The sequence below is a fragment of the Gavia stellata genome, chromosome 11 (assembly GCF_030936135.1).
Source record: "Gavia stellata isolate bGavSte3 chromosome 11, bGavSte3.hap2, whole genome shotgun sequence".
Lineage (NCBI taxonomy): Eukaryota > Metazoa > Chordata > Aves > Gaviiformes > Gaviidae > Gavia > Gavia stellata.
Window position 1 is genome coordinate 28,771,987 of NC_082604.1, and position 142,696 is coordinate 28,914,682.

General features: G+C 45.8%; 3 protein-coding genes across 5 annotated transcripts; 2 read left to right on the forward strand and 1 right to left on the reverse strand.

The window, feature by feature from the left end:
* Positions 1-1,743: 1,743 nt before the first annotated feature.
* Positions 1,744-83,746, forward strand: VEPH1 (ventricular zone expressed PH domain containing 1). 2 transcript variants are annotated; one of them, XM_059822891.1, is made up of 13 exons: positions 1,744-1,881; positions 3,945-4,160; positions 8,639-8,813; positions 22,853-23,019; positions 24,570-24,779; positions 33,129-33,349; positions 40,012-40,221; positions 41,139-41,533; positions 57,116-57,255; positions 61,249-61,383; positions 67,115-67,232; positions 78,631-78,767; positions 83,510-83,746. In XM_059822891.1, exons 1-13 carry the CDS (start codon positions 1,744-1,746, stop codon positions 83,744-83,746), a joined length of 2,499 nt encoding a protein of 832 aa, XP_059678874.1. The 2 variants fall into 2 exon arrangements, with proteins under 2 accessions (XP_059678874.1, XP_059678875.1); XM_059822892.1 differs by lacking the exon at positions 61,249-61,383.
* PTX3 (pentraxin 3) lies at positions 13,288-18,112 on the reverse strand. Its single transcript, XM_009812653.2, has 3 exons — positions 17,965-18,112; positions 17,025-17,558; positions 13,288-13,901 (listed from the first exon to the last, which is right to left on the reverse strand). The coding sequence occupies exons 1-3, from the start codon at positions 18,110-18,112 to the stop codon at positions 13,288-13,290; spliced, it is 1,296 nt and encodes a 431-aa protein (XP_009810955.2).
* Positions 83,747-114,229: 30,483 nt separating the features above from the next.
* Positions 114,230-127,543, forward strand: CCNL1 (cyclin L1). 2 transcript variants are annotated; one of them, XM_059822583.1, is made up of 11 exons: positions 114,230-114,505; positions 114,732-114,806; positions 115,041-115,150; positions 121,469-121,589; positions 121,996-122,060; positions 123,390-123,489; positions 123,627-123,731; positions 124,007-124,148; positions 125,759-125,870; positions 126,015-126,113; positions 126,747-127,543. In XM_059822583.1, exons 1-11 carry the CDS (start codon positions 114,230-114,232, stop codon positions 127,093-127,095), a joined length of 1,554 nt encoding a protein of 517 aa, XP_059678566.1. In that variant the 3' UTR covers positions 127,096-127,543. The 2 variants fall into 2 exon arrangements, with proteins under 2 accessions (XP_059678566.1, XP_059678567.1); XM_059822584.1 differs by having other exon boundaries at positions 114,287-114,505; positions 126,021-126,113; positions 126,759-127,543.
* Positions 127,544-142,696: the final 15,153 nt, after the last annotated feature.

Here is a 142,696-nt window from a genome sequence, read left to right on the forward strand (position 1 = left end):
TAACAACTGCCTGCTTCACAGGTTCTCTGAATGATGCTGTGTTTGCCTCCACACACTTCGTTATGGAGAAAATATTGATGATGTAGAAGATGTTGGTGTTGAAGGAGTGAGAATGATCACTTGTGTACTAAAAGATGGCCAACACAGATGCAGTTAAAGCTGAAGGGAGCTTGAGGTGACCGTCAAGCAGAGCTTCTTTGGGATGAGGTCGCTGAGCTGTGCAGCAGCTTCCCAGGGCACAGAGGCATTCCCATTTGTAACCTCTCCTTTCATGTGCATCTGAGCTTACTCAGGGCCATGGCACTATGTGTCTTTGTGTCCCCTTTGGCTGGCAGAAGCTCAGTGTGCTCCTGGCCAGCATGGCTGCTATGAGTGCTGGTGAATGTCCTCTGTGTGCTTCACCCCTTTCTCAGTAAGGACTCAAACAGCAGGTTCTTTCACAGCCCTGCTTCCTTCGCAGCTCTGCCCGCGGAGGGCCCCGCACTTAGAGGTGCTCTTTGGGGCTGAGAAATTGTGGCTTGCTGTGTTTCTTTGTCATTGTGAATAGTGTTGGTGGGAAAGGATGGAAGAAGCGCAGTACAATCGGGAGCTGAGGGAGGAGGGACTGCCCTTGTCCTGTTCCTACTGCTAGGGCCATCATGGAGACCCTTGGAAGACTCAAGGACAGGCATTTGCTGCCTGCATGGATTTGTACCTGCCTTGGCAAAGGCCAAGGAGGGTGTCCAAGCCCTGTGGGATGTTCTGGGCCTGAAGGACCCTGTGCTCTTGGTCCCTTTATTGTGTGCACTGAGGTTGGCCATGAAGACCCTGGCCTCAAAGGTGTATGAGCAGAGGGGACGCATCAGCACAAGGCAAGTCCTGGCAGTCTTGGAATAACAAATAGCACTTCTGAAACGTGGCAAAACCAAACTTCTCCTATAATTAAGGCAAACGTCTTCTCTGTGGATACTTTAAACACCAGAGCTTTGGGGCACAAGTGCAGGACTGTCCTCTTTCATGAATGTGTGTGTGGTGCTGAGCCTGGCCCCACTTGGCTCGGCTTCTTAAATTCCCCAGCCAAGGAGAAGTGCATAGTTTTGGCTCAGGCGATGTTTGTTTTACATGAGTTGAAAAGACTACAGGGATCAATTTGGCAACAAAATGACTGTTTTTCTAAACAAAAATCATTATCTTCTCAATCTTGCTAATAGTGTATTTCTGGTGTAAAGACACAACAACCCAGAAAACAAACAAAGCGGCTTCACCCGCTTCCTCTAGCTCTGCTCTGCTACTGACCACAGAAAGGCCATTTGTAATCCTTATCAGTTAGTCCAGTCACCATCCTGCTCAGGTGATATGCGTTGAAATGAAAAAAAAAAAAACAACTTGGTTTTATTTATTAAAAGTTATGTATTGTTTAGCTAATTTTAAGCTATTTAGTGTTTGAGGGCAAAAGGTCCTTCAACATGCAGTTCGTGGTACGTGCTTAAGGACATTTCTGGATCAGGGGATCCTGTATGCTGCTCACAGACACCATTTAAAAATCTTTGCTAAACTGGAATATGACAGTCAATGCATTTGCTAATTTTTCCTTTTTTTTTTTCTTTTAGATTGGGGCCAAGGAATTATTGAAATGTGCCCCAGACTTATTCTTCATGCTAAATTGATAGCTAGTCCATAGGATTGTTTCTATTCCGTCCTCATCTGAGTCGTTCACACGCATGGTGCACGCAGAGGTCTGGCTGAGCGGCAGCAAACGCAGCCATGCATCATCTGTTCAGGCTGGTTTTGGCACAAAAGGACCTTTCACGTGCAGGGGATCTTTTCTCCTTAGAGGATGCTGAAATCGAAGGAAGCCTCTCAGAAGCTCTTGAACAAATAAAAATAATTAGTTCATCTGCGGTAAGTGAAACGTTGTCCTTAATAATTTTTCTTGAGATTAAGTGTATTGTATAAATAAAATATTAAAGACAGGGACATACACAATTTAAGTTTCTAAAAAACTCAGGAATGCCAAGCAAAATGTAAGATTTAAAAATGTGGTAACCAAATCCAGTTCCCATTAGCTGGATTTCCTTTAAAGATATTTCAAGTTCATCTTTACTGTAATTTTTATTAAATAGTTATTTAAGGCATATTAAAGATTAACAGGAGGTTACAGGTACACTGTATGTATAGTGTGTATTCTGTCTGCAGCAGAAAGTGTTCTGAGTGATGGTAGGCTCACGGATTTTGGTAAACTCTTTAAAAGTGCTGTCCAAAAAAAAAAAGCTCCCTATCCTTCCTGCTTCCAGTCTGCTGAAGGGAAGGGAAGGGAAAATCTTTTTTTGAGCCTTAGGATATTCAGTTAGCAACATGTATGTGTTCTCACAACCGCACTTCTCTGGCACTTCACATAGCATGTGATTTTAGAAATCAGTTTTGGCAATGCGCAAACCTCTGGCTCTCAGAGCATTGATCATGGCATTGGCGGATACAACAAGAACTGACTGGTCCGTCAGGACAGCCACTGTACACTGGCTCTTCTCTTTGGTCGTTTCTTTGACAGCAATTCCATCTGCGCAGTCTTTCGGAACATTAACCAGGTTATTTTGGCCATTGCTTCTGCTGTTTGTGATGTACTTCGACTCACCTGACTGCAGATTATCAGGAATTTTACGTCAATTCCCCCTAATACACTTTTTGAGGGGAAATGCCCGAATTCTCTACAAAATGTTTTTACAAACACAGCAGCCTGCATCACGCAGCTAAAGCATCCTGCAGAGCCATCCCCTGCCTACCTCTGCCGAGTGGCGTGTCCCACCAGAGGGCTCTGGAGATCAGGGAGTGGCTCCGGCGCTGCCCTGGCAGGCTGGATTTGACAGAGGGGTGCATATATTTTTCCACCAAATGTGAGGAGTTTCACAGCAGTGCAGTCAGGACTGCTCTGCTCTCCGTGTCCCCGCACAGTCAGTGACCACGACTCTTGCCAGGGGTTTGCTCCTGTGCCACCCCAGCCAGCGGCTGTTAACTTGTTCACCTCTTTATTGATAGGTAATCTTATACAAAAGGAAAAACATAAAGTGCGTGGATTTTTCTGTCACGCCAAGCAGAGCTTGTAGAGGGCTAGCTGTGAATAAAGGCGGAGAATTGCTTTGAGACGGACGCAAATGTTGTGGCTTCTGCCTGGGATATGCTGTCATACCCCACTGCAGCGCAGAGCCCCCAGGGCTAACTCTGGAGCTGCACTTCTGCAAGCTAGTGCTGAACTTGGCTCCAGCCCTTTAAAAATGGCCATGCTTTACCTAGCAAAAACAATGGCTTTTGATTAATACTTCAGTCTGTCTTTTACTTTTTAGGGTGGAACGGCATAGGTTAGACTGAGGGATGGTGATTGTGTATTCTGAGTATTTAAGTTACGGCAAAGCACTGCCACTTCATATCTATGTGGCATCTGTGTCAGTAATTATGGGGGATTACAGGATTTTGTGATAAAGCCTATTTAATTAACTTTTATTCATGTTACACTGATACTAATTGAAAATAACTGTGCTTACATCAGGGACTCAACATGATGTGAAATATTTGGGACCCTGCATTTGGCTATATATATTGTGTATATAACAATTCCAGTTTCAGCTTTAGGACAGTTACGGGGAAAAGAGACCTGTGCGAATGGTTCTAAGGTGCGCGGCTGCAATCCCTGGTCAAGAAGGCCATGCTTCAAGACAGACTATTAAAAAACATTTGATCACATAATCCGTACCTTTACAATAATGAGAATTAAGACCTAAAACAGTGAATTGTCTATGGGATGACTAATTTCTGTGTTTAATCGCACTAAGTGTTCATTTTAAAGGTGGGAGTGAGAAAAGGGACGTTGGACAGTTACAAAAACTTCATGTCTTCAGGCTAACTTTGTGTGGTGTTTGAAAAGGATGGGTATTCATTGGCAAATTTGGCAAATGTCTTTTTATTTGAACCAGGACTACCAGACCAATGACAATGACCAGGCTGTGGTGGAAATCTGCATCACTCGCATCACCACTGCCATCAGGGAGACGGCGTCCATAGAAAAGCACGGGAAAGCCCTCGTGGCTCTCTGGGAGTCATGTCTAGAACACAACCTGAAACCCTCTGGAAGAGATGAGGACACACCACATGCAAAAATTGCATCTGATATCATGAGCTGTATCTTGCAGGTAAGACTGAGCTGAAAACAAGGGAGTGTAACGCATTAGTTGTCTATTCAGTTTTATCTTTTACAATGCAGTTGTACTTTGTTTCCTGAGGGTCCGTGGGAGTGATTACATTTGCTGAAAACCAGGAATATGACCCCAATTGTTAATGTATATTGTTACATGCATATGGCATCTGTTGCAGTGAATCAAAAGTTTTGGCAGCTTCCTTATCTTTAGAAGTGTCCTGACTGTTTAGTGCCAGATTTCATTACCTTAAAGCTCCATTAATTCTAAGTATTTGCATTTCATGTAAGTATTAAAGTGGGAGATGTAGGACTACCATTTTCTGTGGTTACAGAAAGATTCACTTGAAAGCATTTAATATCAGGGAAGAGGTTATTCTTTCAAATCGTTCTGGAAGGCAGCAAAATGCCAAAGAGAGTTTAATGACATGAAATTCAGGTCATTAGACATGCTGTCAGTAAGGAGGGTCTCCCTTAACATTTTGATTGTAAAAGCTGAGTCCAGATACAACACAGAAAACTGACATCTGAACTAAAATCTGATTGCTACTACTCCAAATAGAGGACTAGCAAGAAGTTATGCGCTGGCCAGGAGTGTTGGAATAATTTCTTAGAATATTTTACTAAATGTTAGAGGCGGCAACAAGAAGACTGAAAAAGTATCTAGGTCCCAAAAACGTTTGCTAGAAGAACAGCTGAAATTGGGTCCTATCTGAACTCAGCAGTCTATGAACTATCGCTCCCTGTGAATGCAGACTAAAAAGAAGACATCTTAGTATATAGCGGACTTTTGGGGATAGGAATGGGCTATTCCAAGGCTTTCTAAGAAAGTAAGCTGAGGGTGAAAAGCCATTTAAAAGGGGGAAGGGGGAATCTGATATTAAATCAGGGTGAGTTTGGGGGTTTTTTTGTTTTGTTTGTTTGTGGGTTTTTTGGTTTTTTTGGTGGTGTGTTTTTGTTTTTTTTTTTTAGCTGGGACTGCAAGCAATATCATTCCTTGTTGGGAAAGCAATATAATACGCTGGAGAGACCCATAGAGAAACCTATGTGCACGGTTATCTAACTGGAAGCAGAAATCAGGGTTGTTTACAGAGTTTCAGCTGTGGGTACAATTCTTGGGGACCAGCTCCATGTCAGATGGAGAAACAGTTGCTGTGAAGTGCCCTTCTATACAGAGTGCTCTGTGGTGATGTTTGCAGTACATCTGCTGTTGCATAGTTGCTTTCTTTACCTCTGCCTCTTAAATCAGATGTGGGTTTTTTTTGTTCTTTCGTTATAAAAATTCAAGCGATAGCAACACAAGTATGTCACTGTCCCATGAAGGGTACTGCTTAGCCCCTTGTAGGATATATCGTTCCATAGACTTACTGAGATTCCTCATCTAGTTTGGCTGAAAATGTTTAAAGTCCAAAAGAAACAGAGTTTCAGAAAAAATAACATCAATGATGAATTTACTTCAGTGAAATTTTACTTTACAATGGTCAGTTCTGTTTACCCCTGGTCTGTCACTCGGAAGACGCACAAAAAAGTGTATGATAGCAAAATATTAAAAGAAGGAAAAAAATCCTTTTCCGAAGCACAAGTTGATTTTTGGTTTGGGAAACACGGAGGTTTATTCTAGCCAGACATTTGGTCAAGACTGTGGATGAGGCTTAGCAAGATTTCTTCTGCACTGCGCAGGCATCCCTGAGCCCTGATCCAGAAGCTGCACCCCAGCACAGGGCACAGTAGCACATCTTGTGAAGGTCAGTGGTATATCAGGGGGTTGTGTCCTCTCTGCCTTTCTCTGTGAGTGACTGGCTTCGGTAGGGACTACGCTTTCTGACAGGCAACGTGTTCCTGGAGGCGTTGCCTAATCTCCCTTTCTGTCTTGTGTCCCTGGAGGTGAGACAGTAACCGGATTTGGATACCGGTAGCAGCACAGCTTAAGCTTCCCAGACGAGAAACTGTACATTGTAAAATCATATTTTGTCTTTGGGGTACTTTAGAAATCATATTTCATGAGAATACTAAAGTATGCAATGACTTGTCTAAGCTTTCAGTTTGTGCTTTTGGCAACTGTGTGCCTAAATCAAACTAGCTCATATCCAAATGTTTTAGGGATTGCTCTGTGTTGCAGATTACTTCAAGAAAGGAGTTCATTGAAATGAAATGAGAAAGTTATGAAAGTACACTTACTGCTCCCTGAAACAGAGCTATTATTAGCAAGTTCCTTTGCATGAAAAAAGAAAGAAGGCATAAAATGAGGTTTTATACAATACGTGAAGGATAGTTGAAGTAGTAATGAATATCTGACAGCTGGGTTGAATCTCACAGCATGTTTCTGTTGATATTAGCAGCAGGGAGGTCTCCTAGGTTTGCAAACTTCACTATATCGTATTATTGAAATCTGTTTTTCATTGTCACCTTCACATTTTCATAAGTGTGCATTCATGCCCTGATATTTATAATGGAACAAATGAAACCCTTCTCCTTCCATCTGAATTCAAACCTTTTCTTAACTAAGCATTTTATCTTTATTGTAGGAAAAAAATAAAATTGTTCTTTGGAATTTTCTTAGATCTTTTAAATCATAGTCAGAGTGCCAAACCTTATCTTCCCGTTCTTTCTGCGTGGAGTCCTGGAATATAACTTGGAGGCAGAATTTGGCTCCTACTCAGTAGTGCCTCTCAGCCAAATATAATGAGGCATTACGTTGATTTAAACATGCTGCTGCATAAAGCCCTATTCACTTGAAGGGCTTTTCTCATTAAAGATGCGGTTTTTGGTCATATGGCAGTTGCCACGATGAGCTAGCTTGACACCTAGGAGTTTCTGCAGCCCCTTCTTCCTTAGGGGCTGACAGAAAGGGACTGTGCCAGCGCGGCTGCAGCACTCCACTGCTTGGCAGGTCTCTGTTGCAAGGAAAAATCCTCATAACTGGTTAAGCTTGGCTCTTTTGCATTGGTTGAGTAGCACAACGCAGCCTTAATTTAGGGTCGGTCTTGCTCTCCGTGAGGCTAATGGCAAAGGCAGTTACCGCTGATGGAGGCAGAGCTGGCCTAGGAGGCAATGTAGCAGGCTATATGGAACAACAGATTTGGGTTTTCTCAGGTCTAAATTTATTTTTTTCAGCGCTGCTCCAGAATGAGCATGTGTTAAGCCTGGACTGCTTTTATTTGCGCTGTTTTGTTGCTTTCTGAAACATCTGGGTTCCAGTGGTTGCCTGTTATTTCAGATGCTAATTAAATATAATCATATTGCAGGATTATTTTCAAAAACAGCGATGTGCTCCAGTTTCAAAGAGATGTTCAAAACTGAGTGAAGATGAGAGAAAAGCATTGATTAAGGAGGCTCCAGAAAGGATGTAGGTCCTCAGTTACACATAAACATATCCTACTAGTTTCAAGGGTAGTTATTTATGGGAACTTAATGGACAATAGATGTCTATAGTCTGTGCACACAATTTCATGTATACAAATAGTTGCAGAAAACCTTTTCTGACCTTAATGTCAAAAAGTTCATAGTCAGATCACCGAAGCTTCGTGCCATTTTGAAGACAGAAGTTAGCTGTCTTGAAAAATTGAAGTTGACCCCGATGTTCTGAGGAATTGACTGGAGTTTAAGAAAGGAAATCTAAATTATTATTAGAGTAAAATTGATGGTCAGTACTAAAGCTATTACCCTGTGAGGAAGTCTCCCAGTACACTTACTCATGCATACTCTTCCTCATTTGACCAGTTTGCCTTTGATTTAGTCCCAGTGGCTTAGTGTGAGCTCCTGCTCTGGGAATAGAGGAGTCCTTTCTTCACGTGGTCTCTGCCAGCACAAAGATAGGCCAAAACTCGGAGCAGTAACACACTTCGGTTTAGATGAGGGAAGCTGTGACTTGTGCTGGGGAAGATTGGCCCATGCTTGAAATCAAGCTGCCCTGAGCCTTGACTCTGTGCCTGCACATTGGGCTGCCCTGCTTGGGACTGGACTTCAGAGTGGGGCAGGTCACTGTGACGCAGGAACAACAGGCAGCAATGTGTCTTTTACTGCAGGGAGCAATATTTACCAGTCAATAGCATGAGTGACTGCTCTGAGGTGTTTCCTACGCTTTGGGATGAAAATTACCTGCTCTGTGTGGATGATGGGTACAGCTTCTGTTGTCTTCTCTGAGAGCAGCAAACACAAAATGTCTTGTTAGAAACATTACAGCAGTTAACGTTTAACTAGTGCGCTTAATACCGTGTTTTCTCCTCTTGCAGAAGACAAAAATAGGTGAGTTATTAGCATCTCCTGGCGCAGTACTTGTAAATTTCCTTACTTGCTCTTTCTTTGAAGTCTGCCTTCAGTGGTGTTACCAAAACATAACCTTTCTTGAGATGTTTTTTTTCTTTTTTTTCCCCTGTTGTTTTAATTTTTGTTTTTCTACTCTGATCAGCACGAGACTTTATTTCAATCATTTTTTTCAGCTGCTTATTTTTCGGTGATTTTTCCATGTTATTACAGAATTACAATCGACCTCCAGTAATGGCCTTAGCCATCCCAGTGGCGGTGAAATTTCTTCGGAGGGGCAATAAGGAACTGTGCAGAAACATGTCAAGTTATCTATCCTTGGCTGCAATTGCTAAAGCGGATCTGCTGGCTGATCACACAGAGACCATTGTCAAAAGTGTCCTTCAAGGTAGGAACACACTGAGATTTTTGGATTTAGTCCTGCAGCATGACCACCATTAGACTAGTTAGGCTGTATTAAGCATATATACAAACACATTGTAAGTAAAAACATGTATGAGGCATGTATCTATAAAGCATACATATGGATGTATCTATAAACATGTGATAAAACATGTTAGACACAATCTAATAACAGACTGTATCAAGGAAGACCTTTCATGAACACGTGAATTTACTGAACCTTGTTGACTATGGAAGTTTCATTATAGATTGGATGACCCATGGGGCAGGAAATACATCTCTGCTTGTTAGTACGCTATACTAATGGACTTCAAATTATAAGCCATGATACGAGACACTAGTTACTGGGCTCTTAGCCTTCCTATTAGTGTCATTGGCAATACTCCAAAATAAAAATGGGGATGAAATGAATCCCATTTGGTGGCAAAATAGTCAGATGTAAGATATAAAAGCTTTGTAGTGGTTCTTTAATTTTGTCTACATTATTAGCTTTATATAGAATATTATTGCTAAACTCTGTACGCTTTACTTTTGTGGTTTAAAAAGCCAAGAATATTCATACCCCTACACAAGGAAGCCCAATTTAGTTGAAGTAGTAAAGTTCACAGTATTTGTTGCCATACAGTGCTACTGCAGTAGTAAAATCACTGTTTGCTTTTCTTCAAGTACGGGTAACAGCAATAAGTAGCAATAGCTGTCTAATTATTCCAAGAACATTGCTATGAAGATGTTAAGCCCTCAAATTAAATGTGTGCATTCTGTATTTATTAAATAATATAAATGGAGTGTAGTTATTTTCAGGCATTTTATGGAGGGATAGCTAAGCTGGAAAGTAATTTTGTCGTTAAGACATTATGGTATGGGTCTGCATATTTCTGTCTGCTTTGTTTTAAGGACAATGTGTGATAAATATGTATGAGCTATATGATAATACTAACTGAGTAGACTCCAAGAACAGAATATTGCTAACAACTTACGAAGCCACTTGGATAATTCTTTTAAGACTTGTGACATTAGTATTTATACGTTAACATTGTGCATTACCACTTGTAACTCAATGCTATTAACGGAAAGAAATAAAATGAAACAGGGTTTAGGGTATAGTCATAGGTTTAGGAAAAGTGTTTAACACCCACAACTGAAGGTTTCATCGTGACGGTTCCTGCTTGGTTTTGTGTATTTATGTTATTCTACCAGCAGATGTTGCTGTGGACATCAGAGTTGGAAATTCCAGACTGGAAGAGGGCACTCTGATTAATCAGAGTGCTCTGTTTTGCATACTGGCTTCATTGCACTGTACGTAATTTGTATTTCAGGCATGAAAAGGTTGGTTTGCAGCAGGCTACGAATTGCACTTAAAGACTGAGCGTTTGCTGAAGGGAGAAGGGAAGCAAGAGGATAAGCTGCTAAGGATGGATTTACAAAGCCGTGCAGAGACAAAGGGCCTTGTTCTGGTGCTGCACAGACAGGGCTCAGCCTAATGGCACCAGTGAGACTGATAGTAGACTTTGGCCCGTTGCCTGCAGGCGTCTGAGAGCTAACTGGATTTTTTTGATTACTTGGGGCAACTGTTTGGCTGCATAATCAGTTTCTTATCTTATTAGCTAAAAAAGAGCTCTTTAGAAAGACTTTAACTACTCTGTTCCAGTTAGTGTGAACTCAGCTTCTAAACACGCAAATGTCTGTACTGTGCCTACCAAGCTGACGGGCCCTGTGCTGACACCTTCCATCAGCATAAGGGATCAGGCAGATTTATTCCTGTTTCTAGGGGACAGCAGCAAAACTACCCTGCAGTCGTTGCTGTAATTTGAGTCCCATGGCTGCTCCACCTTCCAGAGGAGCTCAGGCAAGGGATATGGGTGTTGCATTCTGCAGAGGCTTGTTAGAGAGCAGAACTGGGCGCAGCAACATACTTCAGGCATGCATGTCTTGTGCTTGCTCCTTCGTTTCTACATTTGCAGTGCGAGAGCAGGGTCACAGTGGCTTTTCCATATTTGGAGCCCAAACTCCCCCAAAGTACTATTTACTTGGTGTTTTCCAAACAGGCAAAGTAACTGTTGACAAGGAAAAATATAGTTAAGCTAGGAAGGAAAGAGAGAAGCGTGCTGATGGAGGTGACTTGTGGTGCTGGGCAGAAGGGGACTAGACTGTGGGAAAGCTTTGCTAGTCCACGGAGGTGATAAAGGAAGAGCAAAGCAGTTGGAAGAGAGTTAGGAGAGTTTTCCAGCTGAGTCAGTGAGAATGAAAGGACTGGCTTTGCATTTGGTCACCTGCCAAACCAGAACAGATTTAGGAAAAGGCTACTTCCAAGACAAAGCATTTCAGGTATGAGGTACAGTACAGAAAAGGAGCCAGGAGGGACTTCTGGTAATCTTTTTGAGGATTTTCCTTTTTCTGCTGCGTTTCATGGACATTTGTTTTCATTTAATAGAGGGCACTGTACGGAAAGAGGATTTGAGAGCGGTTTTGCCCTTGCACAATGTTGAGACCTCAAGTGTTTTTCTTAACTCTGAAGATCTGTTTTCTAGCTGGCAGCAGATGAACGGAGGTAATCTTTCATTGTTCTGTAGTTAAGGTTATTTGCAGATATTATTTAGTGAGGGATTTTTGTCATGCTTACTACTAAGCATTTATAATTTAGATACACTTTTATTGCAGGTCAATAGGAGAAATTCGGAGCTGTTATTTTTACCTTAAATAAACAATGTTGCCAAAACTTTGGAGCAGATCATATAACTTTAGCTATGAAGCACAACCCCCTTGAATGGCATAGTAATGTGGAAATTACCTTGTCATAGCTTTTTCTTACTACTTTTGTATTGTGGAAGGGAGGATCTGGTAGCTGCGTCATGTTCAGGAATAAGTATAGCAGCAACATATCAAGAAACTTTTCAAAGTGCAGTCTTAGGACATCTGTAGAGAATGAGAAAGACAAACATGTGAATAGAGCCGAAAGGTGTGCTGCTTCCAGTGGAAACAAGAATTGCTTTGAGTAAGACATTGTCCGCAATAACTTGTTCAGAGGCTTCAAGAGGTAGTGAAGAATCGTTCTTGTCATGAATAGTTACATATCTAGTGAATAATGATTCATCATTGTCTACTTCAGCTCATTTTTCTACACATGAATCACCACCAGTGTCTTGGCTGTCTGCATCTGCTTCTTATGCACTGCATCCAGCCCTATGTTTTTAGTGGATTTTAGAGAAACTTGTGAAAGTGAGAGAAGAAAGCCGCTGCCGCCGACTATTCATCAATTCTGCCTTGTACAAACCTCCTGTTAGCACAAACAAGTTGGTTACTTTGGATACCTAAATGTACCTTACAACTGAGTATGTCCTTCTGAGATGACCAGCATTATGCGTGGGATACCGATTGATTTTTATTTGGGGATATCTCAAAACCAATCCTTCCTTCAGCCCCCAAGTGCCGTTCTAGCACAGCCTCAGGTCAACGCACGTGTGTCAGTATGCCAAAACATCTCTTCTGTACAAGCAACCGTGTCCATGTGGGAGAACTCCTAGAGTGGCAGATCCTTGCATGTGGCAGCATTCACAAGGGGGATAGTTACCATGATGTGCCTTTAAAGCAATCTCTGGCTAATGCTTGGATTTCGGTCCTCTGAGGATCTCTGTATGAGATGTTGATATTTATGTTGTTTTTCTATTAGCAGCTAAAACTGGTTCAAATCATGGAAAAATTCCCAACTGGTACATACTTTCAGAGTTTCAGTTCATGAGAAGCATGGAAAGTTTTAGTTTAGTAAAGTATCTTTATTTACAGAACAACTTTACAAAAATAATTTCAATAAAATTATTACAAAGTCAATTTACAATATAATACAGCTGCATTTTCTCAAAATGTAACATCAGATTATGATGGGGAATATTACTTTTATATGTTAGGTCAACCCATGGCATAAATAATGCTTTAAACAAGGAGCTAGTTTTCTTATAGTCTACAAATTACTAACAACGATTAATAAACAACACAGTTCTTGACTTACGTGGTTCCTCTGTACAATCACATTAGCACTATAAAAACCAATGACCAGAGGAGCCGGGAAGATGCGCAGCCTTATGTCTGTTATGCAGAGACTGGTCAGCCAGATACCCGATGTGTTTGCTTCAGCAGGGATGCCAGGAGCACCGTTCGGCTCCGGAATGTCCACAGTGGCACTTCTATACATCAGAAAACACTATGCTAGAGAGGCAGTGGCCATCTGACCTCAGGAACAGCTCTTCCAATGTCATGCCTTGATGTGGGTTTTTTCAGTGTTTTGCCAAAACAGGAGGCAGAGATCAAATCCCGTCTCCACAGTACCTCATTTTGTAAACTTGCAATGCTAATCTTCCTTGGGAATACAAGAGACGTGGGCTCCTATGGCTCTGTTTACTTGTACGTATTGGCGTTCAGCTCCTCATGAAAGACGTTCTCTGCTTCAGAAACTGCCTTGCCAGAATTTAAGAAACGTATTGGGCTCCTCCGTATGGCAGAACTTCTGTGACTCCCCACCCGATGATGTTGCCCCTGATACTGCATGCATCTTCTCCGCTCTGCGCTGCTATCTCTTTGGCACTGAGCACTCTGTCCCACATGTTAAAGCCAGTTAATTTCCCGGAGAAGGCTAAAGCTTCATCAAATCCACCTCCAATGCAGCAGCCGTTCTTTTCTTGACCGATCTGCAAAATCCCTCCGTCTGGAACAGTGTGAGCATTGGCAATGTCCAAGGCGGCGGCTGCAAGCTCTCCCTTCACCCACAGGGATGCAGATCCATTCTCCGAGCTCCAGGAGCCGCAGAGATGGATCCACTTCCCAGGAACAACTACATTCTTGACAGCTAACTTGTGCTGGTCACCACCAACAACAAGTACTGCAGACTCCTGGCTGAGATAAAGCTGGATTTCATATGGATTTAACTTGGTTCCATAGGAGAAGACAATGGTTTTGTCCAAAGCTTCAGTTACCTTGATCCAGATACAAGCAGTAAAGGAGTGAAGGGTCATTCCAGCAGTTGGGTGAACGCTCCCAAATATCTTTTTTGAACGCATGGGGAATAGAATTGCTGTTTCACACCCTGAAAAAGTTAGAAAGATTATTAGGTAAATAAAAACTAGTCTATTTGTGCATGCACAGTTAGCACCCTTGACATATGCTCACTCCTGGGCTTCTCAAAGGGAGCTGACGGCTGAGTTCATCCAGAGGGAGGTAGGATGCTTTGAAGAAGCTGTCAGATCTGATGGATGAATTTGCTGAATGCTACGGCAATGGGTCTAGGGGCTAATCAGGCTGCAGGAACAAGGCTTGGCTCTTCCCTTACTGCAAAAATAGTGTATTCTATAGTCCTGTGCCATGCAAAGTGACATTTAGGATTAATGCTGCCTGTCTGCCCTGGTGCTTGCCTTGGGAAGTTGGGCTTCCCCGAGGGTCTGTGCAGGCAGCTGCCTTCTGCTCTGACGTGCCTCCTAAGAGAGCTTCGCCTTTGCTGTGTCACCTAGAGAAATTAGCACTTTACATTAGGTAATTATGTTGGGTGGTCCTCTCTCTGTTTCGTTTAGGTCTTGTTTTAGCCTCCATGTTCTTTTTCAGTATGGAGCGATGAAAACAGCAACGTTAGGGTGAGGGGATGGGTTCAGTGATCTATCAAAGGGCAGGTTTAGATACTGTGTTGTTCCTGGGATAGCAGTGTGAGACTGCAGCTGGGGCTGGGGAAATGGAGCCGCTGGGTAGCTGTGTCACAAGCTGTTACGCAGTGTCCCACAGTTGTCCCATGGATAACTGGGCAGCGGAGGACAAGGGGACAGGGGCCACTGAAAAGCAGGCACAGGGAGCATTGGCAGAAGCATGCTGAGATGTGTTTATTTGTTTATCGTGATGACTCCCTTTCCTGACCCTGCCTTTAGGGCTGTTGGTCCGTAACTTTCATGTGCACTGGTTAAGCATGGGAAATGTATAAGGCGACTGATATTCTTAAAACAGTTCATCTCTCTTCTCTTAATAAATCAATATGTTGATAACAGAAATTAGATTAGTTAAAAGCACTAACAGAAACTTATGAAACTTAGAAAAGTAACTGATGATCACTAAACCCAAGCCATTTTTGGTATTCTACCGACTGTTCCCTACTTGTATATAACTTAATATTCTCAGGAACATAGGGGGAAAAAGCAGCCCCCTTCTACAATTAAGCTGGTTCGTTTCCTGTTTAAACAAGCTAGAGGACCTAAAATGTCCAAAATGTGCGTGGAAATTTCTGGTTCAGTGAATGAAGGACTCTTTGTGTCCTCCAGGATTGTGCTGCTGTGTTATTTCATAGGTTGCTTCCTTTCAGCTTTGAGCAGATTTTACATTTCTTCATTGGCCCTTTTGAGGAGGGGCAGGAGCAGTGAGCAACTGTTGGGGATACTCCTTAAAATGCTACTTAGGAACACTATTGTGAAAAAGCTTTTAATTAGCAAGCTTTCAGGCTTTATTATCAAGGCCTAAACAAAATTAAAACCAGCCTCACTGAAGAACAAAAAAGTGTGATTAGAAAATCCCTCAAGAGTATGGCTGGCAGTAATTCAAGATGTGAGAAATTAAAGTCAGTTGCTAAAAATTCCCTTGAAAAAAATTTTCCAGAGACACTCTGGAAGTACTTAAAATGTATCTTTTAAATTAAAAGAAATAAGAATGTTTAATATAAAACCGTGTAGGGACCAGTGGATATAATCTCTATTTCCACTAATGAGACTGACATCCTTAATACTGACTGAGGTTTGTTTTTTTTTTTTTACTTTCACCTAGTGCAGAGTAACTGACTGCGAGGCTGGCCGTGTTACGGGAGAGAGATAAAGAATGAGATCATGCTTTCTGGAAGGCAAGATTCATGTATTTGGGGGAAAAAAGGAATATGCTGTAAGATCTACTCCCAGTACACAAAGATTACTAAAGCGTTGCGATAAACAAAGGATTAAAAGCAATTTACTTATGAAGCTGAATCCGTGCCCTACATGAAAGGGTAGATTCATGTTAGATTGTAAACCGCTTTGATGTCAACTATTGTTATATTGTGTTTGTATTGTAATAGGCTTGTCTAAGTTGTTGCCTTCGCTTGAGCAGTTACAAGACGCGCTCCCTCTTGCTCACCTGTGTAAGAGCTCATGCTGGCGGTGCTGCTAAGGGTCGCTGGCGAGGCTGCTGTAACTGCATCCCTACCTTCCTACTCGCACGCACCCGCAGGATTCTGCGAGTGTGGATTTCTGTGGGGTTTTTAAGCTGCGGTAATTTACACTTGTGGAAAATACGGTCCTCAAAGACATGCCAGAAGACACACAGTGATAGCTATCTGGTAGACAGTTATATTCAATGTAGTTATATTGTGCATGTAGCAATTTTGCACCCACACTTTAAACAGATGGGGGTCTGCTCTGCCATACCCAAGTTGCTGTAGCTGCTTTTTGGGTGTCATGTTACAGTGTGCAGAAAAACTAATGTGAAATTTGAGATATGAGCTCATCTTTTTATGACCACCTTGCTTGCTGACCAATGCAAACAGTTTGGAAGGAGGGGGGGGGGGGGGGGGAGCAAACCAACAATACCACAGCGTTATTAATTTTTCCATGCTTGAGGAAATATTCTGTCCTGACAGTTGCATGCAGTGAATGTACCCTCCCTGCTGCAGGAAGCATGCTTAGCTGGTTGACATCAGCAGCGTGTCCTTGGATCTAGCTCTGCTCTTGGGCAGTTGGAGTTGGTGAGTAGACAAAATTTAGTTTAGGAAGAGGAAGGAGTGGGTACATGCACGAAGAGAACAGGAGAGCTCAGTGACTAGTGTGTATGCGTAGGAGTTATCAGCTGCGGAAAATAAAAGGTGAGAGAACATAATTTGTATGTTTAAAATACATTTGCTGCTCTCTGGCAACTGTCTTGATCTGGGAGAGCCCGCAGGAGGTGGGATCCTAGCTGGCTTTGCCCCGTGTAAGGACTTTGATTAAACCCTTCTTTGATCCCACATTTGAAAAGCTCCATGCCTCTTTTTTGAGAACAGTTAATGGTTTTCCTCCCGTATGCGCAGATGGCTCAAAGCTGCTGTGCTGTTTGTAAGATTGATTTGGGGTCATATGCAGAGGAAGGTGCTTAAGAGGGGTGTTTACAGGATGTCTGTTTGGACAGGTCCACCAAAGAGCTCTCTGGTAAAGCATAGCGCACGTGGACTTACCTGCCGGCAGTAAGTGCTGAGCTGCCCATTTCTGCGATGCCTTCAGTTCGGCTCTGGTTTGCTGTAGCTCTTTCCACAGAGAGTTCAAAATGAGATTGTCTCCTCTGGTGGGACTGAATTTATCCTGTTGAAAAGCCGTCTCCTGAGCCTCTGCCTCAGACCTCCTCAGCCAAGCGCTCTCCAGCCGGCCGAGCCTGCTGGACACGTTGTGGCTCAGCAGCAGAACGTGCTCGAGAATGTTTCCTTGCTCAGACACGTGAAGCCTCTTGGCTTCTTCAGCTTGGTCGCTGTTCCTCACGAGTGCCTGCTCTACCTGTGACACCATGTTGGAGGTGACTTTCTCGACCGCGGCAGCGAAGGTGCCCGCGAGGTTGGTGGTGAGCTGGCTCAGCTCTGCTTTCAGGGTCTGCAGGTCCACCTTCAGGATCTCATCCATTGCCTGCAGCATCATGTTCTCTTTCATCTGTGAGTTCTCAAGCATGATGAAGAGCTTGTCCCACTCAGTGTGTTCTCGCTGGCAGTCGCACGAAACAGCTGGAATGGAAGATACAGATGTTGCTATTCCTTTGTACTTACATTTTTAAACAGAAGCAGTATTTGACAAAATCTGGCTCTGTGTAAGGCTTACATGCTCCAGACTGTCAATGTGTTTCCCTCTATCTCAAAACAGAAAAGTGAAGTAATGTGTATTATAGCAATTCTAAAACTACGTGTCATTGGCAGTCTTTTGCAGGAAAACTGAAAAATAGAGTATTAAGCAAATTCCAAGGTACACCATCCAAGTGCTTTAGCATTTGCTGTCCATAATAATCTACTGGTACAAGCACATGCTTATTCCTCTGAAAAAAATAATATTATGTTTGTAATAATAACTGTTACGAGAGCTAGGCAACAAAGCACTTAACTGCACTTAACACAAATTTAGTGTAAATCTACTTACTTTCCTCAGTACCAAGAACTGGACCTTCGATTTCATTATGCAGATTCACATACATGAGATCGTAGTCATCGTCTTCATCCAGAACAGAAACAGAAGCCCTGAAAACACACAACAGTGTAAGCAGAGAAAGTATTTCTTGGGGCAGCATTCTCTAGCTGCTTCCTGAAGATAGCTGGGCTGTCTGGAGCTAAAGTCCAAGTCAGACTTCAGCAGAGACAAGACTGCGAGTGAGACGCAGCGAGCCCCTAATAAATGCTCCGAGAGCCTCAGCTTGAATGAATGAGCAATGCTAGTGCCAGGGCTGTAATAAGAGCACTCCTGACTGTTGGTTTTGGCCGAGAGGAGAAGGGGGCGTGCAGCTTGCTCAATTCCAGCCTTCCAGGTTTGCACTGGGGGGGATGTACTGACTCACGGAGGGGAAGAAACCGGGAAAGCTGCTCTTGCGAGCTGCCGCTTCCCCTCCGAGAGCAGATTGCTGTAGCGTGCAGCAATGCAAGGGTGAGCGCAGGGGATGAAATCACTTGGAGTTTGCTGCCGACAAGCTCTGGCTTCATTGGTTATGTTATTTTGTGTTATTTGTGGAAAGGAAAGTGTTCTCTGCAAACTCATTTTGTAGTTGGTATGTGCCAGGGCTCTAGAGGGGAGTGGCAGAAAAATAAACATACCTGAGTTGGTTTGGATACACATGTATGGTTTAACCTAAATATTGTAGCTTTTTTGATAGTCATGTATAAAAGCTTCTATTACATACTAACAGTTTACTGCTTTAAGCAATAAAGGAGAACTCATAAAGACAGCTTGTTAGAGTTTTGTTTTTCTAGCCCTAATTACCAATAACAACAACATAACTATGTGGATAATTCGTTACTGCTAGTATCTTGTTTTGGGAGCACGTAGATTAGCAGTTGCATGATTAGAGTTGTTTCTGTTAACTCTGAAAAAAACAAAACAAGGCACTCCTGGATTAGACATTAATCTAGTGCTAAGTATTACTGTTATTGGTGTTAATCTGTTTTAAATTGTGGAAAGCTTATCAGTTCAATAAGCCATTAATTATTTCAGAGATGCATTGCTTAGGTGAGATTAGGGGTAATTTGGTACAAGTTACATATTGGCTATGAAATATTCAGAGAACAGCAAAAAACCCCCCACATAATTGCATCTAACTTGCAATCTGTGTTCCCTTTCCATTTGAGTGTCTGGTTTAGCCCCTTATCGCTGTACACAGGAGTGTGTAAAGGGGGCCCCGTGCTTCTGTTCTTGCTCATTCCGCCTCCGACACCCAGGCCACGAGTGGGAGGTGTGGCTGCACGAGGCGGCAGTGATGGTGTGTGTGGCCTCAGCCCTTGCCCCCTCCAGCAGCGGGGACCCGGAGGCACTTTGCGGTTGTTGCTTTTTGCTGGGGAGGCAGGGAAGGCTGGAGCTGCCTGCTCCCCAGCCCGCTGCCTGCTCCCTGGCTCCTCCAGGCTTGCTCCGTGCTCCCAGGGCAGCCCGCTGCTCCGGGGGCCGCAGGAGGCTGCTGAGAGCCTGGTGCTGCTGCACCACACACCTCCCAGTAGCCAGCCTTGCTTGTGCAAACCTGGGCTACCTGTGCGTTGGGCTGCTGGCCACGGCACCGCGCTATTCCTACGTGCCAAACTGTCTTGCTGTTTCGCCCTGTGTAAATATGGGGTTCCTGCCGCTGTGGGGCCTCCAGCTGTTCTCCTGCAAATGCAAATAATGCATATAATTTGCAATAATGCAAATAACAAATAGTAACGTTGAAGCAATATATTAGAATCCTCAAAAGTTTGGTGAAGTAGAGGTGAATGTTTTCGTGGAGGAATGTACCTTAGTTGAGTCATGCGTGGAAATAAATCAGTCTTGGTGCATGGGCTTTTATCTTTGAATACTCAGTTTGGAGTGAATATCGAAACACTACTTTATAGCTTCTGTCCATGTTATTTTTTTTTGGTTTTTTAGCAAGCTCTCTATGCTGTTGGGTTGAGCAGAGAAGAGACTGAGCACAAGGCAACCTTTGAAATTCATGCGAGCAGGGAGCACGGCCAGAGTGTGCCCAGGGCATGGTCCTGGGGCGGCCGGGGCAGGCTGGCACCATCGCAGCACGCAGTTGTGGTTGCTGCTGCTGTACGTGCCTCTTCCCTGCCTGACTTGCAGCCAGCGGTGCAAAGCCATCGAGTGTCCCCAACGGTACGTTCGTTTCTGCCTGAATTGCATAATTCCCAGTGTGTGGTCTGCTTGGAAAGTCTGAGAAAATCTAATCTGGAAAGTATTGGGGGTAAGGGTGGTAGGGGAAGGAAGAGGGAAAGAAGGTAATTAAGGAGCTGAGTATAAGGTTTTTCCATTCTCAGACAACAAACGTACTTTTCAGGCTCTTAGTTTAGACTGAGACAGATGAAGCGAGATGGAAAAAAGTGAATTACTTGGGAACAGGCACAATATCGCCTCTGACGGCCTGAGCTCTGAGAATCAAAAGGTTGGTGAGCTGCATGTGCGTCAATCCCTTAGAAACTGAAAAGGTGCGACAAACAAATGGCAAGAGGTACTCGGAGCTAACTCAAAACGTGAAAATACAAGAAAATAGTGAATTGGGTTGTGCTTCATGACCTCTCAAGTTATACGAAGAACAGACAGAAACTGGTGTCTGCTTGGATTGTTTACAAGTTTGTACGGACAGGTTATTCAATTAAAAGCAATTCTGTGACCTCACTGACATTTAAATATCACTCCGAAGTGATGGCATTCCTTCTAATTTGCCTTTGCTTTTCATTTATCTTGGTTAGTGAATATAAACCCAGTATGTTTGCTGTGTGATAACTGGAGGATATTGCCCAAATTTGCATTTGTACTAAGTATTTTTGTTCAGAGAAGCTTCGTGGCTGCAATCCATCATGTTGCGTCATGTCAAATTGCATCACCCCTCTAATACATCCAATACTTTAAACGCTTGTTCTCTCAGGTTGAATAATTAGTCTTACTTTCCAGATACCTTCCTACCTGTGACATCCCAGTTTAGGCAATAGCGTGTCTCAGATCAGTGACTGTCTTTCCTTGTTTAAAGTTGCTCGTTTTGGTTCATCTCTGCTGAATTCCGTCCCTCTACCCTTTTACAGCTGAGATGAATTTTGCCAGGAGCATGGGAATTTCATCTTTTGCAATTTTTACCCTTGCTGAAATTCAACTGGAGCTTAAGGGCTCTGCTCCGCATGGGCAGAAAACTTCCAGTGGAAACTAAATGAGTGCTAGTGCGAAGAAGGGACTTATTCCTGTAAGCACTAAATTATCCAGAGAAGAAAATAATTTTTAGTGTATTCGGGTACAAAATTGTTCAATTTCAAACTCAGATGTGAGTCTACAAACGTCCAAGTAAATACATCCTCTCACCATTTTAGTTCTAACTTGGGGTGAATTGGTGCTTTGCAGGAATCCCACGGTATGTTAGTGACACTCATAAAAAAAGGGACACTTTTTTTTACAGACTCGCTTTGTAACATCAGGAAGAGATTTGCACAAAGAATGTGGCTAGAAAATGGCCAGAACTGAACAGCTTGCTAATCTGTTTAGGGTAATCCATCAGCCAATATCTTGCCTTTGCAAGTGGCCTTTGTGCTTTATATATAGAATGAAACAAGACAGAAATTTGCCATGTCCATGGGGCTAGAGGTGGGGTCTGAACCTTGCCTTTAGCACTGCAGTGGTTGCATGGAGGGCTCAGAGCTGCCTTCAAGGAGAAGCCAGCGATTCTTCAAGCAGAATAAATTCTTCAGGATAGGCTGCAGAAGCGTGGCTGGCTGAATAGCGTGGAGGCACTCCCCCGAAGCATAAGGACCCCTTAGGGATCGTTACAAGCCATTCAACTAAAGTTGTCCGAACCTGCAATGAATTATATGTTAGTTACTTGGCTCAGAGGTGATGTTGTAAGACCTAACAGTATCTTGGGGTGCGATTTCTGCAAGAGCACGATGTGGTCCAGTCTGACCCATATATCCTTTTTCTACCATGCACAAAGTGACCTGCTTATCTTCCAAAATTGCAAGGCTCAGATTTAAATGGGAGAAAAAGCAGCAGGCCAGAGTGCTAGTTCCTATTGGAAACCAAATCCAAAGAGACCTTAAGCACTTTCAAGGGTTTGCAAAGAGGAGACATACTACATTGCAATAGGCAGATGTTTTCCATATGTTGTTCAAGTGAAACTTAAATATATTGAGGCCGGCATGTACAGCAATGTGAAGTTATATATTTTGGTATGAGCCTGGGCTTCAAATTGAATTATGCACAGACATCTTAAGAAAATGTGTGAGAGAGGGTTTTGCATATCTTTGTCTGTCTGCAGTTGACTCTCTCTGGCTCCTTTCTATTCCTGGAAATGGCATCCTTAACTATTTATGTTCAAATTTACTGTCATGCATATTTAGTTCTCTTAGTACCCAACTATTCTTTCCATATGCTGCTTATTTAATTTGAAAGTCTGAATCTCAACAAAGGAGAAATATAGCTTTTATGTGCTTTCTAGCCTTTTTTCCTTCTTTTTTTTTTTTTTTTCTTAATTTAAATCACACTTAGTTTGGTCTAGGACTCAACAGAGTACCATCCAAATCTGAAAGCTCATTAGGCAGCCTTCTCATGATATGGTACTTGAGAACGAAAATTATAATTAATAGGATTTTCTGGGGTTTTTTTACACCTACGTTGTTATACCTGCAACGATTCATTCTATTTAGGTTGTTTATTTGTCGTCTTGGCCCCGTATATATTTTTCTACCATGTGTTTTATGCCTCCCTGATGATTCTTAAAAGTTGGTGTCTCCAGGTGTGTGTAGATTTTCTCTCCAGCTGTAGGGTGTGGACATACCGTAAGTCATTGGCCTCTCACTTGCTCTGTTCTCAGGGAACGCGATGCTGCTGCGTGTCCTGCCTGCTCTGTACGAGAAGCAACCGCAGCCGATAAACCTCCATCTGCGGGAGCTGGTGGCACTGATGGCTCAGCTGGATCCAGCCGAACAACACCATCTCCTCAGGCTCCTCCAAATCGTGGCTAGGAAAAAAGAACCGGGGGTAAAACGGTGTTTGGAAGGTCTTACTGCTAAATGCTGCACCTCCTTTTGGAGGAGTTTATTTGTTTCAGATGATTTGGCAAAGGTCTGTCTGCTAGCTGGTCTCCAAACAGTGAGGAGTCCCATAACAGGCATGACAGCGCTTTCCTAGCTAATTCCCCGTGAATTCTTTATTTCCATTCTAAATTCTCCATCTAATCATAAAGAGAACACAACAATGACTTTGCTGGACCAAAAGGCTTGTGTTAAACCAGAACTGTTTTGAACTTTTTTGGCTTTTCCTCTGTCAAGCTGAGTATGAATTCTCATAACTATGTTTCTGTTAGAATATATGAACTGTATTAAATTGCATATCAAGGAAAATCAAAATTACTTAGGAATTGATTAGGAGTGAGCTGGAGGTTAATTAACTAAGGCAAAATATATCATGTTTTGGAAATTGCACGTCATTGACAGCACCCAGCGCATTAGAACAAGGCACAAAACTATCTGCTTTGTGAATTTATGGAATTCATAACATCTTTGGAAAAGAAGAATCAACAGTAGTTAGTATCTTCCCCCAGGTAGCCAAGGAAACTTCATCATAATACGCAGCCCCACATGAAACAGAGCTCCGTTTGGAAGCAAGGGACTTGTCATCTGGAGGGGGCCGGGCTGCACTGCTGGCTACTGCGGGGCTCCATGCTGGAGCCGGCATGTCTGAAGTTGTTTTGTATTATCGTTATTACTATTATTATCATTTATTAATACTAACAATGTATTCAGCCACCAGCCTGCAGTATTTTGCTACAGCGATAGGTATTGATTTGCTAAAACTGATAATCCTCAAAAAAATAACAGCAGAACGGGTCCCTTCATGCCCCATTTCTGTGTTGAAATGTCTTTTACACAGATGCAACAGTTTCATGGAATCAGAGATGCATTAGCATACATGTGTGTTTATATAGAAAATAATCGTTCAGTAGATAGTTGTATCCACTGTATCCTGTTTGTAAGATGATTTTAAGGACTACACCCTCAGCCTTTTGAAAATTGTGTTGTTACAAGAAACGACAACTTTCCTACAGCATTTTTTGTGTGCAGTGAGGATCTTATTTTTTCCTCTGTTCCAGCTATTAACCTTGTCACGTTATTTAGTTTCCGGTGGAAACCAAGAATTTCTACTAGTACTTTAATTTACTCTATCATTGGGGAAGGCTAAGTCCTATGTTGTTTTAATCAAAAAAGTATAGGGCTGGCCCAGAGCAAGGGAAATATTTGGTGAGGGGTTGTTTTGTCTTTTTTAACAATTGGGCATTTCCTTACTTATATATGCATAACTGCAATATTTCAAGGCTACAGCTTACCCTTATTCCATATGTTGAGCTGAACTTGGATTGACCTCAGCCATAGCTATGTGCAAAGGTCAGCAAGGGTGGAAAACTATTTTACTAAATCAAAGTCTAGTGTTTTATTTTTATCACTCCCATGTACAGTACCTCTTTTTTTGTTATATGTATTCACAATTAAAAAATATATTCACAATTTGTTTCTGTCTGATTTTTTTAATAGGCGCTGAAAGACTGTATTCCATTTCTATTTGAACACCTGAGAGACCCTAACCATAGTGACATTATTCTAAACATACTTATAGAAATATCCCGCTATGAACCAACAGCCTTAGCGCCTTTTCTTCCGAAGCTGAAAGAAATTGGTGAGAGTTTTCCAAGTTTGATTGGGCAAACAGCAAAGATCTTTGGAGCTGTTGGACGTATCGATGAGGTAAGCTTGAAAACAAAAGAAGTTGGTTGGTTGGTTTTGGGGCTAGGTTGTTTGGGGGTTTTCTTTCTAGATCTTGTATAAAGTAATACATCTAAGTATTCCTTTCTTTACGAGTAACCAGGCTGCCCTACCAGAACATATTCCTGGTCATAAGACCACGATAGGTCTAGACTGTAACACCAGTATGGCTAGGAGAGCAAGTGCCGCAAACATCAGATGTGCTGTTTTAGTGGCTGAGACTTCCTTTCCATCTTCTAACTGAGGAAGAGTCACGTAGTAAAGGGTCTCTGAGGGGGTCTCAGAGATGGGGTTTAGGCTAGTGGGGAAGAAAGAAACTTTCCAGAAGAGATTAATGAGCATGAAAAAGATAAATACTTAAATTTTCATAACTGTAAAGATAGATAAACATATAAATTATCATTATTATTTATTGTGTATCTGGTCTGTGCACATGTATGTTCTGTTTATATGAATTGTCTTTTTACAGAATGGCTAAGACTCCTATTTGGTAGAAGCACATAATTGTCGTTATTCCAGGGGCTTAGCTAAGTTAGGTGGTGGTGTACCTATACATGAAATGAAAGGCAGAGAAAAGAAAAAAAATATTTTGCGCGCTCTTGGTATGATATCATATTTTACATGCATATAGCCTTCAGGAATGTTGTAATCGTGCAGTGAAATACGAACTTCCTCGTATAGCGTAATCCAGATATTTTGACTTTGTAGCCGTAGCTAATTGGATACTTCTGACAACTGTCTTTATAATGAAAATGCTCAGCGGTGATGCTGGGCTCAAGCCTCATCACAGGAACATCTTCACAGTGTTTGGGATCTGACCCAATGGGAACATTAGGCCTAGAAAGGATTTACACTGACAAACTCCTAAAAATTTATGGGAGTTTCACGGCAGCATAATGAATTTGCACTGAAGTTTTTGCTTTAGTCATAACTGTGCCGTCTGGATGCGGGAGTGATGCTCTCCTAGTCCAGGTGCCACAAACAGACTCAAACACATTGTGTGTACAGAGACCGTCAGACAGCTCTCGGGTCCCAGAGCACTCTGCCCTCCCCAAAATACCAGGTCCGATGAGCAGCCCGGAGATCCCTGCGTCTCCAGCAGCGAGGGATGCTGCCCATGACGACCCAATGTTAGCCCTGTCCCGCTGGGACTGGGAAAAGCCTTAGACCCATCTTACCCTGCTGCTATCCCCAGCTCCTAAAAATACCACCTGGAGGAGATTACCACCACGAGCTTTTAAGCTACCTGATTGCTCAAGACCTTGGGTGTCCTGAGGACACCAAGCTGGTTAGACTTATTTATGACACATCATGATTTTTAATGAGATTTTATTTTCATTCCCAGGTATGAGCTTATGTGTCTTTCACCACTGTTAATGCACATTTTCCTTCCACCTCAAATCACGGTTCTGTAAGGGCAAAAATAATGTTCTTCTGAATTCAAAGTTTCTGGTAAATAATTCATATTTTTATGGCTATGACAAAACTTGATTATATAGCAGAAAATGAATGGTATGTAATAAATCCTAACTATTTGCTGAAGTGTGGCACTGATGCCTGCCATGCAGTAACCTGGATAATTTATTTCAACAAAGAGCTGAATCCTGCAGTTTCTGTGTCCTTTCAGTGATCCTTGAGGCAAAACTTGCACTAAGTCAACTGGAGTTTGTCTGCATAAAGGCTACACGTTTCCCTCTAGGTTTTGCCTTTCTGAATCAGACCTTTTGGTTGTCCTTCCTTTGATTCCGCTGGAGGCCGGTTTTGGAGGGAGGAGGGGAGAAAAGTGGCATTGTTTTGCTGTCCGGGGGAAAATCCTCCTTATATTCATCTTCTGCCTTTAAGATGACAGTTGTTCTATTTACTTGTTTAGATGCTCTCATCAATGATAGCGATCATCGGAGAATCTCCAGGGAGACTTTTCTCTCCTGAGAAAATAGTTTCTTTTGGCCCCTAACCAAAGTTAGTCCCTTAAATCTCGGGAGCGGGTGTTGTTGGGGGGTTAGGCTCTGCACCCTGTACCGCAGCTTGCCGGCAGCTGTCGGGACATTCAGGCAACAGCTCTGCTCGATGACGAAGGACCGGTGGTGCAACTTCAAGCACATCACCTACCCCGGTGTAGGCATGTCAGGCAAACCCATCGTAGGGCATCAGGGTGCCTTATGCCCTGTTACAGAATCACAGAATCATTAAGGTTGGAAAAGACCTGTAAGATTAACAGGTCCAACCATCAACCCAACACCACTATACCCACCAGCATCAACATTATAAATCTTTACTCTTTCTTTCTAGGCATAGAGAAAACCTTTCTATGTACCTGCGTGCAGGTGTATGGATGCCATCCCCAATCACCATACATACAATCACATATTTCCTCCCATGACCAAACTGCAAAGACACCAATATGTTGCTTTGAGGAGACAGAAGAACCTCAAACACCATTTGGTGGACTGCTCTTCGATGTAAGCACACTAAAAAACAGAATTATACAGGAAAAGTAACACCCCCACCCCCCATGAGATTAGACAGGACCGTGGAACAGCGGAGTTTGGAAGCGATCGCTGAAGGTCAAACAAGACACGTGAGAAATGCAGGGAAGTTAAAGGGGAATTTTTCCTTTGCACGCCCATTTTAATGATTCAGAATCGTCTCGGTAATACTCTTAGATGAGACAGTTGCACTAATTTAAAGGGGTATTGTGGAGCTGGGGAACCTGGTGGGAGGCAGGGAGAAGACACGCAGGGCAGGACCAGAGGGTTGAGGGCAGCCCCTTCTCACTCCCGTTCGCTGGCACGGATGGATGTCATGCAAGTGTTATTCTACTTCTTGCAATAAGGCCAATCCTTTCTCCTTTGGCACTTAGTTTTGAGTGTGTGTTGGCTGGGTGATGGGTGTCTGGTCGCTGTGGGCGCAGCACAGGAAGACACTCTACCTGCTGTTTCTGTTGATCTTGAGCTTTATATTAATTTAAAATGCAATTTATCTTGTAAGAATCAAAACCAGATTTGATTTGGCTTTGTAAATCTTATTTCTGGGGGGGGAAAGCCAAAATCACGTTGAAGATTGTGAGCCAAATGAAGTTTGTTGTTCTCTCCTTGTTTACTTACATCACCCCCGCAAAATCTACCTCTGCAGCTGACCACATTTAATTCTGCATTTAGTACTTAAGAGTCAACATCTCCTAGAAGCTTTACCGCTTATAACTAGCTAATCCTCAAATGAGTCCAGCTGGGATCAGGACTCAAGGATTTAATTCGGATTCTGTATTTTAGTGTGTTGAACCAGCTCTTCCCATGTGAGTGTCTCCGAGGCCCCTTTTCTGCTGTGTTCTGCTGCTTAAAAGGAACTGAACTTATTTTGCCTTTTGTCATTATTGTTTTATACCAAGACCGAGATTAAGCAAGGAACCAACTGGACGTATTGTATTTAATATATTGTTGGAAATTACAGACTACAGTAAAGTTTACAGAGAAATTATTTGCAGAACATTTTCTTCTTATATTTTATAATCTGTTGGTTTGTGTGGGTGCACTTAGCTGCCAAGTGTTACGCAGGCAGCCTGGGCAAGCCTGCATTGAATAACCTCCAATCTCTCTCTTGTAAGTGTCAAGTAACTGGCATTTTGTCCCGTGTTGTATGTCTTATTTTTCTAAGAAGTGCAAGCCGCCGACTTAGCAGCAGACTGCATTCCAGACCGCTCTGCCGCCACGGGCGCTGCGTGTTTGCGGAGATGGCATGCTTTTCATTTGTTTGCAGTGGGCTTTTTTGGTGGCACCCGGGAGACCTTTCACTAGATACTCAAAAATGTTGATAAAAGCAACATGCAAAGGGTGGCAGAGGTGAACTTCCCAACGATGAATGACTGCTCTCCTCTCCTCTCCTTGCTTTGCTTTCTATAAAGATAGAAAGCATGAATAATTCTGTATTATGGAAGATCTGCCCTGATTGAAGTGTGTAAGTAGTTACTAGTGCTCCGGTGACTCAATTTGGTTTCTGCGATCACCTTTGAGCCATATCAGTCTGTGAGGCTCCTGACATCAGTGCCAGGCTTGCACAACGCTGTCACCTGGGCACAGGTTACATGCCCTGTGAAACCTCACCACTGGATCTTCTCCGCAGGTTGTCCCCACTCTGTCCTGTCTCCTCTGTGCTGGGCAGAGGAGCCGGGGTGGTAGAAAGAGGCTCTCAACACTGCGCCTCAAGCCAGGGAGAACATCTTGGTGAGAACAAAGGCAAGGTCTCCCGGTGAGGAGAGGTCCAAGCAGGATATAGAGGAGGTTTGGGGCAGCCCAAGGAGCAGGTAGGTGTGGGGCGCAGTGTCCTGCTGCCCCAGCCCTGCCCGTGAGCAGCCTGGCAGCTGCCTCTGCAGGGCCGATGCTCTCTGCTGCTTGACAGCTGGCTGGATATTAGGAAAAATGTCTTTCCTGAGAGAGTGGTGAAGCACTGGCAGAGGCTGCCCAGGGAGGTGGTGGAGTCACCATCCCTGGAGGTGTTCGAGGACTGTGTGGACGTGGCACTGCGGGACACGGTTTAGTGGGCATGGGGGGGTTGGGGTGGTGGTTGGACTTGATGATCCGACAGGTCTTTTCCAACCTTAATGATTCTGTGACGACCTGGTGCCTCCTGCCTTTCCTTGGTGGGGAGCAGTGCTTCTGTGTCACTGGTGCTCTCGAAGGCTTCGGATGTGCTTCTGGCAGGGCCACGCTGCCAGTTCAGTTATACCCTCTGGTGTAAATGGTGCAGCAAGAGCCTTAAAATGTGCTTGGGTGATGACTGGGCGTTGCATGCTGGAGCCAAGGCTAGTCACCATTTTGGGTGCAAATCTTATGCTAGAGATGCTGGGGGGGGGAGCTTAAAGTTTCCCATCCTCTCCTTGTCAAATACTTTTGTTTCATGGGACTTTTGCCTCTCTGTGATGTGGGATGTGGTCTGCTCCCCGCATCACCTGGGTGTTTTCACATAGCAAGTTCCCTCCTCCTTCACAGACGTTATAACTGCTGGTCTTTCTCTCACCTTCTACTTGTGAGCTTTGTCTCTTTACCCTAAGGATTTTTTATTTTATTTCAGGGACCTTGGCTGCTTTGTGGCCCACAGTTTTGTGGGGGTATGAGGAGCCACTTTGGTGGAACATTCATTGGTCCACAATTGCCTGGGGTTGCTGCAGAGCAGACATGGTGACCGAAGGGTCCTTGCCGCTCTCGTGTGTTTAGTAACACAGTGAATCTCTCATAACCCTCCTTTTCCCTTGTAAAGGTTTAATCTTCTTTATTCCAGTGGTTCCTTGTGCAGATTTTGCCCCCACCCTATCAGGAACCAAGAGATGGGTGGTGCCTCTGGATGCTCCTGTTCAGATCAGGCTTCTTGAAAGGAAAAAAAATGCCTTTTTGAATGCCCTGTGGATTTCTCTGATGTACGGGGCATCACTTGCTGCAATGCAGACAATCAGCCTGCGATAAAATAAGCAGAAACACATCTGGCATCATAAAAGCTGGACAGATCTTAAAGGCTCGGTATATCCCAATGAGTGCACCCACAAGAAAAAATTAAAATAATACTCTGATCTAAGCGTAACTGTTAAGTTACAAGCATTATGGCAGCCAGTTAATTTATTTAGATCAGGTCGAAGTAGAAATGTGCAAGCAGCAAAACGGTCCCCGCAGACACACGCACTGCTGAGGTCTCGTCTCGCAGCCCACCGTGGCAATGCCTTCCTGAAAACCTCTGCTGTCGCGCCTCCCCCTCTTCCTTTTCCTGTAATGGAGCCGTGGTACAGATATGCTGCTGGCTCTTTCTTATAGACGTGAATCAGCCCTGGCATCCCCTTCCTGGCAAAACAAAACAAGTGGGAAATGAAACGACGACGGTAGTGTTGGACTTTTATTCATTGATATTTTATTTCACTGGGAGATTTAGTTGGGGAAAAGAGGTGGCAAGGATTGAGGCATGGCCCTTTATGGTATAGACTGCAGATAGGAGCAGAAAATCCTTTCTGCTGGCTTCTAGAAGCAGCCCCTTGTGCTTTCACTGAACTGCACTCTCCACCTTGGCAGTTCAGACAGACCCCTGGAGAGATGAGAGGTTTGGCTGAGAAGAGATCCCTTTATTTTAAAGGTTGCCCCCTTGTTTGTACACGCCACCGCTGTGGATGTCAGTGACGGTCTTGTGGGTGAAGCCGAAATCAGAACTTGCCCCTCAACCATGAATCTGTGCAATGCAAAACACTGTCTTCGGGCATAGGTCAATCGAACATTTTAATACTTTTTCTTCCCAATAACTGTATGTTCTGAACCAACTGGAAATCGGAGTTGCTTCTGACAGCTTTGTGATCTCTTTCTGTAGTCTCCTGAGCCTGATTTTAAGAAAAAGCAAAATATTTTGCCACACCTCATTGCTTGTATTTTAGATCTTCACCTGCTGGCAGATGTAATGCCGTAAAGTGCAAGGGATGCTTATGATAAAACACACGAATACATAAAAAAAGCATTGTTAAAATAATGATGGGTTATGTATATCCAAATAGGCTTTCTGAAAATTTTTGGATAAAAATTGTGGCAGGGATAATAACTGCTTTCATGTTGAGCTATTTTGCTGTAATTTTGTTTTGTATAACAGTTACATATTATATTACTCAGTAGAGTTTATTGTTCTTTTACCTCACTCCAGGCGAGTAGCAGCATTTCAGCATGGCTGGAGACACTCCAGCTGGATCAAAGTGACAGGAAAATGGTCAAAACTTCTCTTCCAGTTACGTCTGCTGCACAGTTTGTTTAGGAAACAAAAATGTGTTTTAAATGTTAATTGAGCCTGTGTTTATCTCTTGGAGGGAGGATTGTCTTCCCAATAAACTAGTGAATATGTACCAAAAAGTCAACCTCTTTCAAGCCATTGAGAAAAAAGCTCATTCCGGCACACCAGCCCAGCCCATCCGAGGACGTAGCTGTAGTTTTTCCCCATATGGCTGAAGGGAAGCAATTTGTCTGATACGCTTTTCTCATTTATCTCTGTCATGGCACCGTGTAGCAGATCCTCTTTTGTTTGAAATAAGTTGACTTTTTCTTCAAAAACTGTCTTGCTTGTGGTGCTCGGGCCATGTTCTGCCACAGTCCCCCGTGTATTTTTATGGCCCAGCTGTACTTGGAATCAAACTTTCAGCAATTTTTACTTTCCTGTTAGGCGATCCCAGAAGAGAAGAGGTAATAATGATATTGCCCTGCAGGGTTTGGAGGATGTGTATGGCACACGACTTCCCCTCCTCTTCTGCTAAGCCTTGGGAAGAAGAGAATTTTTTATTTTCCTAAAGTGCCTTTGCTTGCATTTCAGCACAGAGTCTAAAACCAAAATATTTCCCAATTTCTGTAACAATCTGCTGAGCACCAAGTGGGTTTCGCTCCATGGAGCCATACCTGGTTACCCCAGTGGAGGATCTGATATGAGCTCCTGAGTTAATTACTTCTTTCTCTACTGCTTTTCCCACTTAGATATTTTAAGGACTGTGGAACCTGATATACTTAGGACAATTATAACAAAACGGAGGAACCCTTATGTGTTTCTTCACCTTTGGGGTTTGTGTTTTAGTATGTGAACTGGTACACGTACATACAGAAACAGTTGGAACTGGAATTGTGTGCCCTTGCCAAGCAGAGATCTTTGCTACAAAATATTTGCATGTTTAATATTATGATCTGAAACAGCCCCTTTAATCCTAATTTGTGGGGGATGCGATTTCGCTGATAAATTGGCGAGATCACTTCCCCCTGATAAATTGGCTAGCAAAACTTTGGCTACGGAGGGCATATCAGACTTCAGTGCGTTGGCAGTGATTGATAGAGCTGCCAGACAGCGCCTTATCGCATGTGATGAGATCTCAAAACAACGAAATCTCATTTTAAACTTCTCTTTGTTGCAGTGTTAGTTACGGGTCTAATCTGAGTGTTGCTCCTAAATGAATTGCTATGAAAGGAGAGAACCCTTGTGATTTACGAGGTACTTTAACCTCTCGCCATTAGCAAGAAGAGGTGCTGATAGTCCCCCTGCTCCTGCCCGCTGTGCCTCTCTCCTCTGCTGATGCTCTGCCGGAGGAGTCCTGCTCAGTCTGGGTAGCACCGGTGACGACAGGCTCTTGGGTGACACTGCTAAATATAGCAAATCAGCAACACCCAACAGGTCCAGAATGGAAGTCGTGATTGGGAAACATTTTATGGTTAGTTATCGTGGGGTAGCCGCTATTCCCCAGTGACAACGTTTTAATCAGCAGCATGCACACAAACCTCCCTTGCACAAGCAAACAATGAATTAATTTGTTTAAAATTGTTTTTATCTCCTCGTGTTGTCTAGGAGCGAGCCAGAATATGCCTGATGTATTTGGTGAACCAGCTGGCCAACATGGAGCACTCATTTCACCATATTCTTTTGCTGGAAATTAAGAGTCTCACTGACACCTTCTCGGGCATCTTGGGCACCCAGAGCAGAGATATCTACCGCATGAGCAACAGTTTCACTGCCATAGCCAAGCTTCTCGTCCGACAGCTAGAGAACGACAACACGTCCGGAGCCAGGTAAAGCTAGTTTTTGTATGATAAAGCCACAGCCATATTCATGGCTGTGTGAGGCAGTATAAATTTATATTATATATATTCAAGTTGCAATGAATCAACAATCAGCTGAAAGTAAGATGTACTGCAGTTCCTACAAGTTGTGACGTTGCTATTTTCAAATTGATCTTGATATCCCTCTTGTATCGTTCCAGTACTTACTCACTCAGCCATTGGATTGTGTAGTTTATAGAGTCAGGTCAGCGTACAAAATAATTTACAGACACCTGATGGGCAACGTCCCTACTTGTAGTATTAACTTGAGGTATGCGTTTCAAATGCAAGCATGAGGATGATTGACACTGGAGCAGAAATCTGCAATTAAGGGGTGGCAGTAAGAGGCGTAGGTGCACTGCAGACACCAGCTTCACGCTACCAGGCAGAATGACCTCCGAACATCGTACAACAGAAATTGCGTCATTTGGCACTGAAGAATAAAGAAGCTGTTCAAGTTTTAGCACTTAAAGAACAGGAAGAAAGCCATGTCTCAGATAAGTAGACTAAGGCAATCTAAAAAGCTTCAGTTAAAAATAAATCAGTGAAGCCAGGCTACACAATTATCATTGAGTTTATTCTAGAAGATAACCACTGAAGCGGATGAGAACAGTGACTGACGTAACTCCCTGATAAAGGTTTGCTAAAAAAGTCTGAAGAAAATTTCTCAAGCTTGTATAAAAAGATGTTCTGCTCACTCAGCTTCTTTTAAATGTGTTTCCTAAGGTTAAAGCATTGGGATCGTTGCTGCATTCATCACAGTAAGAATATAAGTGTTATTTAGTCACTTTTAATTAGGGAGAGACTTATAATTAGCATTGTGTATACTGAAATAGGTCAAGAGGGCACAGAGGAACAGTAATTCTGTGATAAAATTTAACACAGATGTCAGAAAACTCATAACCATGAAGGATAGCCTTGGAGACAGACTTGTGGAGTTGGAGCCAAAACATTGAGGTCATTCGAGAAACAATTAATTGGTATCCTGGAGAGAGTTAAAAATGAAAAAGGAGAGGCACTCTGATATAGTCCGTCATTTTACAAGAAGGCTGTAAGAAACGTCCGAACTTCACCTGGTAGCAGAAACCTCTGCTGCAATCGAGCCCTCGGCACTCGTTTCATGAAAAGTTTCCTTGAAGAAAGTGAAAAAGCCTAAGTGGGGACAGCAAAGCGAGCACGAAATGACACCTGCGTTTTCCAAATGAGCGAAGTTCAACTGTGAAGAAGAGTACGCCAGATGTCACGTAGTGAAGGGGACCAGAAAGGTGTCGTGTTCCGGGAACTGTAGTGAAGCAGTGCAGGAATTGAGGCTTCAGTAACAAAGCGTAATAATTATTCATGCAGCCCATCCTGTGCCTTCATTTATGGTAGAAAAATTACTTCATTTGCTAAAATGGTGGGAGATTCTTATTTCTTACCTCGTGCACCTAACATTTATCATTAGAGCTGGTAAAAAACAAGAAAAAGTTTTCATTAAAATGTTGTTGCTGTGGTTCTCCATTTCTCCCAAAAATTCCCCTTTGTTAAGGACTTGCTTTGCTGAGGAGTAGAAGCTTCTTCATCTGCGTGTGTGGGGGGTTACCGATGCAAAATACTGTTTGGGTGAAGAGTCTAGGGGAGGAGAAGGGAGGAGATGGTAATATTTTTCAGTGGATTGTTCAGAAAACATCCGTATTTTCCATCAGGAAAAAGCCTCTACTGACTATACTGAGCACAAAAGGAAAAGGCTTTGGTTGTTTGCTCCTTTAAGTTGCGTTTGCTCCTGAGTGCCAAGCTTGAATGCAGCCGTGTGTATGAGCGAATGAAAATGTAACTGCCGTCTGTGGAATATGAAAGTTGCCAGGAGGCCAGACTCTGGAGGGCAATACGTAGGGGCAGATGATGAAAATGCACCCCCCTTATCCCAGGGCTGCAGTGGAGCTGCTCAGAGTTTATTCTGGTTTAGGGAAGGGCAGAGTTTGGCCTTATGTCTGCGGTAGACGGAACTTAAAATAGACGCTCCTCCACGCTGTTTGTTTTGCTGTTAGCAGTTTCTAACATTTCTGCGGATAAATTGCTGCTTTTATGAGACAGGAGGGTCCCTGTGATACAGCCGCACTCGCCACGAAGTGGGTGTGAGTGTAGCCAGAAGCGATGGAAAGGAAAACCTGTTCCTGATGCTCCTCTGGGTGAGGAACGGTGTCCCGGGACGCGTCTGCTACAGCGGGCTCTGCCCCGCACGCGGCTGTCTTGGGCCAGTGGCAGGGCCTGGAACCCTTTCAAACAAACCTTTCTGAAATGATTCCTTATTCTTCATCTGCCGCTTGATTTATTTTTTACTTTTTATTTTATTTTATTTTTTCCTGCTTCATCTGCCTAATCCTCTGTGACCCCGGTTCCCTGTACGCTTGTAGCTGCCATTGTCTTATTATCTCAACGTGGTTATGAGAGATCAGAGTGAAACACTGATTTTTCACAATTACAATTTTTACGTATTCTTTGGGTTTACATTTCAGGCCTGAATCAAACGTAGTATCAGCTAGATCGGACAAGAACAAGTACGAAGCAGCGGTTAAGGCTAAAAGGAGTGTTCTCCATTGATTTAAGTGGAGTTTCTTCTGACTTGTACTAGCCTAAGTGCGACCGGTCCAGATGTTGACATGGAAATACCCTCCTAGCTCCAGAGCTGCTGCAGTTACTGAACTGCAGTGTTTTTTAAAGAGCAGCAATCCAGAGTATTTATGCTGTGAAAGGAAAACAGGATTTTAAAACGTGTGGCTGGATTATAACCATTCCTTCCAGAATCATGTGTTTACATAAGAAGAAACCGATTTCTTCAGAGTGATGGCTGGCTTGGAGTTGCTTGACACAGGGAATTTTACAGGTAGTTAGTGGAGAGCGTAATTAAAACCATGCGATGCTCTGTTGCCCCTTACTGTCACAAAGAAAAGTTATTCAGTCTCAGAGGTGCTTTTTAAGAACACATACTGACTTTTAATGGACTGATCCAACCTAGAAGTACAACATGGTCAATCAAAAGAAGGCAAGAAAGGAAAGAAAGAAAGAAAATTTAATGACGCTTCCAAGCCCTCGTTCTGGGTAAGAACTGAGCATAACAGGCGATACCAGTGCTACTCATTTTAGTGTAGTGGCTTGATGAAGTTATCTTTCCTCCTTAAAGGAGAGGATAGGTTTAGCACATGGCATCATTGAGCATTCATTTACCATTCATTTGCTTTTCATTTTCTACCGTATTTGCCCTTCTATAAATCAACATTTGTAGTGGTGAAGAGAGCTGTAATGGCATCTAAGACTTCCCTATGTTGGTAAGGGACTATGGTGTGATTTAATTCAGTGCAGGTACCAAGAAGCCTGTCTGCACAAAGCATGGACTCCCCTTGCCGCTCCGCGTCCTGCCTGGTCCCCGGGAGCCACAGCCCTGAGTACGGAGCAGTGTGAGCAGCACTGCGTGTGAAATGCCGGAGGATGCAGCCTCCAGCTCCCTGTTCAGCCTTGGACGTTACCTAGTTGATGTTTCCGTAATTGATTCCTAGCAATATACAGAAGCTCTTGATGGGCTTCCCAACCGGGAGCCGGAGGTTTTGAGATCACTGTTGCTATTCACCACTCGCCTTCTTCAAATCTGCGCATCCATTGTATTTGAGGAGGTGATTACGTCTGTACATTGACGAACCACAAGGACCCGCTCTTGTTCCGTTTGTGTTGCCTCCATCCCCACAGAGCTGAAGCCCTGGAAGCAATCCCACCTCGAGCGTATTTTTAGCAATTCCTGTTTGTGTATGCTCTCTTTCCCATTTTAAGCACCTGACTGGTGATGTTGATAATGGTGCTGGTGGTCTGGGGAAACGGTCTTCAAATTAATGTCTCGCTCTTGACTTGCTGACCTGTGTATTGAGATCTCTTTCTACAGAGAATTTAAAAACAGTGAAACGATGAGTAGCATAGCACTACATCTTTGCAAGCCAGGTCCTTAAGATTTCTCGATAGGTTTGTGCATCCTTTTGCTCTCAAAAACAGCCTGAGCTTTGGTGTAAGCTGATCCTGCTCCAGCAACCTCAGCAATGTACCGAATGTCTCTTGCCAAGATTTCAAACAATAGTTTGTTTTATTGTTGCTGGAAGGGGAGGCCAGCAGGAAGGCCTGCCAGGCATCCCGTTGGGCGTGGGATGGAGGCTTCACTGGACGTTTCGCTTGGGGTACACGCTTTTGGCTTCACAGGAATTGATGTGAGCGCAGAGCAGGTATGCGTGAGAGCAAGTGGTCCGGTGGGGGCATGGCCAGGGCTGAGCGCCCTGCCTCCCTCCCGCAGCGCTTGCAGTCGCCCTGAAATCCCGGGCACCCACAGGGTCAAAACTGAGGCGGTGGTTTGAGGAGCACCAGGCAGCGATGAGCCCTGTATGCGCTAACTTACTGCTGCTGTATGTACGGCCAACGGGATTCGTTAACGTGTTTCTTCAGCAGAAGCGTTTTCTTGTATTTCCTTCACAAAGCCATCAGAGCTCGACGGGAGAACTCTGGACAAAAAAGTGCTGTTATAAAAGGCCGTTTTTATTTCCAAACACCATTGGGGCTTGCTGGTTTAGGTCTGTCATTCATAAGCCCCATCAGTCCATCAATCCCCTCTCTGTAGCCAGAGGGCTTTATAGGTATACATGTATGTAACAGAGGTTTTTCTTGGTGCTTAGTTCCCACAATGGGAGCAGTGTGGAGAGTTATGTTGGAGTGACAGCTTTCTAATAAATTAAATCTTGTCCCACATCTCCAGAAAGATTTGTTAGCAAAGGTCATACCAAGGTTCTTTATTAGAGAAGAAGATTTTTTTTCGAAGTGTTCTGCATTGTTAATATGAGATCTTGCCTAAATTAAAAACAAAACAAGACAAAACTTGCCAACTCCCCTGAGAAATATCCTGAACTGCCTTTATCAAAACAAATGAAAAAGTGCATTTTGTGATGCAGTATTCGTGGTTGTTTTTTTTTAAACATGCTTTGTTTCCACAATTGGTAATTTGCTGCATTTGGGAGTTTTTAATAGGCTTCCCGACTGTGAGCATGACTTGTTGAGACTCTGCTGCTTTGAAAGTGCTATGTTAAAACTCTCATTTGTGGCTTTCCGTATCCATATTTTACAGATTTATCTATTCAGATGTTTGCTCATCCGCAAAAAAAAAAAAAAACACCCAACAAAGAAATGGTCAGAAGCAAAACGAGCTTGTTTTAGAGCTGTGGGTAGAGTTTAAAAAGTAAACACTGTCGAATACCCCTTAATTCTCGAAGAGATTTCCGAGTGTCTTTGTGCTGACTTCATGATTTTTTGGTCCAGTTACTCCATAGTTGCAGGAGTAAGATGGGAACATACAAATCCCCGGCAGAAGGCACCTCCCTGAAGAAGAAGGGAAGAAGCAACAGGGCTTTTGCCACAGTATGCTGTTGGTCCCCTGGGAAATTCAGTCCTGCTGCTGCTGCATGAAGGCCAAGCAGCATCCTCACGGGAGAGCGCGGATACCCGAGGTTTAGATTTCTGGCGAATGGCCCGATATTCGGAGGAGCTGAGTCTCGCCGGGGGCTGTGAGCTGTGTAGGAACCCGGCGAACTCTCATTAGAAGCCCTGTTTTGGGGAATCCAGCACTCAGACTGAAAACCTTAATCTAGGACACCTGGTTTTGGGCATGGAAACGGCTGCACTCGGGGTAGGGTGTGACATCGGTGTGCCTCCCCTTGCCCGGGGTTGGGGTGGTGGGTCTTTCATCCCGGGACCCTCCCACCGAGGGTTCCCACTGCACCCGAGGGCTTTGGCTGGTAGCGATTGCTGTCCCTGGGCAGCGCTGCTGGGCCTCCAACGATGACAACGGTTTTCACTGGTCAGAGGATATTTTAATCGCTAGAAAGCAGATTTTACCAGCAGTGTATTTGACAGCAGATTTCTTTTTGTGCTTTAGGATTAACAGCTTCCCTTAAATTTGTATTAAAGCTGTCGTCAAATTTTGCGTTAAAAGTTTACATATTCTAAGACTAACATAACAATCAAATTTAAAATAAAACAGCTTGTCCTGCTGTCCTACAAGTCCATTTTAACTCTTCATTTTCTCTTTCTCTTTTGCTGACCTTCAGTCGCGTTGCTGAGAACTTTTCCTGGGCCTGTTTCTGTCCGCGTGCTGAGTTTTAAGATATTTTTCTTACTCAGAGTACAATAATTCGCTAGGAACTGCATGTACTTTCATCAAACCTTTAAAACCACAGACTTCTATAAACTCTGCAATTAGCTCGACTTTTGGTTTATGAAAATAAAGTAGTAAGTCGCTGTTTAGCAAGCTTGAGAGAATGGTTTAAGTTCAGTTGAAAAACTTTTTGCTATGGGACTATCAGGAAAAGACTTGGGTTTTGCTTATGCAGATATAGCTCGTGCAGTTTCTAATCCAGTGTTGTCAGAGATGTTAAATTTTTCTGATCCATCTGACAGAGACATTGATCTAGAAGATGTTTCTCAAAATGATTAATCAACCTCTAAAAGAATCTCTGCTGAAACGTAATTATTTTCCAGGTACATAATACGGGTCACAGGCAGAAATGCAGCATCAGCATCGCTATGAACACAGTGTGCCAGAGTTAAATCTCTGCTTTCTACTTCCTTAGGGTGGAAAATGATACTGAAACAGAACCTCCTGTACCACTGGATGATTTAAAATCTGTTATGAATGGAAATGAAGATGATGAAAAGCTCCAAGTTAAAATACAGGCTTTTGAAGAGAAAATAAACGTCAACAACAGTACTCCTGGCTCAGCACGGAGATACAGTTTAGGCCAGGTTTCTAAAGAAGAAAGGAAGGATATGAGATTTAACAGGTATGGCTCTGTAAAATATGTGAGTGGTTTTCATGAATATCAATTTTGTAATAAAACTTAATCCAAACATGGAGAATTTGGTCCGCTTGCATGATACCTATGGGTATCCTAAGTCTAATTTTAACCAAGTCTCATATCCATGAATTCAAAGGCTGGATCAAATCTTTCTAAATTATTTATTTAATCTCTTCTGTGCCCTAAAACAGCACAAGGGAGAGGAGAATATCTGCATACAGATATTACTAGAAAGGAAGATACAGAGACCTTTCTTGGGTATTATTGCTAACAATACGTATCAAACGTTTGAATCAAATTTTGCCCGTGCGCCGTGTGAGATGAGCGTGGCTCTCCTGGGACACTGGGTGAGATAAGGGTTCAGACATCAGCGGGCGCCCGCGGTGTCCTTAGGTTGCCTGTGCCGCAGCTTCACGGCAGAGGTTTTCTCTTCCTGCTCCAGTATTTGCCCTTTCGGTCACTTCACTTCCACCCTTCTTACTCTTAGGGAGGCTTAACTTCATCCTCAGCATATAGGTACGGGGCAATGAAGAACTGGAAGCTGAATCTTGGTTCAGTTAAATGGCTGCTGGATGGCATTTTTATGATGTGATCAATAAAGCCTATACTCCAGTCTCGGGGTTATAAGTTTCTTGCGGATAGGTTGACTAGCTCTCTCCATGGCATGCAGATGTTGTGATAAATGGACGTTATTTAGTTTCATTTGCTTATTAAAGCTGTGGCTTGAGTTTTGTTTTTGAAATGCATATTTATCAAAAGATACTTGCCTCTGGCTAAGCGAGCCCTGTGTTCAGCTCTCTGAACCAGCTGCACAGAGGTAACTTGGAAGAGCACGTGTTCAGATGATTTTTGTGTCTTACCTCTGTTCCAAAACATTTTTCCTTTCCTTAATCTCCTTCCAGGTCCAAAAGCCTTGCTTTGCATGCAGTCCGCATGAAGGGGGTGAGCTCAGAGAGCGGACAGGACGAGGAGAACGGGGAGATAACTGCTGGTATCTCCTTCACCGAGATCTACATTAGCCAAGAAAATGACAAATTGCCTTTTAATGTTGACACTGAAGCAATGCAACTGGGAAATTCTTTGGTTTCACGTCAAAGTATCGATTACACAGAATCAGCAAATTTTCCAGAACCTGCTAAAGAAAATGCCCTCGAAGGAAGCGCAGAGGTGGCGATGAGCCCCGTGGAATACCAGGACAGGCTCTACTTGCACTTGAAGGAAAACCTGGGTAAAGTGAAAGCATATGTCATGGAGATGGGGAGGAAAATTCCTATCCCCGATCAGTGTGTTATTGAAGGTAAGAGACCTGAGCCTTTCCGATTGTGAGAACTTCAACACTGCACTGAAAGTCATCACGGGGTTCAGGCAGATGGGCAGCAAAGATCCTCTAGCGCAGAGCTCATAGGTGGGGAGGAACATTACAAAACAGTGTGGGTAAGCACATGCTCATACTAAAGCCTCCTTCTTGTTCTGCTGGGTTGGTCTAGAGCAAATCTGGGTATCTGCCCTCATTAACGCGACATTATTAAATCAGTTGACTGACAAGATACACCAGAAATGAAGCAGGTCAGGACCCTCGGGTCAGCACATTCCAGCCCAGACACAAAGCTCCTTGAAGGCGCAACAGAATGAGATCCCCAGTGCTTCGCGCTGGGTTGGATCTCCCCACTTCCCTGGGGTTGTTTAGTGTTTTCTGCTTTCATCAAGGGCAGGTATTTGTTTTCAAGTGCGAGAAAGCTGGGTTTGTGAGGCTGCGGGGGAGGTGGGCAATACACTGCAAGATGGGTCTTTGGTGCTCCTCTCTGAAGTAAATACTTTAGGTTGAGTTTGAGCCTCTTGCTTATACTGAGCAGCAGTTGCTCCCTTTAACATGAATTTGTGTGCATCTAACCACTGGTTGTGAGCTATTTACAGCCCAACCCTTCAATGGGCCACAATGATTCCAAAGAGTAGCTGACTCAATAAATTAAATTAATTTGCAGTCACTTAAAACGTCATCTTCTAATGCTATGTAACGTCAGGTCCATCAAATATCAACTTTTGTGGATAAAATGTTTGTTTACTTTTTCAGTGGTCAAGAAGTTGAAAAGCAGCTTCCACTCATAGGAGGGATGTAACTATACATTTTTTAAAAGCTTGTGTTTCTGAAGAATTTCCTAAATATCTTAAATTCCAGGTTTACTATTTGAAATAGTTATTTGGTAGAATTAGTGATAAAACTTTTGTTTCATAAAATTACCGTGGAAACATGAGAGTGAACAATCTGGCTTTTGAAGTGCTGAAAGCTATGACCTTGCCTTAATCAAATACAATACGTTGAATATTTTTAAATGTATTGCTCAGTTTCCTTTCTGAAGTACCTATTATGATATGTTCTAAACATGTGACTATTTCTAAATTCAAACTATTGTAATTTCCTGAAAATCCTCAACTAGCATTCTTGGGAAAATTCTTTGAGTAGGGACACATGTGCGGAACAGGAGATTTATGTGACTCATTCTAAATATGTTGAAGAAATGCTGTCTGGCTCATTACGCGGGGGACAGCTTTGTTAGTATTTCAGAGATTACATAAACCATTCCATCAAAAACCTTGCAGTTATTGGACTTCTGTGATTTCTGCATACTTATAAAGGCCCTTTGAAATGTATCTGGTTTACTTTTCAAATAAGATGTTTAGAAAATAGTCAGAAAATGTTAGAAAATATTAATATACGTAGTTGGCTAATTTTATGTTGGTTATGCAGGAGTGTGTTGAACTGGGAATTTAATATATAAAACAGGGAAAATATGAAAAGATAGGCACTTCAGAGCAATCTCCCATGAAACAGAGTACTTGAAGGACAGGTAGCTGCTGGAGAGGGGACAGCAAAGGGCTACAGAGATGATTAGGGGACTGGAACGTCTTCCTTGTGAGGAAAGGCTGAGGGACTTGGGGCTTTTGAGTCTGGAGAAGAGAAGACTGAGGGGGATCTTATCAATGCTTATCAATGCTTCGGGGGGGGTGCCAGGAGGATGGGGCCAGTCTTTTTTCAGTGGTGCCCAGTGACAGGACGAGAGGTAACGGGCACAAACTTGGTCATAGGAAGTTCCATCTCAACATGAGGAGGAACTTCTTTCCTTTGAGGGTGGCAGAGCACTGGAACCAGCTGCCCCGAGGGGTTGTGGAGTCTCCTTCTCTGGAGATAATCAAAACTCGCTGGGACACATTCCTGTGCAACTGCTGTAGGTGACCCTGCTGTGGTTGGACCAGATGATCTCCAGAGGTCCCTTCCAACCCCTGTCAGTCTGTGAGTCTGTGAAATAGTGGCAAAATGTGTTGCAAGAAAAAAGCACTGCAGTGTGCTAATAACGGAGAGTGCAAATTTCCCCACATACCTCTTTGTTAGAGTCAAGCCTTTCCTGGGCTTTCAAGCGGCAGCTCACACACCGGTCCAGAGCGTAAATGTAATTTGTAAGAATTTCTAAGTAATGATGGGCCAAATTCTGTTCACTTAAACAGAATTCAAACCCCTGCTTGCATTTCTAATGCCGATGATGTCTCATCTTTGGGCGGAGTGTCTGTGAACATGGTGAATTCCTTATTGCTTAAAACTGAGACTGGGTGGCATCCCCGAAAGGATGCTGCGATGACATACCGGCGAGGGCAGAAGAAGCCTGCGTGCCTTTGGATACATCCAGGATTAGCGTGCGCGGCCCCTGCCAGATCCGGGGGCACTAATACCGAGAGCAGTAGGAAGGAAAGCAGGAGGCTGCTGAGGTTTTCCCAATATGGAGTCACTGCCTTGCACAAAGAGAGAGGACATTCAGTTCAGCACTCGGCAGGCAACAAAAAAGCAAATGGGCAAGAGAAGAATTATTAAGAAAAGTAGACACCTCATGATGACATCATTATGTCATTGTCTGCATTAATTGGAGCCTGAATCTTGAAGGACAAAGTGGACCCGTAGCAGGAGCACGAGGATAATCAGAGACCTCCATATGAAGAAAAATGGACTGGGACTCCACAGTGCGGAAAAGAGACAGCTGATAGAGACTTGCAATATCACGAATGACTGAGAAGATTAATGGGGAGTGGTGGCTCACTGTCTGTCCTGATACAGGTACTGGGGAACGTGTAATGAAGTTGTCAGGAAGCAAATTCAAAATACACAAAATAGGCACCTCTTAACACATCATTAGATACAGGCAATGAAATGGCGGAACTGATTGCTACAGTACATTAAGTATGCTGAAAGGGTACCTGGTTTCAAAAGTGATTAGGTAAATTCATGGGTTAGAGCCATTCAAGGATTATCAAAGCCTTGACTCTGGAAATGCTGGAGCTGCAGATGGAGGTACCAGGAGAGCAGGAGGGAAACTACTGCTGTGTGCTTCTTCTGTTATCGCACCCCTCGCTTAAAGCTCTTTTACTCGCCCTTTGTGAGCTAATACCAGGGTACGGTACTGGTGGGACTTTCTGACTCCAATCAGAATTGCCATTCCAACAGCCCTCACAAGGACAAAAATTGACAAAATTTGGTTTCTTAACCAAAGTAGGAGAAAACTGAAGGGGGGAGGACTTGATAACAATTTTCAGCTATGTGCAAGACAGTTAAGGGAACTGCTGGACAAGGCAAGAAATAAAGAGCTTAAATACCAATAAAAGACATTCAGCTTAAGCAGTAGAAAAAGCTCTCTAGCTTGCGCTGGCAGAGGAGGTTGTGGAGGTTAAAAGCACGTTAAAGAAACCTGAAAGCTGGCCTAGGCAAGGCAAGGCTGTGAGGTTTGACAGATCTGAAGAAGGGTTGGTGCTCCCTAAAACGTTCCTGTTTTTTCCACATACATCAGTTGGATTAATATAAGATTTTATTTCTTCTGAAGCTTGCCTTACACCATCAGCCAGCTGTACTGCTACTACAACTCCAATGCCATAGGCACTCTTGACTCTGAGTGTGGGCGAGGGGGCAGACCGATGACCACTCCAGGTCCCCTGCGTGTCTTTGATTGCATCCTCTGCTCTGTAACATTGTCCATGATTTGCAAATTTTCCTTTTTGCTATTGATTCAGACATTTGCTGTGTAGGTATTAGCCCTCACAAAATATTTTTGCCTTGCAGGGTGTGTTTTTTCAGTCTCCTTGTTGATTTATAAGCTCATTTGATTTGTACTATATGTCAAAATTTACGTAATATTAACTTGAGTGTTTGATTTTACAGCTGTGAAGGGATACAGGTTAAGAATTGTAAGGGTGGATCCACAGTCAGTCTGTTACAGTTAATTTGAAGCTGCCTCCTATAAACGTTGAAAAATTGACATGTCCTCAGCTCTGTTATCTCATTTAGTGTTTGCTATTTTTGGTTGCATGTGCTTCAGGCAGACGAGAGTTGTGAATTGGGTGATGATCCTACAGCAGAAGCAGAGTTAAGACTGGGCTTTTGGCCAGAATGTCTTAGATTAAGAAAATGATCAAGTTGAGGGTGTTTTGAAGAACAGACAAGCTACAACAGCTTACCAGATGCATGTGTGGATGTCCGTAAGTGAATCTTTTGGAACTAACACTTCAGTCAGAGAGGGGATTTAAACTGGGGCAGAAAGAAGGCATCCAAAACCACAAAAATCCATTTATTTTAGCTTGTTTCAGTTTGAGGCTGATGGTTTGGTTCAGTTCCTGCTTAGTTTGAACCACTTTACCCAGATTCACATCTCTGCATTACCTTAAGCAATGCGAGGCATTCTTTTATGTCATGTTCATAACTTTAATCCTCTTAGTCCTGTGGATCTTTCCTAAAAAAAAAAAAAAAAAAAAAAAAATAAAATGCCACCATATTTGTCAGGTGCTTTAGCTTTCATGGAGCTAAGCAAAGCAGTTTTCATCAGCCCATATTTTTCCAGATGGTTTCTGATCTTCTATCTTATCGGTACCTCCAGGATCTTGCAGATGGCAGTGGCCCAGACTTGTGCATCTATAATTTCCTGAATGCTCCCGAGTTTCATTATTGCTTTTCAGCATACGCTGGACAGGATTTCCGCTGCCTCGGTGTGGCTGGGGTCCCAGCGATTAAGAACAAGAGCCTGTGTTTGAGATCCCCGCGTTGCCTTTGCAGTTTCTCCACTGGCTGCAGTAGGTGCTCTCTGGAAGGTCCTTCAGCCTTTCTGCTTTTCTAGGTCTCATGTACCCATCTGGGGAGACAGGGCTGGCAATGGTTTGAGTAGGTTGCTTGGAAAGGCTTAGGTGAAATATGACATTCCTGTTTTGCCTGGTTTAGCCCCAATTACCCCTGCCTGCGGCACAGGGCTTTTCAGCGGCTGGTAGACTCCATCTGCTTTAGCCTCGCTGGGTCCCACCTTGAAGCCTGCGTGTCAGACAATTTCTTTCCTGAGAGAGCGGTGAAGCACTGGCAGAGGCTGCCCAGGGAGGTGGTGGAGTCACCCTCACTGGAGGTGTTCCAGGACCGTGTGGACGTGGCACTGCGGGACATGGTTTAGTGGGCATGGGGGGGTTGGGGTGGTGGTTGGACTTGATGATCTGACAGGTCTTTTCCAACCTTAGGGATTCTGTGATTCTGTGATTTTTGACTTGCTCTTCTTGTTTCCCAGACGCGTAGGGATCGTGGATCAAATGCGTGGCCATGTGTATCCTGCCTTTGGGAGTGGCTGGTGTCAGATGGTTCGCAGACACGAGCCTGCACGGCTGCTGGATTTGGTTATAACTTTAGGGCAGGTCCTTGTTTTCCACTCTAGTTCTACTTGCTCTTCAGATAGTTGGGATAAAAATGCCACCATTAATGCCTACAGCTCAGAGCACCGAGTGTCAAGTGAGCTGTTGGAAAGAAAGCATTTGATAATATATGTGTGTAAAGGATACTGAAGGATTTGCACATCTCCAGGCTGCCTAGCCTCCTTTTTAAAAGGATAGAGCCCAGAGAGGTCTAGTGCATCATTCAATCTTTGGTCACTGAAGCCATGTTCAAAATGCAACGCTATCCAATGAAAGATATGATGATCATTTTATAGTAGTAAGTTAAGCCTGGCTCCTCGGTGCCCTGCAGGAGGAAATACAAACAGTAAACATTTTATGGGATTAATGACAGAACGCTGAAAATGGAGGAGGCGGCAGGGGAAACAGGTTGCAGTATGCTGGCCCTAAATCTGCTTGTTATTATGTTTTATGCTGTACTGAGAGATAATGGGTACCATATGACGGTGTAGATGGAAAAGCTCATTGCTCCCCTGCAGTGCTCGCCCCTGCACCGGGCTGATAAATTCCAGCATTCCATAAGCCAAACATTGATTTGGAACAGATGGACCTCTGCTCCTTCAGTGAGACCACAAAGTTGCACAGGCTCAGGCCAGCATTTCCAGAGATCAACTCTGCTGCTGCCAGGCCAAAAAAAATATTAGTGGGTATTTTATTCTACAGGACCGATACTTCAAATGCATCCCAAATGTGAAGGCAGGCAGTGAGAATGGAAGTGCTAACTCACAGGATGGCCATCGCGCTCGCGGTGATCTGCATCGTCAGACTGCGGCGAAACTCCCAGCGCAACGGGGAGCGTAATAGGAACATGAACACGCTCATAACTTGCTGCCCTCACATACGTGATAATAGCAAATCATGTGCACTTTACACCTAATCTGGAAGCATCGGTTTCAAGAGGCTGGTTTCCAGATGCGCTTTACCTGGTAGCTGGGAGATTCCCGTCGGGGTGGTGTTAGCACTCTCCTGGGGGGAAAGCCAAACCAGAGGACTTCGACTTCTGAGCTTCTGGGTTGGACCAGGACGGACCTAATGGTTCCTCCGGGAGCTGCCTGTGCCCGCTGTGCAGGCAGGGCGAGCCAGCAGCCCTCGGCCAGGCTGGGGGTGCTGGGCAGAGGCGGCCGAGGGATGCAGCTGGGACACAGAGGAGCCAGGCAGCGGCAGGAGGGGGACCTTCACCCAGGACCCCGCTTTCCTGCGCACGCCGTATGGGCTCTTTGCACTTCAGTCATCGATACCGGCAGCGGAAAAGTAAACACACCTTTGCTTCTGAAGACGGGACAATGTGGCAGAGATGTTTTACTGTTGTACCCTCCCAAACGACATAGGCTTTTCGTTACCCCGATGGTAAAGGGTTTTATAAAGTTAAGCTAATCTGTGTGTTCTCAAATGTGGCTTTTGCCACTCAGATTTGGACTCGGTGCATTGTGGTGGCTGTCCAGACCCCATCATAGTCATGCCTTCTCCATTAATTTTTGGGTAACTTACTGGAGGTGAACTCTATTGGACTGAGTTATGGCACACATGCAAAGCTAGTAGTGTTAAAAAATACATAAATCAATATTTCTTGAAGCTGATTGCTTTAAAAATTACCCTTTTCCTCCTATAAACATATTTATTGTTTGCATACTTATTTGTAATCCAAACTCAAGAGAGCAGGAAAAGGAAACTGAGGAAGCTGAAAAAGGCTTAAATCTGAAATTTTAAAAGTTCTATACATTTCTTATTCTCTGGTTTTATGTTTATGGGTGGGTTTGATTCTATTTGGGAAGTTTATGAGCATACTTCTACTCCGATTAACAGATTTTATTTAATAATAAAGAATTACCAATGTAAATCAAATAATTCATTAATTGTTCCCAGAACCAGTGACTCTGTACCTACTTGCCTATGTCCCTCCTGGTTTAGCCCGGCATGTTAAGCTGGAATAAACAACAATTAACAACTCTGCTGACATTCTTCTGTTTATATTTTGTTCTTTTTCCCCAGGCACAACCACTTAGTAGTGAATTTTAAAATTGCAACATATATTCTCTTGTTTCCTGTAGGAAAAACAAGTTGTTGCTTATTGTCTTGCTAGAAGTTTGAGACTTGCCAATGGGTGTGCTGAGAAATGTGTCTTGAATGGAGGAGCGTTTCCTTGGGATCTTGATCAGGCTCTGCCATCTGGGGTATTTGGTGACTGTGTGGGGTTGTTTTCTGCCTTGCATTGCCTTTCACACGTTCTTCATGTTTTAAAATCTTTCCCTTGTGTTACTCAGACTCTCTTTCCAAGCTAAGCCAAAGCCAGGCTGAGGAAGGAGGAGAACTCATCCTCCTTTATGGAGAAGTTGTGCCCAAGTGTCACCAGCTGCTGCTGCCAGCGATGCAGGAGAGCAGGACGCGGGCGCAGCCGGGCATGATGCTGAGGAGCTGCTTGAGTGGAGGGATGCACAGAGCTCTAAAATGTCTTGACTTCGGTTTGCTCTAGGTGCTCGTCAATAGGGACAATCCATAGTACCTGGATAAAACGAGCAATTGTTCTTTCTGTTCAGTGTGTTACCCCAGCTCCTCAGCGGCAGTAGGTATTTCTTTGCCGCTGATGAGATGGAGCAGAGCTATGAACTTTCCTCCTTTGCTGAGTTAGCTGAGTTGGTGCTTAGCCTAAACAAAACTCTCATCAGCACATGCAGACTTCTCACCTAATAAACCTGCTTTGCACCAGAGCTCGCTGGCCTCTCCCTGAGCACGGGGTAGCACCCAGGCTGGCCACCTTTCCGCCTGGATGTGGGGGCACAGGCTGAGAAATTGGTTTCTCTGCCGTTACCAAAGGGAATGCTGAGAAGATGTACAAAACGTGCCGTAATTCTCTCTGAGAAAGTCAGCGTGGCTCAGCTGACAGTAGCTCACGGTGCATGAGAACCTCATTTTTCATGCAAGTAATACAGCAGCAGCAGGGCTCGGGGGGTGACGGGCGTTCAGACCAGGGCAGTGTGTGCATTTACCCGTGGCTGCCTGTACTGAGTTAACACCACAATGAAGACATACCTGGTGTCGTATCGTCTTGTCCCTGAACTGTCCCTTTCCTCCTCGTCCAGTATCTTTTGACATGTTGACGTGGACAAGGGATTTTCCTGGTCCAAGCAAAACGATCGTATCCACCGTCCAGCTCCAAGAGCTAGCGCTCTTAAATAATCATAAGACAAGTCTGTCTCTGGGTTTTTTCTTTTCTTTTTCTTTTTCCCCAGCCAAAGCATCTATGAGCCCGTGCACTATAGAAGTGCTAGTAGAGTCACAAATCTAGTGGTTGAAATGGCGTTTCCATAAATCCTGATTTAGGTCAGACGGGACAGGTTACTCAGTGAAATTGAAGTTGGCATAAACACCCTGCTTCAAATTTGCTTTCCACATTTAGAAGCAACAGTAGTTTTTAAAGTACAAAACTGGTTCTAGAGTCAGTAAATGTGTAGCTCAAATGTGAGCAACGTAATAGGTTTAATGTCCTCTGGGAAATTAGTTAATTTTTTCCTTCCTCTCTCTCTTACATACTTTTGACCAATTATTTTAAAGAGTTGCAGATCCATCTTTGCCGTAATTTGGACTTCATTGCTTTAAATCACATCAAAAGGACCTTAGAGTCAACATTGGATTACCGACACTCGCCAAGATGTGCCGTGTGCTGGGGGAGCTGTTGCAGGGCAAGTATGGGTTTTGTTGACAGGAGTCTCCTGTGTGTTGTATCTTACTGATATCCTGAAAGTTTCTTCGGGGCTAAATACATCTTTCCTTACCAGGTGAAGTCCAGGTGAATGGTTACTTGTTTCCACACGTGGAATTACACAGAGATTCAGGGAACTAAGCTGTCTTCACCTCTGTAGGCTAAGACTGGTTTCTTTTCACCTTCAAAGCTTTTTTGCTAACTCAAGCCTGCAAAGTGATTTATTTTTGTTCTCGCTAGCAAAAATTTTTTTTGCTCCCCTTTCCTAGCTAAACCTACAGACCTGATCCCTGCTCACTCATCAGATTCCCCTTTTGAGCCGCTGTGCATTGCCGAGTGCAAATGCAGTGTGTTGTTTTGCCTAGAAATGACTGCCTTCAAGTCTCACAGGTGTGAATAGGTCTTGCTAGGTTGTATTATCTCTGCTTTAACTCCTCTGAAATCAGGTGGGATTACACAAGGTTGATATTTGGTTCATAGTGTCTTATATAACTTGCAATGATGGGAAAAGTATGCAACATAGCTTACCTAAAGGTCAGCCAATTTATATACGTGTGTTTTAGGAAAGCCCAAAATGTATCTTCTTAAGCTGCGTGTCATACTGAGTACGTAAGTACATGCAATTCGTAAATACTACCATGATTTTAAAAGCACCTTTTTCAATGGGCTGCTGGTTTTTCTGCAGTGTGCGTGCCAATCTCACATGCTGTGGGTCAGTCTCCGACGATGCTATTAATTTAAATGATCAGGGTTTTTTTTCCATTTTAAACATTTTATGAAATGGCACAACATAGATATTTTTCCAACACGTCATTTTCTTGAAAACGGTCCCAGCTTCATTCTGGGCCCAGATGATGACAAGAAACTAATTTTGCCTTGCCTACCTATTTACAGGTCTCCCATGACCATAAGAATGAATTTCTATGGTACTGGCATGGTGGTTTGCACTTGAGCGAAATACAGTGTAGCAGTGCTAGTTATGGATCAGAGTCATCTTAGTCTTCATCAGAATAGGTTTATTATTTAAATACCACTTTCCACTGACGTTGGGATAGCTGAGAGTAGCCGTTATATGTTGAAATTGGTAGTTCATTGCAAACCATTGAAAAACACACGTCGTAAACTTCAGCCTGTTAACAGGAGTTGCGACATTCAGCATATCAAATGTAGCAGAAACAGCTATGAGTAATCACTCATCTCATACCAAAGGTTTAAAGATTGTCTGAGTAGGAGGCTTTTTCTGCCTGGTATTGACAAATGAGTGCTGCTTTTTTCCGGGAACTAACTTTTTGCTCAGCCAGCAAGGACTCCAGCGCTTCAGCTGACGTTTATTTTGGCATGTATTAATCAGCCTCAGTACTTTTCTCGCTGTCATCCACAACTTCTTGCTAAGCAATCTGTTAGGTTTTTGTGTCTCTCCGTATCTCCTTTGCAATTTTTCGTTATGCAGCATTTAGGAACCTCCTTCACAGTCCTATCAAACACAATCCCACCTAGCGCTGGGCACCCTTTCTTAATTGCTAACCAGGGGCTTGTATCCTGGAGCTCTGCCACCTTCTGCTCGCAGCCGCAACGACTTCTGTGGGAGATTGCCCAGGTGGGGTTTAATCAGCTTTATGTGGACTTACTGTGGGTGACGAGAAATCTAGCTCTGGACTCTACTGCCTTGCACGGTTGTTTAATGCACCCCAACGTTTGCCTGCAGCCTTTACATGCCTCCCAGGTTTCTTGTCAATTCATACATTTGTAACTGAAAAAATAACCGCTGTACTCACTGGAGAGGGTAGGCATTGACCACCAGCTCCATTTTGCAGTGGCAGTACATGGTTTATGGTCACTTTTAGCTAAGAGTGATTTCCCGTAACGAAGCACTAAACTTTTCACACACATGGACCAAGGCCAAACCTCTACTTCTGGTTGAGTGTATTGAAGTTAAGGTTTTGTTAGCATCTGTGATGTTTAAACCAGGGGTCCTTAGTCTGGACCGTGCTGTTGGAAGAGCATTCTGTCACCAGCTTCCTTGGAGATGTCGTTTACTTTTGCGTTTTAATATGTCCCAGGACTTAGGGTCGCCCTAATTAACCCCTTCAGTTTCTCAAACTCCTTCTTTATATTGAACATGAACACTGGCAGGTTATTGGTTTGGGCCGTTGGATTAAACTCAAATTTTCCCCATAGCTACTAATCTAAGAGCAGTGGATTTTATGCCCCATCTTTTTCCTGCTAAGATGAGTGTGTTGCTTATGGGCATGATGTATCTGTGATCTGCAGCTAAGTTAGATAACAATTCTGAAAAAAACCCTTCAGTTTAGCAGCGTTTGCATCTTTGTTGGTTTAAATTTAAGCCCTGGCTTTCTACTGCTGAAAGCTTACGGCCATACCCACATTCTAATATTGTCCCACTGTAGATCTTAGAGTATGTTTGTGCTCGGGCGATTGACACGACCTAAACAGCACTTCCACATCCCACAGGATTTAGTCAATGTGCACAAATCAATATCATCATCTTCAGAGAGCAGCCTACAAATGCCCAATGCTTGGCATCAAGCCACCACTTCATGCGGATTCTTCCCCTTCTTCAAGGCAACGTCCTCCTCTAATATATTCATTTTCTCAGGCCGACACAAGAGGAAAGAGTCCCGTATTTCCTACCACCAAGTATGCCTCTTTTTTTTTTGGTATGTTCAGTGAAGCCAAGAGCAGCAGCCCCACTTCAGCTCCTCTTTCCATTTCTGTCTCAGAGCAAAGGAAGCATCTTCAAAGTTGTCCTCTGCTAAATGCGCTCTCCAGAGACAAATAGAGACAGGTTTTCTTGTTGGCTCAGCCACGGGTTAGGAGAGCTGGGGCTGGTCTAGGTCCTTCCTCCTGTCTCTTTGGAGGGGAGTGATCCGGATGATGTTTGTAGTCCTGTTCAGCTCAACATCATTTTGACATGGTTCATGAACTCCCTCTCTGGGGGGAAAGCTCACCGCCCAGTCTGACCCTCCGACCTCCCCGTGCCTGTGGCTTTTCTTCTGCTTCCACTATTGCTCCTTCTGGCCCCATATTGGCTTATGCACCTGCCTATGATTAAAGATTAATGAATGATTAATGATTGGTTTCCAGATAATCTAAGCCTCATCTGCTGTAATGTTGCTGATTATAGCATGTAAGTGTTCCTCTGAGGAAGGAGTGCTGTCGTCATCCCTTGCTCTACAGTCGCTACAATCTGGTTTGGTTCTTGTGCTCGCTTCCAAATACTGTGCATTGCCTTGGCTTGTGTGTGTTTCCCCACAGTACGTGTAATGACTCTACTTGTTTTTGTGGAGTCTAACTTTAATCTTTCCGTGCCTTTACATCTCAGATCTCTTCTCTCGTGCTACAGTGGGGTCTCAATGAGCTCTGCAGCCCCAGCTTGACACTGGTGACTTCCTTTTCTTGGCAAATTCAAACAGCTTTGTCAAAGGATAATAAAGTGGTTTCCACTTGCCAGCTTCTGAAGTTTTTTCTCCCAGCCTAACAACCATCTGGCCTCTCTGTAGCATCTTCGGCGGGTTCCAACATCCCAGTTTTGAATTTTCTGCATTTTTAGTGACAATCTGATCCATTGATTCTTTTGCTCAAGGGACCCATCCTTTTGTACCTCTGGTAAACTCATTCCTCATATGTGGTGTTTTTACGTGGAATACAGAATTTATTACATTTCTCTCCTATGCTTTCACATCTTGATTAGATGAAAAATGTTAAAAACAACAAGTATTTCAAGATGGTCTGTAGTTGGACGGAAAGGCTGCCTTCTGATATCCGTCTTCCTTGTTGCTGGCTCTCATTGTCAGTAGATCTAGAAGGCTGTGCTATTTAAACTGTCTCCTGTTAGCCACATTTTCTAAAAAGTTACAACTCATTTTTCCAGTTAGGATGTTTTCTTACAGCATTTTATTCCTACGCTTTCACTGCACGGTGACTCACCAGGATAGCACGAGACTCTGAGTAATGCTCCCTGCACAGCTGGCCCGTCTCAGCCTTCTCAACTGCGTGATTCATTTTGTGGACGCTGCACGGTGAGACCTGGCTGGCCAACGCCGCAGGAGCCAACGCTGCTCCCCGTTCTCCTTGAAAACACTTTGGCTTTGACCCTGCAGGTGCTGGCAGGACGGGGCCAGAGGAGAGGTGAGCACCGGTGCCTTGGTGCACGGGTCAGTCTAGCGGGCTCATCAGCCACTGCAGGGCGGCTTGTCTGTCTGTCTGTCTGTCATTTCTGCCTTTAGCTAGGAAACAAGTGCAGCAGCAGCAGCTGGTGGGACCGGTTGTTCCCCTCCCCTTCCAAGTTCAACTCTCCAGCTGAGTGAAGAGGGTGCAGCTCTCCCCTGTGTTTGCACCAGGGTCATCATCTAAGGATCGCCGTCTTTTGTTTTCCATGCCTTTTTGCCTTGGAGAGCCGCCTGTTCCTGTTCAAAGGGGCTATAAAATGATACCACTGTTTTAAGTTAATAAAGAAGTCTGATTAGGTTATACCTAACATGCTGTTATCATTATGAGTAGTCATCCAAAGATGGAAAATGAGGGCTCAAGGTCAATAATTTGCAAAAGCAGAATTGTGCATCTCAAGGGCTTCATTTCCAGTTAAAACCAGCACGGGAAGTTCAGAGTCAGGTAACGTTACGTAGCATATAGCTTTGTACTGAGCAGATGATCCCAAAGGACACCTTCAGCTTGCGTGTAACCACTGTGGGATTTTTATCAACAGATGACATGATCACAGATGGCATAAATGGTCAGTATGTGACAGAGCAGTGAGAATTGGAGACGCTTTGTCTGTCTGTCGTGCCCTGGAGCTGGGACTGGGATTCAAACTGCACTTTTGGAGAAAACCTGTGTGTTGAGTGGGTGACCCTGAATGACAGCTGTGAACGGACATATCCCACCTTTCCTGGTGTGTGACTGTGGCTGCATTTGCAGTCTCTTGTCCGGTTGGACCTGCAGCTGCGTGCCTTTTCCTTCCCCGTGTGTTTCTTTGCTGCGAAGTCTGTGGCTGTGCAGGCAGTTGTGGCCCACGGGCTCTGCCAGCGGCTGCCCTTGCTCTGGTTCGCTGATTTGAGCAAGTCGCTGTGTCACGTTGTCCCTTACAGTATGGCAGCAGCAACGATTCCTGTCCCTTGTGGGTTGTGCCTCTCAGAGAACGGCTGCAAAAGCTGCAGCTCCCTGGCTTAGTCTGTAAAAATCGGGTATGACCAGCAGACTTGTAGTATATATGCTTGATAAGAAGCGGGGTTGGTAGGACCTGGAGCCCCTAGAAGCCAGAGCATCTGGGTGTTGGTCTCTTCTCCCAAGTGACAAGCGACAGGACAAGAGGAAATGGCCTCAAGTTGCACCAGGGGAGGTTCAGGCTGGATATTAGGAAAAATGTCTTTCCTGAGAGAGCGGTGAAGCACTGGCAGAGGCTGCCCAGGGAGGTGGTGGAGTCACCATCCCTGGAGGTGTTCAAGGAACCTGTGGACATGGCATTGTGGGACATGGTTTAACGGGCATGGGGGTGTTAGTTGATGGTTGGACTTGATGATCTGACAGGTCTTTTCCAACCTTAGTGATTCTGTGATTCTGTGATCTCTGCACGGGCAGGTTCAGGTGGGCCCGAGCTCTAGGGCTGCAGCTCCTGGGCGGATGGGGAGAGGGGCTGTGCCTGAGAGCCCTTGCGGCGTGGGGCGGGAGCTGGCACATCGGCTCCCCACGGAGGTGCAGGGCTCAGTGAATACTAACGCTCTTCTTCGAAACTGCTATTTCTGGTGATGAATTTATAAGATGGCCTGTACAGCAAACACACCACACACGCAGTGGTGTCGTAAGTCGATTTGTGCATCGTTGGGCTCCTGGAGGATCCATTGCAAAGAAGTACCACGGCTTTTACCAGCGGCTGAATGAGCCCGTTCCTGGCTGGGAGCTGCGTGCCGCACTCCTCTGTCCCTACAGACACCAGCTTTCAGCTGCGCAAAGTCTTGGCGAGGATCCCACAGATGTCAGGCCCCCATATGGCCGTTTCCTAATATGGGATGTTTTTTCCAACAAACTCTTTAAATAAGAGTAAGAGATGCACAGTTTTGATGGATCTGTCTGGTTCGATAAGCTCAACGACGGTACCCAACGCATGAGAAAGCACGAAGAGGATAAACAGCCTGACTGTGCGCTGTCTTGCGCTTTTTGCTTTTGGGAGTAAATGATTACTACGTAAGATTTAAAGCACTGGAGACTAAATTTCTCTAGTACTGTCAGATGGCTTGTGTTTAATTTAAGGGCACAGACACAGCAATGCCCTTCTGAATGCCGCAGCAGTTGACCCAGACTGAGATACCCCCGTAGTGGAAACATATGGCCACCCGCTGCTCGATTGCACGTATGCTGGTAACGGAGAGTTAGATGTCTTCTGTCTTTTATATAGTTGATTTTAATATTCTGTATATTTATTTCTAGATACGGTTAGAAGTTGTGTAGCAAAGCTGTTCTTCAGCTGTCCCCTGAAGGGCCATTACTGCCTGTACAGTAAATCCAGTTTTACCCTCATCAGCCGGCAGCCTCCGCTGTGGATCCATATCATGTTCCTCTTTCAGCAGGTGTGTGCAATACGAATTAGTGGCACCTCTCTATTGTTAACTTTGTACTTGGGAAAAAAAATGTTTTAATGGTTAATCTCTTTAAATATGCTTCTAATCCACAGTGCTTTGTGACCCTTGTGATTTCTCAAAAAGTCATTATAGTAAGTTGAAGTAATTTTGCAGTTTGTAAGTTTTTATATTTCTATTAAATACAACAAACTCAAACTGTCTGGAGAGACTACAAAGTCTGGGGATAAAAAAGTGGAGCCAAACCTTATTGTCGTTATTCAGGCAAAACTTCCAGTAAGTCCCAGGTGCCTTGCAAACGAACTGGAGCATTGCAGTGGATTTGCAGGGGAGCAGAATCAACCCCGAGGCTGCAGGTGGAGGTTAGAGGTGCGGCACCCACTGGGGTTTTTTACTGCAGGAGTTTTGACTGAGCAGGATTTGCAAATCTGATCAGTGCTGTTCTCCTACCAACCCTACAGCTATTTTCTCACGATTAATACCGGTTCCAAATAGAGCCCAGTATTTGGACGTATGTGGAATTTCCTAATAGGTTACAAATAGTGTGAAATTGCAAGAGAAAACCCTACATTCACACTTCAAGATGAAACAGATGGCTCTTGTGTTAAAACAGTAAGGTTCAGTTGCTTAACCTATGTAGAGCCATTCACCGCAGTTCATCCCACCCTAATGCAACCTCAGAAATACAAAGGATTTATCTGGAGTTTAAAACATGCATGGCAAGTTGTGCGGTGCATTTAACAGCTCAGATCACTCTTCCCCATGTCTGCTCCTCGGAATAAATGCAACACATGTTTTTCAGAAGTGCAGGTCCGTAGGAGTGTTTGGGTGCTTCGGTACCAGAAGCGGTTCCTCTGGATCCCGAGGTGCCTGTGTGAGCTGTGTGTGGGGACGGGGCTTTGCTGTAGATGAGGAAGGAGGATGATCAGGAGCCAAGCTGAGAGGAGGTCAGGGAAGGAGAGGACAGTGACAGAGCAGGGCAAAGGAGGCAAAGAAGAGCAGAGGCAGAAAGAGGGGTGAGAAGACAATATGAAAGGTTGAAAATAAAGGAGGTGAATTACTCTGTAAATGAAAACCTGAAGAAAGGGGTTGAATTTTGACAGGACCTAGAGAGAATAAATAAATTACGTTATGAATGTATGACTTTATTCCTGAGAAGAGGAAAACAGATGTTGAAAAATACGGACAAAAGTACTGAAACGCACAAAAACGAGAAAGGAGGAGCAGAAGCAGAGGAGACGGGTGGCAGAGCTGGCACGCCCCGCTCCCCGCTGCGCAGCCTCCGCCGCCCCTGCCACCGCATTTTAACGCAGTGACCTCCGCTCTGCCTGCGGTTCACGGTTTGAATCAGTTGCACAGACAATTTATTCACTGATCCACCTTTAATCCCTGGTGCCTCGCCTTTTCCCGATACATTTTTCATTGAAAAGCCTCTCCCTTTAACCCCTTCCCAGATTACTCTGAATTTGGCCCTGCCAGTCCCATCTTTTACCAGGACCACCAAGCTTCGCATGGCTCCCAGCTCACAGGCGCAATATGACTGTCCTTCCCCATTCCTCTGCACTGGGTGCCCATCGCCCCCCTTCCCCATCCCCGTGTGCCCCTGTTGGGTCCTGCTTCCGTCGGACGCTGCCCCCAAACACTGGTTCCCCTGTTCCCCATGGCTTTCCCCGCCCCGGGCTGGGTAATTGTATTTCTACCACTGCAGCTACTCTTTCCGAAGCTTTGCTTTTATTCCCTACAGTCTTGCTAGCTTGCTCCGACTGTGCCGGTGCCACCCCTCTCCCCGGGCTCCCGTGCTAAGGAGCCCCCAGCAGAATCCCCCCGCGCTGCCGGGGCCAGGCTCGAACCAACGTAGTTTAGTTTGTGTCTTTGCAAATATGCTGTAAACACAGCACTTAATGTGCTTCTTTATGGAAAAAAACGATTCCTCTTGTGTTGCACCAAGCATTCGAGCCTGCTGTGCATCAGGGTGGTGTTTAATGTCAGATAATTTATGTTTTTCTTTTGTTCGAAATCCTAAAGCTTTGAAGTACTGGATATATAACTATTATTACATTAAATACAGGGCACTAAATTCAGCCCTGGGATAACGTTATTTAAGCCTGTGAAATTGTACAAGAGATAAATTTGACACAAAATGTATTTATAGTGTGTTAATAATGAGTTAAACGAAAGGCTGGTGATAAAAATGTATTTTTCAGCAGATCTGTCATAGATCCACAGACAGACGACTAATATACAGTTTCTGAAGATTTCAATACCAGTTACCACGTTTTTATTCCTTTTTTGCCAGCCGCTCCATATACTCTTTTACATTGCATTCTGCGAAAGGAAAAGCGAGAAGAGAGACCTTTTTCTCTCAGGTCTCCAGAACAGATCCTTAACTTCATGACCCTGCTTTCTATCTAATTTAAAAAGTATTAGTGAATAGTTATATTGTGTTTCGAAACCCTTGGATGGAAGTTGTGAAACGGCAAGTTATTAGTGCAGGGCAGTAGGAAGAGAAGTATGTCAGCGGAGATCTGAGAAATTGTCTTACAGTTAAGCGATGATTAACAAAAGGAACAAAATTAGAATAAGGGGTGATGTTAGAGAGGTTATTTGATAGGCAGGATGCTTAGTTTCACAGATTCATTCATTAAAATCATCCTCTACAGCTATATGATTTATGGTTTAATTTCCCTCACCAGGCGGGATGGCATCGCGCCGCTGTGGTAGCACCAGCGAGCAAAGGGCTGCCTGACGCGTCCCGTCCTCGCACCTTCCCTAGAGACCCTCCTAAATTTGCCCAACACGAACTAACTGGGCTGGATTTTCTCCTGCCAAGTGGGTGCCTGAAGCTGACCGCTTCTCCCTTTTAATCTGGACAAAACGATCCCACTGTTTCTGACAGCTTAGCTGGAAAAAACGCACTGCCTTGGCCACGATAAAAGTCCTGGTTGAGTCTTACTGAAGTGTGTCTGTGTCAGCTGGATCCAGACAGTGGGATTAGGATTGCGGGGTTTCTGTTTAGAGAGAGAAGAAGGATCGTCCATCCAGGAAACCTACGTTAAAAGGACATTGTTCATATTGCAAAATCAAATACTTGAAATCTAGAAAATCAGATTTGCTTGTGCACTCTTGACTTGGCTCCTGCATGCAAATGCATTTTTTAATTACAAGATCATGTAGCTGATATAGTAGAGGCAGAAATGCTAAGCTCTCTCAGCCGCAGTAGTGTTCATGTAACATCGACTTTGTGTGCAGTTTATACAATGAAGAACTTAATGCTGTTGAAATACTAGAATAATTCAAGGCAGGATAAGGTTGTATCCTTGCCGTCCTTTGAAATAGGGAGCTTTGGAGGTGAGAGCACCCAACCAACCATCTTGTTTTGTGAATGTTCAGGGCATGAAAATTCCTGTCCTCTGCCAGCAAAATCTGTGTTGAACGTGGTCTGAGGAGTTTTTTCTCTTGATTTCATCCTGCTGTCTGTTCCGTGCAGTCGCAAACATTGCACTGTTACTCTTCCCCGCACGAGGACCAAGAGCTGCGGTCAGGTCCAAATAAACATACACAAACCTGCTGCAGCGCTCAGCATCTCTTCGCATTAACTGGTAAATGACCTGTCTTTTCCAAAAAGATGCACGTGGCTGAGCTCTACACCCAGTGCCCAGAGGTCAGCGCTATTAACGTTTTGATAAATTAACATTTCAACGCAAAAACGACGTTCAAGTTGCTATGCGCAGTGGTAGTTGATAGATAATCTTTGGTCAGCCACAGACCTTAAAGACATGTAATATACGATAAAAAAAGCCCCAAAGAAAATGAAATATTTGAGGATTTATCTAATTGTGTGCATACTGATCCATCGTAACTCCTTACAAAGAGATGAACTAATCCCTAGTTATTTGCCTGGCTGTCCCACTGTAAGAACAAGATGCTCTTTATTAACGGCCAAGCAAAAAATGCCTGAAATCCTGTTTTCAACATTTTCTTCAGAGCTTGTTTGCAGAACCTTTGTCCATACAGAGTAATTCTGTGCAAGTCCTTAAGGCCCTGTGGGAGAAGACGCAGCTCAAGGGGACGCACAGTTTTGAAACTGCCATGATCCAGTCTACATTTCCACACCAAAAGGTAAGCTGCTTTTTTCTCAAAAAAAAAAAAAGTAGAAGAACTTTGCCCTGACTTTTAGAACAGCTGTACAAAGACCTTTACAACAGCTACAGCAAGTCTTCGCTGTGCTCAAATTGTGAAAAACAAAACCCCTTTCCCTGCCCCTTCCCCTTCTTTGCCTTATCTCCGGCATCTTCCGAGCATTTGCGCTTACTGCCGTGCCAAGTCCTCTCCTCCTGGATGGCCATACGGCGATCCGTAGTGCGTGCCTCTGACCCCCCTTTTATGCGGAGCGCTCAGCTTGTGGGGAGGTTGAAAAACCTTCACCAGCCATTACATTTTCAACCTCCGCAGAGGGTCCACAGCGTTGCTTTGTGCTGTGCTTTGAAAGGTCTCCAGGCTTGTTCTCCACCCCCTCCTACATGCTTCATGTGGATTGTTCCCGATGTGATGAAAACTAGTGATGCTACATATGGATTTTTTCCTGCTCGCAGCTTCAAACTCCGGATTCAGATTAGCTGCCACTATGGACTGTTTGGCAGCCACTTGGAAATTCACCTAGTTAAACACGGACTTGGATTTTATGGAAATGATCATTTGCACATGCACTATTAGTTACCCCATCAGTTTAAAAGATTACTCTTTCAAAGCTGTTTACTGTCTCCGGGATTTCAGTGAATGCTATTTCAAAGCTATTAATCAGGCTTCTTGGAAAAGGACACTGTAGGATTGTAAAGCAAATATCTATTTATTCCTGAACATCTCCATCCAGCTCAATTGGATGAAATGAATTGTCAAACGTGATTTTAAAATGCGCTCTCTCAGAATATTGTACGCATGAAGATGTCTGACTGAATAAGATTAATTTACTAAGGTTATGGCTGATTTAAAAACAGGAGTTTTGTTAGAAACACCTTCTGAACCCCCAAGATAATGCTGCATTGAAGTGGGAACCCCTGCTGCGGCTTGTAAGAGGAGTAGGGGATCCCCACATCTGAGAGCCAGCTTATGGGCCAGTTTTACTTAGACACAGTGGAGCTTGCACTAAGTATTTTAGCTGCTATTGAAATCCTAGCCTGACTCATCCGAGGGCATTAGAACTGCTTTTCTGTTCAATACTGGCTTAACTTGGGTCCGTGCCAAGATCTGCTAGTCGGAAGTCGGAGCCGGTGGAGTGTAAAAGACTTTGGGGTGAATAAAGAGCTTAGGGAAGAGCATGCCTTCATGGGTAGGATTAGATGTAGTGCATCATGCACACAAACTCTACAGAACATGTCCAACACCCTAGAAACGTGATTAGTCTCCAGCGCATTGGTTGCATAATCCCACGGCTGCTCAGATACTAGCGTTTGGCCTATTTTGGGAACTTTTGTCATGACAGTAAGAGTATCTTTGAGTTCCCAAAATAGCAGAGCTGGAAAATGAGATACTGATCTTCACTGATTTAATGAATTCAGCAGCGAATTGAAGTCTGGAAACTCCAGGAGCTGCAGATTGCCTAACAGCCTTTGGAGGCTGAAGACAGTCAGGCAGATGTAATGCATCTGAAGTGGTAAAAGACTTTAATAGTCAGTCTTGGTTTCTCCGCAGTATGCTGCTGGATTTACTTTCTCAGTTTTGGGTTTGCTTATTAATACAGAACCTGAGTTTGTTTCCAGTGCAATTTCCATGCAGTTTACTGAGAAACGTCCCACTGAGTTTTCTGTGAGCGAGAGCTAGGCCTGCCGTAAGGAGGGTTTCCTTTAGCTTTTACATTCCCGAAAATCCTAGCGGGAGCATTCCCGGCATGACCTAGTCCTTACTTTGCGTGACGGACTAAGCTTCTGTAGTAATCTGAAATTTCCATTTCAGAACTTATTCCCGTTGCTAATAGAACTTCAAATATTGTGAATGATTTGGCAAAATTATTGTAGTTGTTAATGTTATTCCTCTGCCAGTACTGCAGGAAGCAAAATTTTGGGGTTGTGGTTGTTTCAATAAGCGTAGCATTTTTAATTTAAAATAATTTGAAATCTGTTGATATCAATGCAGTGTCAGCATCCTGTATTATATTTTAGATTAAGTTTTATGAGTCGTGTGACAGCAATGTCTGGATGCTTTATCAGAACTGAGGAACTTCTGTGCTGTGAGCACATGGGGAAGGTCCGACCCCCAACAGCCCAGAGGAACCACAGCGGAGTCAGTGCTGCAACACTGCTCCGCAACTGCTCCGCTTCTGCCCCGTGACCCTGTGGCTAATCCACAGTAAATGAATTTAGACTTTTTTTCCCAATAGGTATTCTAAAGCATTTTGCAAACCTGGAGAAAAATCTATTACATCAATGATTTATTCCAGAGCAAATTCTGAGAAATAGTTTCAGATTTACATCACTGTAAGCGATTTCTGAATTTGGCCCAGGATGCGTGTGCAAGGAATTGCGGCGAATACCTGGCTTACAGAAAGCATGTCGTGTTTCACTGGGCAGCCTGTTCATGCCACAAAAAATATTTATGCAACAGGGCTTAAGATGTGCCAGAAGTAAAGCATTTCCAGATGTACATCCTTACAGATTTCCGTTCAGTTGCTTCATAGTTCTTTATCAAAGTACACGCAGGCCACATTACAAAAACGAAGCTGGTTTGGAGCTCGTTGCTGAGTTCTTTGTGTTGACTCATGCTGTGTCAGAAGAGTGAGATGGTGACTACTTTACGAGCCCCATGTGATGCCTTAAGAGAGTCTTTTGTTGAGCAGCCTCGCAAGAGAATAATTAACATTCTTAAGCCATTGTTAGTGCTGTTCTTCCCTTTCCTTCGTTCGCTATCTCAGTTTACGCAGCAGAAAGAAGCACCGTGTTTTCACAGTGGAGTCGCTGAAGTTTTCAAGATGAGGGAGCATGGGGATGAGATAAATCTCTCCTCTCCAATTAGGCTTTTTCCCCGTGCTTCCCCTCCTGAAATAAGTGGCTTATTGCAGATTATTTCAAGCATATGGAGTACGGAGTGGAAAGGAAAGATTGCTGCATTGATTTTCAGTGATATTTGTTCTCTTTCGGTCTAGAGTTGGCTCACTGCAGCCACTAAAAGACTTTTTCACAGGATGGAGAAGCTCCTAGGCTTTTTGTTCAGCATGATCCACGTGCCCTTATAATGTCCTGCACAGACGCACTGAGAGCAGTACCATCATTATTTTGCCCGTCTTGCATCCTCCCAGATGCCACAGCGGGAGGAGGATCAGGGCACGTCGGGGCAGGGCGAATTGCTGGGGGACATCTGCCCCTCCATCGGGAGCCCGCAGCGGGGAGGGGACCCCGGGGGGCTGGTGTGGTCTCTCCCTCCCGAGGACTCGGCTCTCCCGCCCAGGGAGGATCTGCTCGGGGTCCCACACTGCGCACAAAGTATCTGAAGGGAGGCAGGGAGCCTTGGACTGACAGATCCACTGCCGACCGACCAGCTGCAGAAATACGGAGAGAAGCTGCACAGCGCTCCTACTGCACAGCACAGCAGCCAGCTAAATTCCTTGAATGTATAGAATTCCTCTTTGGGGGAAAATGAGAACTTCAGCAATGTATAAAAAGCAGTTACAGCGCAAAATAATCAAGCTTTACTCGTGGTCCCCAGTATAAGCCAGTTTGAGTGTGCTGGGGCAGGGCAGCCCAGCAGCCGACTGCGCAGAGGTACGGGTCAGCCCCGATCCCGGCGAACAGGCACAGGAGACACAAGGAATTGCACAGCCGAGCATTACGAGGCAGCCCACCGAGGCAGCCCGGGAGCGCAGGGGACCTCTCTGCTGCAGCCCGGCCGCTCATCTCCCACGCGAGGATGGAGAGAAGAGCCGGGCTATGAGATAAAAAGTGAGCCAACTCTAGACCGAAAGAGAACAAATATCACTGAAAATCAATGCAGCAATCTTTCCTTTCCACTCCGTACTCCATATGCTTGAAATAATCTGCAATAAGCCACTTATTTCAGGAGGGGAAGCACGGGGAAAAAGCCTAATTGGAGAGGAGAGATTTATCTCATCTGCTGCCTGCAGGACCCTCTTGCAAACAAAGCCAAGGTGTGTCCAGGACCTTTGTCGTGTGATCGTTGGGCGTGTTGTGAAGCCCATTTTTCTGCATGTTCCTGCTGGAAAGGGAAGAAAACCTTTGTCGTTTGGACCTTCTCAGGTGATGCGAGTCATGCTCCCCATTCTGCCTTGCCATCCTTCCTTCAGACATCCTAAAATCCACTGGGAGATGGCCTCCGGCGTGCAGAGGGTGGGGACACCAGAGAGCCCCCGTGAAGTTAAAACTCGACGTTTGGCTCAGCTGAGCTTGTTATCCGGGGTGATGGCTGGAGGTCTGAAGTGGTCTCGGGTGTTTCGGTTCTTGTGAAGACAGCCGTTTCCCGGCCATTTCCTGGGTTGACAGAGGCTGGGGAGGAGTGACGCCGTGCTGCCGGCTCTCCCTGAGCCAGCCGGCCTCCTGCTCCCTCTCCTTCACTAAAGCTTGTCTGAAAAGGCCCGAATTGGACAACTGCATCCTTTGCACAGCCTTGTTCAGTGCGATGAACTGATGTCCCTGGGCAAGGGATGGTATTTGCCCCACCGACTGCGTAAATCCGTGTTTTCTTTGAGCTGCAGCATGCGGTGTTGCAAAGACCCCACGCAAATAAATAGGAATGTTTTCTGAGCGGTCCTGCCAATTCCCTTTGTGTTTGCAGTAACATCGTTGTTGTTATTTAACACTGAAGTTTGTTTAAGTGGGAGATCACAATCTGTTTTAAAATTAAATAACAGGGTTTGAAATACACTGAATTATACAGTGTTATTAATTGCCTCCAAAACTGTACCCTCTGGCTTTTGCCATACTTGAAGCTGCAAGTATACTTTATGTAGGTTTCTTTGATCAAGTCAGACATTCAGTTTACTGTGCAGATGCATAATCCTTACTTCCCTGGCTTGTCCCTGGCCGAATAACGTCACATTTACCTGGGTGGAGTCACCCTCCCTGGAGATGTTCAAGGAACGTGTGGACGTGGCACTGTGGGACATGGTTTAATGGGCATCGTGGTGGTTTTTTTGGTTGATGGTTGGACTTGATGATCTGACAGGTCTTTTCCAACCTTAGTGATTCTGTGATTCTGTGTGTTTTCTGTGAGATAAATCATCCCTGTTGCTGCTGGGTTTTTGGAAACGTTCATATTAACAGTCACATTAAAGATTTGTGTTAGTGCTTCTCGCAGGCGGCTGGGTTCAGAGCCTCTATTCTTTCTTTAAAAAAAACAGAAAAAAAAAAAATAAAGTGGTCCTCAGCCACTAAGTCCTGCTCTGATGGGGGATCCCGTCGGACAGGAGGAAGTCCCCAGCACTGCAGCATGTTAGCAGAGACCACTACCTTCTGGAGCATTAGAAAAATCCTGAGAGAGGGTTGGAGGTAATCGAGGTGGTTCAGCTGGTGGGCAATGTGCTGGGCAGGACTGCTGAGCACACTGCTGGCAGCAGTGTTGAAAAAGCAAAAAAACCCCCCAGACCAGTCCTCTGCCTCCTACAGACTTGTTTTATTTACTTTTTTATATATATATATACACATAAGCTGCTACCGATGATAGAGAGAGAGAGAGAGGTCCTGCTTAACACAATTGCCCTGGCAGGTTGATTGTCCGCAGGAGGCATATGGAAAAGGACACTCATCGGCACCCACTGTGTATCCCTCCGTGATTTCGGGTTACGAGCTGTTAACCGTGCAGCAGTTCACCTCGTGAGTGAGTTTGGTTTTTCTCATTATTGGCCTAGGACCTGGACCACGTGCAGATGCACCTGGAAGAAGTGAGGTTCTTTGATTTATTCGGCTACAGCGAGGAAGCGGGAACTTGGCAGTGCTTCATGTGCAATAACCCTGAAAAGGCAACAGGTAAGTGGTCTGCCTTCGTCGCTGGTGGGCTGCGTGTGGTGGTGGAGCTGTGAAGGATGGAGCGAAGCTCACGGATAATGCTGTGATGGTGGCAGAGGTCGGGGAAAACAAACTTTCCAGCATAGCACAGGCAGTGTCTGTTTTAGCTGGAATTCTCTATTAAACTCTTGTCCCAGCATCTCTGGTGAGATACAGTGTCAAGCACAAACCTTATTTGGTGTATGCTTAGAGGGATAAAATCCAAAATTAATGTAAAATTGTAAATCTCTATGACTGCTAACCCCTGGGGAGTGGGAGGGATCTGCACCCATCTTGCAGTGTCCAAATAAAGGAGCTGCATCTGCTGGACTGTATCCCACGTCCACTGCAGACTGCACAGGTGCCACATGTCAGGGACATTGGCCTAGATAATACACCCAATTCACGTCGTCTTTGTTCTCAGAATTATGTGCTTTAATATAATTGAATCCATAGTACGCGTCTTCTTGGGAACAAGGCAGTGCTTAAGAACAGCCATAATGCTTCAGCTATAATAAGAAAACAGGGTGAGTGGAAAACAGACTTTTTCCCAGGTAAAAGATTCTAGTGACCTTTTTTTTGAAGTCTTCTGATACCCATGTGTTTTAGATCAGCGTACATTCAGAGGAATGGCCTTTTTCTTAGATGTTTTTTGCCACTCTCTAAAAGCCTGCACAATTCTGGCCAAGAATTTTGAATATTTTGGCCAGGCCTTTGAATAATTGGCTGTTTCAGCTATTTATTTTAACAGCTAGCATCTCTCTATATTTCATCAAGCCTGAATTTAGTAAGTCTTTCAAGAGTGGCACAGCCTCTGCTGCAGGCCAGGCTGCCCATGCTCATTTCATGGGTGTTTGACCATCTTCCTCCTTCCACAACTCTCGTGGGACTCAGCGACCATTAAAGAAACCGTGCTTCGAGCTGAAATTTCATCTCAGTACCGTGGTCCTCCTGTGGTTTGTCCATCACTTCGGTGATAGACATATGTCAAGCTACAAGGAGAAGGAGTCTGTCTCGCTTAAAATTTTAAAGCTTAATGGAATAGCTTTGGTTTGAATTTTCAAAGACATTTAACTAGTCCAAAAAGGGGAGTGTTTGTAGCAAGCTATTGATTATGCCGGTAGGACAGCTGCGTTAGAGCCAATAGACCCGATGAAGGTGGCAAAGACAATCCTTGGGGGTGACTTGAGGCACCATTTCCTTGTTGATGCCATGAGTTTTGCTGATGACACCAGTCTGGAGACATCAAAGGACAGCTGACACCTGGCTTCCCTGCTGCCCTCCTGCCAAAGCGCCGTGTCCTTCGAGGAGAGGTCTAAGAAGGGCTGGAAGCAGGACACGGTGCGAGGAGGTCCACGTGGCACAGCACCACGGTTCTGCTGCCAGGGACACGGTGTTGGGACTGGGGTGCAAACCCCACCGGTATGACCAGTATAGAGCTGGTATTTTCAAATGGGTCTGAACTCAAGGCAAACAGCAATAAAAGACTGCGACAGCAGGCAGCAATTCCCAGCGAGCTCTTCAGTGCTCTTTGGTTAGTACAACAAGAGCTTACAAGAGTGGGGACCGCCTCTGTCCCACTGACGAGAGGCTCTTGAGTCTGTTTGCAGAGCACTTGAACTGACATCTCGAGTAGGGTAAACTGTATACTCTGCCTGACACTAATGCTCTCCGAGAATTGGGAGCCGTGTGCCGTGGAGCTGTGTGCCGTGGAGCGCCTGCGGCGGGGGGGTTTGGCACGCCGCCTCTTGCTTACTCATCATTGTTTCAGGCTGGTGAAAAAATCGCGTCGCAGTGTTGTAGGCTGTAGATTTGGTGTCGTGATATCCCACGGAGACGAGGGAGAAGGTCACGTCGCTCCCAAGGGTTCACCATTTCCCCTAGCTGCTGTGAAAAGGCCACAGCGAAATGCGTGTGCCGATCCCACTTCCCTGAGTGTGTAAATACGGTTCTCCGTTTACACACCGGGGGGAAGGGAAGGGTTTCATATACTCAAAGCTCTGCCCTCCAGCCTGAGCGGTTTCCACCCGGCAGTGCAGCAGTTCTGTCCTTCCCAAGAAGTGCCAAAATCCGCTCCCCATGGAGGTGTGCGCGTGCGGGAGCACTTGGCCAGCTGGGCGAGGGGGGGGCTGCCCTCATCAAGCTCACCCAGCAGGTCCAGGCACAAATTAGACTTTCATTCCTATATGCTGGTACTTATATAGGCTCTAGGAGCGGAAAACCGATTTTTTTTAGATTTACCTTTTTTCTAGCTTGTATCTTCATGATGTCAACTAAAGCCCAATGGAAATAACGCGGATACAGCAGTAAGGTGTTCCGTGAAATGCTACCTGAAATGCCATAACTTGAGACTTTGCTTTCTTCTTCTCGAGTACCACAAGTACTCGAGAGCACGGAGGGTGCCTGGGCATTTGGAAGAAGGATTTTCCCTCCTCAAGCGCTGAAGGCACCGAGGCTGGTGCCTGGAGTTCGCAGGGTTATCGCTGCCCACAGGTCTGCCTGCCTCTCCCCTGTTCAGGAAGGCTTCCAGCCTCTCCTCCTCCCTGCCCAGCCACCGGACTGCCTCTGCTGCCATAGCCCAGGAGGGGAGGGAGAAGACTTTAATAAATGTCAGCATCTACGAAATCACCATTTACCCTTTGCTTTAGAGCCAGGGCGGAGAGTTCAGGGACGCCTCTGAGGACGGCCAGGAACAGGAGGAACTGGGCACAGAACATTTTTGGACTGTAACTGTCCTTTTTATGAGCAATTACTCTCTTTGTCTCAGTTTAAAGAAATTTTTGTAAGAAAGGCACATTGTGAATATCATCATTTGCTTCTCAGCCCTAAAAGCCTTTAGAAGCCCAAGAAAATAAAGCACGGGTCATAAAAAAGCTCAGGTGTAGGAACGGAACGTGGAAGACGGTGCTCAATGGAATATAAATCTGCAGGTGAATGACAAATTCACCTTAGTATTGGTGATGTAGAGCTGTGGCAGCTGGGAAAAGTCGTATCAGAGTGGGAGACACTCCAGGGGCTTTTTGGGTTTATAAGATCTGACACAAGAAAGAGGATTCAGAGGTCTCCTTGAATTGGTAAGAAATGTAAAGGCTGTAAAACATCTTTTATTTTCATTCCACAGTGGGACCAGAGCCTTTGAAATCTCAAATACTTTTAAAAGACAAGAAAGTAATTTCTCCCTCTCAGCAATGCTGTTTAGCAACCGAATTCTTCTTAAAGAAGGAATTCAGTGGCAATTTTTTTTCTATTATTGTCTTTTGTTTTTTGTTAATGTTGGGGTTTGTTGCATTTTTTGGATGCCGTGTTGCAAGATGCCATTTATCCTCCAGACTTAGGAAAGCATTATGCCTTAAAGCCTCGATCCTGCCTTAGGATGCCAGATCAATGATGTTTTTTTCGGATGTAGCTGGGAGGATTTTTGGAGCCGGACTACACTCGGAGGCTGAGTTTGGGAGGAAAAAGGTAGTTATGCTTAAGCAATGTGGTGGATCTACCCAAAGAGGCAATTAACCCAGAGAAAGTCTGGATATTTCTCATGCATTCTTCTCATTGCAAAGCAGTTCTTATACAACCGCACTTTTCCAGAAGTGCTGTTAAATCATCCCGAATTGTTTTTTCCTGCTACCCCTGAGCCAAGGGGGAAAAGCATTCCCACAAGTCCTACTCATCTGCTCAAATACACGTACGTGCCCTGACTGTGCAGCTGGTCTCAGAGCTAGGAAATCCAGGTTATGCTTTTTCTTTTTTTTTTTTTTTTTTTAAATGACGACCATTCAAGCGCAGATACAAGGCATTTGAAATTTCGGTAAATGCAGTGTGCACCTCTTGTTAGGAAAAGCTGGCCCTTAAGAGCCTAATTTCAACATAACCTCCTGTATTGACAGTTGGCTTCACAAGCTCTTGCACAAAAAAAATCAGTAAAACCACTTGATAGCCGGAGAGGGAATTGCAGTACATTCCCTATTCTGGAAGCTTACAAAGAAATTGCAGTAATCCCTGTGGGCTGCAGAAGAGACATTGTGCCCATGGGCAATGATTCGGGTAAAACTGAGGGGTTTTTATGAATTCCTCTTTAAGAAAGCAATTCACTCAGAATAGCCTACACCATATTAACTTTGGAATACATTTATCTTCTGCTAGCAGTGGTGATTATCTAGTGAACTGAAATACCCCAGCTATAATGCTTGCTTGAAAATTATAAAAAGTGGCATTCAGTAATGTATCCTTTCCAGGTTTTCAGCAAAACCAAATGTGATGATTAATGAGAGAGAGTGAATCCATATTCCCTTAGGTTAATTGCATTTATCTTCGTCTGCTTGCCACCCACACATTCCATTCTTTCAAGTTGAGAGCAGTTTATTATCATTGAGATCATTCATGATTGGACTGAATTTTTGTGGATGATTTTATGTTTCATCAAATGCAAGATTTAATGCTTTGTTTTTTATCTGTCTTGAGGTCACCTCGGAAGAGTTTGGAGCGTTTTTTACTTTTTATTCAATACCCAATCTACTTAAAACTTGATGCACTGTAGTTCGGCAAAGAAAGCAAGGTACAATTACTAGAAAATAATTCCAATGAACACTTACATCAACAGGTACTGTTCAGAGTTAAATTGATTTTGGAGTTAGTGTCTCTATACTGAGATGGTTTAAGAAGCAATAGATATTATAGTAAGTAATTCTTCATTTTGAGTTTGGGTAATATTTTTACCTTTGCTGTGTGTTCTGCAGAAAAAAAAAAGTAATGACAAATATGTAGTAAATAGAACCTTTTGAATCCTTTAACTCTTTTTTTCAAGTTAAAGATCTGATGATACATGTCAGCATACCACCACACAGAGTCATTTCAAACCCAGAGATGATGCGATCACCTAGTTTGACCTTCTATAAAACAATAGTCAAGGAATCTAGTCCAATAATGCTTACATCAAAGAAATGTTTTCCCTTTGATCTGTATTACTTTTGCATATTTTTCTAAAGATGTCTAAACCTGATTTTTAGAAGTCAAGTGAAGGAGAACCCATGACATGCCTAAGTTGTTGCTCAGGTAATTTAACCACACTGTTCAAATGTGGGTTTATTTCTAGTCTATCTCTAAACACTGCATCACATTATGCCCTTCTCTGCTATGCAGAAGAATCTTTATTTGTAGACTTTGTCATGTCACATCTTGATCTTTGCTTGGGCAAATTAAGGAGAATACACTTCATTAGTTTCCCGTGATATGAATAATCATATGAAAGATCAGTCTTAAATCATTCTTGTATCACTTTTCTGAGGTCTTTTAATTTGTCCTTATTCATGCAAGGTGAAGAAATCAAAACTAGACGTAATCTTCCAATAATTAACATGTGTATAAGGAACGTGCACACTCCAATTGGCAGTTGATTGCATTTTTAAAACATCTTCTAGCTGTATTAGAAATGCAGATGCTTCTTTCGTATAAGCCTGCTCTGCTGTGGAAAGCACTGGGGGTCACCAAATCTGGTTTTGGCAAGAGTTCAGATAGAAAAGTAAAGCTTTGCATTTCTGAGGCAGTACGGATTTACTCATGATGCCCCTCGCTAACAGACCTCCATGCACTTACTCCTACTTTGCACACAGCAGGCATTCAATGGCTGCAGCGGTGACTGAGTAAAGTCCCAACAAGGATTGGGACAGGCTCCACCAAGATGTTTGGGGGCTGAAGCTCTTACCCTGTGAGGAGGGGTTGAGGAACGAGGGCTGGCGCAGGCAGAGCTCAAGGGGGGACCTCATAGTAGTCTGTCCATAACTACAAGAAGGTCACCAAGAAGATAGAGCCAGGCTCTTTTCAGTGGTGGGAGGTGGGAGGGCAAGAGACAACAGGCATACATTGGAACAAGAGAGGTTCAGACTGGCTACAAAGGAAAGCTTTCCCACCATGAGGATGGTCAAGCATTGGAACAGCTTGCCTAGAGATATTGTTGAGATTTTCAAGTCCCGGATGGATAAATTCATGAGCAACCTAATCTGACCCTATAGGTCACCTTGTTCTGAGCAGGAGGTTGGATGAGAGACCCCTTCAGCTCTCTTCCAGCTGAATTATTCTGTGATTCTGTGAAGTTAACCGCAATGAAAATAAGCAAAAGGACTTAGAATAATATTGGAAAAGAGCTTCATTCTTATCTTTCATGAATCTTTTTCTTCTAATCAGACCCTCAGACACACTGGCATCAGATTTATTACAACGACTTTGGAAGCTGACATCAGAATTCCCCATGGGCTTCTTTGTGGATGTACATGAGAAGTGCTCTGTTAACATTGCTTCCAGCCACTGGGTGCTTAAAGAGAGATCAGCATTTCTTTAGTAAATCCTGGTTTTTGGCCATAAATAATCCACTTTAGGCCAAAATTGCACATTCACTTCCTTTCTCATGTTGCATTCCTGACCACCAACCACCTCAGTATCTTCTGGTCCCCGAACTTTTTGTGCTTTTACACCTTCTTAGTTTGGGTTAAAGCATGTTCCTACTGCACTGGAATTGGTATCGAAGCCATTCCTGTGGGACCAGGAGCCAGGTAGATGCACAAGACCCGACCACTGGGCAATTGTCTTTTCATATCAAGTCCTCCTTTTGCTGTATCTAGATGTTTATGCAGCTGTCATCATGCTCTGAAAGTCACTGTGCACATTATGAATTCTTTATTGTTATCATGTAGGAGTAAAAATTCTTTTCCTGTCCTATCTTTGTCATTTTTTATTAAAGTGAAGTTCTCTCCTCTTTCTTTTACGCACGCTCTGGGAAAACTTGCTACTTGGTGCTGCTGGTTTGAGTTTCTCAGATTCACAGCTTTTTGTTCTTTGTCTCTCCCTGGGTAGACTTTGTCACAGCGGTTCTGACACTTCATCTTGGGAGACGATACGGAGCCATGCCCTGTTATTATCACCCACATGCTACTGAGATGGTAATTTCCTGACACCAAACTGCATATTCTCATGGTGAGAAAACATCCTCCACCAAGAGAGTGTACATGTGAATGGCAAATTATGGGAATGACAAGGATATTACCCTGTACATCATTGTTAGAAATTTGAAGAGGCATTTGCACAATAAGTAACATATCTGCTTAGACGCTGTTTAAAACTAATTATAAAAATTGAAAACTTTTTATCTGTTCTCACAAATCTGACAAATTTGAATGCTGATTTTGTAAACGGGGAACAAAGTCACCAGAAGATGAAGTGGCTGGTACGAGAGCACGAGGACTTGTACTCAGACCTGCTAGACAGCTGCCGGCCCTGTGGGACTGTCCTTTTGCTCAGCTCCCAAAGAGGAATGACTCTTAAGAATGACCATTATGGGTATCCCAGCAAATCTCAGCTGCAGAAATGCCAGATAATACCTGATACAGCCTTAGAAAGCTGTTTAGAAAGAAAAACAGTCCTTCTGTTCCCAGTAGGGTTCCCCCATGAAGCTGCTGTTGGCAGATGGTGTCCCTTCTAATGGGACAACAGCGCAGCCACGGGCGGAACGGCCGCACGGTCCTGCTTGGGTGAAAAAGGCAAGGCTCATCTCAAGTCTGATGGACCCGTTGTTTTTGCAGAAACAAATTAACCTGAAAAAAACCCCCCAGCTTTTTCCTTGCTCAAAATGGATTATTATTATTTTCTCCAGTACTTTTTTGTTCAGTGGCATTTGATGGTAGCTTGTGTGCATCTTGTTACCTGTGTGAGCTGGATTTCAGCTGCTTTCTGCTCTGTTTGAACAGGGTTAGTTATTATTAGGGAGCTTTGCCGCAGGAGATTGTTTCTCTTGTCTAGAAAATGGGGAGTGTGCCTATGCAGGATTTTTTTGCTACCGATTTATCGGCAGTTAATTCTCTGTGTTTTATGAGAGTGTAAATTCAGCGTAGACCACATGGCACGAGGCTCCTTCACAAAGGCATCTATCCTGGAGCAGCGCTTCAGAAACGCACGCCAGGGAGGCAGAGGGATATATGGAGTTTGGGCGTTTTGGTCTGCCCCGTTTTGGTGTTCCCTGCCATTGAGCAGGGAGATTCCCCGTGGCCTTTTCCATCCCCCTCTGCACAACCGGTTCAGCAGAGGGTTTAAAAAGCTCCACCCCAGATGTAATATCCAGCCCCAGATGCTATTCCTATTCAGAGGCTGCCAGCAGCCACCCTCAGCAAAGAGCTATCGCAGAAGTACCACATCACTGCACGTCGTAACGTCCACGTGGCCAAGGAAGACTTTAAATCCCCTCTGCTTTGCATTTTCTTGCTCCCATCTCCAGGATTTTCACATAAACTCAATGTTTATTTGAAAACAGCCTCCACCCTGGCCACACTTCTCTGAAAGGCTGGGGAGAAAAGATTGCCAGTTGGGAAAATCTCTAAAACAAGTGAAAATGTGTATCTGTAGTAGTTCTGAGAACAATATTTAACACAATTGCAATGTTTTTCTTAAGAGGCACATTGCATAAGGTGGCTCTGTCCCGCTAAAGAGCGTGTTGTGAAATGGGTGCAGCCCCAAACCAGCTTCTCTGTAAATTTGTGCCATTTTGCAGTGACAAAAATTATACAGGGAGAAAGCAAGCCTCTGAGTTTGTCCCACGTCATGTCGGGTGGTGTCACGCATCGGTGCTGGCATGCAAATATACAGAAAAGAGCTGCTGCATCGAGCTAGGGATGCAGCGGGCTGCGAGGAGCAGAGCATGACCCGTTCTTACCGTGGAAATCACAGCTGCAGTTCCCCATTGAAGCTGAAACTTGGCCACCCCACTTTTCATTCAGTCCATCTCCTTCCAAAAAACTCCCTATCTACAGAGACGGGAATATTTATAGTCTTTCTGGAGGAAATTGAAATAGTACACACTGAAGATCCCCAAAGCCTGCCTCTCTGCCAATATAAACAACTCTGGGGAAAAAATACATTCTTTATCTAAATCTGATGCATTGTATTTGCGTTGTATTTTTTTCCTCTACCAGATAGGAGGTAGTGAAGAGAGGTATGTGTCCAAAAAGCTACAAAGCCTTTGAAACCCCAGGTGCTACCTTTGGTGGCTGCGCTTGGCCACCCCAATCACCTCGCATCCTCAGCATCACACCAACCTACTGCGTTTGGGGCTCTGAAAGGCTCACGCACGGACGATAAGTAAACATTTTCAAGAAAAAGCGTTACTGGATAAACTTTCATGCTAAGGTATGCAAGTATGGCCAGCCAGAGGATAACTGACCATCTGACAGATGCTGGGAAGGGCTCCAAGTTAAACATCACATCAAAAAACATCCGTTCTCAGACTGCTTACGCCTTGGACTGCTCTTCAGCCTATCTGATCCATCGTGTCTTGTCTATCGGTGTAAAAGTAGGAGAAAGGAAAAAGAAACCCAGCCGTGGTATTAGAGAATTTTTAAATTGTTTGCTCCGTACGTGAAGGGCAGTGGCTCGAGGTTGCTCTGCAGTCGTGGTTTAAAGCCCACGGTGATCCCCTTGGTTGCTGGGCTTTTCTTGTGCTGGAAAATTCCTTTTTGCATGCAAGGTTTGGGAACGCTCTTCCAGGTCCCAAAACCTCATGTGCTTCCAGCCGAGGTAAGTGCCAGTGAATATCGATCACAGGTGGGCACCATGGTCACCGGGCTGGCGGTAGAGGTGGCCACAACCTTATAAGCACGCTGTAAACGACCGTGCAAGGCTTCCCAATATTCACGCAGTGCTCTGAATTCTGAAAGTAATTTTAAATATAGCAATAGTTTTGCAATAAAGGAAAAAAAGATCTTCCTTTCCTAGAGGTTTTTTTGGTTTTTATTTTTAAGGGAATTGGCTGAAGGAAAATCTATAGTGACAAACATAAAGTTAGTTTTCTAAGGCAAATTGAAGCCACTTTTCAGACCACTGTAGAAGATGAACGGACTGGAAAGTGGCTGAGCTGAAGGTAAGGTAGCTGAGTGTGTCTGTATTTCTGCCTCCATGCCAATTACGGTCTTTACGGTTATTGAACTCTATACTGTACACTATGTATTTTAAATTACATTTCAGATTATCCTTGGGCAACGTGCTGTAGTGCAGGTCATCAGGGGGACAGGAGCTTTTGCATCTCTCATTCCCCTCCTTCCTTGTTTTTGGCTTGGGCAGTTACCCATCTTGTATTTCGAGCAGGCTGAGCAAGGACGGCATTTACACGCACACGTGGCAGAAATGCTGGTTTAGCTCTTACCACCCAGGGTACAGGCGAGGCAGTGTTATTGGCCCATGACACGCTAATAGTTTGTAAGTTAATTTTGCCACAAGATGGTAAAAACATTGATGTCCTCACTGGGTAACATAATGAAAAGACCCTGACTGTTCCTGAGGGAGCAGGACACACACCGGGTCCCTGGGGGCTGAGCTGCGAGTCGCTCTGGCCTGGGGCAGTCCAGATGTCAAAATAAATTGGGTTATTGTAGAAATGCAAAAGTGACAGAAAACATCACATTCCCAACTGGTCAGTGCTGTGAGATTTACAGGATGTAAGTAACTCTGGGTTTGTTGTAAGGATTATTTTTTACAAAACGGATTGCTAATGTTCAATGACTTTTGAAATATATCTGAAGAGAGAACTAGAATAGATAATAGAGATGTAGCAGGGAGTGACCTCTACAAAACGCAGGGCTAGGTTATTGCTCAAACACTGGGTAAGGGAGGGCTGATATTAAACACATCCCTTTCCCAAGGGAAGAAGGAGTTGTATCTTGGGAGGGTGAGGAAGGGAAGGATCACGCCTGGGAGACAAAGCCTTGGGACTCACCAGCCCCGTTCTCAGCAAAAAGTCACATTTCTGGGCTGGAATTACCTACGAGAGGTTGGCGCTCGTTCCAGTGGGATGGTGCCTGGTCTCTCAGCTCCACGTGGACATCCCACTTCTGGACTTTAATTCCTTCTCCATAGGGCTGCTGCTGCAATGAAGCAAGCTATTGCAGTTAATGGGAGTGATATCCTCAAAATACTCCTATCCAAAATACTGCACAGCAGGAATGTAACTGTACTGTACTCTGTAGTGTGGATTAAAGCCTCAGACACAACATAAATGCCTACTTTCAATTCCATGCAATTATAAATGATTATTGCAGGGCTGAGGAACAACTGGGAGGTGTAAGGGTGGGGATAAGTACGTGACAGCTAAGGGAATAGAAGAAGTGATGGACAGAGGAGTCCGAGCTGTCAGCTCCATCTGCGAGGCCTCCCAAGCAAAACATGACTAAGGGCTGAAATGTCTTTCTGAAGCGACAGCTGAATGCTTGAGGTCGGGAGGAATGTGGTCTTGGAGCTGACACAGCTAAACTGCAAAAAAAGCTCTTCTGCATTGCAGGAAAAGCCTGGCTTTCGGCTGGGGCAAAGGGAGGACAGAAATAACCCCCTCATTGTGTGTTCACCTCCCCAGTTGTAAATCAGGACGGCCAACCTCTGATTGAAGGCAAGCTTAAAGAGAAGCAAGTCCGGTGGAAGTTTATCAAAAGGTGGAAAACTCGCTACTTCACTCTGGCTGGCAACCAGCTGCTTTTTCGGAAAGGAAAATCCGTAAGTCAGAAGACCGTCAGTTTGATTTCTCTCTTTCCCTCCTCCCCAAGACCATTTCCCGGAGATTTTTACCATTCAGCTTTGCCCGTGGTCTCTGTATGCCGCATGGCTAACTTCAGCCAAGGGGCTGCTCACTGCTTTTAGTTATATTTTTCTCTCTGGATCAAGAATGTGAGATTTTCAAAAGTGTTAGACTGGTGCTGCTCTTGTTCAGGCAACAAATGCCCAGGGCTCAGCACTGCAACTCCCATGTCTCAGTAATTTATACCCTACTAGCTGGTGACCTGTGCCTCAGCATCACCCCCTCTGCCTCGAGGCATCCCAGATATTGCAAAAGCTTCTGCTCCTGAAGGAATTACAGTGGGTTAAAAAATAGTTTCCAGTCTTGACCAATGATTCTTTATTTCCTTGAATAAACATAAATCCAATAGGTTCTGCTCAGGTAAATACATTTTTTCCACTTGCAAAGTGCATGGCATGGGACAGCAAGGCATGCAGCAGCCAGAGCCAACGTGCTGCAAGTGCCCTGTCATTTCTGGGTCCTCAATTTTCATGGGACCAGCACCGTTCAGGGGGGAGATGGTTATATTCAGCATATCTGGAGAGTCAGGCCCCTCTGAACACCTCGGGGCAGTCTCCAAAATCAAGCAACTGCTCACCTTTTTTGAAAGGCTTGTCTGCTTTTGTACATTAAGAACTGTTCTTGAGATGACAGCCTTATAATTGGTGTTATTTGTGCAGGAAATGCAAGTGTGTCTAAAGCAAGGTGATGCTAAAATGCTTTTCTCCCAAAGGAAGGGAGGTTTTTTTGCTTTCACTTCTACGCTCATCTAAATTCAGGGAAATTCTGCTGAAATGTCTGTGAAATTGTTTGAAAGTTATACTGATAGGGCTCAGAGACAAGTCTGTCCCAGGGCATGGAAGAGCAGGTAATTGAATCCAGTCCTCATTATTTATTACTCCTCAGTTATTAGAAGCTAATTTTCTTCAGCTTTTCGCAATGAGAATTATCAAACATTGCACAAAACAGTCTATTTATTTTTGTTACAAGAGCTCTATCCTAGATAATCCAAAAATAGCAGCATCTTCCAACTATAGCCAAACCTTAATATTTCTGGTAAATAGTCTTTATTTTTATAGAAACCTAGTAAAGCTCTTTAAGCTGCTTAAATGGCTTCCTGAGCCCCTTGCTATAGGAAATACAACAGGGTGTCCTGCCGAGGAGGAAGATGTGCCTTTCGTGGGACAATACAACCCTTCTGAAAGCAAGTGGTCCGGGAAACTGCCTTATCCTTACTTTCTAGTGACTTTTTCTGGTGTTTTGGTTGAGATTCTGAAGACAGTTTAATCCATGCATGTACCATAGCTACAGCTCAGTACTGGCTGACGCTCACTTTTGAAAAAGTATCGGAATAATTGTCATTTTTTAGCAAGTCGATTGGCTTATAGAAATGTATTTAACGGAATGGCTTTAATTAGCTCTCCAGACAAGCCAGGCATAAGGCACATCAGAATACCTTGGTTACTCCTGGGATGCAATCGCCTCCTTATAGATTTTCATTCTCAGTTCTCCCCTTGTTCATGTGGGGAACGTACAATGTGTCGCAGGCGGGTGAAGCTGGCAGATTAGATTATTGAACAGCAGATTTTGCTCAACAGCGCAATTCGTATAGATTAACTTTCCCTTTTCAACTGGCAAACTCAAGGCTTCGTTGCTTTGTTTAAAGTTGAACACAAATACCTACCTGGAATGGTTTGTCAGTGTAGCAGGCTGGCACCCAGCTCCCCAGGGACAGAAGCGGGGTTATTGCACCTGGGTAATCAGTCTTTCAAGCTGGTGCATTATATCCTGTCACTTCTACAGTTTTGGCCAAAATTCGAGAGTCAAGACTTGCCGTGAACCATTGCTCGGGGTGCAGCCTGGAGCAACCCTGAGCCCCCCAGTTTAGGTTGCACACGTGCCCTGGGCTGACTATTGCAGACACCAAAGAGAAAATTTTAAGCCCTTTAAGCAGGGCTGGAGGTACGAAGCCTCACAGAAGTGGTTTGGACAACAAAAGTGTGACTTTCAGATCCCACAGGAGGTCCGCTCCTGCGCACCTCCGGCACCCGTCGGGAGGACCAGCCCTGCACCTTGCTGGCTGGGTACCGGTGCCGAAAGCATGGCAAGATGCAGGGTTACATCTGCATTCGTTTTTTATCGTGTGATACTAGGCTGTGGCCGACCAAAGCGGTGGTAGAGGCTCCTGCCCAGCTGCATCTGGTGCTTGTTTCAGTCTTCGAGGCCAGACGGTACTTGCCTGGCTGAGCGTGACAGCTCTGCCCCATCGTCTCTGGCGTTGTGGAGCAGGGCTGGGTGCTGCGTGGGTGTTTGGACTTCACACGCTGCTCACTTAAAAACACAAACCTCACACAGAGGAGGTATTGTGAGATGTCCAGCTGGCTGTGCCCCACCATGAACCTTCCCTTCGTCAGAGGAACCGTGTGGACAATATTCGCTCTGTGTAAGCAACTGTATGGCCAGTGGGTAAAGGGGAGGCAGGAGAAAAGCAAAATATAAGAGGTCTGAAAAAGAGCCACATCCTAAACTCCTGGAAAACTGTGGTAAAATCCTTCCACAGAAATGTGCCTAGGGTACAATCAACTTTCTTTAGCGACTTGAGGTCAAACGCTGTGTGGTAATGAAGGGAATATATCATTTTTGCTAGACAGGCTTCGAAGTCTCAGGGTCTGGCTCATGGGGTGCAAAGTTTTGGTTCTCGAGTCTATCGTTGCTTTGCGTTTTCTGTGATAAAATTTTCATTATGTTTATCCCAGGTGAGATTTCAGTGCAGAGCCAGCTTAATACTGTTGAAAAAGCCTTAATCAGTGTTTGTGGAAGCAGGGGAGGGTGGGCCACCCCTGTGGTCCTGTGGGCATGCATGGGGAATTGATGATGGCTCTGGAAATGTTTGTTCCCATGTGAAGTTGGAGAGGAACTTCATTGTTCATGGAAAGTCATTTGGTCAGAACTGAACATTTTAGGGGGGAATTATCCATTTAAAGAAAACTTCTGAGGTCTGAAATGGGTTCCCTGATAAAAAATGAATGAGACAGACAAATAAATGCCCCATCCCAGAAGGTGCAGCAGCAACGCCAAGGGATGGAGATGCGCTGGGGAGATGACGGTTCTGCGCTGTCGCTGCCGTTCGCAGCCCAGGGTCCTCCTGTGTCCCGGAGGGGTCTGTCTGCTCACGCAGCTGCTGACCCTGCCCAGGGCTTTGTGACAGCCTCTCTTGCTGGAGAGATGCTCCGGTCAAGGGATGGACTTCAATGTTGGTTTGAGTCAGAAAGGAAGGGATTGCCCGTGGATTATGGCACTTCAGGAATGTAGGAGAACTTGACTGCCAATAATACGTATGTATGCAACAGAGAAGAGCTCCAAAAGTTGGGAAACTCATCCTGGGTATTCATTATGGATGTGGAAAAATGGCAGAGCGGTGGTAATGGTAGGGGACTATCAAATCCCAGAGAGGAATCACAGCCATTGGGCTTGAGACTTCTTTTGGACGGTCTTTTCAGATGAGCTTTTCCTTAGAACAGTAAAATGTTCCTGGTTCGTTCCCAGAAGGACTGAGACATTATTGCGGGAGAAGTCTCCCTGCCCAGTTCTGGTCCTGCATTTCAGACCTGGCCTGCTGGGGGAGCAGACGAAGCTGGGGCAGGCAGAGCAGCTCTGGAGACAGCAGTTCTCACACCGCAGCCTCTCCCGAGTCGTGCTCAGCTTCTGCAGGATAATTAACCACTAATTCTCACTCAGATCAGTCCAGACCTTTCCAGTACCATAGGAGCAGAAAGCTGTTGGAAAATCTGCCTTAGTCCTCTTGGTAAAAGTACAAGAAGCTCAAGAGGAGAAACATAAATATTCTTGAGGAATCAGGGCCTTGGGCTTAAACTTCTCACCTGGAGACCCAATTCGTACATGTTTTATGAGCTCACGAATCTCTTCTCCCACAGGAAACTTCCATGACTTTGTACAACTATCTGTTATACTCCCTGCATTGTATTTCTCACAATGACACTAAGATTTCCTAGATGTACCAACTTTATACATTTTCAAACAAAATTGCAAGTGAGCCATCCCGTATCCTCCATTCACCACTGAGAAATGCCATGATTACCCTCACGTTTCTGGGTCAGACTCAAGGTATCCATTCTGTTTTCAACACCAACAAAAGGAGTTGCTGCTTCCATTTTCGGGTGGAGAAGGGGAACAACTTATCACTGCTTTAGACAACAGAGCTTTCTTCAGTCCCCGAGGACTGGCTGATTTTTGTACCCAGGAAGCATTTGCCATCAGCATGAGTTGTGTGTGGTTCTGTTAACAAAGATCACCATTATTAAAAGCCAGAGAAAGGAAAATCCAAGCCCATGTTAATAGCTGAAGCTGGAACTAAAAAGTGCAGATGCTGGGGGGGGGGGGGGGGGGGGCAGAGCTCGTGGGCGTCACTGTGGACCCTTGGCCATTGGGTGCAGTAGACCATGACAGCCTATGAAACCTGAAGGTGTTCAGTAGGTGAGCGTGGCACTGCATGGGAGGGGGGTTTCCAACTCCCCTAGGGCTCTTTTGGGAAGTCCCCATCAGTATGTTTACCCGCATGAGCAATGTTTACAAGCCCACCTCTAGAGACATCAACTGTTTATTAAGATGGTGGAAGCTCTACCAGATGAACTTGGTTCTGTCTGTCTTCCCTGCGTTTCAGAAAGACGACCCTGACGAGTGCCCCATTGAGCTCAGCAAGGTGCAGAGCGTTAAAGTGGTGGCAAAGAAGCGCAGGGACCGCAGCCTGCCCCGGGCCTTCGAGATCTTCACCGACAGCAAGACCTATGTTTTTAAGGCCAAAGACGAGAAGAACGCCGAGGAGTGGCTTCAGTGCATCAACGTCGCTGTCGCGCAGGCTAGAGAGCGGGAGAGCCGAGAGGCCACCACCTACCTGTAGAGCTGCTGGCACCTCCATGGCCATGCCAGCAAACCAAATGTGTCTGGGACCGCTCTGGCATGGAGCATCCCACTGCCATACCGTGGACCTCTTTTACCTCCAAAATAGGGCCGTGGAAAACCATGGGGGAGACTGTCTGTTGGCATGGGCCAGGGAGAGCTTTGTGCAACCTGAAAGGTCTAACGCCTCGATGATACTACCAGGTGATGGAGTGCCACCATGTGGGAGCGCTCCCTGGCACTGGGACATTTGCTGGTGTAGAAGCAGTGTCCACGTCCATGTGCGAAACGCAGGTTTTTCTTCAGCCTCATGGCCTGCAAGCCGGGGGACGTGGTTGGAAACAAACCTGGACCCCAACCCCTCAGCCTTTGCTTCTGAGATGCACAAGGTCTTGGTGGCTGTAGACACTGCTGAGAGCATTCGAGCATGTAAGGACTTTCTGCGTTCCTCAGTTGCTTTCTGTCTGTAAAAAGATAATTTTCTTTCTTATTTAATCTCAGTGTACTTTATCCTTTTACTGTTTATATGTCTGGGGAAAAAAAATCAAGTTTGCTGCTGCTTTCAGGTTTGAAATGGAGCAGTTTTAAAGATTTAATACTGCTGAAAAATAATTTTAAATATTTAACTGTTTTGATTTTCCTTCTTTCTCCTGCTTTTTCTCCCCTTTGTAACTGAATGTAATTTTTAAAATTTATTTTCCTTTTTTTAATTGTCCTCTCTGTTCTGTAACTTTTCAAAATTTCTCCAAAACTGGAAAAGTCCCAGTTTGTTTGATTTTCTTTGTCACTCTCAAATTATTCCAAAATGGAGGAAGTTCTGTAGAAAAAACTGAAAGCAAAAAAGGAAAAAAGGGGAAAAAATGAATGAGAAGTCTGCAAGTGGAGAAATGAACTCAGTGATCATTCAAGGCTGAGTAGAAATAAGATCTGAAATTTTCCGACCTAGAAAAATGTGTCTTTTGCAAAAAGTTATTGCTAAAAAGAGGGCGTTAAGAGGGGGAAAAAAAATCCAGAAAAAAAATAACTGTAATACGTACCTTCCACAGCATTTTTGAAAGTTTCTTGCAGAGCATGGCACATTAAAAAGTCAGCAATATAATCTGCTTTCTGAAATATCCTCGTGTTGACTTTCTGTAGTGTTTGTTGGGTGAGTTTTGGCTTTGGCTTTGCGGACAGGAGGGCAGCAGGGGCTGGTGAGGCTGGCAGCGCTGCTCGGGCGGCTGTGACGGCGGGGACCTGCCAGGGGTCTGCTCGAAGAGTTTAATGAATTACCAAGAAAACTGAAGAGTGATTAGAAACAGTCCGTGGGCAATGTTTTGTGTCATCAAAAGCACTTGGGGAACAGGGAGCAAGAGGAATGACCTGGGAAATAAATTCGGATTAAAGTCTAAAGTAAAGCTAGTGCTGGTGCTGCTGAGTCAAGCCTGTTCTCAGCCATCATCACGAGGTCTAAATCTCATATCAGACACAGTTTTCTGGCAGGGTGAGGTTGAACGACTGCATACCTCTGAATTTACAGCCTGATTTTTTCCACCGTCCTACACGTTCCCAACTCTCTTGATTTCAGTGGGGCTGCTGCTGGTCAGCGGCTCTGAAAGTGGGGCCCAGGACAGCTCAGAGATGTTATTCCGCCTGCATTGAAATTCTCTCGCTTTGGGAAAACGGGGCTTTCGCTTTTTTTCTCTTGCTTTTGGGAAAACTCCCCTCCGGGGAGCCCAGCCACGGGCAGGCCATCTCCCTTCCCTTCCCCTGTCCTTGCTGTGGCGTGTGCGGGGAGGGGAAGACGGGCACGCAGCTGAGTAAGTGCTGGAAGAGCTATGGAGGGGGTGGGATCTGAGTGATTTAACTTGATGGTTCGGTGATGGGGTGTTCCTTGATGGGGGTGTTGCTGCGGTTGTTCAGCAGGGTTTTATGGCCTGAAGCTTGGAGTCCTGTAGCATGCCATATAAATATTTAACTTTGGAGTTTGATAAGTTGCAAGCACTGAGTGTTGCTGGTGTTTGTCTCTCCGGCCGCCAGAGCTCTGTGATTCGTTATGTTGACAGGTAAGACACTAACATTTGGTAATGAGCATTTACTTGAATTAGAATTAGAAAAAATTAGTTTCTTTATCACAGAATCACAGAATCACTAAGGTTGGAAAAGACCTGTCAGATCATCAGGTCCAACCACCACCCCAACCCCCCCATGCCCACTAAACCATGTCCCGCAGTGCCATGTCCACATGGTCCTTGAACACCTCCAGGGATGGTGACTCCACCACCTCCCTGGGCAGCCTCTGCCAGTGCTTCACTGCTCTCTCAGGAAAGGCATTTTTCCTAATATCCAGCCTGAACCTCCCCTGGCGCAACTTGAGGCCGTTTCCTCTTGTCCTGTCACTCGTCACTTGGGAGAAGAGACCAACACCCCCCTCCCCACAACCCCCTTTCAGGTAGTTGTAGAGAGCGATGAGGTCTCCCCTCAGCCTCCTCCTCTCCAGACTGAACACCCCCAGCTCCCTCAGCCGCTCCTCATCAGACTTGTGCTCCAGACCCCTCACCAGCTCCGTCGCCCTTCTCTGGACACGCTCCAGCACCTCAGTGTCCTTCTTGGAGTGAGGGGCCCAAAACTGAACACAGCATTCGAGGTGCGGCCTCACCAGCGCCGAGTACAGGGGCACGATCCCCTCCCTACTCCTGCTGCCCACACCATTTCTGATACAGGCCAGGATGGCGTTGGCCTTCTTGGCCACCTGGGCACACTGCCGGCTCATATTCAGCCGGCTGTCGACCAACACCCCCAGGTCCTTTTCTGCAGGGCAGCTTTCCAGCCACTCGTCCCCAAGCCTGTAGCGTTGCATGGGGTTGTTGTGACCCAAGTGCAGGACCCGGCACTTGGCCTTGTTGAACCTCATGCAATTGCCCTCAGCCCATCGATCCAGCCTGTCCAGATCCCTCTGCAGAGCCCTCCTGCCCTCCAGCAGATCAACACTCCTGCCCAACTTGGTGTCATCTACAAACTTGCTGAGGAGGCACTCAATCCCCTCATCCAGATCATTGATGAATATATTAAACAAGACCGGCCCCAAAACTGAGCCCTGGGGGACTGCACTTGTGAGCGGCCGCCAGCTGGATTTGACTCCATTCACCACGACTCTCTGGGCTCGGCCGTCCAGCCAGTGTTTTACCCAGCGAAGAGTGCGCCTGTCTAAGCCACAATTCTCCAGCTTCTGCAGGAGAATCCTGTGGGAGACAGTGTCGAAGGCTTTACTAAAGTCCAGGTAGACAACATCCACAGCCAATGGTACCACAGGAGCGCCTGAGCTCTGCTGCCAGGCCAGAGCTAAGGGCTGCCCGGTCCCTCGCAGCAGCCGGAGCTGACACCTCCAGAGACATGTTTCTCAACCTGATCCATCAAAGCACCATCAAACCTTTTGGGGAGAAACACCGTGGGCCTTGGGGCAGTACCAGTGCAATGAATTTCCATTTGCAGTGAAATAAAAGTTAAGCTAAACTTTGACAGGCTGTTTGCTATTTCTGTGTCCCCCTTTTTAGTTGCCTGCACTCGTGGGGATGTCTGTGTTTCTTTGCTGGTCTCTTTTTTCATTATTTTTAACCATTTCCCAGACCCGACGATGATGTTTATGGAGGCCCCGGGGCACAGTGGTGCACCATGGAACTGGCAGAAAGATGCTGAGACCTTGTGCGCTGTGGCTCTGCTCACCCATGGGCAGAGTGCAGTGAGTGCAGGGTGGGAAGTAAAAGCAAACAAGCTCAAAATTGGTTGGGGGTAGGATTAATCCGAGGTGACCAGGATCTGACAGTGACCTTCTGGTGGCAGGGATGATGTCACCAAGGCAGGATGCCACCACGCTGCCCACCCATAGCCCTGATACCACCTTTCAAAACCATCCCTCCAGCCCGGAGAAGTCCCCATGCCCCGGCCTGTGCGGCCCGGCTGTCCTCTTCCTCCTCGGCCACGAAGCACCAGCTGGACTAATCCCAAATAATTTCTTTTCCAACTCTCCACGTTTTCCCTAAATCTTCTTTGAGACAGTGAAACAAAACTGGTAATTCTTTCCTTATGCTCTCGCGCTCCTTCCCCGACTCCTGCGGGAGTTCATGTATGTTTGTTTTGCTTTGCTTGAGGGTCTCCAGTATTTCCTGAGACCTGGTTCCTCCCAACGCCGATGGGCTGGAGCCCTTCTCCAGCCCCAGGGACCTCCTGCTGTGCTGGCCACAGCGTGTCTCGGCCAGTGCTCCAGCCTGGGCTCCTAACGCGTGTTGAACAACTGACGTGGCACCCGTGCCCTGGAAGGTCAGCATGCCCTGGTCTGGAACGGCAATGTTTTATTTCCAACATCGCCATGTTGACTGGAGAAGGAAATGCCGACAGATCACACCATGCAGCCAGCGGCTGAGAACAAAGCGGTTGCTGAAGCATTCCTGGATGTTGTAAAATCAGGGGGGGCTATAAAGCCGGCCATAGGTTTGTAGACCTAAAAGATAAATTTGTATTGACGCTAACGATGTCAGGGGGGAAAGAGAAGACCTCTGCCAATGGCCCATGCAATGCTTTAACCAGCTCCAGACTTCCTGATGCTCTTGCCGCCGGAGAGATGCGGAAATGTTCAAATTCCTGAAAATTCTCGTAACAACTAAAATGTGGAAATGAGTGTTAGATTATAACATGTAGCAAAGTAATCAGAACAACTTTGTTAAAACTAAATTTAGTCACAGAAAATACTGAATATATCTGGGGTCAGTCTATCTAAGCAAGTCTATGGACATCTGTGTAGGTCACCCGGCCAGGCAGAGTCCGGCTCCCCGGTACGGAGCTCCATCCTGCTCCCTGTCATTTACATGGAATCAGGCAATGTGTGCCTTGTGCTATAATGCAATATTATAATACTTACTACTTCTATTATACTTCATGCGTCTAAAACACATGAAGTCAAATCCAAGGCTGATGCTGAAGACCAGAAGCGGGTTTTTTCGGGAAGGTGCACCCTTTTCATCTGTGACCCTTTATTTACTGGTTTCTCAGTGATACGTGACAGTTTGATCGGTTTGTTCATGCACAGAGTACGAAGCAGGTTTGATGCAGACAGCCTGTGCTGCAGGGTGTCACACAGCACGTAAGCAGCAGGGAAGAAGTCTACGGTAAATTGTGTATTATGTCCATACAAATAATGCAGGTCTACAGAGCGGACTGCCGCCACCTCTGCTACCTCTGGATATAAATGAAGCCACGGAGCCAAACCTCGATTTAAAGGCAGCTGTGCAACGGTAAGAAAAGACATATGGTTGGACTTGATCTTACAGGTCTTTTCCAACCTTAATGATTCTGTGATTCTGTGATTCTGTGACATATGATGGGAAATTTCCGCAGCCTCTCTGGCAGACGAGGAAAGGAGATTTCAGTCATTTAATTTTCAATACCTAGACCAATAAATCCTTTCTTTACCCACAAGACATGTCATTGAGTCTAATGGGAATGAAGTTAATTCATAGGTGTGAACTTGTGGATTTACGGTCTTAAGTTCCAAAATTACATCCTTTACTAAACACTGAATCCATCCACCAAGGCATGTCACTGGAGTTCAATGAGACAGTAAGCTGGCCATTAAAAACATTTTTTACAGACAAAATAGTCTGCATTTCTTAACCTTGATGCCAAGTTTCAGTCTGCCACCTATGCATTACATCATCAATTTAATGCACCTTCTTATCCGTGAGTACGTATGTACAAACACATGTTGTCACCTATCTGACAGAGTACGGGGGTGTGCAAATTGGGGCTGAGCATCCACTTCACCGTCAAGTGAGTTCCAGGTCTGCGTGTGAGACTCGTGTATGGGGCAAATGCAGCTCTGCTTCACCTGCTGTCTCAAGGCTTTGTCATCGCACTTGGCTGTCACCAGTCGCTTTACATCCTTCCTTTCAGTCTCAACATGATTGAAACAATATGGAATGCATAGCTATGTAGTTAGAGAGACCCCGGGTTCTGTGCCAAAAAATAATTGCATAGAATAAGAAGCTTAGCCACACTTCTCCTGTCTTAAATTAAAACTTGGAATAAAATAAAAGAGAAATTCAGCTGGCAACTCATTCTAGTCATCCTAAAAGGAGAAACACAGAAATCATCAATCTAGTTATGATGAGAGCAGGAAGATTTTAAAAAACAAATAAAAAATCCCACTGTTGCAGATTTTCGTCTTGAGCAAATATAAAAATAGTTTTTATTGGTTCTTTTTAAAATAACATGTATCGAAGCACTGTAGATTTAAATAGCTGCTGCCCTCTGAACAGGGAACATGTTGGTAGTTCCTGCTGTGCTGCCTTTTCTTGGTTTGTTTGCTCGTCCCTTGCAGGAACCACCCCAGCCCTCTGCAAAGACGACGCGAGAGCTCCGGCGGCCTCGGTGGAGGCTCCCTGGGCACGCGAGCGTGTGTGGCAGCGCTCTCGGAAAAAGGGATGCAAACGCCCTCCTCGGCTGCAGCGCCGGGACTCTGCCGAGCGTCCGCTCCTCTCTGCCAGGAAACAATCTGCCTTCTGTCTTGCACAACCTGCGGTACAAAAGATGTCATTGTCTCTCTGCGGGGGGGAGAGTTCACCTTTGCTGAAGAATCCTGTTACTCAGCCAGCGTTCGGTGGAGGAAAGGAGCCTCGCTCCTATGGAGAGAGGGACAAGTCCCAGCCCTGGCCCTATGGGACACTAAACCCACCTGGTGTATCAGGTACCGCGCTCCCTCCTGCTCCCCAGGGGCAGCAGCAGTGCCATTTCCACAGGGTCCATGAAAGCAGGCACGCTCGGGAGGGTCCTGGCTGCGATGCTGGGGCTCAGCCAGCCGGTCCCCCCGTTACCACGAGGCATTGCCTCCCAGAGCCGTGGCACAAAGTGGCCCAGAGCCCAGGCTGCCGACGGGGAGAGCTCCCAGCCCAAACCAACACCCTCCAGCCCACTTTGCATACTGGGGGGACAGGCTGAGATTTAGGGTCTAAACCTGAGCCCACAGCTAGAAAACCAGACCAAAATCTGGACCTGAACACTCCCGAATCCAAGCAATTTCCAAACCTAAACCGAGTTTTACAGATCAGCACAATTTCTCTAGGAAACATAATTCTTCAAAATATTGGCTCCAGCTCCTATGAACATTTTTCTGTAAGGACAATAATCCCCTTTTTCCTGGAAGAGTTGACGTCCACCATGATTTCTGTGCCACATCACATGTATCTTTGAGGAATCCAAGTCTGGGCGAGTGTGTGGCCTCACATTACACTCAAGAGCAACTGGTACTTCAGCATCACTTCTTCACCCATCTGACGATACGACAACAAAGGGGAACAACCCGATGGTTTTGGCACAGAAGAGCTGGCTCGCACCTCGCGGGCTATAGACCAGCCTCATCACGTAGCACTTCTGTGGAGAGGACAGGAGCGTGGGCCCCGTCCGTGGGCTAACGCAACGCGGGGACCGTCTCTCTCGCTCACGGGGTGGGAGCTGGTGAAGTCGGAGCAGAGTGGGGTGTCCAGGGGCGGGATGAGCTTGCTTCCAGCTGTGTGCAATGGCAACGGTCTGCAGCTGCTTGAAGTGCTGACCAGTGTAATCCCCAGGAGATCTTCTGGACCAAAGCCCTGCTGTGAATGGGAGTTGGACTGGATGACCTCCCGAGGTCCCTGCCAGCATAAATTATTCTACGATCTATAGCAGGGCAAGAGGATTGCCAAAAATGTATCAGCAGCTACCATAGCTGCTTCTAAAACAAACTGCGAAGCGCTGCTGCGGCACTGCGTAGCCCCTGGAGCCTTGCTACGCTGTATGGGTGCAGCTGCATGCATTTTGACTCTTGTGATGACTGCTAAGAGAAGAGCAAAGAGAAGAGCTAACAGAGTAGACTTCTCCGTAAGCAGTGTGGCTAGTGATGAGCTGCTGCGGAAAACTTTCTCATGAGCAAAATCTCTTCCCCCTCCTTCTTTCAAAACTGTGCTGTCACGACCATCTTTCTTCCTGTGCTTGTTTTGGTTATGGCTGTTTGCATCTCCATGAGCCTGAGATGAGTTTCTCCCGTACAGACCCATGCCCCTGTGAGGAGTCCTGTTATCGAGACATCCATCTGATCGCGAGGACTGACCCGTGCTCTGCCTGGGTCGGAGCAGGGACCCACAAGCGCCTGTTTGCCGGCCGTGCCAAGCAGACTGCGCAGTCCTCGGGGCGGCCGCTGCACCTGAGATGTGCAAAGTGCGGGACCCCTTCTGCTGCTGCCCCCCTTCTTCTCCAGAATAAGTAAATACAGTTACTACAGACTTCTTCCCTTCCAATTTCCCACTCGTGTCTTGCATGGTTTGACTGCCCGTGGCTGCAGGGAGACAGCAGCGAGGACTGGTTTCTCCTGGCTCATCTCTGCTGCATCCAGCCCTGGCCAGGGAGAGCAGGCGGGACAGCGGGTAGAACAAGAGCAGCCTACGCTGGCACTTAGCCCTGCTGCCCAGCCTGAGTTGCAACACGAGTACCACCACCGGTTTCAACAGCTCAGGGGACTATGAAGAATGAGGTAGTTCCACGGTAAAAGGTTTGTGAGATAAATATTTAGATTAATGATATTTAGCCAGACAAATGATACGTAATCCTTGATTTCTCTAACAATTTAACTACTTTGTCTATTTTTCTGTTGCTCACAAGCAAATCATTCTGTGTTTCAAATATGTTTGTTCTATTATTCCCTGAAAAATTCTTGTATTCCTTCTTGTGAAGTTTGTGCAAACGGCTGTTTCTGATCACGTGACACCTATGCTGTGCTGGTCAGTTTTTACTGCCCAAACGGATATTTCTGTGCCCGGACGGCAGGATCACACCTTCTGGAGTCAGACGATAAACAACAGTGGTCTTCCACAAACCTCCTTATTAAATGGTTGTTTCCTCCCCAGCGTTAAACTGCCTGTGCTTGAAAATTCAAATTAAAATTTTGGACATTTTTGCTGTGTTTACTACGTCTCAAGTGGATCACATTCTCAAAACCAATGGAGCGACAATTTCCAAGGAAGCGCTGCGGGAGCGTGCCCGCTGGGCTGGCCGGGCTGTACACTCTCCAAGCTGTGTGCGCTTCCATGGGCCTGTTAGTAGCTCTGCTTGACAGTATTTCCTAGAAATATGAACCCTAGGCTGTACACCGAAACTGCCTTCCCAGGGCTTGTTTATGAGAGCTGAGCCCAGTTCTGGGAAGTTTTCCAAGGAAATTTTACCCTACAATTCCCTCCCACCTCCCTGAACAAAGAGTTCCCCAGCGTGTTTGACAGGAACAGAATAAAACAGGCAATAAATGCTTAGGTATTGCATACAAGCATCGCACGTATTGTGGGTATAAATGGAATAAGCTGGACATTATTTTTCCAGCTTTTCTGATTCCAAGCTCAGCAGCCCATGGGAATAACCTTGCCTGCTTCTTGTTGACAAGTCGTCTAATTCATCTCGATACTGATGACTAATACTCCTCGGGTAAAACCCTTGGCCCCACTGAGGTCAAATGCAAAACTCCTATTAACTCTAATAGGGCCAGAATTTTACTCTGATCATTGCCCGTCGTAGTGGTACCTTTACAGCTTCCTACAATCACTGGACGTGTCCAGCTGAAACACAAACCCTTCCCTCCCCACTAACAAACCTCAGACACCAGGTTTGCAGCGAGGAGTGTTCCGGTGAGAAAAGCTGCTTCTCTCACTCCTACCAGCATCGAGCATCGCCCGTGCGTTGAGCAATGTGCACCGGGGCTGCCTTGCTCAGCAGCTGCCCCATGGGACCCGTGGGACCCGGCCACCCTGCAACGTCGCTTCTCATGCTTTGGGGCAGCAATGGTACTCCAGCCAGCTTTTCACGCTGAAATGGTAGGAGGAAGCACAAAATAAACAAATTTTATGGGTTTTGTTTGGGTTTTTTCATAGAAACATGCCTACACCAGTTAGGAAGTATTTATATTGCACCTGCAGAGGAACTGGACATTGATTAATTAGATGTCAAATTACAGAAACATTAAGTTGGTTGAATTATACCATAAATCTCCCTGTTGTCTAATTAGGCGAAGAAAGATGCAAAATCAGATTTGATTCATTTGACTGCTTCACTGAAATGACCTGGAGCTTTCTAAATTGTTTGTGTTGGTCGTGTCAGGACCTGGATGTCCCTGGCCAGCCCCACCTGGGACCCCCACCCCTGCCCCTGCCCAGGACCCCTGCCCAGCCCGGGGCCTTCGTCCTGCCCCAGCAATGCTGTCAGAGCCCATCCTGGTCCCAGTCCCAGCCCCACTGCGGGATCCCCCCGACCCCAGGGAGCCCTGACAGGTTTCAGACAACCTCAGGCCATCAAAAGATGTAGATTGATTTGCTTCTATAAATGCGGATACTCTAATATAACTGCCCCGTCCATCTTCTGTGGATATAAAGCATTCAAAGGTAATCCTGACATTTAATTAACTGCAACTTTTAGTACACACTGGAATCGCTTGGCTTTTTTAGGACAGAAGTACCAATATGTTTAAGCAATAGCTATTGTTTAAGAGCCAAATTTTACCCGCTGATCTCTGCCCTCCACTTCTGGCTCCTCCTCAACAGGAAACCTGGACATGAGGTTTCTGTCTGTCTTGCAGATAAAGCATGAGGAAACTGGGATCTGAGGGCTCCTTACCAACCGGGCAATGCTTTTGTAGCAGTAAGCCTCAGAGGAGATCGCTCTTTGAGGTCGGTGGCATTGCAGCCCATGGTCACCCCCCCCCGGGAGGTGCTGAGCAGCTGCCTCTTCCCTGATTTCACTGTGCAGTGCGTGGTTAAAGATCACTAAAAAAGCATCATCACAGAAGGGACGCAACGCCTCCAGGTTAGGAGCAAAAAAGCCCTGTTTCCTAGTTACTGGCAGTTATTCATGGAAAACATGTGTCTGTGAGAGGGTCCTTTGTTTTTATGTGTTTTTTGTAAAAGATAACTTTGCATTACCACGTAACACTCATGTCAATGGCTACAAACCTGTATTTGGTGGAATGACTCTTTTATTTAAGACTCAACAACAGTAGGCGGCCATGTGACACAAGGTGCAAAACCGATCTGCAACCAAAGGTCCCTGCCTGGTTGTGATTTGGGGCTTCCAGCCCAAGGGAAAACATTCGTGGCAAGTGGTGCTGTTTTTCCTTTGAAGAACGTAAGTGTGAAGATCCTTTGCTTCAATGCAGGTGGTGTTTAGGCAACAGCAGAGTATGTTTTTCCAGCTGTCCATGACTCTGCCTCAGTTCTGACACGGAGAAGCCACTGCCAGGTTTCGGACAGCCCAGCACCACACCGAGGGCAGCGCCGAATCCTGGCCACGCACTCGCACAGCCTGCCAGGCTCCGCTTTCCCATTTGATGGATCATGAATGTTCTTCCCCTCTACGTTGTCTCGATTCTGCTCTCTTTGTTAGACCTTAGTGATGTCTCATTCCTGTTGCTGAAACATTCACAGTTCTGGGTTGGGTTTAAAGTGTAGGAATCTGCCTGTTTTATTTTCTTCGACTTGTTAAGTTTCATTAAGACCCTCAGTGCTCTCCAAATGTCAGTGCTACTGATGTTCAATCACCACACGCAGCAGGGATGGGCAGGGCTGTATAAGTGCTCCTCAGCAGTCCAGTACGGCCGCTCTTCTTTTCTGAAGGGAAGAAGTGAATCTAAAATAGATCAGGAATTCAGAAGGAAACAAAACAGCAGGGTCCCTTTCATTCCGGCCATGCTTTAGCTAACTTGCCGTGGCCGCTGGTTCGATGAAGTCCCTCTGCATCCCACTGCCCAACCAGCAAGTGGTCAGGACCAACATCAGCATCAGAGAAATGGTGGAAGCACATTGTCCACTAACACCTACAAGGTATGTCTTTAAAACATCGACTACAACCCAAACTGCAAAGAATCAAAGGTGCTTTCTAAACACGTCCCATGTGTGTATGGGACTGTGACGGTTACTTTGGCTCTCCGCCGAAGGCTGTACAGTATAGGGTTCACTGCGTTTTCGCCATATGCCTTGCAGATCTGGATCCAGCACGATATGTCTTCAGGATAATTGGGCCCAGCCAGTTCGAGATTTCCATCAGTAGGACAAACAGGACTTCAGAGGAGCTCCATAGTACTCCTGCTCCACAGCTGGGGGTCCAGAGACTAGTCCAGGTGGCACTGCACCAGGCAGATGCCTTACGTTAATAAAAGAGGTAAAATATGTGTCTAAAATGCCACAAGACCTCTGACAAACCCATATTCTATACCCAAGGCCTGGGGCTTGGGTACTCTGAAAGATGCGTGTCTGTAACCTAGCTGCGAACCTCTGACTTATTGTATTTTTCACATCACCGAGAATATTCCCCCAAAACAGGGCTGAGTCCTGAGCCCCGGCGGAGCTCACTGACGTGCCACCGAGGTGTCCCGCTGGGTTTATGCCAAAGTTAGATGTTTCACAGGGCAATGGCCAAAGATTTGGAAGCACCTTTCTTCCTGCTACGGGGAGCAGCAAGAAGGGGCCACAGGAGCTGCCTTCATCTCCTTGCACCAGCCAAAGTCATTCGGGTGCTACGAGCATAGGTGGGTGGCAGAATTCCTTAGAGGCCAGTGCAGGGTACCTGCAACTACCTTGAACACGTCTGATAATTTTAGGGGACAAACTACTTGATGCTTTTCACTTCACTGAGCATACTACTGGCCACTTGCTGTTGCTTCTGCTTCCTGACAGAATGGCTGATGCTGATGGACAGGAAAAAAAAAATAGATAGTAAGTGTTGGCTAGGGAGAAACTTTTGTCCTGTGCAAAGTTATTCCAGCCAGAATTCATCAATAGCTTGGTAAACACCTTGCAGCCCTCCAGATCACAGAATCACAGAATCACTAAGGTTGGAAAAGACCTGTAATATCATCATCAGGTCCAACCACCACCCCAACCCCACCATGCCCACTAAACCATGTCCCGCAGTGCCACGTCCACACGGTCCTTGAACACCTCCAGGGATGGTGACTCCACCACCTCCCTGGGCAGCCTCTGCCAGTGCTTCACCACTCTCTCAGGAAAGACATTTTTCCTAATATCCAGCCTGAACCTCCCCTGGCGCAACTTGAGGCCATTCCCTCTTGTCCTGTCACTTGTCACTTGGGAGAAGAGACCAACACCCACCTCCCCACAACCCCCTTTCAGGCAGTTGTAGAGAGCGATGAGGTCTCCCCTCAGCCTCCTCCTCTCCAGACTGAACACCCCCAGCTCCCTCAGCCGCTCCTCATCAGACTTGTGCTCCAGACCCCTCACCAGCTCCGTCGCCCTTCTCTGGACACGCTCCAGCACCTCAATGTCCTTCTTGGAGTGAGGGGCCCAAAGCTGAACACAGATACTTTTGTGGATAAACAAAAAGCAGCAAACTGAATAAAAGCTGAGTATTCAAAACTACTTTTTGCAAACTGTTTCAGCTCTGTTGAGTGCTTCACATCTGGCTGTATCCTGGTCCATTTAATCACTAAGGGGAATGCACGTGAAAAAACAGTCGCCCTCTTCAAAAAGCTTATTTCTGCTTTTGGGCTTCTCTTTCTGCTATCTATTAACTCTCCGTATACACAGCAGCTCACTTTCTCACTCGCAGCCTCCTGCTGCTCTGATTGTCTTTGACAAGGGCAATGCAATGGGGGTGGGGAAGGGAGATGGAAAACATCACAATTTTATCAGCAGCCTGTTGTACATACTATTATGAAACGAGAAATAAAACCCATGTGTAAAATACCAGTGTTGGTACTAACCTATGAAGCCCATAAGCCTGTTAACTGTAGGGAAGGCTGTGACGGGGTGGATCAACGGTCTCAGACGAAAGCCAGCTGCCCAGCATCTTGCCTCTGACAGCAACCAGTAGCAGATGCTTAAGGAGAACGTAGAAGACAAATAGCGAGTGAAGCCCCTCTCTGCACCATCCTCTTTGCTATCACCAATAGATGCTTCAGGGACCTCTAACACCAGATGCTTCTTCCTGTTAATGGTTAACGGTTGGACTTGATGATCTTAAAGGTCTTTCCCAACCTAAACAATTCGATGATTCTTTGATTCTATGATTTCCGATCACCGTGTTATCCCAATCGTTATCCCTATCACAGGATTTTGCCCAACCCTTTTTAAAGCCATCCATACTCTTGGCCTCCACAACACCCTGTGGCTACAAGTTCCACATGTTCTTCAATCGTTTCAGTGTCCTAACCTGCAAATCTTCTACTGGCAGCATGAAGGGACTGGAAAGCACCTAAGTAATTCAGTTGCCCAGCACTGAGGTTTCCTGTCTCCTTTTCCTTACACACGAGCCCAGCAGGCACTATAAAAGCTTTTTGAGGCATGCACAGCAAGCGTGGCAGGCAAACGGGAGCTGGCGTGTGAGCTCCTTGACTCACTGCAGAAGAGTCAAAGAGAAGATGACTCAAGACCATTAGGCTGATCTGAAATCTGAAGTTGTATCTAAGCACTTAAATGCAACAGGATCTTCAGGACGTTTCCATTGTTTATTTCTTCTGGCTCTTCCAGTCAGAAGGAGCAGCACAGAGTCTCATACCCCCCAGTGTAACAGCAGACTAGCCCACAAGTCCACTGAAATATGAGCAAAACAGGTCTTTTTCCCCCACAAAGCAGCTAATGGGCCTTCTAAACTTTCACAGCTCCTGAAGAATTCACCATGTACATTCACCTCCATTAAAATATTGTCAGCTGCCAGTCCTGTAAACCTGGCCTTCCCCAAGAGCCTCAACCAGATGAATGGCTGTGAGTGGCATTTGAGGGCTTTGGGTATACTATATTTTGCTTCTTCCTTTCAATCTTCCTTTCTTTAAATCTATGGCTCTAATATCTGTATAGCAGGACCTTTCTTTCCACTTCTGCATCTATATCAGTCACTTTCTCTAGTCCACTCCTCTTTTCATTTTTCTTTGAAAAAGTTCATCTCTGTTCTTTCCATCTAAAAGATTGGATTGTGATTAACGGAGACAACGGGAAAGTGAGCACGGGAACACATGGGATTAAAGCGCGACGTAGCGGTCACCTATTTGTTTCAGGAAAGATCAGGCTTGCCCGAGCAAATCCGTTAGCAGAGATGCCTATTTATATGCAGACCTTATCTGTTTATTTGGTAGGGAGGATCTTTAGGACAGATTTTAAAGAAGCTGCTGCCATGTAGCTTTTCAGAAGGTACCACCGAGCAGGTAGATGACTGCAAGGGCACTGGCCGTAAGTGAAGTTCACGCTTGTCTGCAGTGTGGTACCTTCATCTGAAGTGTCGATGGCACTTTGTCTGACCCACCAGCCCATGAGGAGTTCCCACTATAACGGTGGTTTGAATTTTACAGCTCCTTTCTACCAACTTTACAGTCTCCATGGGATAAAGTGTCCCCACGGTAGAGGTTCCCTGCTTCTAGGACCTGAGTTATCTCAGGTGTCCTCCAGAACAGCACTATGACAGGTATGAAGTGGTAGGAGGTAAGTGAGACGAAACAGAGAGAAAAGAGAGAAGGAAAAAGTTTCATGGACCTTCATGTAATTCTGAATAAGAAAACGATGAGCAAAGTCTCAGCGGGATGTGACTAGATGGAGCGTGTCTCTGTGTACGTCGTAAATCATCGAAGAGGCATAGGCACTGCTAAGTTCTCTACTACAAGCACAAGGCTGCTGGTGTAACAAGTTGCCTCCTGCAGAGAATGTCAACAAATGCTATGGATTCACTGCATTTCCCACCGGGCCTGGTAATTTTAGGGAAGGTCTAGATACCTGCATATTGTTTTGATGATTGCATTTTGGGTTAACAAATACAGCTTGATGTGAAGTCCAAAAATGCCAGAAACGCCTCTTGTCCACCAGTGGATTTCAGCAGCTTGTTAAATGTTAACAGATTATTTAGATAGGCTAAAATCTGCCGGGCCCCGAGGTGGCCCATTGGAGATATCTTTCATTTATTTGGCCTGATGGCGTGAGCTTACGCAGCACACTCTCCCTTAATCATAGCTGCAGCCCAAAATGTGACTCGGGAAAAACAGCACTGCAAAGCAGTCAGATGGACTTTGCCAAAACTGTCTGGATAGTTCCCATTAATGATCGAGCAAACCAGGTTTTCTCACCTCCTAAGGAGCAACTGAACTTGAGGTGGGTATATGGAGGTGAGTGCCAGGGGCTTACAGAGCTTAGAGGGCCAGCTGTCGGGGTTTAGGTAGTAAGATGCAGGTGGCAGAGAGCTGTAAATTGGGTGACCGTGGCAGCTGGGGGCATGGAGAGTGTGGGCAGGGTTTGCTGGTGTTACGAATGAGGTGGTGGCTCGGGGCTTCCTTGTCACACGGCGTGCTGGGTGGTGGGATTTTATGCAGACTCACAAAGCAGAAACATTCAGCGGGGAAACTGCACCCAAAAGTACAAGGTTATCGGCTCTAGTCCACGAAGATCCTGAATTTGCTGGAAGCTGGGTGACACCTGAAGAAAGCCATCGTGTGGTCTGCTCTGGTCATGGGCTCTTCAGAAAGAGTCCCACCGCTGCCAGCAGCAGGATGCTGAGCAGTGTGGATGTTTGCTCTGATCCGGCACAGCCGTTTGGGAGTTACAGAGGTGATACCACAGCTGAGCCCATCTCCTCACGGGGCTGTTTGCAGACGCTCTAAGCAGTGAGTGGTAGGTGCTGCTCTGGCTGCACGAGGGAAGCAGGCGAGTGTGCGGCAGCTGGCTCTTAGCCAGGCTGTGCGTTGAGCTTTGAGTGCACGGTGGGTTATTTCAAAGGAGCAAAAACCTTTAGGGGAGGCCTCATTCTGCTCTGGAGTCACTGGAGGGAAGGAGCAAATATTTGGGGGAGCACAACCTGTGAAATACATCTCATCTGAAATCATGTATTGGCTATCATGATGTGGTGTGGACGTGGGAGAATCAGAACTGCCCAGGTAAGTGGTTGAGATTCTGATGCTTTCAGCTAATGGAATCACTTAGGTCTTCTATTAAGCTCCAGTGCAGTAAAAATGATAATTATAGTAAACTGTGAATTTTCTTTTGATAATGATGTATGCGAATAGGTTTAAAAGGGAACAATTGAGTTACGCTGATCACTTCTATGGGTTACACGGTAACACCAAAGCAGATGTCTGGCATTTCTCAAGAGTATAGAGTCAGCATACGTCTTGTTCTGCTTCAAAATAAAGTATAAAAGTCTTTCTTCCAACTCTGCTGGCAACACTTGAATATTTGAACCTAAAAGTACACAGGCTTTCCATAGTTTGAGACAAGCCATGCAATGTATAAAAACAGTGTTTTCTCGTCACGATTCTTGCAGTGTAAAGCTGTCCTGAGATGGCATTTGCATTGCAAAGCCCTTGCTTGGAGACATCTCCCCAGAACAGCATTTCTCTGTGGGTGATCAAGCCCCCTTCTCCCTACGCTGTATCCCCAGGGACACAAAATCAAAATTAACACATTTTGAATCTGATTTAATCCATTATTAATACAATCCTATTTGCAATGAATGCAGGATCAATGTGGAATTTCCCTTCTAAAGATCTCCGAGCTTCCCACCCTCCCTGCGTCGCTGGCTGGGCACCTTCTGCCACCCTCCCCTGCTTAGGTGGAGGATTAGTACTGCAGGATCCCCTTGTGACTTCTGCACAAACCTCTACCAAAGCTACTGGAGACAGGCATAAGCTGATGGGTGTTATTTTGATTTTTCAGTTCAATTCACTTCAAAATCTAGTTTTACCTAAGGTCAAACACAAATGTTCCTAAGTTTTGGCTGGTTTTGTAGTAAAGTGCTGCCTCCTGCTGGGTAAAAGGCCCTGTAATAAAGCTGTTCTTCAGTAATTTACAGTAAAGTACTTCTTTCATCTGAAGCCTAGGAAAGGGCTTTGCAGAAATTGCTCCGTTGGCAATGGAATAGGATATCTGTTTTGTAAACTGTCTAGCACAGAAGGAACTGAACTGCCTGAGGACACAAGGGCTGCATAAAAAAATAGCCTGATATTTCAAGGCAGCGCCTGCATCCCTCTGAACACAGAGGGGTGCTGTCAGTGGGCCCCTATGCAGGGCTAGAGAGTCAGGCTGCTGTTTTTCCGCCTTACCCTCGTTACAACAAACCGGTACAGTTCAAGCCAAACCTCTTTGCTTGTGCCCAGTTTGGTGCCAGCGGGAAGGTGAATCCCTTGGGGAAGGAACAGGGAATGTTAGCTTCTCCTGCTGCAGCACTCGGTGTCGAGCTGCTTCTGAGGTGGTCACTGGAGAATATACAAGCTGTGCTTAGGAGCAAGTGCAGGGTCCCCCCCCCCGACTCCCCCACCCTTCTCTAGCCTTTCTGACCCGGTGATGCCATATATCTCTGCCCATGCCTGCATTAGCGAGAACTTCATGATTGTAATGGGGAGTGGGTGCTGAGAACTGATGTTCTCAGTACACCTGCTGAGGGGGTACTTCAGACCCACTCCAGGCAGTCCGGTGGGCTGAACGCCCCAACCACGACAGCGGGCTCCTGGAGTACTGTCTCTGGTGTGGCTTCATCTGAGAGGAACAAAGGTGAAAACGGAGCCTGTCCCGAGCACCTTCTCTAGCGGTGGATCCCAGAGGGGCACCCAAACCTCCTCTGGGTGCGTGGCTGCTGGAGAGCGAGCCCTGCTCGCTGCGGGGGAAGGAAGGCGGGCGGACATGCGGGGCTGTCGGAGGGGTCAGGGCTGGGAGGATGCTTGATAGCAGCCGTGAGTAAGTGGCAAAGAGGAAGGGGACCTGGGACTCGCCTGTCTGCCCAGGGCTTCTTGCTGGCAAGCTGCAGGGTGCTGCATCCCGGCCGCTGCAGCCCCTCGCTGGGGGTGCCCCTTGGCCCCGGCTCTGGGGTGCCTGACCGCCCCCTTCCCATGCTCTGCACGGGGTGCTCCGGGGCCCGGCACTGGGCTGCAGTCCCCTGGGAGTGTACCAGCCTCCCACGGAGGCTTCTCCAGGCTCTCATGCACAGCAATCCATGCAACACACCCAGAATTCTTGCTGCTGCGTCAAAACGTGCCTATATTTAAAAATAAATAAATAAATAAAGGGGGGAGGGATGAAGGGGTTTACCCAAGCATCAAATGACATATACTTGCCAAAACCTTTTTTTTTTCATTAATTTAGGGAAATACTAGCAAATTATATTGTGGGTCTTCACAGAACCCGGATAAGGTTTAGAACATTTTACTGAATCTCCTAGCTCAGACTGTGACCTGTTACAAAAATAAGTGACAAAACTATTCATTTATGTTGACTAAAAGGAGAATTATATTAAACATAAACCTGACTCTAATTTATGGTGCTGTACGGTACGAGAGAACTTTGACTGTAACGACAACAATACCTATTTATGTCAATAGTTGAACAAGATGTGTCCACCTACACTCATAAATGACCTGCTAACATGAATTTTCAAGTCTTCCCTTGTTTCTAATTAACTGGTACTGAAAATATTCTGGGCTATTGGTATCCCAAATGTATACTCTGTCTACATTCATATGCCAGTTTTCTCTCGGCACTATGGGGACAGAGAGCTCATTGATGACAGCTATAACTAATTATTTCATACTACCAGCTTCTTTTATTTGCAAATGAATTGTGGTCTATCGGTGGCAATATCTCTGTGTGTTTAATATTGCTGTTGGTTCTATCAGTAAGGAAAATCTTGCCCATATATTAGCAATTTAATTTCCTCTCGCTTTGCTAGTGAGGCTGTTGGTATCTCAGCATCCCTCTGCCCATATGTGATCGGGGATGATACAAAAATAACCGTCCTAACGCTTTTCTGCAAAATCGCATCAACCCACTAGATGGCAAACAACCACTTACAAAAACCCACAGATAGAGTTGTCTTCTATAAACACAGCCACATCAGATTCACCACTGGTAAACAGCTAAAGGAATTAGATTTCCACTTAGAGTTAACCTCAGAGTATAGTGAAGCTTGTCCAATAACCACTAGCAAGATATATTACTAATACCTCTTTCACGTACTCGGATCATGAGCCACAATATGAGCTTTCACGTAGCTCAGACATGAGCTCCAATGAACAGCAGAATATTTAGCATCATCTCCTTCTGTCAGGAGTGCTAAAGGTGGCTTTCTAATAAGTTCCCACTTTACTCAGTGAGTTATTTTTGACAACGTGATGTATAAACTCGAAGAGGCTGTGCTATTCTTCGGCTAAGCTGCCCCACTCTGACCGTAAGGACAGAATTTCATGCTTTACTGCGATCAGTGGGAAATCTGCCACTGACTCAGAGCTCAGTAGAGATTTCACTTAGATGCTGTAGGATAAATAATGTCCCTGACAGAGGAGCAGAGATGAAAAGGCAAGGACCTGATGGACCTGATGTTTCTGCTTTGAATCGTTCTCTGGGGAGGGAAAAAATAGAATAAAAGACCTCTTGAGGTTAATAAGACACTTGAAAATGCTTTAAAGGCAGAAAAAGCTTGCAAAACCATGAAGAAATGCTTCAACAGCTCACAGGCCATTACAGCAGTTCCTCCAGTGGAGGAAGTCCGGCTAACATGTTTAACTCACCCCCAGCACTGCCACCTCTCTGCTCTATGCCCTCCTCTGTTCACCAACCACTATTTCAATACTTGGATGTGAGCTGTAATAACAATTTGTTCAATATAAAAAGCGGCTTTTTATATTATATACAGAAGGGGCTCCTCCCCAGGCTAACAGTAGTGGAAGTTCTTGCAAAAAACCAGCTGCCGAGCAGGAGAGGATGTGCAGCCCCCCAGGTAACCCTCGCATCCCTTTCAGAGAAGTTCTGAACAGCCCAAGAGCCCTTTCTGGTAACTCCTGCATGACCCGAGGCCAGGCGTGCAGGCAGCGCTGTTATTGCTAACCTTGCCTTATACTCATTTTGCGCTGATCCACAGTTCAGTAAATACAAATATGCAAATGGCTGAAACAGCGAAAGATTTGCTTGATATTTACGTGAGATGAAGTATTTCTGTACTGACTGTATCTTTGTCTGTAGGGGAAACACCTGGGGAAACTGCTGGCTGGTTGCAGCTCGATGTTTTCTAGACTGTGCAGCTGCTCCTGCAGTCTATCAGATAATGTTTTGGGAGATGGCTACCCCCCCGGCCCCGGCCCCCACAGCAGGATGTGGTCCCGCAGCCTCGGCGCCCTTGCTGCCGTAGCTCAGAGCCTCTCTCAGGCTCGCAAACATGCTCCACAGTCTCACCGTGCCCGAGGAGCCCGGCTGGGCTGATGGCGATGCCGCAGCCAGGCTGGGAAAGTCACCTCTCCCTCCTGCCGCGGAACAAGGTGACTGTCAGACTGGAGCGTCTCGCTGCGGCGGGACCAGAGCTGTTAATGCAGTCTAATGGGCTCAGTCTGCTAGTTACACTGCTGCTTGCACGGCCGGGATGAGGACAGCACGTGTGATGCTGGGGTTTGCAGACTACAAGCATCACAGCTAGTAACAATAAAACCAGACGTTGCACTTGCAGCAGCACGTGGTGGCTCGTGTGTACCAACACGCACTCCTCGGCTTCCCAGGGCCGTGTGTGCATCGCTCTGCTCCACGAGAGCGGGGTCAGCCCTCACCAGACAAGCTAGCCTCATCTTTCTTTTTCTGGCCTTTAAAGCTGCAGTCTCATGATGCAACCTCTGAAAATAATTTAGGCGCCTCCCTGTAGTGACAAATATCCTCCTGCATGAACCAGAGCTAAATCTGTCTCTCTGATGTGAGCCTTTCAGGACACAGCCTGTTCTTTTCCATCCCGTCAGCACTGGCCTCTGTTCACACTCTGTGCTAGCGGCTCTGCTGTGACTTATTTGAGGTTAATGCCGTGACTGTGCACCTCCTTGCTCGTACGCCTACAGCTACAAACCTGTTCAGCTGCGATATATTTGCGAGAACCGCATTTGCACACAAGGAGGGTCGGCACTGGAGGGCTGCATGCGAAGGACAAACTCAGGCACGTTCCCAGTTCGGGTCTTTCGCTGTCACAGTGGCGCAGGGTGCAAGAGCCTCTCACTGAAGCAAGGGGCTGTGCTGTGAGTTTGTGGAATCTGTCCCGTGCTCAATGTCACGCTCTCCCATCTGCTATTTTCCCAGTTTTCTTACCTCCAGATGGAAATACTATCAGACCCATGGCAACTTCCCCGGGACGGATCTGAGGCAGATGTTTGTATAGGCACGCACGCAGAGCATCTTCTTTAAAGCGTGTGGTGACCACCCGATGTGGATAACACCAAGCCTAGCTGTGCATTTCCCCCCGTTCCCAAAGCTGGCCACCAGCGTTACTGACCCTCCAGGGACAGGCTGCCCCGAGGGACGGGGAGAGCAGAGCTCGCCGCCTGCTCCTGCAGCGCTAGCTGCAGCATACCTCAGGGACATGAAATGGGCTGTTTTTCATGCAATAGCCCTCCACGTTTTTGGGTATTACCTAATAGTGCTGAGTCAAACCTGAGGTATAGCAGAAACTACCTGCTTCTCAGAACCACTTGGCAGCAGAGACATCATCTTATCGCTGTCACACATTTGGGGTAATTATCTACACTAGTGCAAAGCAATTGTTATACCCTCTCAAGTCTGCCTGCCTGCATTTTACATGTAATTCCGGCTGCTCGTGACCACTTGAGGTCCATGCCGTAGACAAACACAACCTGTGGAAGACCTAAGCCTGCTAAGCTTCTTGCCTCCATCTTCAGAAGATGCTGAAGCCCAGGGGTCTAGCTGTAAGGGTCATTATCTTCACGTTTTGGCCATTGGGACATTGAGAGTAGGGAGGTGATCGTGCCCCTGTACTCAGCGCTGGTGAGGCCGCACCTCGAATGCTGTGTTCAGTTTTGGGCCCCTCACTCCAAGAAGGACATTGAGGTGCTGGAGCGTGTCCAGAGAAGGGCGACGGAGCTGGTGAGGGGTCTGGAGCACAAGTCTGCTGAGGAGCGGCTGAGGGAGCTGGGGGTGTTCAGTCTGGAGAGGAGGAGGCTGAGGGGAGACCTCATCGCTCTCTACAACTGCCTGAAAGGGGGTTGTGGTGAGGTGGGTGTTGGTCTCTTCTCCCAAGTGACAAGTGACAGGACAAGAGGAAATGGCCTCAAGTTGCGCCAGGGGAGGTTCAGGCTGGATATTAGGAAAAATGTCTTTCCTGAGAGAGTGGTGAAGCACTGGAAGAGGCTGCCCAGGGAGGTGGTGGAGTCACCATCACTGGAGGTGTTCAAGGAACGTGTGGACGTGGCACTGCGGGACATGGTTTAATGGGCATGGGGGTGTTAGTTGATGGTTGCACTTGATGATGTTACAGGTCTTTTCCAACCTTAGTGTTTCTGTGTGATTCTGTGTAAGACACGGACAGGCAGGTGCTAAGGCGTAAAGCTGCCATGCTTTAAGGCATCATTGTCAAGTCAGCTGCGGCCTCCATCCCTCTGACAGGGTTTGGCACTCCCAGAGTCGGAGTTGGAGCAAACGTGCATAACCTTTTCCACCTCAGGGTGTGACTGAACAGGTTAGGGTTCATCTGCCTCCTGCTTATGGGAACGGCAACCTTGACCCGGAGGAGGAAGGGCTGGCCTGTCCTTGTGGTGACGGTACTGCTGCTGCCAGCCCTGCCCTTTCTCAGAAGTTGCCTACAAGTTGCAATTCAAGGGCCAGTGCATTAATTTGAAGCATCGATTGTAGCTGGACATATTTATTGTTTTCTATTTCTCAAGCCAGTTTACTTAAGGCACATAACTTGCGTGCAGATGAAATGGGCTCTCGCTGATCTGCATCTGAACATGACTTCTGCTGCCGTATCATTGTCTGACCATGATAAGGTCTGATAAATCAAATTCCACACGTGTTTTCTTAAATGCCAATGTGTCTCAATGAGAAAAACAGGCTTGAGTTTTAAATGTGCTGGAAAACAGGTTTGAATTAAAATGACTTTAAACACAATGTTCAATTTGCAAATGCATCAAACTACTGTTTGCAAATAGGTGAGCTGGTGAACACCAGTCCGTAGGAAAAGCTTACCAATTTGAACATACAGTGAGCATTCTTTATTTAGACTTATTTTCCAAATGTCTTATACTTCTTTGGAGTGAGTGCTAAGCAATTACTATGTATTGTGATGGGAAACACGAAGCCCCGAGTCCATAAACTCAAAAAATGAGAGACGCAGGCTTCAATTAGCATCCAAATGCTGCAGAGCCTGCACTAGAGTCTTCTGAAAAATCTATAAAACACTTTTACAGAAAAACAGCTTTACTGAGAAAGCAAAAGGTGACAAATACTGTATTCTGAGTACGAAGTCTGAAGTACACAAATATTCCAGTTCTGCAGCATATTTTTACATTCTAGATTACATCATCCTTGAAAAAAAAGGTTTGTTTTCACACGGGAACAATGTTTCAATCTTTTCTTGATGAAAGCTTAAAGCCAGTCACCAGCTGTAGCTTCACTGGAGTAAGCAAGAAATGAGTAATGCCGGGAGGAATGTGGAGGAATGCCACTGAAACCAACCAAGTGAGAGATTTAGGGAGTGGAAGGTAAAGAATCAGTTAACATGAAACAGAGAAACACTTATATAAAAGGCTGTATTCATAATTACACTTCTGGTTTCGCACAAAGTTATTAACGGTAAAAACTGCAGGATGTAACTTACGCTACTGAATTCCTCTTTTCTCTTTCAAAACCAGTGAGTAAGAGTTTAAAGAAATCACCCTCTGGGAACGATTTCAAATAATCTTCATTGTTCCTCTGAGCTGTTAATTTAGAGTCCAAAATTGGAGTCTCTATAAATCTTTTATAGAAGTGCCTAACTAATTCCTCTTCAAGTCATAATTTGACAGACTAAAACACTGTTTCTCCAGCCTGACTAAATTTCACTGCCAAGTCTTTTGGTGCCAAACTCATTTATATCAATGCAAACCCAGTATTCGACCTGTACTGGAAGTGTACTTGCAATCAGAAGTCCTATTAGAGCTGATAACGCATATTTTTATCACTGAGATGGCAGATAATTCTAGATTTTCTGTTAATTTATCAGATTCAGCATGAAAAATTCTCCTAAATGATTTGGTATTTAAAACAAAATCAACTTTCTAAAATCTCCAATGTAAAAAATTAGTTGAATGCAATGAGTAAACTGATCTGACAATAGTCTCTGTTCTCTTAGTCTGGTCTGCTTGATATGACAGCAGAAACTTTCAGATATCAGCCCATGTCAAAATATTTTACTGCCTAATTTCCTGTCATTTGTTTTCTTACGTACTGACATCTATCATCATTTAAGGAAATTAGATTTCTCTGTCATCACAGACTCTTATTTTTCCAAACAAATCCTTTCAATTCTGTTAAGGTAATTGCACGTCACGATTTGCAGGTCTTTGCTAAGAACCTCTTCTTGCATTATCTTTCGTGAAACATTTGCTGACAAACCTGTAAAATCCTCAGGGGATTTTAGGCACTGATGTGGTCTGATTACCCACTAGGAGAGAGCTTTTAGGATATCCTAAAACTCCTGTCCCACGAGGCTCACTCAGGAGCTGGTGCTACCTTCTTTTCAGCTCCACCACCCTCTGCCAATGCAGCTTAGCGCTCAGCTTTGGAGTCTGTAACTGCCATCGGAAGCCTGGAAGAATGAAACAGCATTGTCAGATGATGCAAAAATCGGCAAAGGTATGGATGCAGGACAGACACCACAGATTTGGAAGCCGTGCTGCGCTGCTATATCCCATTCCCAAGTGTATTCGCTTGCTTGGGCGAGCTGGGGAATCGCTCCCTCCCAAAAGGCCGGCAGTGGGGCTCGTGCTCCGACGGTGCCTCCCGGCAGCCCTGCGCTGCTGGGCGTGGGAGTCTCAGCAGCTGCAGGTGCTGGGGAAGGTGAGGAAGAATGATTATGAAAGGCTGGAGGCAACATGGCACTGATGCCAAATCTACTTGGACACCAACGTTGCAAATGCTGTGCTGTGTGTTATGTGTGAACATACGACACCAAACACACATATTTTACTGTCCGGTTTAATGCCAGTAGCTATCTGCGTACAACTGATTTAAAGAAAGAGCCTCCATGAACTGTACAGTTCCAGGCCACAGGGCACAAGAGAATTAGGCTCCTTAATGCGCTCACAGTCATGACTCAACCAGCAATTACTGACTGCCATTGTTTTCCAGCAGTGTACTGTGTCCTGGCAACAAAGCATGAACTTATTATGCTGCTTCATTAACAGGTCTAAGCTGTCTGCTGTGCACATCTGGGTACGCTTCTACAGCAAGGGGAGCACTCACTGGGCACCACCTCCTGTGGATTGCGTTACAAAATAAAACATTAATGTAACTCTGTGTTTACCAGTTTGGAGACATCAGGTGCCAGCTCACCGGCTACTGCAGGCAGTTTGCACTCTTTATTTTTAAACACATTACAGCAAAACTTTCTGGCATAACGAAGACTTCCAATTGCGTAACAGCTGAGGGGACAACGCATTGCTCAACTTCATTGAATTAGAAAATACACACACAAAAACCATCAGGAATTGGTAAGAATGGTAGGGGCAGGTTGATCCACCTAAGGAAAGCAAATACACTTCTTTTCAGGTTTGTAAAACCTCAAAGTGTAACCTGGAACACCGGAGCAAATAAAAACTAATATACGATGGGTGTGTGCACAGGGAAAAAAAAAACAGGTGGGCAAATTCCACTGCCATGAGTGACACCTGCTGCTTGCATGACTCTTGTTTTTCCTTCTTTCCAGCCCATTTGGCACACACTGCTAACTGTTGTGAAAACGGAAAGAGCTGTTTGCCTTCTGCAAATACCAAGGAACCTGGTATTTTCACCTTCAGAATAATTTGAGGGTTAGAGAACTGAGCCAACCATGGCAATTTTTTCCCAGTTCCCCTTTTTATTACTATTTCTTTAATCTTCAGTACATTCAATGGATTGTAAATTGCTTTTGCCATTGCAGAGATGCTTAGCGCTAGTGTTGTGGGTTCACTGGACTTTTCTTGGCTGTGTTAATGTAACACAGAAGACTGTTGCAGGTTTCTAAAAGGCCAGTGATGTTCCAGGTTGGTGGTGGGATTTTTTTTATCTATGTAAAATTGTTTTTAAAAATCTCGGTGACTGTACTGTACATGGCTAAAGGGCGGGAGCTTGCGAAAGAACCGGGAAAATAGGGTGAGCACACTAACCCTTCCAACTAACTAGAATCCCTGCTGAGTCATGAACCTGCAAGTACAGCACCTCCCAATTAAATGCTCTATTTCTATAAAAAGCACTATTTCAGTGATAGTTACAGACTGGCTCTCAAACCCCAAACTATAAATGGAAAGGATGGCAAAAAAGCAAACATGGTGTGCTGTGGACTTGGTGATCTTTCTAAAAGGCTTGCTTGTAAAACTAGGGAAGTTTGACTAATCGTTGCAACCGTGACACAAAATAAGGTGCCGCACCCAGCTGCTCCACATCCCGCGCTGGCTGCTCTGAGGAACAGCAGGCCACATGCACCTCAGCCTCCTTCAGCAAGGCCATTCCTGTGAAAGCCTGGCAGACTAGGCTTCTGCACTTATTTTTCTTGTCCCCTATTAAAAACCTTGGCTTTGTATCCCTCTACAAATGCTTTTATCTGAGGCTCTCTTAGCACAACAAACCCTGGCAGCAGTGAACTACTCTGATCCTTTGCTCAATTAATTATTAATACTGCAACCTGGCCTGGTCTCATGGGGGTTAGGCAAACTCATGCCCTGCGAGCCCTCTGCTCCGATCAGGTTTGCTCACTGACAACCAAAGGAAAAAAAATAATAGATCTCTCCTGTGCCCTCTGCAGCACTCCAACCTTACCCTCCCTGCAGAGCTCTCAGCCTGTCCCACAAGGTCAAAACTGCACTGCTGAGCCCATCTGATTGACAGGTGTCCCACACGCATGCACGAAATTATCCTGGCTAGCTAACAGCGTGTCCCCTCCAGCAGATCCTATGAGCCCTCAGCTCTCCTCTTCAAGATATCCCCTGCCGCAGCACAGTCATGGTCTCTTTTCTCGCTTTGCAGTCCCATTGCTGTTTGGTGAGTTGCTGCTGGATTACAGACCGGCCCAGTCAGCTATCAGGCATTCTGGCTCATGAGAAAGGGGTTACAAGGCATTGCGGCCTATGTGCAGGGCACCGGGCCCTTCCAGGCTGGGAGAGCACGAGTAGAAACCAGCGGACTGTGCCCTGGCAGAGGAGGAGAGCTCAGAGGGGCCCTTGAGGAAAGCTGGTCTCTGCTCCAGACAAGGCCTGCGCCGGCCGGCCCAGCCTTATCTCCCTTCCCCAGGCAGGGGCCCTGTGGAGGCGGCAGGAAGAGGTGCCGGATCCCACACCCCCCCCAGCGCCGTCCTGCCCGCCGGGGCGATACCGGCCGGCTTCGCCTGCCCACCGAGCCAGCTCAAACCCGCGGCTGAGGGGAGCGGCTGCCGCCAGACCCCCAGGCGTGCCAGGCAGCGCTGTGCCCGGCGGGGACACTCGAGGACACGGGCGGGTGAGGCGGTGGCACCCGCTCCCCCCCACAACATGGCGGACGGGGGCGGAGCGGGGGGTGTCTGCCACTCAGGCCGAGCGAGCCAATCAGATTCCGAAGCCGTCCGCCGGGGCGGGATTTGCCTTCCAGTTCGCGTGCAGTTACGGCCGCGGGGAGTTAGTCCCGGCCTGGGCGCGCGGCCGCGGAGGGATACGGCCAGCGGGGCGTCGTGCGGCCCTTCCGAGAAGTGATGCAAGCGGCGGGAGTTTCCCGGTCGCCGCGTTCCGGGGTGGTTGCGCAGCCGGGCGGGCCTGGCGGGACTCGCTGTGGGGCCTCCGGCGCCCTGCTCAGGTGCGCGGTGGTGGGAAGCAGCGGGGGGTGCGGCGTGCGCGGCCGTTGCCCCCCTCCCACCCTCCGGGTCTGCGCTGAGGTGATGGCGGCTGCCCCACCGGCCGGAGGGGGAGGCACCGCCTTTCCCGGACGCCGGGGCCGCCTCGTCGTTCTTCTCAGCGGGGGACGGTTAGGGCACCCTCGTGCTGTCTCTCCCGGGCGTCCCGGCCCGCGGAGGGACCGTTTCCAGCCACTCCCTCAGGAACGGGGACCGCCGGTGCCTGAGAGGGAGGACAGCCAAGCTGCCCCTGCCCCCGCAGCGCGGCGATAGCTTTTCTTCCGAATAAGAAACGGGGATTTGGGGAGGGTGGTTGGGTGCTATGAGATCCTCCTGCCGTGTGGTTTGCAGGATTGTAACCAAGCGATCCCCATTTTGTCAGAATCATCTTCTTCAGGCAGCGTGTGAGATTGCAATGGAAACATTTATTACAGTAACAATGTCCTAGCCCAGCTGTCAGACACTCTTACTGGTAATAAACACATCATATGTGGCACGCCTGTCATTAGAAATCAGCGGAGCGACCATACAGCCTTAGGGGGTGTAACTGAGAAGTCGTAGCTTGTAAAAACAAATTTCTACCGAGTAAAACTCAGAACATGGCCCGCGTACCCCCAACTTCCGCGCGCTGCGATGGGCTGGTTACGCTGCGAGCAGCTAAAGGAGGGAAAAACCGCTGGAATTGTCCCCGCAAAGCGGTACCTTGGGCGATGTGTTCTGTGGGGCTGAGCATCCGTGGGTAACGTGGGGCAAACACGGGGTGATGCGATGGGCGGGGTGGGGGCTGCTCCGTGCGGGACCGTTCCCCCAACACTGAACGGGTGTTTATATACATACAATGCCTTAACCTGCAGTAGCTGCTTCAACCTTTTTTTTCATAATAAATGAAATGGAAGGTAACTTTCTGCTGGAGTATGCTTCCAGTCTGGAAAGGCACAGCCCGCCTTCTGTCAGTATTGCACCACTGCCATCCTGCTTATTTTCTTACTCAATTTTTACGGATTTTTTTCCCCGTGTGACATCCTGCAAGCGCCGGGCCCTGCCGCAGCTCCAGGCTGAGCTTGCGTCCAGGGCAGGAACCAGCCAACCCGTACGGGTTTGTTAAAAAACACAGTTTAACCGGCCTGATTTCCTTTTCCGCTGCGAGGCGTGCAGTGCCGGTCGCTATTTTTCACTGTTTAAAACCTTTCGCAGTGGAAAATGCTGTAAAAAAAAAGAAAAGTAAGGCCAGCCGCCGCCCTCCACCCAGAGCGCGGTCAGACCCGGCGCAGCTGCGGTGGAGCCCACGGGAGGAAACGCGCCTGCACGGGCCCACGCGTGTCATTTCCTTCCTCGTTGCCCACGGGGGATCTTCAGGCGGGGCGCGGTCCCCTCCCGGGGACAGCCCGCCGGCCGGGGCCGCGCCCGCCTCCCCCTCCCCCGAGGGCCGCAGCGATCGGGACGGGGCGGGTTCGGCCACCGCACCGTCGGCGTCCGAGCGCAGCGGGGCAGCGCCCCTCAGCCCCGCGCTCCGCCGCGCGGCAGCGACCGTTGGCGCTCGGGGCGGGGCCGGCGGACTTTTTTTTCCCGGCGTGCCGCGCGCAGGCGCCGCGGTGTGCTGCGTCAGAACGCCGGGCCGCGCTAGTCTCTGCGTGGCCGGCTCCGGGTGCGGACGAGCTCCGCCATCATGGCCTCCGCCGCCGCACACCCGGCCCCCCCCGCTGCCGCCGCTGCCACCACCACCGTTGCCGCCCCGCCGGCTCCCGCCGCCCCGGGCATCCTCATCGGCGACCGGCTTTACTCGGAGGTGTCGCTCACCATCGACCACTCGCTGATCCCTGAGGAGCGCCTCTCGCCCACTCCCTCCATGCAGGACGGCCTGGACCTGCAGTGCGAGACCGACCTGCGCATCCTGGGCTGCGAGCTCATCCAGGCGGCCGGCATTCTCCTCCGCTTGCCGCAGGTGGGTGCGCGCCCCAGCGCCTTCCCGGGGCGGCCAGGGCCCGGCGGGAAGGAGGAAGGGCGGGCGGGCGGGCGGACGCCGCCATTGTGGCGCGGCGGGCAGGGCGTGTGAGGCGGCCGCGCGGGGGGGCGGCGGCGCCAGCTGGTGCCTGACACAAAATGGCGGCGGCTGGGCCCGGTGACTGACTCCCGCTCCTTCTTCCTCCTCCCTCCTTGTGCCTTCATAGGTGGCGATGGCGACGGGGCAGGTGCTGTTTCATCGGTTCTTCTATTCGAAGTCCTTCGTCAAGCACAGCTTCGAGGTGAGCGCGGCACGGCCTGGCGGGGAACCGGGGGGGGGGGGGGACGGACGGGGAGGGGGAAGGAGAAGCGCGCTCGGCGCTGTTCTGGGCGCCCGGTGAATTAGGCCAGCCACACGCCGAACAGGCTGCTCTTTTCGAGCCTTTAGGCCATGGTTTGTTTTTTTTTTAGTTGTGTAATTCTAGTCTTACCGGGATTAAAAATAATTTTCTTATGGAAACGGGGCTTCCTTTCAGATTGTTGCTATGGCCTGCATCAATCTCGCATCCAAAATCGAAGAGGCGCCTCGTCGTATAAGGGACGTGATCAACGTGTTTCATCATTTGCGTCAGTTAAGAGCAAAAAGGTAAGATTACCTTCGTTATGAACATAAGCTTGTCTATTGTCACTAATGTATACTGCAGTTTTCAATTCACAGTATTTTTCCAGGCTAAGTTCAACGACCTAAAATTGAGAAGGGAGTGCTCATTGACTGCTGTGTAGGCAGTACAGTTCAGTGCTGACTTCTTCTACCATTACTTTTGATTACTTGGTAGACCAGTTTTAATTATTTATATAGCTACAAGTCGTGAGTATTGGTTCTGGTTTTAGGTCCATGGTTGTAGTTTTAGGTCCGTTGCTAATTGAGTTTTGATGTCTTGTGTTTTGTGAAAGGTAGTCTTAGGTATGAGTAGCTAATGAATGGGTTGTTCTGTATTCTCCAGATTTTTAACCGTGTTCAGTAGTCTTAATGCTTTCCTCTTGTTAGTATGTAGCCGTCCAGATGTGGTTATGGTGCCAATAACGTATCAGTTAACTAAAGGTGACAGCTGAACTTTTCCTGGTGATGATAGCATTACCTTTGAGAAAAAACCAATTTTAGAAAGTATCTGAAAAAACGTGTGGTTTGGCCTACAGTGTTTGCAGCTTTAATGGCACACACGTTCCTTGTCGAAGTGAATTGAGTCTTCGAAGCTGAAGGCATCTTTAATTGCAAACAGTGAGACTTGTGTTTTTCATGGTACCGTGTGCTTGTGTTGGTGAAGTTGGAGTGTAAGCTTACCTGATCTGTGTGCAGATCTGGATAATTGTCCGCTCCAGTTGTAGAGCGGTTATCAGTTGTGAGTGCCTAATACTGTTTTTTTGTGTGTAAAGTGATGTATGTTTTCATGTGTAAAGCAAATTGATGTGATTGGAAGGAACAAGGAATGGTTGAAGGGAAGGAGTTTTCTAAGTTGCTATTAAATGCAAAATATCTTTAAATCTGTCATGCAGCAGTATTGTAGTCTGTGAGACTGGAGACATCAGCTGTGATGAAGTAGCTTTACTGTTAGTGGCCAATTGCTTAAAGTGTAAGGTAATCCATAGTTACAAAAGGATTTTGTTTTCAGCTAGATTCTTGAATTCACACTTACGTTTCTCTGGTCTGTATTGCCAGGTTACAGCAGGAATTTAAACTTGAGTGTTGTGTAACCTTTTCTGAGAAGTAGAGTAGAAATCCCGTAGGGAAACTAGCTGTTTCTTGGTGTATTTATCCTGATTATGCTTCTGTTGCATCTAAAACTTCCGCTTTTACTGTCTTGTGCTCATGCTTTCCTAATTAGTTTTAGATAAAAGAGGAATGATTTGGTGTTGCGCTTTGGAAGTTAGCGTTGTTCTTTTTCTTCGAAAGTTGTTACGCCTTGTGGCCCTGAGGGTTTTGTGAAGTTATGCTGAATGTGAATCCAGTGGTATTGTTTCTTACCACAGTTATGATAAGGGAGTCTGGTTACTGGAATTACTGAAGCTGGTTCAGTGATTCTTAATGTTTTGGCCTTGATCCAGACAGTGAAGGTTAATTAATCATACGCAATGCTTTCTTTGCAATGAGAGTATAAATTAGCTGTTTCTTTGTGCTGTGAGAAGGATCAGAGAAACTGAACTTAACCTGTGAACTTACATCTTTCCAGCTAGCCTGTTCCAAATCAGAATGTCACTTGTGCATGTTACATGGTGTCTAAAATGCATCATGTCGAGAGAAATCGTGCACTTCTACCCATTATTTTCTGGAGAAATGGGTATTGTTGCTCTGAGATTCTGAGTGAATCTGCATGAAATTAATCTTAAAAATGCTGAAGTCTGACATTCAGGCTTGCCTTTTTTTCTTTTTTTAACAAGCAGGATGTAAACATTTTTCTGTACTTTTTACAAGATTACAATTACATAATCTGTACACGTTATTAACTTCAACTCTTTTTTCCCTTGCAACCGACTATACAGCGACCAGCTACATTTACCAAAGCCTGGGTGATGTGGAGTGGTACATAAAGATGAAGCTGTCGTCATGGCAACAGTGAGTGAAGTATCGAAAATCCCCAAGGAGAAGCCAGTGCTCTGAGAATAGGTCACTGGAATCGGGGGACTAACAGGTTGGCCGCTGGTGAACCATTTGGAAGAACTCCTGTATCTTGTTATAAGCTTTTTTCTTTGCTGTCCAGGTTTTTAGAATACTAGCTTAATTTTTTTTTTTTTGTCTGAAGCTAACACTTAGGCCGTAGTTAGTTTCTCACACACGACCCAGAACTGAAACAATCAGTTAGGCTGCTGTACTTTCTTTTTGCCTCTAGTCTAGCATTTCTGTTAACTGAAGCTCTTAACCTGCACATGAAGTTTTGAGTAGTTTGAGTAGGCTTGCTTTCTTTCTTCAACAGTTTTGGGTTCTTAGTTCCACTTCTGGCTCTGTATAATTGCAGTTTGAATTCATAGTAAAACATGCCTTCACAAGGATACAGAAGTCTTGAATTTGTAAAGCTATTTATATAAATCATTATGTAAGCAGTCCCTTATATGTACCTGTTTGCAGAACTGGGAATTGCATTGAATTTTCTTTTTGTAAGACCTGTAGTCAACTGAGTTACTGCTAGGTGGTATTTCTAATACTGAGAAGTAAGAAAAAGCTAAAGAAGTGTTTTGGACAAGCATATTTTCTTTTGGATCTTTCACGAGCATATGTCATGTAGTACTGCATGTAAAAATGTTTGTGCATGGAGAAAAGCTCGTATTATGAAAATACTGCCTTTTTAAAAATTGTGTGCCAAAACATCTGTGTTCTGAGCGAAGTGCAACTGTTGTTTACCGTGTAGAATGTAGTTTGAAGTTGATTTTACTTATCTTAAATGTGCCTGAAAGCTGCAGAAGGTCCTTGCGAGACTGGAACCAAATGTGACTCCTGTCATTATGTAATCTCACAAATGTTGGTTTGAGATGCTCAGTCAGCTGTTCTTTACTTCTGTTGCAGCAATCAGGTTCATGCAGTTGTGTTGGAAGTGGCCTGTATTAATAATACACACTACTTAGTGTTCTTCAAACTGTTCTATCAATCTACAGTGCTTGTATTTACGATGTTGGAGACAAATACAGAACTCGCTTTCTTCTCTCGTATTGCCTGGCATAAGAGAGATCTGGTCTTTGAAATGAGATGTGGATGTTACGCCATACTTGTCAGAAGCACTTTTTGCATTATGAACAAAACTACATGCAGGGCACTTTTCCTCCAAAGTATTAGACATTCCAAAGACATCAGATTTTAATATTACATCAAATGAAGCTGTAGTTGTGTCGAGAAGATAGGTTTCATTTCTCAGAGGGATTTTAAAAAGGGTATCTGTCACTTACTTATTGTTACAAACACATTACAGTGTGTGTTAATCTTGGGTTGTTACGCAATCTCTAAATCCCGATGAAGTTTTGCAACTAATCGTTGGGTCAACTTACAGAACGGGCACTGTGTGCTCTCTGTTCGTAAGTCTAAAGTCTTGCCTGGAGCTCTAGTGCTGATCTGTAAGAACAGATGCAACGCAAGAATTTGTAATGCTACTTGGCTATGTAGGGCTTGAAGCTTATATTTTATATGTAAGCTTATACATTATTTTTCTCTGGTTTGTTACTTGGACCTAAAATGATGACTACTTGGACTGAGAACTAAGTGCAGCAAATGAAGTAGCAAAGTTCCTCTTTTTTTCTTTCCTCAGTAGGAAAGGTAAGAGGTTTTCCAAAGGGAAATCTGTGAAGTTTCCAACTTCTAAATAATTACGCATACCAACACTTTGGAACTTATGGCAAAAATGCTAAATCTTAATACAATGGGGAACCTGACTTTTGCCAGCAATAAGGTGCAGTAAAGTCTTCTGCAGATTTTTATTTTTGCGTAAGTGGATAAAAGGCTGCATTTATCTTTCTATTTCTGGAAATACTGTCTGGATAAACTGATGTTTTTCATAGCTTCCTTAGATCTGTAGATCTCTAGAACTTGTGTGTCATAAGTGACCGGAGTAATGTGGGACAATAGAGTAAAGCACACTTCTGAGTGTCTTAATTTCGAGTTTCCTATCACTTTGCTGTTGAACATGTACAACCAAAGTATGAACTGTTTGTGCTGACTCTACGGCCTTGTAGAAGCACAGTGAAAACTTAAAATGCAGTAAGGCTCATAGTCTTTCCTGTTGCACTTCGGGCTACCTTGTTGTGTTTTCATAATACTGACTTTCTTACATAACTTTCAGAGAATGCAAAGACATGTGGAAGATAGTGATCCTTTGGCAGGTTGTTGGATGATCCCATGCAGTCATGTTGTCCCACTGTTGGTTTTTTTTTTAGACTGGATTTCATAGCTGCCCTAATCGTTTCATCCAACCTCTGATGAAGTGTTCTGCTAACAAGCTGAGCCTGGACACCTAAACTCACTCTGAATGATGCCTTGCAGATCCTATTAATGCCAGTGATCTCTAGATAAAATTCTGTAAAGCAAGATTGGAAGAAATGTTACTGTAAAACCCGGTATAGTTAGTTGAAATCAATGGGAAGTGAGTCAGTTTCACTGATTTGAAGAACTTCAGCTTGGTTCTTCCACTCTCCCACTCCAGAGCATTGTGTTCAGACAGCCTTTGTGGTGTTGGGAGTGTTCAGATAAAACCATAGCCTCTCTACAGAAGTAGTTAACTTAAAGAAGCTGTACAAGTTTTTATCTTCTAGTTAATTTATGGAAAAAAATGCCAAAACCATATTCTGACTGGGTTATATTTAGAGTAGCTCAAATCACAAACTTTGTAAACTTGCCCTGGTGAGTGAGAGTAACCCTTAACTAGAGAAGTTACTTTTATGGAACATGGAAAACGTTGCATTTTTTTTTTTTTAGGAGACAGAAGTAGTAAGGCTTGTACTTGAATTGTAGGTCCTTCCTGGCACGAAGAAGTTGCAGTAGCTTGTTTCAAACCTCCTGGGAGCTGTTTCTTAGCCCCATGGGAAGAGGAGGGGCAGCTCATGCCTCAAGTGCATGGTTATACAACATGATGCTTTTATTAGTGAAGTGGATGGCTTGTCGTATCCTTTGGCCAATGGTAATAAGCATCATTCCAGGTGACTGCAGAAGTCTTGGCATAAATTGTGGATTATTGAAGCTGGGAAGCCCTTCAGCTAGCCTTGTAATTAAATTGACCCTTTCTCCCTGGGGTGGGAGCCTAGGTTTGGGTTTTTTGAGTGTTTCTTCTACTCTGTGACCTATCAGGGAAGAGAATTATGATCCACTTGTAGAACTTGCATGGAATCAAAAAAGACTAATTAGTAGTGAAGTATTTTGTCTGATAAAACAGAAGCTGTATTTTGAATCCACTTTGCATTACTAATTCTTTTTTGGAAGGTCATGTAAAATACATTTGTCACCAGTGCTTTGGGTGTACTAAGTTTCTCATGTAACCAGACTGTGGTTTATTAGAGTGTAACTAGTTGCAAAACCATTCTTCTGTGTTGGAAAGCATGTGGAATATGTGAGGTATATTACAAACAGGGAAAAAGTTGGTCTGTCTTTAGCAGGAAGTGGATTAAAATACACAATGTGGAATGTTGAAAGGTCAAGTCTAAACATGGGTAAAGAAAAGACTACAAAATGGAGTATGACACTTGTGCATAAAGCATACTGCAAGTTATTTTAGTTAAAATTTAAAAAAAGTTTTAGAGAGTTCAGGTGTTGGATTTGGAAGGAATTAGGACTTGATAGTGCTAGACTTGAGAATCTTTCTTTGTGAAATGAGCTTTTGTTTTGCAAATGCAAATAGCAGAATTGACATGATATCCACTGATTAGTGGGTGCAGGCCGATCTGTCACAATTTCAAAGGTTAAATTCTTTGCTTTACCAGGCTTTTCGTGTATCACAGTAGCAGGGCTGTCTTGTTCTCTGAAGATCTGAATAATCTTGTCTTCCAATGCGTAGGAAACTGCAATTTATAAAGCACAAGCTTGCTACTTTAATATCAGTAAAAAAACCTGTTCTAGCTTACTTCTGCTTTGAAGTTCTACCTAGCAAAGGCAGTTGTATCACACTCCTTCCCCCACCTCTGTCATGAAGTGTAAAGGTTCTTTGAGATCTTCACTGTAAAGTTGACTTTCGTTCCAGCAGCTGGACCAGCGTAGTTTGCATACACAGTAGCAAAAGATTATTTTTTTTATCTTAGCCATCTAATCCATAGCTAGTCAAAAGCAGAAACTAAACTAGTTTATCTAAACTTGGACAGCACAAGATTAATGCTTAAACTTGCTTGCAGGAGTTGAAAACCGGTTTCTGTTGCCATTAGTTGGTTGGAAGGGAAAACAGAGATGTCGCTATTTTTGGATATGCAAAACAGTTTTGATTTTATTTCTTGCAAACTATAGGACTCCAAGCCCCCTGATACTTGATCAGAACTACATAAACACCAAAAATCAAGTAATCAAAGCAGAAAGGAGGGTACTGAAGGAGTTGGGATTTTGTGTTCATGTCAAGCATCCACATAAGGTGAGTTATCAAAAATAATATAATTATAAATACTATTTCACCTAGATGGCATTATTGTGAGCTGTGGGACAAGAAATGCAGGCGTAAAAATGACCTGATTTCTTCTCTTTATTCCTTAGTAGTTATCATGAATGCTTTTGCCGGAGTGCTTGGGCAAATAGTCATATTGACTTTGGTAGAAATTGCTTCCTTGGGAAATGTTAAAGGTGACTGTTCTTGAAAATCCCAGAAAAGTAGTGAAGAGTTGTCTGAACAGGATTGGGTGACGTGAGCTTACAGTGTATGCTTAGAAAAGGAGGCGAGACCATTGTTTTGGAATAATGCTTGGCTATACGTAGTTACTTCCTTACTGTTGCTTTATATATTAAAACTGAGTCTTTCTTTCCCCCCTCCCCTTATTCCTCAGATCATTGTTATGTATTTACAAGTCTTAGAATGTGAACGTAATCAAACCCTGGTACAGACAGCCTGGTAAGTTGTTATTTTCCATTCTTTTCCTAGCCAGGAAAATAGTAGCAGAAATAACAAGCCTGATGATGCATATACAAAGCAATGAGATGTAAGTTACTACCCAAACACATGCTTTTAAAATATTTTAGAGCTTGTTTCTGCTTACTATTTTCATGGCTTGATTCCACTATAGTAATGGAGAACTCAATTTAACTTTGTTCTTTTTTCTACTCTTTAATTAAAGGGTAGTCCATGATGGTAAGTCATAGAGCTCTGCCCTCTGCACCTCAGCCCATGACCTGGGGATGGCCTGTTTGGCTGCCCTTCTCTCCAGCCAACCCAGTGCAAGCTCTCATCCGAGGTTCACTGAAGTGGTCCATATCCATCGGGCAGCATCTTCTAGTTCTGTCTGGGTGTCGAAAGGATTTGTATATTTGCTTTTAGAAGTAACTGTTAAAAATGTTTCTAAATGTATTTGTTGCCTAGCTACTGTATACTGTAGTGTATTTAAAGGGTACATGGGGTAGACTTTCTGCCAACATTTATTTAGTTGATTTAGCATTTGGCTAAACTTGAGTTTAAAAAAAAAACTACAGTGCATGCAGCATGTTCACTTAGAAGCCATACTGGGCATGGTTTTCTATAGAGTCAATACTTACTGACTGCTTTTTGTTTCTTCCCTGTAGCTCAGTAACTTAGAAATCGATGGGGGTCTGCTGTTTAAATGTATTTCTTGGCATGTATTGCTTGGCAGTGCCACCCTGGTGGAAGAACAGTAGCTTAGTGAGGGGGGAGACCCGTTACTAACTTGCAGGTCTTTTTCCAACACTCATGAGCAAATTGGATGCTTCTCTCTCTGGATGAAGTTAATGTGACTCAAGGCACACATAGGATTTAAATGCAATGTTTTATGAACTTCATAGGTTGCATCTAGCCTCTGGAAAATGGTAGGTTAAAACTATACCATGCTTTCATGCTTGCATTTGAGTTTTAAGCGTATTGATTTTTAAATGTAAGAACATTGGTGTTTAAAGCAAACAGCTGGACAGATGAAAAGTGCTTGTTAGATTGTTAACTCAGTGGACACTTCACAGTATAACTTAACGTACCTACCTAGGAAATAGCCATTATATACTATTACCTGCATTGGGGTTTCAAAACAATGGCAATGGTGCAAACCTCGTTACAGAAGTAACAAATGTAAACATCAAATACAACAATTTGAAAGAAACCAAGTGTTTAATATAATAACAGAAAAAATAATAAAGTCAATTGAGTCTCCAGTATTGTTATCCTTTAAATAAGAACATGTAAACCTGAGAACTAACCTTTCCTAAATTTCTTTTTTAGGAATTACATGAATGACAGCCTTCGAACAAATGTGTTTGTTCGCTTTCAGCCAGAGACTATAGCATGTGCTTGTATTTATCTCGCTGCTAGAGCTCTGCAGGTGAGTATTCATCTGTCATTAGTTAGCATTGCCTTTTATTGCTAATAATCTGGTTTCCAGGAAAATTAATGAAAATACTGAAAACAAAAAAGCCTGGTCTGTAATCTCTGTTAAGCTTCTGGTTGTTTTATTTTCAGATTCCACTACCTACCCGTCCACACTGGTTCTTGCTCTTTGGCACCACGGAAGAGGAGATTCAGGAGATATGCTTAACAACTCTTAAGCTCTATACCAGAAAGAAGGTAACTTTGAGATAAGTTTGTTTTTCTTTTCAATGTTCAGTGCAGCTGGAGCTGTCTCACGGTCTTAAGCGTGTTTGGGAATGCCTGCATACAAATCTGCTAATTGGAAAGGCTCTGCTGTGTGGCTGCTGCTCTAAGGGGAGTGAGAGAACAAATTGTGGAAGGTAGTCGCATTACTGGACAGATGATTAAAAGATAATGGAGTATTTCTCAGAAATGAGATTAAAATTTGAATTGCATTAGTTCAGCTTCTTACCACATTGTTACTTTAACAGCCCAATTATGAATTCCTGGATAAAGAAGTAGAAAAGAGGAAAATGGCACTACAGGAAGCTAAACTGAAGGCAAAAGGTTTAAATCCGGATGGAACTCCAGCACTCTCAACACTGGGTGGCTTTTCTCCTGCATCCAAACCATGTAAGTTTGTTTTATGAACAGAAACTTACATAATACTATTTGATACGTCTTCTAAATCAGTGTCCCAAGGTGTTTAAAAAAAAAAAATGTAGGTTTGCTTCTTGAGCTGTTAGACAGCTTAGGGTTTCTTGCAGAACTAAGAAGCAAGACGAATACTTCTTTTTTTTAAAACACAAATTTTAAAATCCGTTTCAATACCTTGAAATAGCAGATTAGAGGGAAACGGGATGCCTTACTCCGTACTTCCACAGATGATACATTAATAATATGCACCCTTGAGATAATTATGTTACAAAAATGTCTAGACCCAGGAGTTTGCTGTGTTGAGAAGAGAGACTCTGGATTTAATCTGTTAGGGGCGATGTCAGAAAAGCCTTCATGGTATCTGAAAATTGCTTTCTCTGCTTTTCTTTAATGTACTTGTCAACTGTTCAAGTGCAGCAAAGGAAGACAGCTTGTGGTCAGGAAATGGAGAAGGGAAGGTCACGGTGCTGTCTTGGTGTTAGAGTGAATACCTTGTTGTAATGCGTATCCTGAAGTGGCTAATAAATCTGTCTGAACTCTAATGATACAAAGAACAGGCAGTTTTGTCTTGGTGCTTTTACCTCTTAATGCTGCTATTGATCTGTAAACTACCAATAAAATTTAAAGGCTATCATGAGCATTGGCCCGGTGATGGTGGACAAAGAAGGCGGCACAGGCCCTTGTTTGTTACATGGCCTCTTCAGGAACTTAAAAACATATTCTGAGAAAGCAATATTTGTAGCAGTTATTTCTCTTAAGAACAATACATCTGAGTTTCCAGAGGTCTTTGAGCTGGCAAGTGTAAATTCCTCACTACACAATGAAAGCTTTTTCTTATCTCTGTGAAGTGGGAGCCTAGGTTAGAAGAGGTTGAGTGAAAACAGGGTCTCTGGTGGGGTTTTGGAAGACTTCTTAGTAGCTGACAAACTGAGGGACAGCTTCTGACAGAATTCTGAACCCTGTTGAGTGAGGAAGGTGTGGTCATATTGCAGCACCTCTCCCTTGCTGTCAGCAGGCGGGGTATAAATGCGTTGTTCTTGCATAGTAGCCCTTCCATGAAAAGGTAAATCCGTCTCTGGACTGTATCAGCTGACGGTAGACAGGTTGACGTCTAAACTAAATAAGTTTTGTTGTTATTCATTATATTTGTACCACTAATATAAAAATGAAATCTGTAATTTTGCTGTTCAGTCTTAATTCTTTCTGTAGTATTGGAAATTAACCGTCAAGGCATCGATTTAAATCACGTATTTGTGGGCCATAAGGACAGCTTTTATTTTGTACCACTTGGGCCCTGGGGGATGAAATCTCAGATGAGCCTGGCTGCTTGGCTTGAAGGTCACAGTGTTCTTCCCCCTCCCTGCCAGCAGTTGGCTTTAAAGCACCGTGCGTCTCCCTGCGGGCCTGTCACTACAGTATTCTCTCTAGGAGTGTACTATAAATGGAAAGGTGGAATGGAATAGTAGCAATTGAGTTCATATTTACATTTTGTGCAAATACTGGTAAAGGTGAATAAAGTATACAATATGTTTATTTCAAAGTCTGTGAATAAAATACCTAATTTTGAATTTAAATTTAATTCTTAGCTTCCCCGAGAGAAGTAAAAACTGAAGAGAAGTCTCCAGTATCTCTGAATACCAAAACCATTAAAAAAGAGCCGGAAGAGAGGCAGCAAGCTTCAAAGAGCCCTTACAACGGGTAGGTAAAAATCTCTTCCTGATGAAGAGGAGACTTCTGTAAAAACGGTTTCTTAACTGAAGTACAGTGAACTACTTTCAAGCTACTTCATTGAAGTAACGAGTACCTCAGAAGTGTAACCTTATTTTTTTTTTTCTTCCCAAGCATGAGAAAAGAAAGCAAGAGAAGTAGAAGCAGCCGAAGTGCTAGTCGATCTAGGTCAAGAACAAAGTCAAGGTCTCGATCTCACACTCCCAGGCGGCAGTAAGTCGTGGATTTTTGTTTGGTTGGCGGAGGGTTGTGGGGAAGGGGCAGGGGTTTTGGGGGTGGGTGGGTGTGTCGGCTTTGTTATAATTGGTTCTCTGGGATATTTCAGCAGGGCTTTTCACGTCTAAGAAGTAGGGCTACTCCAAGTAGCTTGTAGGTGCTTGGCACAAGCTTCTGACTGCTGGCCAGCAAAAGCATGAGACTTGGGTCTGGTGTTAGGCTCTTGGTTCTTGATGTGAAGCAGTTCTGTTGGTAACTGTACCGTTAATAGTTCAAGCTGTAAAAGCTTTGCTGCAAAATGGGAGCTTAAGACTATCTTAAAAGTACATATACACAGTGAGTCTAAGGTGGAGTGAGCATAAGGTAGTCTTAACCTGTATCTGGCATTCTTGACAAGGTCGAACAATTCCAAAGGCGCTGCATTTTGGGCTTGGATTTGGTTCGATTTCTGTTTTCAAAGGAACTCAACTCAAAGGTGTGTTCTGGGACGGTCGCTATCATTCATCAGTTCTCCCTGGGAGAAATAGTCTCTGATTTCTTCCAGTAACCTGGAAGTTCCTAAGCATTGGTTTATTTTTTATTTTCTTCTGTGTGGAAGACATGTTTTAACTTCCAACACTTCTCTGTAAGCTACAATAATAGGCGGAGTCTGTCTGGGACATACAGCTCAAGGTCAAGAAGCAGGTCCCGCAGCCACAGTGGCAGCCCTCGCCGACACCACAATCACGGCTCGCCACACCTGAAGACCAAGCACAGCAGGGAAGAGCTGAAGAGCGCAAATAGACACGGTCACAAAAGGAAAAAATCTCGTTCGCGTTCGCAGAGCAAATCCAGGGATCATTCTGATGCTGCCAAGAAGCACAGGCACGAGCGGGGACACCACAGAGACAGGCGTGAGAGATCCCGCTCCTTCGAGAGATCTCACAAAGGCAAACACCATGGCAGCGGCCGCTCTGGACACAGCAGGCACCGACGCTGAGGTTTGCCCCTCTGCCAGATTCTAGTTAAGCCTGTATATAATACAGTAAATGGACTCTATTTGAGAACAAAGGCACCGATTAGGATTTGATTAATTTAAACCCAATACCTAATTTTCTAAAACATGTAGAAGATTTTTCTTTTGGGAAAGAAACTGTTACCAACTTTTGCACATCGTACCTTAGCAGTATCAGATTGGTGGAAAACAAGGATCAGGTTAAATTGTATGTATTAAGAGTTGTGTATTGTTTATCGATATGAGAACTGGAGAATGGATTTCTGTAAAAAGCAAAATGTACCTTATTTTTATACGAGTCAATTGCAGACACTTATATTTAAGTATAGTTATTTGTTTAAACGATGGTGGATACTTTCTTACACTGGTTTTAGTCTGCATGTGTTAAAAGATTTTTACAAGAAATAAAATATAAAGTTTTTTTTTTACTGCCTGCTGGATGTCAAATCTATTGAAACTAAACTTAAGCGTCTTAAATGCCATCACTTTGACTATTGCAGATTAACTGGATGTTTGGGATATTGATGTGCTTCTATTGCAAATGAAAGACTCGGAAAGCTTTGGAAGTCGGTGTCCCTCCCAGGGGAGGCAGCTGGGAAGCAGGTCTGCTTCTGACATGGGTGCAGCAGTTGGGATAAATGAGCATGGGCCTCTGTAAAGCTTGGGGGGGGGTGCTGTGAAAGGGCTGTGCTTCACAGGGCAGGGGTGGGCTGCGGGAGTCCTGGCCGTGCCAGCAGCCACCCATCCCTCCTGCCTGTCTCCTGCTTCTGGCAGAGGCCAGCATGTCGCTGTCACCTGCTGTTCTTTGGCCTGGCTGTGCTAGAAGTGCAAAGCAGGACAAGTAATATGCCTAGAGGGATCACGCTCTGGGATTTTTATTTCCCTTCGTTACTGGTGGCAGGATGACGGCAGTAGATGGAAGGATCCTGTTGGAAGTGTCATGCTTACACTGCTTTTAGCTGAGCTCCCTGGGGCAAACCTGCCAGCAGAGCCATCCCCCTGTGCCTGCTGTGCTGCTGCACTGACTCAGCTCTGGGAAACTCATCTGGCTTTAACGTGCCAGGTGTGCTGCAGTGCAAAATACAGATCAGTTTGCTGCTGGAAGCTCACCCACATGCTGGAGGGCATTTCTTAGCGTCCAGCTGCTGGACCTGTATCCCGTGCCGCTGTACAATCCACGGTGGAGCTGCAGGTAAAGGAGAGATGAGATGGGTGAGGAGGAATTTGATTTGGTTCTTTCAGTTGCTGCTCAGGTGCTAACAAAGTCTTAAGCCTAAAGGTGCTTGCTGTCCTTGCAAGCTTTAGGTGCTCACCTGTGAAGATGGCTAACAAACTGTAAAGAGACGTTTGCTCGCCTGAAATGCTGCTCACAATTTAACTGCTCTGGCTGAGGGTGTCCTGGCCGGGTATGTTCACCCGCAGCATGGCAGGGGGCAAAGCCTGAGGCCAAGTAAGCTGGTCACAGACTGAAACGGGTCTGGCGTCCGGTGCTGCTGCAGGAGCAAGCGCCAGTCTGGCCACGCGTTCTGCAGACCTCAAAAGGGAAAGGAAAAAAAGTGTGGTTGAGCAAAAGCTTCGCTGGAACTGGTACGTTCTCGTAAGCAGCTACTCAGCATCCTGCCAGGCCCAATCTGCATCGGTTCTCTAGAAATACAAAAAGTAAATTTTTTTGAAAAGAGGGAAAAGATAAGTGTCTTCCTCTGTTTCTTGGTTACCTCTGTGTGGTTTTTTTAATCTGCAGTAACTGTATTTCATGTGTATGTTGCTTTCGGGAAAAATTATTTGTTGCTATGGAAATTGAGGTAGCTTTTTTCCCCTAGATACAGGTATTTAGATAGTCTAGGGCAGTGATAAAAACCCAGTTTTGCAGTAGCAGCACAATTGGCTCCAGCTCTGTTGAATGTCAGAGTTGGTGTATCGGAGCGAAACATGACGAGGGCTCAGCCTCTCCATTTGTGGTTATGCGTAAGCACTAATTACCCTTCTGTGCTTCCAGTGCCCCTGCTCCGGAGCTGAAGAGCAGAAGTGAACTTCCATGTAAAGCTGGAACATCTGGTGATGTTGAACGTCTAGACGCCATCTGCTGCAGATGGCTTACGCGGTGAGCTTGCAGTCAGCTAGCGAGAAGCTCAGTGCTTGCTCTTCCACCGGAGAAAAAGATGTCTTCAGCCAGCTTTATGGATGGCGGCCTTCACCACGCGACGTCTTTGCCAACGACAGGCCATAAACCAAATGATTTTGGCTACTGAAAGGAAAGCAGCAGACCTTTCTCGAAGCCCAAGTGTATCGGGTCAGTGCTGTAAAGACGAGAAGATGTGCTGGGAGTCTGAGCGACAAGAAGCACGCGCAGGGGAGCGAGTTGTTTGTTAGGCGGTGGTGTGTGGTCTTTAGCAAGCAGTGGGAGCAGGCTGAAAGCAGTCCTGAATGGCTGTTAACGTCCCATTACCTGGAGGACTTGTCACGAAGAAAGCTTCTGGGCAAGCAACAGCTCAAATACTTAAATCCATGACGGTACGGTTACAGCTGGTGAGCCGAGCGGTACCCAGGAGCCAGCTGCACACACAGCTGGGGCTGCTGGGCTGCCCTGGCTGCCGGGCACAACCAGGGGCACCCAGGGCCTGACTGTCCTGGCTCTGGCTGAGCCATGCCTGAGCAAGAGCATCCCCGTCCTTTGCCTTATCCCACAGCCACGCTGTGAATTCCATGGTCTCTGGCTTGATCAGGCAGGAAGAAAGCTGCTCCCCCAAAATTACTGTGCCAGCGGTTACAGCAGGGGACAAAAGCAGTGACAAAGCGAACATGCCAGCTTGCTCGCAGCAGTCAGCGTATGTGAGGGGAGGTGATGTGACCAGCTGAGGAGCTGAGCGACGTGCCTAGCGCAGATTGGCACCAGGGCCTCGCTCTGCTGTGCCGCACGCCAGCGCTCGGTCTGGCACAGTCACCATCAGCGACACCATGAAGCATCAGCCAAAGCCTATTCTAAGGGAGGCGCTGCCTTGTTTTGACAACTAGCTCTCATATGTCTCTCCCAAGACTTTGAAGTATCCTTATGTGTTCATTAAACTCTAAATCACAAAAAATCATTTGAAAGCGCTGTTTGACCTTTAAGCATCTATATCAACCTCCAGGAGTCACTTGAGGCTACACTGACAAATCTCAGTAGTTGAGAGGGTTTTTAACAAGCATTTTTCTTTAATGCTTGTTGTTTTTAAATTCTTCAGTGTCTTCCGTGTGCTTGAGTCGCTTACGGGAACCCTTCATCAGCTGCAACTCATCTCTGAAGGATGTGGTGGCTTTGGTGACCTGCCCTTGCCATCCGAATGTAGAAGCGCCCGAGACAGCAGTGCCTCGCTGCAGCTCCTGCCCAGGGCCCGCAGCTCTGCCTTCCCTACGGACCCAGGCAGCCACGCCGGGCGGTGGAAGTGACAGACGGACCTATCTGAGAAAGGAGCCGGGGTTTTGAGAGCCCTGCGCAGATCTGTTTCTGACGGAGCTCATTGTCATCTGTGCGGGCTTTGTTCTGCAGAGTGGTATGTGACACCGTGTTTAAACATTTATCCTTCAGAGTGGAAATGCTTTTATGGTAAAACCAGACTCCGTAACGCCCCACTGCAACGCTGTTTCTAGCTGAAGCCCCACGTGCCGGTGGGAATGCGATGGCTTTCCTGGCTCGGGCTGTACCGCAGTACAGCAGTGTACTGCAGTGCTTTATTTACCGTGCTTGTTCTCTCTCCAGCACGGATGGAAGTACCGGGACGCCAAAGAAGCCAGTGACGGAGCCTGCGGATGAAGCACAATGAAAGCAGGCAGGAAGGTTGCTTGGACTGCGCCGTCGAACCCAGATGGCCACAGGCAAATGTTTGTTTAATGCCAACAGAGCGGACACTGTCCTGGCGAAGTGGCAGATGGCAGCTGGGGCCAAGTAGGAACAGGAGCTATGCGTCGCCCCCAGCCACAGCCCCGCGGCTTGGACGCGTCCGGAAAAAAAACTCCTCTAACGAAATCGCTCTGTGAAAGCCTCCAGCCGCCCAGTCCGATCTGCAGCCCAAAGTGGAAGGAGACCATGGGAGGTCTGTCGCTAAACAAAGCAGGGTGTGAAGAGGAGCTTGGCGGGTAAGAGCTCAGCGATGGTGCTGGCACCCGCCAGTCTCTGGGAGCAAGCGTGGCACCCGTGGTGCTGGCCCCCACTGCAGTGTGCTGCAATGGGGACGGTTTCCTGGGAAATACGGAGTATTCCTGCATCGCCTGATGCTGCAGCCACTGTTAGAAATACTGTGATGGGAATAAGGTGCCACCACTGAACTTTGAAGAGCTGAGACCCCTAGAGAGACCCCCAGGAACCGGTGGGAAATGTTCCAGCCGACGGGTTCTCCTCGGGAGCGGGGGTTTGGCTGTGTTGGTCTCACCCTCAGAATTGCTTTTCCTCAGAAAAAGGATTTTGTTAAAATGTTTTGACTAATTTTTCAACAAAATGATGCAAATATTTTAAGTGAGTAAATTCAAACTGTTGTGATTGCCCTTCACTTTCAGCTTTGTTACAGACAGTAAAAGGATGTACATGGACCACAGACCAGTGGGGCATTTTGAAAAAAGAATAGTTGTTAAACTTAGAAATGCTGGCCTGAAAAAAAAGTCTTTATATTCTAGTGGAAGGGACAAAAATGGCAATTTTTGCAATTTTTGTCCCGGGAAAGACAATCCCTCTTCACAGGTTTGCTGGAGAGGACAAGGGGCTCACGAGCACCTCTCCAGGCGTCCTCTGGTTTGCCGCAGCCCCCCAAAGCAGTCCCCCCCGCCCAGCTGGGCCCCCCCCGGGATGCTGTGCACCCATCGGCTCCCAGGGCTGCTGCCGGCTGCTCCCGCTGCCGTTCTGGCTTTTATTCTGTAGGTGGAAGTATTGCAAAGCGGACACGAGCATCCCCCTGCGTGCACACGCTCACGCATGCATGCACGCACATGCATGCACACACGCATGCACAGGCTCTGCAGAGCTGTACTTGTGCTGCGGTGCTGCTGAACGTGCCAAAAGGGACCAGAAGCAAAGGAGGAGATGGGTGCCCTGCCCCGGGGACCGGGGCGGCTGAATGCTGCGGGTGCCGCAGGCAGAGCAGCCCCATCAGTTGGGGTCCAACACTCAGCTGAGCACCCAACTTCAAGCTACCGGCAGCAGCGGAGCCGCTGATGAGTGGGCAGCCTTGAGGGAGGGGTGTCAACCACCAGATGTGTGAGATACCCTGGTATCAACCGGGTTAAAAAATCGGTGTAAAAGCATCCGCATGCAGCTCTGCAACAGCTCGGGTGGACCGGCTTGAATTACCCTGAAAAGGCCAATTGCAACCGCAGCCATGGAGAGTCAGTAAGTTAAAACAGGGTTTACGCGTCGCAGCCCAAGCTTGTTCAGGATGCTGTACATGAGGAAACCTCCATGTGAAGCTTATAAACATTGACTTAATTGGTGGGCATCTCTCAGATAAATATACATTAAAGTGGTTTGAAGCAGGAGGCGATGGATTTAGGTTGCTTTGAGCCATGATGGTTTAAAAGCTGTCCCAGGTTTGCAGGAGGTGAGAGACAGGAAAGCTCTCCAAGGTGTCCCCATATCACAGAATCACACAGAATCACTAAGGTTGGAAAAGACCTGTCAGATCATCAGGTCCAACCACCACCCCAACCCCCCCATGCCCACTAAACCATGTCCCACAGTGCCACGTCCACACGGTCCTTGAACACCTCCAGGGATGGTGACTCCACCACCTCCCTGGGCAGCCTCTGCCAGTGCTTCACCGCTCTCCCAGGAAAGACATTTTTCCTAATATCCAGCCTGAACCTCCCCTGGCACAACTTGAGGCCATTCCCTCTTGCCCTATCACTCTTGCTCAGCTGCTGTTCCCAGCGTGGCTTTCCTCAGCATTAAAAGCTTTGTTGTCTCCAAAGGGGCGATACGCACATCTTGCTGCCCCCCGAGTTCCCCTAATGATCCCTCTGTTCAGCTAATTGAAAGCCCAGAGCCACGCTGCCCTCCGAATGCTAGATGAGAACAGAGTCTGATTTATGTTTGCCTTTATGCAATAGCAACCTATATGTATTCAGAAAGCATCTGGATTTCATTTGATGCACGTTGCATGGCGCAGTTCAACCTTGAAGCGTGTGCAGGCAGCAGATGAAGTCTGATGGGAACTGCGACTGTGCCATGGTCAGAGCAGACACCCCCCCAAGGGAAGGGATTTCAGATTGGCTTTACCAAATGGCTCCTTTAGTTTTTCTGCTTCTGGCAAGAAGAGGGCCAAGGCTACGCGCCCGGCTGGCGAGAGCTCGGTGCACTCCGGCTCCTCCAGCCGCAGCATGGCCGCTCGGAGCCTCCCGGAGCCCCTCGCCCGTGGACGGGGCTGGACGAGGGGGGCCATGGGTGTCTGTGCTCGCCACGCTCCTTCTGTTCCAACAATAATCAATTTGTCATCAAGTTTCAATTTGAAATCACACAGCAAACATCGCTACTTCATTCGGGCATCCTCCAAAACCACATCACGAGCGCGGGCACCTACGCAGCGATCCCTGAGGCTGATGGAGCCGCTGCAGTCAGAATTAATTACTGTACAAAGACGGAGAGAGCGATACAATGAGAAGCTGTGTGTGAGATCTGATTAACATATTAGTACCAAATATTGGAGGAAAACACTGACTGTTTAAGCCAAGACACGTCCCATCATCGTGCTCAGCTCACCCGTGCCGTGCCGTGGGGCAGCTGCCCACGCCGGTGCCTGTGGGACAGCCGGGGGCTCCAGCCTGCCCGCAGCTCCGGCATTTGTGCACACAACTCCAGCCAAAATTTTGCCCCCCGCATGCCCAGGTGAGACTGGGGGTCTGGGAGGGGGACACAGACGTGAGCTGATGGCAATGGAGCGTGGCGAGTGATGGCAGAGCACAGGCGTGAGTCCCTTCACTTTGATGGTTAAAAAAAAATCGTATGTACGCTCTTTGCTGAGTACTTGTGAAAGCAAAACATGTCTGCAGGAGTGCGGATAATTGGTGAGCAAGGCAAATGGCCTGAGCTTATCAGCTAATTGGAAGGCAAAATTCATACCCATTTTAACTGTGCGCAACCTGTGAGGGCTCTGCCTGCTCTATAGGCTGTCCTGCTTCAGCGATGCCTGGCTTTAAGCCTCCCTTTTTTTAATTTGGTAGGAAAAAAACATATACAACTGCAATTTGAGCCTTTTTCCCTGAGGTGAAAATTGTTCACTTAGCCGACTAAGCACTCTGGCTTGGAGGGAGCCAAACGGCCCGAGCGCACTCGCACAGAGGGAGCTGAGGGTACGGGGACGGCAGCGTGGCGGGGATGTGACCTGCGCATCCATCCTCAAACAGCAGCGTGAAACGGCTCTGAAGTGCCTTAAGTGAACATCGATCAAAGAAATTATATTTACCCACCAACTATTGCACAGCCGCTGTGTAAATATCATAAGGGATTGACCAAGGCAGAATTATTAGACTGATACTGCTGTTCCCTTCTGAGAGCCGTGATATCCAGGTGAAAAACAATCATGTAAAGAAGAATTAAGTTCTTCTGCCTCCTGTGCATTTCCGTGGTCTTACAAATCCTGTTGCTAAAGGGTTTTTCTGCTACAGCAAACGTCCACGTGAGCGGGGCAGAGGCTGCGCCCGGTTGCCAAACCGGAGAGCTGATCCAGTGGAGGTAGGGCAGGTCCTGGGCAGCCGGGTGGCACGTGCCCTGGGCTGGTAAGGAATCGAGGGAGGAAATCAACAGCAAAATGGTCTTAAACCAAGGGAATCTACTTAAGGGCTTGCACAGATGCAAATACATCGATTCAGTGAAGCGGTGCAGCTTTCTAAGATACCCGCGTGCCTTAGGATCCTCGCGTTTCTATTGATTTAACAGGAGTTAGGGACCCAAATGCCTTTCACGGCCAGTTTCAAGTCCCACTTTAAAATGGTATGGAGGCTGAGGAGCTGAAGTTTTGTTCAAAGCCTGCAGGCTTTTATATGCCACAATACCTCTGGAAAAAAACCACCCTTAAGCATCTTACTCCAATTGGCGATGCTTCAAAATTTACCCCCTGCGCTGAGAAGACACCGGCCTGACAACACAGGTAAGGCTGGCAGCTAACTAAAGAGAACAAATTGGAGGGGAGAGGACTAGAGCTATCACAGGTGTCCCTTTCAAGAGAATAAAATACGTGCTCTCCGGGCAAAGAGCATCCTCCTGCCTCCCTCCGCTCCCCGCAGCCCCGCGGGCGCCTCTCCGGGGGCTCGGAGCCCTGGGCAAGCCCAGCCCCAAGCAAGCACTCTCGGCATTTCGTATTTCCACCCGCAACGATTTTATAAACGAGTCGGACACTAAAGGATTATAGCACAGTAGTTTGCCATCAAGGAAACCGCAAGCAACAAACAAAGATGTTATCTCTAACATATGGTTCTTATTTGAGGAAATATGTCTGGTTACATTAATTGACACAATATGGCTCGGGGCTGTTTTTTGTTTTATAACTACTCGTGGGTTCCCCTAGCAACAGCAAAGCCAACGACACGGATACCAGAGCTGAAAACACCAAGGCAGGACCCAACACCCTTCCCTGCCGCTCCGTACACGGCCTCGACAGCCAAGTACAAGCGCCAGCCACAGATGCCGGTGGGCATTGACCTTGCAACTGCACTTTGCCGGCCTTGTTGGGGAACGTGATCCCCATCCACCCTTTCCAACCCCCCCATCTGCGAGGGCTTTTAAGAAAACACCTCCACGAAGCTGTGCTCGGGGATTCCTGGGATAAGAGCCCCTGATGCCCAGCCGGCCGCCTCCGTTGTAACCCCTGCCCACGGGATGCTGCGCATACCCTGGAAGCGGCGCTGGGCATGGGGACAAACTCAGAGCAAGATCTCGTAGACCATGGTTCTCCCTGGCACACTCACGCATCAGATGAGCGAGGACCCATTTCCAAGAGAGCTTAGGAAGCTGCTGGGTTTTTTGAAAGACTGGCAAAAAAAAGGGTTGGGTACCAAAAGGTGTTGACATGACTGGAGGGACTTCCAGCTGCCTGGGAGCTGCCCCCAGCCAACACGAGCTATTCGAGTCCTCCCTGAACCCAGGCGTTGGGCCCTTTCAGCAGCCTCAGTATGTAGCAGCATCTTTAGGTACTTTGTGAGCTTTCCAAAATCTGCTCAGCATCAATAGGTGTGTCGAGAAGAGGTGGGCACCAATATACCTTTCGGGATCTGGGCCAAAAGCGATGTATTCCTTCACATTTAAGCCCCGTTGGTTGATAAGGATGGGAGTTCAGTTCCTACACGATGTCCTCCTCCACAGATGACTTTTTACCAAGATTGCAGCTTTCTTTTAGTGGCACGACGTTCCCCAGCACCCCGACCTTGCAGGGTCACACACCTGCAGACCGTGGCAGCAATTACGATGTGTCTTGACATCAGCTGTAGCCTTAAAATGAGCACAATTAGGTCTGTTCAGGAAAGTGCCCAAAGCAGGGGTTGGAAAACTAACTACAATTACAGAATCACAGAATCACTACAGCTGGAAAAGACCTGTCAGATCATCAAGTCCAACCACCACCCCAACCCCCCCATGCCCACTAAACCATGTCCCGCAGTGCCACGTCCACACGTTCCTTGAACACCTCCAGGGATGGTGACTCCACCACCTCCCTGGGCAGCCTCTGCCAGTGCTTCACCGCTCTCTCAGGAAAGACATTTTTCCTAATATCCAGCCTGAACCTCCCCGGGCACAACTTGAGGCTGTTTCCTCTTGTCCTGTCACTCGTCACATGGGAGAAGAGACCAACACCCACCTCCCCACAACCCCCTTTCAGGCAGTTGTAGAGAGCGATGAGGTCTCCCCTCAGCCTCCTCTTCTCCAGACTGAACAACCCCAGCTCCCTCAGCCGCTCCTCAGCAGACCTGATCAGCCACGTTCGGCGATGTGCTGGTAGCCCTTCAGAGTCTGAAGATAAAGTGGCAGCTGCCATGACCTGGGCAGACCTTTGGGCTTGGCTGGCTGCAGCCAGGGCTTCTTAATCCACATTTAGATACCAAAATAAAGTGGCCTGATATTCAGAAAAGCCGAGCAGCTGTAGCTTCTATTGATTTCACTGAGCTCTGTAGCGAATATATTCCCGAAAACCAGTTGCATGTAGGTACATTAAAAAAAGGGATCTGGGACCCTGGCTTTGGGAGTGAGACCCAAACATTTTTGATTCACGTGTTACAGAATCACAGAATCACAGAATCACTAAGGTTGGAAAAGACCTGTAAGATCATCAAGTTCAAAGGTTACAAAAAAAAAAAAAAAAAAAAAAAAAAAAACCCACCCCAAAAAAAACCCCCAAAAACAACACACCACACCACACAGCACCATGCCCATCAAGCCACATCTCACAATGCCACGTCCACACATTCCTTGAATGCCACCAGTGATCGTGACTCCACCACCTCCCTGGGCAGTCTATTCCATTGTGTTACCGCTCTCTCAGTAAAGAAATTTTTCCTAATATCGAGTCTGTTGCAAGTGAAGGGAGGGTTACTAATGACGACTCTGATAATAATTTCCCACCTGAACCCCCGCCCTGGCTCTGCCGCAAGCAGACGTGGGCAAAAGGGGTTGGGATGCCCTTCTCCACAAGATCAGCCCAAAAGAGGACAGGGTGACACAACGACAGGGTGAGTAGGGCCATGGTGGTTGTAAGGAAAAATCTCAGTGTAGAAAAAGATGAAATGGAAACAGCTTTTAATATGATGTAAGGGAAGGAAACGATGTGAGCAACTCCATGGCTACAAAATGAATGCAGAGGTAAGTGGTGAGAAAGCATCTTCTGGGCTTCCCCACCCAAGGATGACCCAGGAGCAGCGAACGCTGAAATGCCTTGAGAGGGGACGGGAGCAGGGATGGCTGTTGCATCCCAGCGTGGAGGGAAGGCAGGTTTCCAGGGCTTCCAGCTTTTCAAGTGGAAATTTCTGTTTCCTCGCCCTCCAACCTGAGCTGTATGAAACGAAACGGTGTGAAGCGAGCAAATTTGAAGGGTCTTCTAAGGAAGACCGAGCCCCCAGGGGAGGTACTTGAAAAATACCCTGTTTTCCTCAGATCAAATGTTTTCAGGTTACTCCTTGCCTCACCCTTGTCTACATTTCTGGGGAAGTAATGTGGACTTTCAGCCCTTATATTGAATGGTTTCCCCTTGCAAGGCTAAAACCAGGTTGCAGACTCCGAGCACCTCCTGAGCTCAAAGATTTATGTGTTCATTGGGATAATGCAGGGGGAAAAAGCACCAGCACTACGCCAGCTAGCAATCCATGTGATCCGCATGATCGCAAGGGCTGTCGCAACAGCTGCATTACATCTTCTCCAGCTTCATACGCTCCTCACCACGTTGCACCAGGAGGCTAGTCAACCACCATACTTGGTTGCCCTTTAGGCTCTCCATCCACATGCAGAGACTTGTTAGACACAAAGATAAAGTCAGGTGGAAAGCGGAGAACAAACCCCCTCATTTTAAACGGGGGATGCTGTTTTCCTAGCCATCTTATTAAACTCCCATTCATCCAGCCCTGGGACTGAAAAACTCATAGACCATTGATGAAAATTACAGCAAATGAGCTCCCTTTGCATGATGCCCCGAAGGCTGCCCAGCCAAAGCGATGGCAGATGAATAACAGGATGGCCTTCCAACAGCAGAGCCCCTCAGATGGGAAACCCTCCGTCGTTCCCGAGCTCAGCCCCTGGAAGGGACCGGAGATAAACAGCATGACAGCACATGCAGAGGGAGACCAAGCGGGTAAGTCAGCCTCAGTTTTACCAAGACAATAAAAAAAATACGTGGCATAAAACAGTATTCAGGCCACCCAACAAGGATGGGTGCTCATGTTTGAACACATTCCCTATTGCAGGAGAATTGGGTGAAAATTACTTATTTTATTAATTTTTTTTTTTTTAAATTATTAAAAAGATTATTTAATGCCACGCTAAATCCTAGGGAGCCTAGCAAAAAAAATAAAGCCCATCGATTTGCAAAGCGACCTGATGTCAGACTCCTTTTCTATGCGGGTTAGTAGGTGGTCTCCATCCCACTACTTGTCACACAGACTGGCCTAAGATGGAGTTTGGAAGTTTTAAGGTAGGGACTGTGCGACAAGGAAGGTGTGATGCTGGTGGTAGAAATGTGACCGATGTCTTCTGTATGTCCCAGCTGTCTGTGGGGGAAAGGACAGGTTATGGCAAAGGAGACATGATCATTGGTAACTGCATTGGGTTTTTTATACATATATATATAAAATTATGATTTTGCTGATTACCGCAAGGCCAGAAATGAAGTTTCACCCCTAGATGCGTTACTTTAAGCTAAGCCCCCAAAGCAGACACTGAGATTGTGCAACGCTAAAGACGGGGCTTTGGGTGAGAAGTGCCGGCTCACGACCAGTGTGCCCTGCGCACGCTCTCAGGGTTACGGTGACCGGGAGGTTTAAGGGTCAGCAATCACTTTCCCTGGGTCAGGGACCACTGGGGACTTTTGCCTTTCGGGATCTGTGCTGTACTCTGGTTTCTCGTACTCTGCTCATCTCGTCAACGCAACCTCCCCCGTTTCAGGAGCCTGCCAAGGCTTTTGCTCTCCCCCGTTATTTACGGCGCTGGCTTTTCAGTCACTTCGGTAGATTTAATGCTTATTACGTACAACGTGAATTGGGCTGTGACTGCGGCGAGAGGATGTTCTGCAGAGAGCTTCTGCCTGACCCTACCCACCGTGGATTCCCGTGTGCTGCAGCTAATGCACAGGCAGCGCGCGCCGGGAGTCAGGCGATATACGTACAGCTCATCTTCTTACACCAAGGGCTTCAGGCAAAGGGCCGTTTCCCTGTAAGAAGGATGCACAGCAGGTTTGTAACATCCTTGCCCAAAGACAGCCAGAGGAAAGTATTTCTATGAATTTCTGTGCACACTAATTCATAGAAAATCCTGGTCTTCAGAAAGAACTTTTTATCCTTTTATAACACAGGAATGAAAAATCAAAATGCTCCCTGTGTACCATTCGAGCAGATGATTTACCGTTTCGTTCTAGCTCCAGTAACTGCTTCCGTTACCCTCGAAGGAGGTGCTGTTGTTAATTTTAGAAGGAATCTACAAAACCAAAAACCCAAAAAAGACATCGGCAAATATAATGAAGTTGGCCACTGCTGATCTATGAAAGCCCTGAGGCAATATTGCTACTTGGTTACACCCACAGCACCCGTAAATCATTCCCCACATCTGACCTCTTTCTGGACACTTTTCAGCTGTCGCTAATGATCCTTTTTGGGTACTTTTCCCAAAACTCATATGCGGTTCTTTGTTCAGAACTTTACGATGATTAACATGACCACTGGGTCCTGGTAACTTAAAACAAATACTGCAGCTAGCACAGCGCTTCCCATACACAGGAAACAGCTGGATAAACGGATGCTGCAATGGATTTCCATAAAAGCCAATGATTCACGAAAACTGGTGCTCAGCGAGCAGGGTCAGCTTCGGGTTCCCGAGGAGCTTCCTCTGCCAGAGACAGACTCCACCGCCCCGTCCACCGCTCCGCGTGTCATTGCCCTATCGCCCACCCTCAGCATCACTGATTTTAGCGGAATAGGAGGAATTTGCAGAATACAGCGTTGGGGGTATCTTTCGTCTACATTTTCTGCTGCCGATTAAGTGCTTCTCAGCTGACATGGATGTGGGAAAAAAGGGATCTCATAAGTCAAGAGAGGGCAACCCACGTGTTATTAATGCTTTCGGTTGTTCTATTTCTCAGGGACCTGCAGGTGGTTTTGTGGACAAGGACATTGGGGCAGCACAGAGCACATGACCCTCAAACAGCCCCTTCAGCAAGGGAAAACCTGCTGCACTTATCGTCAGGCTCCTCGCTCAGCGCCTCTGCGACCACCAGATTTCTTTAAGTGCTCTTTACCCAGAGTTCAAAGCAGGTACTTGCCAGCTGGGCATTACTCATGGTAGTAAAGTGGTGGTAGGTCAAAATAAATCACTTTCCATGTCGTGTAAATTGGGAGATGGAAAATACCATTTAGGCCGTACGGTTCGTCAGCTCCTGCCAGTGCAGGGCTGCTCCTGAGAGCACATTTTCCATGGCTTTTTTCCTGTCCACTTTGAATGACTCAAGCACAGGGGCTCCACCGCTCCCCCCGAGATCTTCCTTGGCTAACACAACTCCACGTGAGGACATTTTCCTCCGTACGGCACTGAAACTTTCCTTTGCTAAATGTCATCCCGTCACTCCCACCGTGGGACCACCCTGAATTATTCCGCCCTTTCGCTGACGTTTACCACCCTCAGATTTTTATTCTGTGCCTGTCACCGTAGTGTCTGAGTAGTTCTGATCTGCAGATACATCCCACCGTAGCTAGATAAAAGAAGGCAGTGCGGTGCCTGGTGCTGGGAGAGGTGCCCACAAAGACGCCTCGGGCAAACCATCTTCAGTCCGTGCCTCATGCAGACAAACCCAGAGAACCTCTGAATTAACCAACTAAAGCAACCAGCGTAGCATGGCTGTTGTAGAAGAGTTCAAACGCTTGATACCCACCTAAATTGAGCAAAATCAGTAGCCTGAACTGCTATAATTGACGAGGAAACCGAGGGAATGGTCTTCATTGCACTTAGAAGTCTGGTGGCACTCATGGGACATATTTTCTGGTTGTACATAAATTAAGTGAAGATGTCACCACACATAACCTACTTCCAGCTACCCACCCTAATTAAACTGCAGAAATGTGGGCGCCATGTGAAGATCTTATCATTGTAACACAAAGGTGTGGGGTGGGATGCTGTGGAAAACAGTGGGTGCTCACGTCACAGCTGGATGCACGGCCCTGAACAAACAGTTAGTTTTACAGGAAAAACACCAGAAACTCGGCCTCAAATTCCTTCTGCTGGCACGACCTCGTGCTCTTTTCACAGAAACGGAGGACTCGCAAAAATGCCCGCAGGACACCTGATCCGAAGCGCACTGCGGTTACGGGGTGGAGCAGGGTCCCAGCGAGCCCGAAAAAGTGCTGAGAGCAGAACTGATCGTCTGTGCCCTGGAGAAACGCTCAGTGTTTGTTCGCGAGCGTCTGCGTGATGGGGTGAGAGGCAGTTATCTGCTGTCACCTCACGCAAGCCTGACAATCACTGTAGCTTAGACAGGCAAGAAGACAGGGCTACAAAAGCCCCATCACACCCTCTGAACACCTTCCTGCCACCTCCCAAAGATTAATGAGAATAATTCTTCTCCAGCCTGCTTTGAAAAAAAAGTTAACAATTCTCTGCGATTTGTGGGCAAGAAACAACACTGGCGTTTTTCTGCAACGCTGCGACTCCTCGACCACAGTCGGGAAAAAGCCGCAGGGCTGCATCGTGGCAGGCAGCGCACAGGGAGGACGGCAGAGCCTGAGGAAGCCAGAAATACCCACCAGCCTCACGCACCCTTATAAATTCAATTTCCCTTATCAAGCAACCCCACCAAACAGAGTGATTCTGGCGTTACAAGCCCTGGAGGTCTCAGCGTAGGGGCAGGGGCCCATCAGCACCCACACCCCGCCACGCTGCATGGGG

What these genes read in the sequence shown, in the direction of transcription:
- VEPH1 (XM_059822891.1), top strand. Translation starts at nt 1,744, where the DNA reads ATGCATCATCTGTTCAGGCTGGTTTTGGCACAAAAGGACCTTTCACGT. An exon ending in CTGTTGGACGTATCGATGAG is followed by an intron (nt 24,780 to 33,128) that starts GTAAGCTTGAAA and finishes CGTGTTGTCTAG; the next exon opens with GAGCGAGCCAGAATATGCCT. An exon ending in TTTTTCGGAAAGGAAAATCC is followed by an intron (nt 78,768 to 83,509) that starts GTAAGTCAGAAG and finishes CCTGCGTTTCAG; the next exon opens with AAAGACGACCCTGACGAGTG.
- PTX3 (XM_009812653.2), bottom strand. Translation starts at nt 18,112, where the DNA reads ATGCTGCCCCAAGAAATACTTTCTCTGCTTACACTGTTGTGTGTTTTC. An exon ending in AGTTCTTGGTACTGAGGAAA is followed by an intron (nt 17,559 to 17,964) that starts GTAAGTAGATTT and finishes CTTCCATTCCAG; the next exon opens with CTGTTTCGTGCGACTGCCAG. An exon ending in TCAGCACTTACTGCCGGCAG is followed by an intron (nt 13,902 to 17,024) that starts GTAAGTCCACGT and finishes TAACTTTTTCAG; the next exon opens with GGTGTGAAACAGCAATTCTA.
- CCNL1 (XM_059822583.1), top strand. Translation starts at nt 114,230, where the DNA reads ATGGCCTCCGCCGCCGCACACCCGGCCCCCCCCGCTGCCGCCGCTGCC. An exon ending in ACCCTGGTACAGACAGCCTG is followed by an intron (nt 122,061 to 123,389) that starts GTAAGTTGTTAT and finishes TTTCTTTTTTAG; the next exon opens with GAATTACATGAATGACAGCC. An exon ending in TCAAAGAGCCCTTACAACGG is followed by an intron (nt 125,871 to 126,014) that starts GTAGGTAAAAAT and finishes TTTCTTCCCAAG; the next exon opens with CATGAGAAAAGAAAGCAAGA.